This window comes from Melitaea cinxia, chromosome 6 (genome assembly GCF_905220565.1).
Source record: "Melitaea cinxia chromosome 6, ilMelCinx1.1, whole genome shotgun sequence".
In the NCBI taxonomy this organism is placed as follows: Eukaryota; Metazoa; Arthropoda; class Insecta; order Lepidoptera; family Nymphalidae; genus Melitaea; species Melitaea cinxia.
This window is the reverse complement of record NC_059399.1, coordinates 14074629-14218807: the sequence shown is the minus strand read 5'-3', so window position 1 is coordinate 14218807 and position 144179 is coordinate 14074629. Positions and strand designations below refer to the sequence as shown.

At 32.5% G+C, this 144179-nt stretch overlaps 9 protein-coding genes and 1 long non-coding RNA gene across 10 annotated transcripts; 5 read left to right on the top strand and 5 right to left on the bottom strand.

Annotated features, from left to right (window-relative positions):
- Window positions 1-32220: 32220 nt before the first annotated feature.
- On the bottom strand, window positions 32221-64254 carry LOC123654760 (netrin receptor UNC5C-like). The gene is made up of 19 exons (XM_045590645.1): window positions 64168-64254; window positions 63541-63744; window positions 62500-62598; window positions 61937-62068; window positions 61274-61486; window positions 60236-60377; window positions 53088-53479; window positions 52632-52842; window positions 51550-51749; window positions 51046-51124; window positions 50466-50651; window positions 49205-49261; window positions 48809-48970; window positions 48436-48567; window positions 48182-48350; window positions 43728-43828; window positions 42632-42889; window positions 41296-42212; window positions 32221-32361 (listed from the first exon to the last, which is right to left on the bottom strand). Exons 1-19 carry the CDS (start codon window positions 64252-64254, stop codon window positions 32221-32223), a joined length of 3882 nt encoding a protein of 1293 aa, XP_045446601.1.
- Window positions 64255-67646: 3392 nt separating this feature from the next.
- Window positions 67647-68370, top strand: LOC123654673 (protein anon-73B1). Its single transcript, XM_045590564.1, has 2 exons — window positions 67647-67936; window positions 68095-68370. Exons 1-2 carry the CDS (start codon window positions 67790-67792, stop codon window positions 68194-68196), a joined length of 249 nt encoding a protein of 82 aa, XP_045446520.1. The 5' UTR covers window positions 67647-67789; the 3' UTR covers window positions 68197-68370.
- Window positions 68371-70332: 1962 nt separating this feature from the next.
- LOC123654408 (zinc finger protein syd-9-like) lies at window positions 70333-77176 on the bottom strand. The gene is made up of 6 exons (XM_045590317.1): window positions 77088-77176; window positions 76567-76748; window positions 75823-75973; window positions 73955-74086; window positions 72286-72448; window positions 70333-71800 (listed from the first exon to the last, which is right to left on the bottom strand). Exons 1-6 carry the CDS (start codon window positions 77096-77098, stop codon window positions 70358-70360), a joined length of 2082 nt encoding a protein of 693 aa, XP_045446273.1. The 5' UTR covers window positions 77099-77176; the 3' UTR covers window positions 70333-70357.
- Window positions 75383-77057, top strand: LOC123654409. Its single transcript, XR_006743237.1, has 2 exons — window positions 75383-75558; window positions 75853-77057. It is a non-coding gene; the product is annotated as an uncharacterized LOC123654409 (long non-coding RNA).
- Window positions 77177-80597: 3421 nt separating the features above from the next.
- Window positions 80598-93939, top strand: LOC123654759. Its single transcript, XM_045590644.1, has 5 exons — window positions 80598-80654; window positions 82120-82232; window positions 88128-88285; window positions 91227-91413; window positions 93691-93939. The coding sequence occupies exons 1-5, from the start codon at window positions 80598-80600 to the stop codon at window positions 93842-93844; spliced, it is 669 nt and encodes a 222-aa protein (XP_045446600.1). The 3' UTR covers window positions 93845-93939.
- Window positions 93940-95865: 1926 nt separating this feature from the next.
- LOC123654672 (cuticle protein 19.8) lies at window positions 95866-102960 on the bottom strand. Its single transcript, XM_045590563.1, has 5 exons — window positions 102847-102960; window positions 100938-101033; window positions 99814-99930; window positions 96721-96900; window positions 95866-96455 (listed from the first exon to the last, which is right to left on the bottom strand). Exons 1-5 carry the CDS (start codon window positions 102919-102921, stop codon window positions 96285-96287), a joined length of 639 nt encoding a protein of 212 aa, XP_045446519.1. The 5' UTR covers window positions 102922-102960; the 3' UTR covers window positions 95866-96284.
- Window positions 102961-112618: 9658 nt separating this feature from the next.
- On the bottom strand, window positions 112619-114893 carry LOC123654758. Its single transcript, XM_045590642.1, has 3 exons — window positions 114876-114893; window positions 113364-113499; window positions 112619-112818 (listed from the first exon to the last, which is right to left on the bottom strand). Exons 1-3 carry the CDS (start codon window positions 114891-114893, stop codon window positions 112619-112621), a joined length of 354 nt encoding a protein of 117 aa, XP_045446598.1.
- Window positions 114894-123517: 8624 nt separating this feature from the next.
- LOC123654757 (protein PXR1-like) lies at window positions 123518-125655 on the top strand. Its single transcript, XM_045590641.1, has 3 exons — window positions 123518-123548; window positions 123611-123720; window positions 124844-125655. Exons 1-3 carry the CDS (start codon window positions 123518-123520, stop codon window positions 125579-125581), a joined length of 879 nt encoding a protein of 292 aa, XP_045446597.1. The 3' UTR covers window positions 125582-125655.
- Window positions 125656-131453: 5798 nt separating this feature from the next.
- On the bottom strand, window positions 131454-133611 carry LOC123654671 (arrestin homolog). Its single transcript, XM_045590561.1, has 6 exons — window positions 133312-133611; window positions 133013-133219; window positions 132796-132927; window positions 132361-132712; window positions 132079-132273; window positions 131454-131970 (listed from the first exon to the last, which is right to left on the bottom strand). Exons 1-6 carry the CDS (start codon window positions 133498-133500, stop codon window positions 131822-131824), a joined length of 1224 nt encoding a protein of 407 aa, XP_045446517.1. The 5' UTR covers window positions 133501-133611; the 3' UTR covers window positions 131454-131821.
- Window positions 133612-134329: 718 nt separating this feature from the next.
- On the top strand, window positions 134330-142807 carry LOC123654670 (peroxisomal targeting signal 2 receptor). The gene is made up of 7 exons (XM_045590560.1): window positions 134330-134537; window positions 136721-136903; window positions 139268-139453; window positions 140063-140180; window positions 140661-140745; window positions 141922-142088; window positions 142619-142807. Exons 1-6 carry the CDS (start codon window positions 134337-134339, stop codon window positions 142079-142081), a joined length of 933 nt encoding a protein of 310 aa, XP_045446516.1. The 5' UTR covers window positions 134330-134336; the 3' UTR covers window positions 142082-142088; window positions 142619-142807.
- The last annotated feature ends 1372 nt before the right edge of the window (window positions 142808-144179 follow it).

The window sequence follows — 144179 nt, the reverse complement described above, 5'->3', positions numbered from 1 at the left end:
AAGAGGCCATTAGAATTTTGCAATAAATTTTTTTTAGGCTGAATCAATGTTGGAAACATAGCCTGTTAACATAAAATATTGTTTATATATCATTACATAATAGCTTTTTCTAATTGTGTTCCTTTTTTTATTTAGAATTAATGACTTACAATAGTCTAAGATCTGACTTGACACGAAAATAAATAAGCCGAGTTAGTCGAGCCATTCTCGAATTATGCGCTTAGCAACATTCATTTTTATTTATATATGATGTGGGTAAAATTAACTGGAACAATATATATATATTGATATAATGGTTTATACCTGCCAACCTAGTAAAATAATAGACAAACCGACATTTGCATTTTCTACAGGCCATACTGTTGGTATATATTGTCGTTAGATATTAAATTTGTGCTTTAAACTTGTAGGTGTATTTTTAAATAAAAATAACTTTTTCAAATTTGGAATTAAATATAGCTTGGCCAAGAATTTTTTATTGCAAAATTATTTCTTCGTAGATGTCTACTCACTATCAACTATATCTCTATTAAATTATAAGTTCATAGCACAAAAAAATTAAGGACTTTTGTAAAAACTTCTGAGAACCCTTAGTCCTGTTTATGCGGCCCTAGTCGTGAAGTTCGTTTGTAGAAGACATTTACTAAAAATTAACTATCTTTCTGTCGAATTTCAGGCATGTTGCACAAAAAATTAAGGACTTTCATAGAAACTCATGAGAGCTGTTAGAGTCCTTTAATCTGGCAGTATTAAAAAATCTTAGTCTCCGTTCTTAGTGGATACCTTCTAACTATAAACCGCATTTCTGCCAAATTTCACCGGTTTTTGAGATTTCGTGATGAGTCAATGACACAACGCTTATATATATATAACTAGAGTATTTGATATTTCCATTTTTACAGGTGCAACCTTTTAAGGATCAAATTAAAATCGATTTGTAATCAAAGCTTCTTTTTGTGAGTAAAAGTCATTTTGACTTTCAATTATTTTTTTTTATATCAACAATTAATAATAAATAAAGTTATTTTAAATTATCATTAGTTGTTTGAATTGTCATATATTGTTTCGGTTGGTTTTAGTTTTTAAGATTTTAAAAGTCGTTTTCTCTATGAATACAGTAATTAGAAAAGTCGTCAAGAAACAACTATATATTCTTGGACAAACGGTTTTATTGTACGCTCTGTTAGCAACCAATTATTTTTTTTTAAAAAGAAAGTGTAAATCGCTTGCTCCTTTGGACTGTATCTTTAATCTGAGTATTAAAGCATCTTAGCTCTTCGGGGCCAAGAGTTGAAACTTGTCAGAGACTCGACAGATTAAAACCGAAATTTGATATTATGTCACAAAGTTTTAATAACTTACATTTACAGCAAATTTTTAATGTACGTCTCTTAGAAGAACCAGAAACACAATTCATATAATAAAAATGAATTTAAAACAGACATATCTTTGTTTTAATCTTTAATTTATTTTACCTGTCTATATGTTTTTGTAATGATAAAGGACGAAATTTAATCCATGGCTAAGACGGTCCAAAAACTATTGACTATTCATTTCTATTTTGCGTTCCTATTTCAAAAACAGATTACGTCATTCACTAAATGACATTGTAAAATCTACTTTAACTTCCAATAATAACGTTGTATTTTGCATAACTATTAGTAAATACTCAATGATGATGTTTCGCTGTTAGCCAGTAGAGATTTCTAATGTCCCCTCAGTCACATCAATCACATGATGTTAATTGAGTAATGGCCAATATGACGTCTGCTTCTGATTGATCATCGTACTGCTAAATATGATGTATCGACTTGCGTATGATCATGAACTTTGACTGAATGTGTGTAGCCAATTTTTTTTTAAATATACAAATCAATGATGCCCAATATTAAAAAAAAAAAAATCCTAAACGTTCTTTATTGCTTAATGTCTTTAGATATGCTCATCAGCTACTTATGACTTTATAAGCTTTTAAACGCGGTTACTAAATCTATGATTTACGAAACTTAGAATTTTAAACACGTATATTGCCGGTTGTGTGTGTTGCAGAGATTTTTGGTGATTGTTGTTACTAGAATCTGCATATTGGACTGGTAGTAGCTTCATATTAAACACCTTTTTAATACGAATATAACTATAATTTGGAAAATGACTGAAGTAGTTCACTTACAGCCTTCTTGAATTTTTCAAGAATTTTTTAATTAGTTTGAACATTTTGAGAATAGTTTTTGAATGCCAGAGGCACAAGCATTGTTCTGAATTATCGGAAATACAAAATAATAAACAACAAACATGTTATATGGGATATATGTATCCATATCAATCATAGTATTATTACTTTATTTTGTTGTACTTGTTGTATATTAAAAACATAAAAATTGCGCACAACTGTACACCATAGTCAACGTAGACATCAAAAATAAAGAAAGAAAAAGAAGAAAAGAATAAAGACATGCCTACTTCCTCTATAACATGATACCGTCGCGTCGCTAAAAATGCAGTCAAATGTATAAATTATAGGGGGGACATGCGTCATTACTGAGGTCGACATCTAATTGTTTCCTTGGGCTTAGAGACGTATCAATTTACAAGCAATTTCAGACGTCGGTCGTCTAAAATAAACCTGTTTTCTGTTTTGTGTACCAAAGATAATAACTACATCTTTTTTTTAAGCTGCACCGTTTCTTTGAAATTGTATTCTTATATCCTACTTTGTAGTGCATAAATACATAAGTTATTGTTATCTTTAGGTATTCTACTTATTCTGAAATTATTGACATTATTTATTTATTAATATTATACTGGAATAACTGAGGTAGGGCACAGCAGGAATTTCTTGCTCAAAATATGGAGCAGCCCGACTGGGGTAGTACCTCGACCTTACAGAAGATCACTGCTAAATAATACTGATTTTAAGCAGTATTGTGTTCCTGTTGGTAAGTAAGGTGACCAGAGCTCCTAGGAGGTGATGGGGATTGGGTCGGCAATTCGCTTGCTATGCTTCTGGTGTTGCAGGCGTCTATAAGCTACTGTAATCTCTTACCATCAGGTGAGTCGTACGCTTGTTTGCCGAACTAGTGATATAAAAAAAAAATCTAGTATATTATATTAATACGATTCAGCCTTGATATCCCACAGCTGGGCATAGGCCTCTTTCACCATGTAGAAGAAGGTGGAGCTTAATTGACCACGCTGCTTCACTGAGAGTTGGCGGATATATTCCTTATTATGAGTAACGATCGCTATCAGGTGTGTATGATAGCAACATGGACCGACTGCTTAATGTGCTTTTTGAAGCACGGTGGGGAGACCCATAAAGACGGACAACCAGTTCAAAAGAAAATATTTGTAAAAATACAAATATCCAGGAATCGCCAATCACTACCAGTGTGTATCATTATGTGTGTATCATTACCAGTGTGTGAGCGCCTGCACCGTGCACGTACCCGTACATCAGAGCAGTGTTTTTATACGGCCAGCAATATCATTTTTCATTTCCTTTTTAATATTAAAATACAGAAACATAAGGTTTTTCTTTTCGTAAATAAGAAATAGTTAAATAATTATTAAAAAGTATTGTCGATACTTGTTTTTTTTATTAATATAACTAGGTCGGCTAACAAGCGTGTGATGACCTGATGGTAAGCGATTACGTAACTTATAGACGTCTGCAACACCAGAAGCATCGCAAGCGCGTTGCCGACCCTGTCCCCAATTCCCACCAATACCTCTGGTCACTTTACTCACCAGCAGGAATACAACACTGCTTGAAAACAGCATTATTTATAGCTGTGATCTTCTGTAAGATCTAGGACTACCCCAGTCGTGATGTTTGAGCAGGAAATTTTCTGTTGTGCCCTACCTCAGTTAAATCATCAATTTTATTTGATCGTATCGACAATTTCTATCAACGGTTTTCATTTGGTTGTTATTTGAAAGAAATGCAGTTAATAATCGAAAAACTATTTCTACACATGTTCGCATTTATATTGATTTGTGATTTTCTTCAGTCTAGCTTCGCTGGCATTTTTTATTGGTCGTTAGAGCCTCGATTATTAACCAGAAAGAGTAACACTACGTCTACGTTATTTTTACTTGGGAACGCTAGCAACTATTTAAACTAATATTATGTAATAATTAAAACAAAATTTTATAAACTGACAACGTACTTAAAATCCACCATTCAGTTTCACTCTTTTATAGCAACTAGTGGTCGTCCAGTGGTCGGAATTAGACTTCGGATTAAAAATTTAAATTAAAAAAAAAAGAAAATAAAGAACTTTTTTTTAAATTTTTCAATTTAACTACAGACTTTGACAATCAACAAAAGAGTGTAATATGCGTGTGTGTGTGTGTCAAATACATGGTAGTGTGTGTAATGTTTGTGTTAACTCTTTCTCTATTTCATACACCTCCGTCCGCGCAATTTTCGTAAAAAGGATTACTAAGTTTTAGCTTCACGTATTAATTAATATATCGATGTCAACTCTGAATGACTCTACAGTCATTTTTATAATTCCCTTTTAAAATAATTAAATTTTCAAGACGGCTTGTACCTGTTAAATTCGTCCTCGAGACATGATTAGCCGGCTGCCTTAGATCAAAGCGTTGTCTAAATCTCGTAAACGAATTGTTGAGACGAATAAACTGATATTAACTTCGGAACGCGTTGCTTTAAAGTGGATGGTAATTTCACGAAAGGTCCTGAAAGGAATCTGAATTAAAAACGTTTAAAATTATCTGCCGTTTTTACTATTTATTCTGATAATCGTAATTATATAATAACTAATTCTCTTTTGTAAGCTGTAACGTTTCTTTGCAATTGTATTCGCAATTGTATGTATGTATGTATATTTAAACAATCTATCTATGTGTACCTTCAATATATCATCTCCTTTGGTTGCCTGGAACAGATTGCTTTTAAGCAATAAGGCCTTACTACCTTTGGTACATTTTTCTACTAATTATTGTTAATGTTGCTTGTTTATTTTATTTATTGTTTGTTGTACAATGAAGTGCAAATAAATAAACAAATAAAATTAAGATATTGATCTTATATTACGAGTATCTAGCAATAAAGCATTAATTATTTACCAGCGACTGATTGTAACAATGCAGAACTAAAAAAAAAAACTATAATTTGGTTTTGCACGAAACAAAATAGATAATGAAATCTAAATTTTTATGGCAAGTCAAAAATTCGTGTTCGAGTTAAACTGACGTTGAACCGAAATCCACAATTAAATCACGTAATACCGCCGTGAGCTCAAACCGAGCGCGAACTCCGTTTCTTAACGATTTAACGTTTTACTGTCGAGACGTAACGGCGTGTAATTATATTATAAGGTTGCCGGTTTCGTTGGAGTTACACGAATTGTAACCATAGTATGATTTATATCTAACTATATAATAGCAGTTCCAGGTTTTATTTACAAAACACTTTCACTATATACATTATTTACAAATGCACAATACTAAGAATAATACAAAAAGTAGGTACTCGTTAAATCTCGATCAAATTTAAATGGGACACACCATTTGTTAAGCGTGTGTCTCTCTTTCATTGTACTTGAAATCAACGCAGCATAATCGCGGCGTTTGTAATGTACATCCCAGTACTGCTCTTGAGGCAAAAATAGCAGCTACGTTATGACAGCTGCTACGCAGCCACACTTGCTACGCAAACTCTCTGTACACGATGAATTGACGTTGGTCAAACTTTGTAGCTGTGTTACGTATTGCAAACATTTCTACGATATAGGAGTTGAAAATATTGAAACGCTTCCATCTATTTTACCTGTTCGTCTAAGAAGGCGAACAATTATTTTAAAGTGTATTTTATTCTCTTCTAGATATAAGTCCACCGTTGCAAACTAAATTTGTATACAAATAGCTGTAATTTTTATTAAGTGCAATAAAGAATATATAAATAAATGATTCGAGACGTTTTTAGCCTAAATAGCTGTAACAAACTGTAATAATAACCAGTGCAAAGAATTTTTACTGCTGATACTACGCTGATAGTACGTAGCTTATTCGGCTTGATAGATTACAACTTAAATGGAATAGTATTAAAAGTAAATTGAAACCAGGCAAAAAGATTTCTACAAAGCAGGTCTTATATTATTGTTTATATTTCACTATTATATTATCTAATGAAGTATGGCGTAAGAATAACATAGCTATCAAAAAACAGTAAAATCGATAATAAACCATTGAAAATCTTTATTTCAATTTAAGTGACAATAAAAGTCGTTTCGAAAAGAACGACAATAACTTTATACGAGAAACCGCAGACGATAAAATCTTTGAATATCTTTTTAAAATAAGCGGTAACATGCTTCCGGCGACCGTTTTATTGTTGGAAATACGAGTAAATGTTGTTCTTTTCAAATAAATGCCACTATATTTTCATATACATTTTACATACCGATTCTGATACGAATATGATGAATATCTTGTATAAAAAAAATGTAAAAAATTATATTAAAATTTTTATTTGTAGAACAAAATGTATTGCAATGAATATTGAGCTAAGCGGGGAAATAGTGAATGTTATATTAAATGGTTTCCGATATCAGAGGGAAATCGGCCTTATGGTTACTTTACAAACGTTTCAACAAGAGTATATAGCCTTAATTCCACAGTACGTAAAATAATAAATAAAAATATTAAACCATCAACTCAATTCATCAAAATCACGAAAGGCTGCCATTTTTCTTTGATTATCTCAAATAAACAAATATTATGACGCGAAGTATGTCCTAGTATCTTATTAAATATTGAAACACATATAATCATTTTAATTTATCTAAAATGACAATAATAAAATAAATAAAAGTTATTATCCATTTAGAATTTTTTTTTTGTTTATGCCTGCTATGCCTGTGCATATGTCAACGACATTTAAATATCGAAAATATGTAACATAAGTCTAAGCGTAGTAAAAATATATATTTAAATTAAATTAATTACGCAATGATAATAAAATTACAAAGGATTTTTCCGCATTAATATAATAAACAACTATTCATCCGAGCGCATCGGACGTGCCAGTAACAAATTGAGCCAATCTACTCACACCTTTGTACGATGTACCGATACCTGCAAGCTGCTCAGACGCGTTACAACATAATGATTTAACTTTGATACTTATCTTTGTAAAATTCCACTCAAGTTAATACTTACATACGATAACTTATTTCATACTTAACAACATTGCGTAACTTTATTGAAATTAACTTAATCATTGTCTCGATATGAATAAGTCTAACGTTTCATTTCGTTGGTTTAATGTAAATGATATGAAGACTCGTTTCGAAGTAATTATTGAAAGTCTTTAGAAAAACGGCTTGAATAAAGCAATTTTTAAACTTGAAATTCAGGTAATTTTTACGATTATAGACGTAAAATATATCAGACCAACCAAAAAAAAAAAGACATTTTTAATAAGAAATAAGTGTGAATACTATCCAAAATTCATCTATACCGTAGAAGCGGGCTTTAACAATTGAGTCATTTTAATCTATGATTTAATATTCACTTCAATCTGGCGTGAAATTTATCAAAGGCAAGAGTGAAAAAACGAAATTCATTGAAAAATGTGAAACACCAATCAGGCAAGCGTCATTTCGGGCATCAAAACGTTCCTTTTCACATATTTTGTATAAAAATGTGGCAAGTGAGTGAAAAATGAAAACATCACGAACACGATACACCTCCCCCCCCTTTACTCGCGCCCCGCGGGGCATTGTCACGCTACCCACCCACAGAGCGGAGAAATGACAATCGCCAAAGAGTACGACACAGATCTGACAAAACTTCACTTGAAATGAAACATGAATGGTACAATGCGTCTCCTGTTCGCGAGTGGAGTGAATTTTATATGACAAAGTTTATGACGTTCGTTTAAGTGCGATGAATTTTACTATGAGGGTAAGGGCGGTGAAAATTTTATTCTCGATTCGAATGAAACCTATAAAAAGTTGTTTTCCTTACTCTGTAAATTTATGACCTGATATTAATTAATTTTTTTTTTATGCTATGGTTACACCGAAATTTGGATTTTACAATAATGCTATTTCTATTTCTCTTTCTTTGACAACATCAAAAAGAATTTGCTTTCTTTATTGAGTTTTGACATAATAAAATCAATTTATCGAATCAATAATATAAAAACGATGGATTAGTCTTTAATTAAGAATACGCATAAAATTCGATTTTTAAATTTGTCTTTTTAATAGTAGAGTAAAATTCAAACAGACAATTAAATCGAATAAAATCAGATCCAATTAAATCAAATTGCCATAAATTAAAACAAAGCATACTAAACAAAATAATTACCATTAAAATATGATGCCTTTAATAACTTGTAATCAATATAAAAAGTCGAATTTGATAATAACGGAATATAAAGTTACCATATTAAATAATTATTTTGAATAAAAATCTATAAAACATGATAAATATGTATAAAGGCGGAGGAATTGTATTACTGCAGAATGTCAACATTACTGACATTTGCGTGGCTCGTTTTTGACGTCTCACAAAGGCCGGATATGGCGGAAATTTTTCAAAAGTTTCTGCTTGTTGATTGTATGCATCCGAGTGAAAGAGCGATTTTTTGTGTCCTCGGCTCAAAAGAATCAGTCCTAAGAAGCGAAAACTTCCAAATAAACTTGTTTTTGGTACAGAATATGCCTATTTAACTTAGAGATAATATTTTACCGGCTAAAATTGTATTACCTATTTTAGTGTCAGTAGTGATCTCTACAAGACAACATTTAATAAAGAATATGTAAAAAAAATAGTAATAATTTACTGTACTTTTAATTTTTTCTTTTGAATGGGACTTGTGCTTGCCAACAATATAAATAAAGGCTGTCACTGTTTTTGTAATTAATTGCATAGTTTTTGTTGTTTGTGTACATATTTAAGTATCGGGAATTTAGTTGTTTCATAGCGCAATAGGTATTTCTCCTGTTTTGGACAAAATGATTTTATGGAGCTTTAAAATATTTACTAAAAACGATGAAAAACAACACCTCAATTTGGAGAGAGCAATAGCTAGAGAACACAGTGAACGTATGCTGGTTATATATTACTCATTAACTATTAATTTCTATATAGTTATAGTTATAAATTATTTCAATCGATACTCTATTGAACTTCGACAAGCAACTACAGCTTCCCCCTAAGCGTACTTTTTCAAACTTTTCCGATTATGTCATGCTTATGAAGCGTTTCTGTTATAACATTATAGATGTTACAATACTTGTTCACAACTGGGGAGTTTTAGAAAAATAATATGAGGAGAAAAGTAATTTATTTAAGTAATAGAAAACTAGATCAATTATTCGGTTTTACCTATGCTAAGTTCATATTTTAACCGCTCGTATAAGTCATAGCATCATGATAAACCGAATGAACTGAATCAGCCTGCAAAGGTCCCATAGCTAGGCAAAAGTCCCTTTTCCATATGGGTTGGAGTACTACGAGTTGGGGTAAAATTTTTCTACTATTAGTAACGATCGCTATCAGGTGTATATCATATGAACTGAGATAAACTGGTTAACATGCACTTCAAAACATGATGGGAAGAAGGAACCAGACCAGAGCGAAAAATTTGTACAAATACCAAAATCTGCTCTGAGTGGGAGTCAAACCCATAACCACTGGCTTTAAGGCGGCTTCTCGAATCACATCAACAATATGTCTATTACTTTACAATGGTTGTTAACACCAGAAAGGCACATTTACAGCGTACACATGTAAACTTTTATATAGCGTTTGTTCTTCATACCGTCCAAAAGATAGATTAAGGATCGATAACAAAAGACGCTCACTATTTTCCAGCTCATACTATCATTCCACAATAAAATCCTTCAACGACAGAGCATCTTCACGGGTGTTTCACAAACAAGTGTATCCGACGTCGAGGGTGGCTTCCCACTATTAACAGCGGTTCCACGCACTTACTGGTTCACAAGCCGTGCAAGATTTATATGTTTTCTGATTGCGGGTCCGTTTGTTAGACAAGTTTACGTTGCTTTTGATGTACGACTATCTTGATAAGTTGATGCAAATGGACTTTAAAACGGTCATACATTAAACTCTATGTCTGTGATTGTGTGTGATTTCTGTGTTATTGTCAATGTTACAATATCAGACAGTCGTCAGTCTCTCACATAGACTTTTTATCATGTGCCCTAGATTTAATAATCTTTGAAAAGTGTTCTGTTTGAGAGGAGAAATAATTATATTATTGAAGAATTAAATTGTAAGCGTTTAAGAGATTTTATTATTTTTGCAATACACTTCATTAAAACCTCGCGAAAACCAAATTAAATTAATAAAATTAATTATAATTTAAAGAAAAGATGGATAAGATTGGGTTCTTCAAAAACATATTTTGGTAAAGAATATTTATACTTTTTAATAGAATTTAGGTATTAACAATTATAAACAGTTATTGACATACCTGTAAAAGATATATTTTGTTTTCAAAAATGTTATTATTAGTATGTAGTTTTTAACTACAGTATTCATAACAACGTCAAATCTTAAAACATATTTACGACTAATCAAGAAATCAAAACTAAAAAATTTGAAAAATCCGACTAAAAATGACGTTAGTTTTTTTTCGTAGACTATAAATACACATTAAAACTAAAAGCGTACACATAATCGCAACCCAAACTCCAATCCATTAAAAACGAGCTTCACAAACGGAACCAAAAAATATATACATTATCTATAATATATAACGATGCAAATCAAAAGACAGACAAAAATATTTTACAAATTGACGAATTTCCGTCTAAGATTTCTCATTTTTTTTTTACTTATTCAAAGGCGTTGTTAGTGATGCACCCACGTAACGGGACACTGACTTCGTTATCAATCTCGACTGACAACTTAATGGATTATAGTCTTAGGGGACAAGACGATGTTAAGGAAAACATGATGTAATATATGGACTCATTGAAGAAAAATGTTAGTTACACTTTGAACTTTTTATCAGTTCTAGATATATTTCGTAATTGTACTCGCGTTATCGTTTGTGCTTATTTTGTATTACGAATCATTTAGCCTAAACAAAAAAGGTTTTGGGGCTTAAAAGATACATATAAATACGTATCCGACCGCAACACGCGCCCAATCAATTGTTACTGAACAAATTGGCCATTTACATATAAGAACATAGATGTGACGACCGAATGTGATTTGTATAGTAACAATTAGTTAGGTCTGAAGTCGGATTAGGTCAATAACAGATACTATAGGCAAATTATTTTTACTCCATTTTTTCTGTTTGATATGCTCTTTTACTTTATATTAAAGAATTGCTGTATTGATCACCATTTTAACAATAAAAGGGAAACAAACAACACCAAGCCATCGTATCGCACGAGGACTTTAGTATGTATCAATTTTATAGCATCATTGCTTTCATTGACATGGAACTTTACGACCAGCTCATAATGTAGAGAAAGTTTTGTATATGAAAAAATGTTTCAGAGGAAACAACTATAATTACATTGATTATGTATTACTGCATAATACATATGCATATGTTATTCATTTTAAAATGAATTAATTCGTAAATAAATAAATAAATATATAAATAAAGAAATAAATAGATAATAGCATCTCACTGCTAGGCATAGCTCCATTTTTCCAAATAGGGATAGTGTCGGAGCTTAATCCGTCACGCTAGACCATTGTGGGTTGGAAAAATGAATTAAAATAACCACAAAAATGTTTAAGAATATAAAAAAATGTTTCAGAGAAAACAACTATAATTACATTGATTATGCATCACTGCATAATATATATGCATATGTTATTCATTTTAAAATGAATTAATTGGTAAATAAATAAATAAATATATAAATAAAGAAATAAATAGATAATAGCATCTCACTGCTAGGCATAGCTCCATTTCTCCAAATAGGGAATCGGAGCTTAATCCGTCACGCTAGACCATTGTGGGTTGGAAAAATGAATTAAAATAACCATAAAAATGTTTAAGAATAGATAGCAATTTGTAAAACAAAGCAAACATTTTCCGTGAAAGTTCACAGCTACGGGAATGCATTACATCGTAAAATTCTTATCAAATAGAAACGCATATTAATCTCCGCTGGACGGTGCCGCCCACGCTTTTAGAGCGGCTTACATTGTAATAAATCCCGTGAACATCCCGGGATCCCGGAACGCGAGCGTTGTGGCGACGACGAAGCGGCGCCGTCGCGATTTATGTGGGAATCCCGGAATCGGATCAGAACTTTGAATTAAAATATTTAAAAAAATACTGTCTTGTTTAAAAAATAAAATAAAAGCTTTTCTTAATTAATTATTACAGCAAAAAAGAGAAAAGAGACCTTTGCGCTCTTTTTTGAATTACTTTGTCACCACTTTGTAAACAATTTTATTAGTTTCACTGTTTTAATTATTGTTTATTTTCAAATGAATTTCTGAATTTTCTGAATGTTCATAAAATTTTGTATGGAAAAAGACTAAAAAGAACCTGAACAGTTCTAATTGCGACAATTACCTAAAATTAATCTTAAAAATCAAACATGTAGGAGCAATTGACACATGAAAAACGATCTCGTTGTGTTGTATTATAATTTCCACCCAGCATATAGAACACGTGTTTGATTCTGTGTGTTTCACACAATTATTAAAAGGAACAAATTGTTGTTTGCGTAACACTTTTATACTTCATAATTAATTAATGAAAAAAAAAAACAACACAACGTCCTCCTTCCCAAAAGCATTGTTCCTAATTTAACAAAGAAATTATTTGAAAAATGAAAAGAACTAACTCATTATGAGTCTGTTTAATTTTCGCTCAGAATCAGGTCAACAGTCACAATGAGATGAATCGTCTTTTAGTTTTCTTTGAAATGGTCAAACTTCGTACACTGCGTAAGGATGACACCACTGTTTCAATCGAAATTGTTTTATTCTGAGTATATAAAATATTCGCTGTAGAAAATTCGTTTTTATGTCCCATACGAATTCAAGAAAGCACCGCTGTTTCATACTTTGTTTTATATTTACAATAGAAATTTCTACCTATATTAATAACTAGCATCTCGCCCCGGCTTCACACGGGTATTTAACAAAAAATTCAAAATATATTTTTTCTTCCTATTTTTTTTTAATATAATATAGCCTATGTCAAATCGAGTATAATGTAGCTTCCCAACAGTGAAAGAATTTTTCAAATCAGTTCAACAGTTTCGAAGCCTATTCAGTGCAAACAAACAAACAATCAAATCTTTCCTCTTTATAATATTAGTATAAATAGTTTACCACAGTTGAAATTGGTGTGAATATTATTTGTCTTATTTTTTTTTTACACAATACACACACGGTCGTCTGTTCCTAAAGTAAGCAACTTAATGCTTGTGTTATAGGTAACAGCCGACTGGTATAGCAAATTTTTTTTTCGATAAACACACTTATAAATTAAAACATATATAAATAAATATTTATCTTACACCCAGACTCGTGGTGGGAATCGAACCCACAACCCTCGGAGCAGAAAGCAGGGTTACTACAAACTGCGCCAACGGGGTAGTCAACAAAACAAAACAAGAAAATACAGATAGTTTCGATTAGCTGGTAAAAAATGCTGTCAGCATCAAGCACTTTCCTTTAGCGCACAGAAGCCCAAATTAGTTAGTTTTCTTGTTTCAAGGTATTTAATTTTATATAATTTATTTTACAGTTTACAAAAAATCAGTTTCTAGCATAATTGAAGAAGCAAAATGTATTATTTTTTGTTTAGTACTGCTGTAAATTTAACCTGCAAACTGATTAGTACTGATTAACCAATAATAAAACGAAGGAACGATAACGTTCAAGGGATGAGGACTAGGGACCAATCCTACTGAAAACTACTATATAAGGTTTACTTTTATCAGGACTTTCAAGGTTATAAAAAAGAAAAAGAAAGTTGTCAAGTAAATGTCAATATATTTTTATTGATTTTACATTTTAATTTAAATATTATTAATTCTTGTATATTATAATAAAATTATATTTATTTGACTTGTGAGAGTATAAATTCGGTGACTAAATAACATGAATAAGTGTGATAAATGCGCTAAAAATATTACCAAACGAAGTCCAAAACTAGAATGTAACAAATGTGGCAAAATGGTACACAGTAACACTACATGTTCAGATTTAACGAATGAGCAGATTACCGCACTACGCACCACAGAGAATCTGGAATGGACATGTCAAGATTGCCATAATTCCTCACTAAGACGAAGTTCATTCTTTACACCCAATTATGATGATGATATGAACAACGATGAATTACCTCATGATTCACCAAGCCTAGCAATGAATATGAAATACATAGTAAAAGAATTAACAAAAGAAATAGAAAAATCTATACAAAGATAAATGAAAGATTTCATTAAAACGTTACAATATCAAAGTGACAAAATGGACGAAATAGTGGAAAATATCGATTTCTGTAAACAAACAATTCAAGAATTAAAAAGAAAAAATACAGAATTATTAAATAAAAACTCTAATTTAGAAAATAGAATTAGAGCCTTAGAGCAGATTCAACAAGAAACAGAACAAAATAAACTAAATGATCAGTTAGAAATTTTTAATATACCAAATAGTGAGATAAAGGAAACAAAGGTTATTGTTGAAAATATAGCAACAAAACTAAAAATGCCTTGCAATGATATTATTCACATAAATCTAAAAAGAAAAACAAAGCAAAACGATTTCCCTGGAACAGTACAACTTAAAATGAGAAATGCGGAAACAACACAGAAATGGATAAGTGCATCAAAATCTACCAAAATACTATTAAAAGAGCTTGTAGCCAATGAACATAAAATATCCTCTAATAAAACAGTATTTATGAAAGAGTCCCTTACACCCTATAATAAAAATCTTTTATGGAATGCTAAAGATAAATTAAAGGAGACATACAAATTCATATGGTGCAAAAAAGGAGTTATCCGTGTTAGAAAAAACAACGACAGCCAACCAATAATTTTGAGGTCATTAGAAGATATAAATAAGCTTATTTGATAATTTAAAATTATTATTTTTTTATTATTATTATTTATTATAATTATTATAATTTTAATATAACTGTACTAATTATTATAAATTTACATAATAATGGATGAAATTAATAATGAAGTAACTGAAATATTTAATTGTTCAAATTTGAATGACTTTCTAGATTGTTTATCAACTAAAAATAATATAACTTTGTCATGTATTCATGTCAATATAAGATCAATGATCAAAAATTTTTCAGCCTTAGAACAAATAGTAAAACAATGTAATATAGTTTTAGATATTATAGTTATAACTGAAGCAAATATTTCGGACTCCATAAGTAGTATGTTTAACTTAGACGGTTAGACAATGCACACAGCATTGCGTAAAGCGCGTAAAGGAGGTGGAATTATTATATATATTAATAAAAATCTTAAAGCGACTGTCAATAAGCCAATAACTAATAGTTTTGAATGTATTTTAGCGTCTATAAAAACACCAAATAATTATTCTGCAAAACTGTGTGCAATCTACCGTCCACCGAACAATAGTAAATGTTTATTTATTAATGAACTAGAAAAACTTGTTAAGAATATAGACTGTAAACACGAACTGTTTTTAATAGGTGATGTCAATATTGATTTAAAATTAGACAGTCCTATTAAACATAGTTATAATAATATGATGTCTAACTTAGGCCTAGTGTGTGGGATCTCAGATTACACACGGATAGAAATATCTCGTAATAAAATTAGTAAATCTTGCATTGACCACATATATGTTAAATCACGCACACTAGATATTTTAACAACAGCACTTGACACTGTACTTTCCGACCATAGAATAATTGCAATGACGTGCCTTAGTACAATACCCATACACGACAATAGAATAAAAAATAAAATTATTATTAAAAACGACCGCCTAAAAAGCCTTTTAAAAAATATTAATTGGAAAGCGATTGAAAATATAAAATGCCCGTTAGAAATCTACACACAACTTAATAAAAGAATTAATGATTGTTATGATAAATCAAAAGTCGAAATAAAATTAAACACCAATCCGAAGCGTACTCATAATAATTGGATAAATGAAAGTGTAATCAAAGCATGTAAATTTAGAGATAAATTATATAGAAAATGGAAAAAGATGTTAATAATATGATATTAAGAATTGAGTATAAAAAAGCAAGAAATTATGCTAATTATAAAATAAATCACTTTAAAAATAAATACTATAAAAATGAAATTATTAAAAATAAAAATGACCCCAGAAAACTATGGCAATTGTTAAATACACTTACCGGTAGGATAAAAAAATCTTTAGATGAATTTATACTGCACGCCTTCGATAAAAAACATGCCTCGATCAAAGATATTTGTAATAATTTCGCAAAATCTTTTAATAATAACGTTAAAAATATATTAAATACATGTCAAGTACCGTTACTTGACAAAAATATTTATAAAAATTCAATTGATGTTACATGTAGATTCATTAAAGCCGACAATTGTAATATATCTAAAATAATAAAATCACTCAATACTAAAAAAGCACCCGGGATAGATAATATTCGCGCAGTTGATATCGTAGAACTATGTGAAAAATTAACTCCAATTCTTGTGAAATTTATAAACGATAGTGTCATGTCAGGAATGTACCCTAAAGATTTAAAAACAGGTACTGTAAGACCTATAATAAAAAAAGGAAACTTTGACTCATATAATAATTATAGACCTGTAACTATTTTACCAATAATTGATAAAATAACGGAAAAATACATTCATCAACAAATACAAAATTTCTATAATAAAAATAACATATTATATAGCAATCAATTCGGTTTTCAGCCAAAAAAAAGTACTACACAACTTTTATCAATATTTTCAAATTCTGTAAATAAACACTTGAACGATAAAAAGCACATTTTAGTAATATTTATAGATTATAGCAAAGCATTTGATACTCTACAACATAACATTCTTCTTGAAAAATTAGAAAATAACGGAATCAGGGGCCCACTTCTAAATTGGTGTTATAATTATCTTTCAAATAGAACATATCGCGTTAAAATTACTGATACCCTCAGTGACGAAATAGCAATAACAGAAGGAACTGCACAGGGTTCAGTTTTAGGACCCCTTCATTACTTAACATATGTTAACGATCTTAAAAACGTTGTAAAAACCTGTGAAATGTATCAATATGCGGATGATACATGTCTTCTGTCGGCCCATCATGATATAAAACAAGCAATTAAAAAAATTCAATATGATTTTGACCAACTTTCAAAATGGTCCCATGATGTTGGCCTAGTAATAAATAGAGAAAAAACAAAAGCCATCTATATAAGCTCAACGCAAAATAGATTCTCTGGGGAAATACAAATCACTGCACATAGCCATCAATGTTTTCATAATTCATATACTGGTACCTGCAACTGTAACCACATTGACTTTGTTAAAACTCAGCGTTACCTTGGTATTACTATAGATACTAACCTCAATTGGAAAGAACATATAAACAATGTCTGTGACAAATTACGTGCCCTTTTAGCCAAATTAACCATAATTAAACCCAAAATTCCATTCTCAATACTATTAATGTTTTATAAATCTTTAGGTGAATCTATTATATCTTATGGACTAAGCACCTACGGTCTTACATTTAAATCACATCTCGATAGAATCTATCATCTCCAATTACGAATCTTAAAAACAATCGTACCCATATACATAAGAAATAAATACAAAAACAACGCCTTGAAATTATTTAACTACTGCAAAGTAATGCCAATATACACTAAAATAAAATATACATTATTAATAGAACAATATTTTAATTCAAACATTCAAATAAAAATGAGTCACTATAAACTAACAAGAAATATTACAAATCACACATTAAAAATACCTAGGCATAGTAATTTTTATGGAAAACGTACGCTTGAATATATTATTCCTTTCCTAATAAATAATCTGCCATCGAATTTAAAAAAAAAAATTCAAAAAAATAACTATAAAAACATATTTAAAAAATTCTTTTTAGAACAACTTAAAGAGAGTGATTGACATGACCACATTTATTATTTTTATTATGATTATTACTTTTTTTTTAACCACTTAATGTTATTTTTTTTTCTTTCCAATTATATTCACATGTATAATAATCTATATTTGTATAGCTTTATATCATATTTTTATGCTAGTAAATAATATAGTATGTACTTTAGTATTATTACTTTAGAAACACAGTGCACTGTTAAACTATTCATTGTTTTTGCTGCACTGTTTATCACATAAATTGTATCTTTTTTTCTTCTGTAAATAAATAAATAAATAAATAAATAAATATTATGTTTGTATTTTTTGGAAATATAACTTTATATTAAGTTTGAGTTCAGATGACTATATATTTACTATTTACTACATAAATATGTCACAGTTCATCGAAGTATAAAAATATCGAAGGGTACAGACAGAAACCGTTTATTATTTATGAACCCGTTGGCTAGATGAAATTCTGACGGGCTCAAATAAATTTTTATGCTTTTGACGTCATCCCTCTGAAAACCCAGAATATATTAAGTGTGATATAAAACTTTGCCGTAAAACATATGGTATAAAAGTTTTCACGACCATACAGTAATCGCTTTTGAATTGACTTAAAATAAGATTAGACTTTCAATATATATTTTTGATAGTGTCAACAATCGAAAAAATATGTGTAGTTATTGCAATAGACCTCTTCTCTAACAGTTTTTGTTTCCAGAATCGAAAGATGAACTTTACCAAAAATATTAGTGTACGAATACACTGAAACAACTTTTTCGGATTTTATCGTAGTTTATTAAGTTTTTTAAATGCCATGGTTGTTGTAAAGTATTCGAAACGTCGTCCGTCCGACTATAATTTAGCAAATATTAGAAATTATAATCTAACCGTGTATTATCAGTTGATATTATAATATTATTATTGATAGTGTTCGAAATGTTATGCTGCTATTGACATGCGTCAAAATACCACGGAATTAATTGAGTGTCAAAACAAACTACATATATATTTAAGTTGTATAATACTAGGCATTAATCATTTTTTAAAACACTTGGTTACACAACGATATAATATAATATTTAAAACCTCATAAATATTAGGTACTCCTTAACCATGTAAGGATATTTCAACGATTTATTTACTAATAACAATACAGAATACCGATACAGACTACATAATATGTGGTGAATTTATCATTTAAAGAAGCACTTACATAAAAGAACTTTGTTTTATCGTTCATGATAATCTCAATGTGTTATATGAACGTAATAAGATATGTGGAATTTCAGACTCCATTATTAATAAATAAAAAAACTCGTACTTCTGTGTTCCGGTGTGAAATTAATCGATGAAATGAAATAGTTACATATCTATGTGACAGAATATTTGCGTTTGTCTATGTGGTCTGTTTTATATTATTTCGTCAGATACAACTGTAGGGGAACACCGGGCAAGACGGGGTGGTGGGCAAGACGGGGCATCAGGCTTTTTAGGTGATTTAAATTGATCAATCTCATTCGCTCTGCCATCTCGCTACTGGCCGCCACGACAGCTCTTAGTCACACGAGTACTAACACGGCGGCTATTCATTTGTTTTAGTTATCGTCGAAAAGTAGATTTTGTTTGTTCGTATTAAAATTTCTTATATGTACGTTTCGTAGTGCATGAAACTTGTATTTGGTTAATTTTAAGCGGCATCTCGGTTAATCCTATCTACAGTACATTGCAGTAACAGGTAATAACTTGTTTTTTTGTGAAACATTATTCAATTTTTTTTGTTTGAATATTAATTTTGAAACGAATCAACGGGCAAGATGGGGTATCTGATACCCCATATTGCCTGACACGATTTTGATTATTTATATTTTTTTATATATTGTTTTAGGATGGTTTATATTTAAAAAAAAATCATATATGTTTATAAAAGAAACTCAGGAAGAGGAAAACGGTCAAGGGAAGCACTGAATAAGGCGATAGAAGTTGTTTTGAAGCGAGAAATGGGATATATGTTGGCTGCAAAATTTTTCTTAGTCCCACAACTACATTGGAATGAAAGGTAAAAAAGGCTAAAAAAGAATGTAAAGGTACCTTTGGGTACCAGTATTTTCGCAAAAAGAAGAAGAGGATGAGCTTGATGGATTATTTACTAGACATAGAAATCGGGTTTTTTTTTAAACTGTAGATACTGTGACAGCACCTCTTACAACAACAGCAACGAGCACTGCAGTTGTTGTTACAGATCCTGCTACTTCAACAGTTGTGACAACTAGTGCAACTGAAATTAACACATATTTAAATTTGAGTCCTTCCCTTAAATTTTCTTATTGGCCTAATTTAGTGCATTAGCCAGCCCAAAGCAACTATTGCCTCTTCCAGTGACCAAGAAGACATTAAAAGTGACGAATAAACGCGGTAAAACTACTATCATAACCTCTTCACCCTATTAGAACCTAACAGAAGTTGTTAAGAGTTAAGTTAGAAGAATTTATTTAAAAAAAATGTGACAGAAAAGTTAAAAAAGCAAAACAAGGAAATCAGACAGAGAAAAAAGGAGCGAAAACAGAAAAAGGAAGAGAAACAAAACCTATTTCAAGACTAAAGAACCACAAGCCACAAAGAAATATAATCCAAAGAAACGTATTAGACAGTCGTCTTCTGAAAAGAGTAATGTTGAAACCGAAAACACTCCATACCTACATTCTACAGGGTTATATTTCGACTCCAAGAGAGGTTGGATTGCTTATTCTTCTTGTGGTAAATGGTTACATTATGGCTGCGCAGGAGTGGATGATAATGATGCCGAAGCAACATTCATTTGCGAGTTCTGCACTCCTGAATAGTCGAGAGAATGGCTACCCCATCTTGCCCATTAGGCCCACCCCATCTTACCCGACCTATCGGGCATGATGGGGTGATATGTCATATTTTATATTTTGTTATATTATTAACAATTCTATGGTGCTGTGTTCCTGATTTAAATTTAATATGTAAGATTGATAACTACAAGCCTGATTAAGAATAAATATGATTATGAAACCATGAACCGCTACGATTTCTGGAGCTTTAAACCTTAACTACCCCATCTTGCCCGGTGTTCCCCTAATTAGATTTTGGTTCCACTGTCGGTAACCATTTGTTTACAAATCAATTGACAGTTAAATTTCGACAAATTACATAATAAATAATAATGACCCTTACAAACAAGTCAAATAGAATTAAACGAATAATTCGGCTCGCCGCGGTTATTATCTAAATTATTTATTCATTGAACGAGAATCGACTAAATTTATCGAAAACGGGGACCGTTACAGGGAACTTTACCAGCGTCGGATTACCTAACGACCGCCGATTCAGTGACTATTCGGCGAACTTGCCTCGATATTAGCATAAAACATCAAAACTCGCATTAAAGTGTCCAAATTCGCCGGAGCTCCCCTTAAAATATTCCCCCTTACCCCTGTCTACTCCGTGCTCATCGGAGCGCGGGGACAGTAGGCGAGCGTGTGGTGCAAGTTATTCAAAGCCGACGGATGAATTCTAAAACTTTACCGGGATTAGTTGGGCCCGCTCTAAGACTTATCTCAAAGTGTACTGTGCAATAGGAAACCTATATATATATTATGTAGATATTTATATTTATGACGATTAATAAAATTAATATTTTGTGATAGGAAAATTTCATAATAGTAGTAAGTTTTTTGGGGGTCGCTGTTACTCGCGTCCGTAGGATGTACCAAGTCAGGTTTTAACCCTCTTTACCCTACACGTGACCCCTGGGTGGTGCAAAACGAGTAACATACATAGGTGGTAGGCTTCGGCCGTGGCTAGTGTGACCACCCATCGAGCAAAGACGCGCCGCCAAGTGACGCGTCTTGCGACACGACTTGTCGTGCTGGGAGGCGCCTCGCGTTCCGGAACGATGCTCGTAATAGCCAATCATAGGGGTATGGGTATGTACAGTTGCGCTGCGTCTAGTGACAGGATCCTGATCTGCGTAGTCACTGCGCCGGATGTCTCGACCTGGAGGGTAGCGGGATCCGAAGCACGGTGCACCGCTGGCCGACCGCAGGCAGTAGGGGGCCCAACTAGTAGGTTCGCCACCTATGAAAGGCTGCCCCGCCACCTAGCGAAAAATCCAGGGATGGCTTCCATCGTGCCGGTTGGCGACCGGTGAGAGGACCCGATGGCGATTTCCTGGGGGGTTCGGGCGTCTCCAGGGAGTCTCCAGTCGAGTCTTCTTTAGTGTGGTTTCTGTAAAAATCGTGGAGTCTATAGACGTAGCGCCTCGTACAACTACCATTTCCCCTCCTATTCACCCCTTGACCACAATGAAGAACAAGAAAAAAAGTAAGGTTAAACAGCGGCTGCACCTCCTCTCTCTCAAAGTGCACCTCACCAACATACGAGGATTGCACTCAAATCTCGATGCAGTCCACCATCACCTGGAGACTGAGAGGCCGCATTTATTTTTCCTTACGGAGACGCAAATTGGTAGCCCAGCAGATGTAACGTACCTGCAGTACCCTGGGTATTCGCTCGAACATAATTTTAAATCTCACGCTGGAGTCTGTATGTTTGCTCGTGATGATGTCTGCTGCCGGCGTCTACGTAACTTAGAGATACCTAACCTTTCCATCATGTGGTGTTTGTTGGACACGGGCATGGAGCAGATTGTGTATGCCTGTACCTATCGGTCGCACAGTGGTGATCGGGAGACGACTCGGATGTTGGACTATCTCAGTGAGACGGCTGACATGGTCCAACGTCGGTATCCAGCTGCCCAAATGGTATTTCTGGGGGATTTTAACGCTCACCACCAAGACTGGCTGTTCCCATACCAGAATACCGACCACGCCGGGAGAGAGGCGCTCAAATTTGCCCTGTCGCTAGATCTTACCCAGCTAGTCCAAGAAGCAACACGAGTACCCGACGTTGACGACCATACACCTAATTGTTTGGACCTTCTGTTGATAACTGACCCAGACCGGTCCTCGGTATCAGTTGCAGCTCCCCTGGGCACATCTGATCACTGTGTGGTAAAGTCAGTATCTAACTTTCACCCTCTGGATACAGGTCCTACCGGAACCAGACGTGTGTGGCGATATAAGTCGGCAGATTGGGATGAGATGCGACACTTTTTTGCATACTAACCTTGGCGGCGGACTTGCTTCTCTTCCTGTGATCCGTCGAGTTGCGAACAAGAAATATCGGAAGTGATACGTCAGGGGATGGAGTACTTCATTCCATTAGCTGATGTATTACTAAATGACGAGATCCCTAGGTGGTATAATGCAGAATGTGCCGAAGCTGCAGCCCGTAAGGACTCAGCGTTTGCAGCGTGGGCTGAAGCCCGTACCCTTAAATCTCCGGACATAACTACGAGGAAGAGAGCGTTCAACTCTGCTGCCAAGTCCTACAAAAGGGTTCTTAAAAAGCTCGTTTCAACCGTATTAATCGCATCGGAGCACAATTAGCTTCCCATCCGCGCGGTAGTAGAGCATTTTGGTCTCTCTCTAAGTCAGTTGAAATGAGCTTCTGTCGTCCCTCTCTGCCTCCTCTGCTTAAACCAGATGGATCGGCCTTACTGCGACAGACAAGGCTAACCTTTTAGTGAATCTGTTTGCAGAAAATTCGCTCCTTGATGCAGGTAGTGCCTCACCGCCCAGACATCCACCTTGCGACTCTGTTATGTCAGAACTACGCATTCGCCAAACTGACGTTTTGAGAGTACTCCGTAACTTGGATGTGAATAAGGCTAGTGGCCCTGACGGGATACTAGCAAGAGTACTTAAACACTGTGCTCCTGAGTTGTCTCCTATTCTCACGCACTTGTACCGCCTCTCTCTAAAATCCGCTCAAGTTCCTAAAGCATGGAAGATTGCAAACGTACAGCCTGTACCTAAAAAAGGTAGTCATGCCGACCCGGCTAACTATAGACCTATCGCGATCAACTCCATAGTGTGTAAAAGTTTGGAGCGTATACTGAATGATAAGCTCCTAGCATACCTCGAGCTGAATGACCTCCTGTCGGACCAGCAATACGGTTTCCGCCGTAATAGGTCCACGGGGGATCTTTTAGTGTACGCCTCGCACATCTGGGGCGAAGCCTTGGACAAGCACGGAGAAGCGCTAGCTGTCTCAATTGATGTATCGAAGGCATTTGACCGGGTCTGGCATGAGAGCCTATTGAGCAAGCTTTCAGCTTACGGAATTCCCCCGAGCTTGTGTGACTGGATATCAGATTTCCTGAGTGGGCGATCATTTCGGGTGGTCTTGGATGGCTCCTCGTCTGACTTGATGGCGGTTAATGCCGGTGTCCCTCAGGGATTAGTTCTCTCTGCAACCCTCTTCTTGATTCACATTAATGACCTCCTCAGGCCTGGTATCTTTGGATACGCGGATGACAGCACTGTTACGGAGAGATACGTGTCCAGTCCCCGAGCTGGTGGGGCTGAAACTCATGAGCATAGAGAAGCTCTGGTTGAACGCATGAATTTGGCTTTGAAAGAGGTATCCGATTGGGGTGACGCCAACCTAGTCAAATTTAATGCTTCCAAAACGCAAGCGTGTCTTTTCATCGCTAAACGGAGTCCATTCCCATTGGCTCCGACTTTCCGGGGTGTATCTGTACCGATCACCGATAGTATTGATCTTCTAGGCATAAATATTTCGTCTAATATGAACTTCGGACAATGCATAGAATCCAAGGCAAAACTTGCTGGTAAGAAACTTGGTATCCTAAATAAAGTCAGGCAGTACTTCACACCGGAACAGCTTCTTACTCTCTACCAAGCACAAGTTCGATCGTGTATGGAGTACTGCAGCCACTTATAGGATGGCTCTGCCAAGTACCAGCTCGCTGCTTTGGATTCTGTGGATCGACGCGCCAGAAGACTCATCGGTGACAAATCGCTGGTTCGCTCTAGACTTCAAAGTCTCGAACATCGGCGCGAGGTTGCCTGTTTGTCGGTATTTTACAGGTTATATTTCGGAGAGTGTGCTCTAGAACTATACAATTTGGTTCCACCATCACCTTTCTACCACCGAACCGCAAGGCATCGCATGAATCTACACCGCTATGTGGTTGAAATCCCACGATCTCGCACTAAACGATTTGCTTCCTCGTTCCTAATACGCACCGCAAAAATTTGGAATGCCCTTCCGACTTCCGATTTTCCAACGAACTATAATTTGGGTATCTTTAAATCAAGAGTGAATAGGCATCTTCTAGGCAAGCGCGTACCACCTTAGGCTGCATCTTCACTTGCCATCAGGTGAGATCGCAGTCAAGCGCTAGTCTATATATTAAAAAAAAAAAAGTAGTAAGTCAAATTCTTCCGCTGTACTTTAAATTAAAAAAGTGACAAAATTATTTTCACTGTCATATCTTTATATCTAAGAGAAAAAATGATAGATAACTATTTTAAAATTGTATTGTGATACAAATATCCAACAAATATAGATACTTTATGAAATAATTTTTTCAGACTTGCTGAAAGACGTAACTGTCAATTAACAAATAAATCATTTAATTCACTAATATACCTTTAACAAAAGCAACGAAACACGGCTACTACAGACATTTCTTTTATGTAAATGCAGTTAAAACAGTTCACAAATGATTGAATTTCCCCCTCAAGCCACGACCGCTTCTCGCTTGAACCAGAAAATAATAAAGTCTATATTTTATTCAGCTACATTAGAATACTTGAACAAAATAATTATCATTTATCGCTATGGGTTTTATGTTATGGAAGGAATCGGGAGGAAAAAACACGACTGCAGAGTTTTCTGCTTATTTGTATCGAGATGTAAAATTTTACGACAAAAGTTGCATTTTTGAAACAAAAGTGGCTGTGTTTGGAAAGATATTATTCGACTTATAGGGGAGGGAAGGGTATAATGTGGTGCTCATTTAAAAGATCAAAATAAAAATATTTTTAACTATTTTGATAGGTTTTGTTCATGTTAACAAGTATTTTGCATATAAAATTGATGTTATTAAATTCTTGTTAGTTCGTGTCTTAAATAAAATTTTGTTTCTTATTTTTTCCAGATGTTTCGGGGACATGATACGTGACATAACGTGATATGAAAAATACATAGAACGAGCTGAATCTCTTACCAAATATAAAAGATACATACATATGTTTTTGACATCATACCACGCATAGCTGTTCATTTTAACGTACACGCCGTTTAAGAATAAAAACGCACAGAAATTTCCAGGAAGCACATGTCAAGCGGGGAAGCCTTTCCGTCACACGTCATTCGTTCCTTTCTTCATTTTCTTTATACTTTTGTCTTGTCTAGGGACGAACGCAGTAAGACGTGAAGTTAGCGTATTCGTCTCCCTTTAACGCGAAGACTGCTTGGAATAAATCCGGTACGTATAATAATAACATTGAATGTAGAGGGTGGAAATGTCATCGATTTTGTATTTAAGTTTAAAAAAATCTTTATTTCTCACTAAGATAAGAATTCAGTTACATGAGAAACCACATCGAACTTTAAACATTTTATAGAAGCGATTACATACATTTTCTATTTACAAAAATAAAACGTGGGTAGTCATAGAAAAAATATATCAATAACAAATCAAACAATTAAGCAATGTACTAAAATAAAAGTAGAACGCCTGGAATGATATGACTATGTTATTTTATGTATACGGAATGTGTAAAGCTAAGACTTCTCTTGTAAGGATGCTAAAGAATCAGATATTAATAATAGAAGGAGATCTGTACTAGAGACAAACTTCACCCCTCTGCTTAATTTTTATATTTATTTTGTACCTATATTGGAAACAAATTGCGAAAGGCTTGGCCAGGCTATATTTGATTAAAAATTAAAAATATAATTATATATTTTTTTTAAAAACGCACCTACGAGCTTAAAGAATAAATTTAATACCTACCAACAGTATGAAATCTATAGAAAATGCAAACTTTGGGCTATCTATTATTTTCCTGGCATAGCTACTAGGTAGGCAGGTATAAGCTGGTATTATATTATATATTAATACTAGGTACTTTCACTCACATGTTTAATAAATAAATTACATCAAAATCAGCACTGTTTCACATCTGACATAGGGTTGACTGCTAAAAATCTGGTTTGAATGGTGGTTGATGAATATAATATACTCGTAGCATGGCGAGGAATTTTCCACCTAACTCTGTCGCGATTTATCTTTACTATACTTTAGTTTATAGTAGATATATAATAGTTTTTATCCATTAAGCAATGAAATCATATCTAGTTCAAGATGCAAACTATAAGTAAAGTATTTATAGTTTTATTTCGCTATTTTACAACTTTATATATATTAACAATACATAGCTTTAATATTACACCACAAATAAGTTATTAAAAATAGTTTTAAGATAATTACATAATGTATAGTAACCAAAATTAGCTACTATTTTATTATTTTTATAAAGTTATATTATTGTTTAAAATAAAAGATAAAATCAGGCGTCAATAACAATTGCATTTTGGACGTATCATTGATATAACTACGCGTCAATCAGTGTTTACTTACTGGGGGGTGTTTAAAGTGCCAAATCGTGTTGGGCCAGTCAGCCACGAAATGATACAAAGAGCACATCTGCCAATTGTGACTCCGGCAGACTGTTTTTTATTTAAGAATATTCCAACTTTTTTCTCTAAACCTACAATTTAAATCATCATAGGTGTATAATTTTAAAATGACATTTTTATGTTAAACTTATGCATGTTAGCATATGAACTAAATAATAATTTATTTTTTTATTTATATTAGTTGACCCTGTTAGCATATAAGAAGAGAACGAAGAGACGAAAAAGAAGATTCCATCCATCCACTCTAAGAAAGTTCTACTAATATTGTTTGATTCTTGTTAGACACGTATTTATTTTATAGATATAGGTATATATAACATGCGTGCACGGTTGACTTTTACTAGGGTAAGTAACTTAATGCTTATGCTTTGTGTGACAACCGACTGGTATGCATACTTTTTAGTAATTATGTGTAATACATATAGATATAACTAAATGTGGGAATCATAACCACAACCCTTCAGCAGAGGCAAGAGTAGCTGTCAACCGCACTAACTGGTCAATCATAATTTACTTTTATGAGCAGCAATGTGTTACTTAGCTTACATTGTATTTAATAGTATATAAGAAGATAAATTTAAAAAAAATAAGTTAACTATGTACCGCAAGTATGATATGATGTTAAGCTACCGACCAGTGGTTGCTAGATTATTCGTTTAAGTTATTCATTTGTAACAGATTATATTCTACTTTCAATTATCAAACCCGCAGTGATGTTGACCTTTAACTTTTTGACGATTGAAGAACTAATTGAATTGCCAAAATGTATAGTTTCTTTTATTTGTGTTTGTTATATATAGGGTAAAACGACTTATTTACCACAAAGCTAGTTAAAAAGTTCGTAACAAAAAAAAAAAAACGCTAAGAGAAAGTGTGAAGTTAACAAATAAGAAAGTTCTCAGTATTTTTTATAACGTAATGGATTTTATATTTCAAATAAATTAACAAGCACAGTTTAAGCAAGTGAGTAAAAGCTTTTATTAAAGATCATTAAGGAATGAAAGATTTACCCTAGTGATCCTAAGTTATTAGAAACAATGCAGCGAAGCGCGAACGTCACTGACTAGAGTGGGGTTCTTTACATTATTCTTTGTTTTTGAGAGTTCAATATTTATAATGAAAGAGGGATATGCGCTGTTCATATTAAAAATATTTTAAAACTTCCCCACCCTTTTAATATAACGTGTCATTTTTTTGACATTTTAAAAATTTCTCTGGAGATTTAAATTAAGGTGCTAAGAAATATTTTGTTGTGCCTACGTAGTTTCACAAAACTGTTACAAAAAAAAAAAATATATCCCAACATAAATGTTTAGTTGATTTACATTTCGTTACTATTATTATATATTTTCAGAGATAATGATCAGTCATATTTTCCTTTCTGGGTGGGTTATGGTATTCGCATGTATAATAATAAAATCCTACAAACAATTTTGGAATTGTTTCAACATAAATTTAAAGTTTTAATTCAAAAAATTAATAGATAAAGCTTATTACTTGGTGCAGCATTATATAGTTGATTAAGATGTGTGGACTTAGTGAGGCTGTATTTTATGCAACATGTTATTAATTTTGTACTAAAACACAGTTTATATATTATTTTTCAAAAGAGTAACTGCGGAGTTGCTTGCTGATTCTTCTCTGCAGAATCTACATTCCGAATCATTTTACAAAATTAATATTTTAGTTTTAAAGTTTTATTTTGTAAAATGACGATTCGAAAGTGCTCTTGGGGCCTATTTGAATAAAACTGTTTTTGATTTTGATATTGTTTTGGCGAACGCCTGTTTAAGATCTGACGTAAAGCGACGGTGGTTTGCCAATACTGTGGCGCGGATCACGATACTATGCTAGAGTCATGTAGGGCGCAGGACATTGAGCGTCTGATCTTGATCCAAGAGATCGGACAAGATATTTCCCTGTGAGCAGTTGTATCAACGACGCTCCTTAAGGAATCAGTGTGGAAAGCTATGAACTCCTTGTGTGCGAATGACATGTTTGATTTTCCAATAGCCCAGAAGATGACGGCAGCCGGGATGGCCTCGTGCTACTGCTCGCTCACACGAGCAGTTTAATGGGAGCACGATAGTGCTTGCTTGCGTGTCATAGGGATGACGAGCTCCAGCGATCCCGCAGCTTCTATAACTGCGCATCGAAGACGGTTAGCGCAGGAGTTATAGTAAGTAAGAATCCCACATTACTCGGTTTTGCCCCGAGAGCCAGGCATCTTCTTAAAGACTTCCTCTGTGTTAACAAAAAAAAAGAAGAACATGGTGAGTGGATATTGGTTCCAGTAATAAAAGTTTCAATTTTGGAATTTGGCTGTTAGGTTATCAAAACAAAGGAGGTAAATATCATAAGTTAACTTACACTCTTCAGAAGAATTTATGAGTTATAAACATGCCCTAACCTACTATGCAAAAGCTAAGCTCAAGTAGAATTACTACAAGCTGATAATACTTACAAGATAAGATTCAAATTTTGACCTTCTAAAACCATAACATAACCCGAAAAACTTGACTAAAACCACTCACTTAGATTACAAGTTAAAATATGCTTTCGCCGTAAACATAAACTTTTCGGCACCCACTAAGTATTCTGTTAAGAGGTTTTTAAATTTATTCACCCTTCGATCTCAAGTTTCTCTCGAGTTGGAGGAAATTCAAGCGATTAAATCGACCGAGTGCAGAAAGTTAAAGGTTTAATTTGCATAGAGATAGACCCGTGTGTAGTATTGTCTACTACGAATAGACTTCGAATAGGATTCCGAAGAAGAGTCTTTGTCTTAATTAATTTTTAAGTAGTAAATAATCGCCGTACTTGGGAATCTTGGAAACTTTAAAATTAATTATCACCATAATTTATTAGTAAAAGATAAGGCTGTATGGGTTTAGTGGCGCTGTGTTTCATTGAAGATATGACTGAAGTTGTAATAATTGAATATGATGATGAATCAGTGTTCTTGTAATCTTGGAAATTTAGATTGATATGACTGATTGATATAGTCCAGCAGTAACATGTGAATTTTTTATTGATCACAGTTTTAAAATCACAGAAAACAACAGAATTATCGTCAATTTACAACACTTTACGGGTTTGTGATAAGAGGACTTCTTGCTCCTAGTTTATGATGTCGAGAGATGCAAAAATGGAAAAAAATATTGTGTCACATATACAAGTTGAATAATTTAGAAGATATCACAGTTTCAAAATTACGCTCAATCAAATATTAATTTATGTAAGAACAACGAAACGTTTAGTTTTTTTTATCAAGGTATATTACTTTACTACCTCACACGCATAGTTCCAACTTTACCTAAATATGAAATAAAGATGTAAAATTGCTTTAAAATAGAGCTAGATAGCAAAAAGAGATATAATATGTAACCCAATGTTCTACATATTTTAAATTTTAATTAATTTATAATACCTAATCAGAAACGAAAATGGTACGTCACAACTGAATTCTCAAGACCATATTAAAAATGTATTACATAGGTTTTAATTTTTTCGAAATAAAAATACTACAGACCTAATTTGATTTATAATTTACGAAACTTAAACTCTAAAATCACTAGACCGAACTTGTATTAAACAGTTAAACGAGCATTCAAACTCGGTACAAAATTTACAGTCACTTAGCATTACTACCACTTCGCTGATCTGATGAACATTCATAAATCAGACCACAGTACTCAGCCCAACGAGTGTGTTAAAAGCTCGATCTATTATCTTTTGTTGTGGAGCTCAAGCAGCGGTTTGTCTTTGAAACGTACCTATAAATCAGATCGATGTTCAATAAAGGTGAATTGTTTTCGGCGGTAATGGCGCTATATTAGAGAAATGTAGGTAATACAGATTCTTTCATGTTTGTAAGTTATAGATAAATCTATTTTTCTATCTAACTATGCTACGGAACCATAATTAGACAATTGTCAGTACGATTAGTGTATCACTACATAGTATAAATCAAAGTCGCTTTCTCTATCCCTATGTATACTTAAATCTTTAAAACTACGCAACGGATTTTGTTGCGGTTTTTTTAATAGATAGAGTGATTGAAGAGGAAGGTTTATATGTATAATACATGCATAATATAATAGAGGAACACTGATAGTTTTTGCAACCGTGCGAAGCCAGGGTGGGTCGCTAGTTAAATATATGTTTGAAGTCTTTTTTAGAAAATGATTAGTTCTTAATGTTGTTTGATGGTTATAGCTCCGTTCTAGTGTGGCATTTGTAAACCTTCAAACTATCATAAAACACGACACGAATATTGCACAAAAAAAGTCATCAAAAAATGTTCAATCAAAAACTTCAAACGTTATATTTTGTTTCACAAAATACACACACAAATAAAATCAAAGACTGAAAGGGTTTGTTCATGACGTGGAATATTAACTTGATGTTCGCGATGTGCTTAATAAGGGCACTCGAAATATATCACGGTAAAATGTTAAAGTAAAAAAAGAACCTGTACCTCAAGTCAGTGCAAACCACAGATTCTTTATAAGACATGTTGGAGGGCTCGTGTACTAAGCGCTCTCCAATTAGGTGCGGCCCTTGCGCGGTGCTCACTGGCGAAAGTGTTTTCAAATGTGCCGTCCTCTAAAGGGTTGGGAGTGACGAACGTGGGTTTTGCGTTCTCCTGATGAAGGTAGACTTTAAATAACTATGATATATTTGATAAATATTTTTGAAATCGTCTTTATGGCCATACCGTCGATGATAGTATTGTTAAATTAATAAAGGAGAAGCGATATTTAACCGACTTCAAAAAAAGGAGGAGGTTACTTAATTCGACCGTATATATATATATTAATGTATGTTCGGGGATAACTCCGTCGTTTATGAACCGATTTTGATAATTCTTTTCTTGTTGGAAAGAAGATATCGCTAGTTTGGTACCATGATAAGGAAACCAGGATCTGATGATGGAATTCTAGAGAAAGTGAGGGAAACTCTCGAAAATCCGCATTACTTTTTACTGGGTGTACCGATTTTGATGATTTTTAATTTAATCGAAAACCGATGTTTATCATGTGGTCACATTTAAATTTCATTGAGATTTGATTACAACTTTTGGAGTAACTTTGATAATGCGTATTTACTTGACTATTTTTTCGTCTACCTACGTTGTATTACTTGTCGATATAATTGAAGTCGGTTTTTCTTCGTTTGCCTGCAAACACAGTTATTAATAAGTAGGGTAGGGTAGACGCAAAACTTTGTTATATAAAAATTGTCTAAGCTTAGTGTAAATGTGTTTTAGTAACTATTGTAGTTGTAAATGTTACAGCAATATGTATAAGTGTTATATAGCATGTGTGAGACTGTTACTAGCGAAGAAGCCTAAGGGCTTTTGCTAGTAAATGTAGTGTAATACATGCTTTTCTTAATGTTTTGATCTATGAATAATCGAAAAATTGAATCAAGATGTGAACGTAAAAATGGATTATTAAATAAAATAAATATAAACATATCAAAGTAATTTGAGTCTAAGCAATCTGTATATACTGATACACGGCCGGCCGTCTTGTGCCTGGCGAGTGCGTCACTCTAAAAATAAATTATTTTACTCTTTAGGCGTGTATAGGAGTTTAGTAAATAATAACAATATATAGTATAATAATAAATAAGTAAACAATATATAATTTTTTTAAGTACGGTTTCTATACTTAAAACGAAACATTCATTCAAACACTCAAATCACGAAACATTTAAAGCACTTACCTATGTTAGTACTAATTTAATATAAAAATACGTTTACTAACTACTAACTACTATCTAGTTTCTAACGCTAACAATCCCAATAACTATAAGTTCTAATATCAACTTTGAACGCCAGAAGAGTTTTTTATTAATAGCATTAATTCCGCCTTAAGTACGAAACTCTGCCAAAAACCATGGAATTTCAGGGATTGTTTGATATAGTAAAAAACTTCGCTTGTTTAGAAATAAATAAATATACGCTTCACACTTAAGGGTGTTTTCTTAGGCTAGAACATACCATAACTGAGGTAGAGCATAGCAGGATATATTCCGCTGAAAATCTGAAGCAGCCTGACTGGGGAAGTACTTGTGCTTTCAAGCAAAGCTGTGCCTATGGTAATCGCATACGATCAGGTGAGACGTACACTTATTTACATATATGAGATTGTTTTCACCAATCAATATTACTGACGACGCGTTAGCGCAGCGGTAATAGCACCGGCTGGTGCGCTGGCGGTCGCGGATTCGATTCCCGCTCACGACAAGACATATGTATCGACCATATAGATGTTAGTCGTTGTCTGGACGTTTGTGCTTGTATATTATATGTGTTTCCGGACCTCCACACAGGCGAAAATACTACTGGGGGATCCGTTGAGTGTGAAGCGTTTATTAATTCTTATAATTCTTATAAGAGGTTTATAAATGTATAATTTATCTTAAAGAAAAGTCGTCTACTAAGCATCTCATATTAGTTAAAGTTATCTTTAGAAGATAACGTAACCACGCTGTAATCCAGTAAATAGTTATTTTAAAAAATAATCTTCCAATTAAAACTACACATTGACGAGCTATGCTCCGCAGTTAGACCCGCGTCAATTTGGGAAAAAAAGGTACTAAAATAATATAATTATAGCCTACCTCGGTGGACTATACATGCTTTGTAGAAAGTTACCGTGTACATTTCTTTTAGGACAGACAGAAAGAAAAAAAAAATCACAATATTCATAATAATTTTAATTAGTTGATTCTGTTGAATGTGAATTCAAATGAAATCGAAATCGTTCGGTATATATATAAATATCTAATAAATTATTGACGGCGTCCAACGTAATTCGGCCAGTATATCATTAAATATAAAAGAGAGCACAAAAGAATTTTCTTACATATTTTATTTCCCTCATTATACAGATCGCTGCTCTTCATGGCTTTATCCGTACAATAAGCAAAATTTCATACTCAATTTTGATACTATATCCTTTATTTCTAAAGAAGTAAGAGTTAGATTTGAATGAATATGTGTAGAATTTAATTTGACATTGACGGTTATACCACATCTTTGATCTAACATTCTTCGACGGGAAATCCTGTTCAGGACCAAAGGGAACTTGTATTGGACTTTTCTAAATTATGGAGCAGTTCACAATCAAGTTAGAGCGAATTCGAGGTAAAACAAGTCAAGAGTTAAATTTTGATTCGTTGACAGTGTATAAATGGCTAACATGGTTACAGAATTAACAAAAAATTAGTCACGGTAACAATTTTCAAAAGTCATGTTTGTTTCTTCCCGACTTTCAAGAGATCCGACCGAGGAGCGACCATCCAAAAATAAAAAAATTACCACCGACGCCTTTAATTAGTTATCAACGCGTCATCAATCATCACATGTTGTTGTATTAGATGTGTGGTTACGGCAGTAAAGAATATAGCCACCCCCTCTCTTCCCGTGGGTGTCGTAAGAGACGACTATGGGATAACACGGTTCCACTACCACCTTGGAATTTAAAAAGCCGAACGATGGCGGGATAAGCATCCAACTGCTGGCATTGAAATACACATGCCGAAGACGGGCAGCAGCGTCTTCAGCGGCAGGTGCAACAAAGCCAGCCCTGTGGTCACTAACCCGTCTGCCCGGCGTGTTGACTATAGACAACACACATGAGTTCACGCCATTTTTGGCGCAAACTTGTGGAGGCCTATATCCGGCAGTGGACTGCGATAGGCTGAATTGATGATGTGATGATATACATATACTAACAATACAAATTAACAACCGCTCTGATGTAGTAGCGAGAATAGTCGACCTATATACCGACGGTTTGCAGGTTCGATTCCTGCTCGGGATTGATTTGTATTTGTACAAATATTTTTTTCCGGTTTGGATGTACCGATTTCCTTGTGAGTCTCTCCGGCGTACCTCGGAGAGCACGTTAAGCCATCGATCCCGGTTGCTATCATATACACCTGATAGCGATCGTAACTCATAGTAGGGAATATATCCGCCAACTCGTATTGGAGCAGCGTTACGGATTAAGCTCCAAACCTTCTTCTACATGAAAAAATAGGCTTATGCCCAGTAGTGGGGTACCAGGCTAAATTCGTACAATACAAAGAGCCATAACCAGTTATGAATTACAATATATCTGTTTTTATTACCTTAATATTTTAGAGGTAATTATTATAATAAAAGCTATTCAGACCGTGGAAATAATACTCCACAGGTTATTATAGAATCGTTCTATTCATAATAAAATGATTTAATTCCGCTTTTCGCATTTAGAATGGGCATATATTCGGAACACGCATTACACCCTCATGTTTGTTAAGGGATTTCTTTAATAGAACGGGAAGAAAACTCGTGAAGCTGAAACGTGTTACAAGTTACAGACGATTCGATATATTTATCTAGCTTTTATCGATCGCTTTACCGGCTGTGAGCTTTAATTAGTGAGGTAGGTACCGGGTAAAATCCGGGTAAACAAGTATCCCCAGTAATATGAGAATACTGTGTTGCGGTTTTAAAAACACACATATCGCAAAAACAAATTATATGATTATGACAAACATTCCTAGGAGTCCTAAACCACTACAACACAGTTACCTAATAACCTACTTAATACTATTTATAAAGTTTATTAAATTTGTTACCTCAATTAACGTTCTTTTGTTTTTTTTAACTATATTTAATATTTTTGTACAAAATTAACAATATTTGTGGAGAATTAACTGCGTAAATATTACTCGCCAACATTTACAAGACAACTCGATACATGTTAAAGAAAGAATATACGTGACGTCTTAAACTTATGTTATGGATAAAACAACTTTTTTTTTTGTTAAACTTTCACGGTCGCTACGAACATTTTAGATTCTACGGGACGTAGAGCGATTGTTATTTTAAAACATCTTATATTACGGCGACGTTGCAGACGCTATGGTCGCGGGTGATTACTGTGCCTGTTATATTAATAGTTTCTAAAAAAAAATTCGTGTGTTTGGTTACTAATATAAATTTAACTTTGAATGGTTAAAGGATTGTCATGGTTTGCAGTCTGGACAAAAAATAAATAAATAAATAAATATCTACACAAAACACACACGGTCGTTTGTTCCTAAAGTAAGCAACAGAATGCTTGTGTTATAGGTAACAGCCGACTGGTATAGCTACATTTTTTTCGATAAACATACTTATAAATAATACATAAATATATATATATATATATATATTACACCTAGACTCGGGATGGGAATCGAATCCACAACCCCCGGAGCAGAAAGCAGGGTCACTACAAACTGCACCAACAGGCTAGCCGTTTTAAATGAAAAAAAAAAAGATTAGAAAAGCTGCAGTTTAAAATGATTTTGTTTATAATTCATCTCTTTCTTACATTCTCATTACATAAATAGTTGCAGCTCTTCGGTAAAACCCTGAAACATTTATTTTATTGACCAATACATAATCAAATGACGTGAAAGATTACACTCCAATTCTCATCCTTATCATTACTCTTAATATATTAAATTATAGTGTTTGTGTAAGTATAATACTCACAGACAGTAAGTTCACCTTTTTAAGTTTTGACGAAATGTAATGAATCGCTTATAACTTATACCACAAGTCAATATAGAGTAATGCCGAGAGGTCTTCAATTATTAAACAATGCAATCGCGGACTCCAACCCTAGCGTTAATACTTGAATACCTAGTATTTGGGTCACGGTGTGTAACATTACGTGATACCAAGCGGTGGTATATTTATTAGTAATATCATTTCTGATTGCATTTTGATGTCTATATTGATTAAAACCTTTATACCCAACGTTTTATTGCTTTAATGTGGGAGTTTGGTTTTAATATATCTGGTGTAGTGATGCGCGTAGTCACCTAAAATACAAATGGCCGTGGTTTTGTTTCCCACTCGACGCACATATTTGTATTTGTACAAATATTTTTACCGCAACGAGTATCTGTGAGAGCGTCTTCGGTGCGACAAAGCCAGCACTGCGGTCACCAACCCGCCTGCCCAGCGTGGTGACTATGGGCAAAACACATGAGTTCACGCTATTTTTGGCGTAAACTTATGGAGGCCTATGTCCAGGAGTGGACTGTGATAGGCTGTAATGATGATGATGATGAGTATCTGTCCCTGTAGGTCTCCCCTTGGTGCCTCGGAGAGTAAGTAGAGCTGTCAGTCCCGGTTATTATCATATAAACCTAAAAGAGATAATGACTCATAACAGGGAACACATCCAACAACGCGCACTAGAACAGCGTGATGGATTGAGCTGCGATCCTCCTCCTAGACAAAAAAAGAGGTATATGTCAACCAGTGGGACATTATATGCTAAATCATAAAATTACCTGCTATATAAGACGTATATTCGTATACAGTAAATACCTGTTCTTATGTTTAAAATAAAACGATTGGTTTTACTCACGAACTAGCCCCCCTCCTCCCTCATACTCTCTTCGATTCCTTTAAACGACAATACATTGCAGCTCGTTTGGTGATCATCTGTTAGACAATAATACAAACTTAGCTTGTCCACTTATTTGTTTGTATCAAATTATTGTTCTCCCAAGTGTTGTATCTCTTATATGCAAGAATTTGGATTATTTCATATATTATTTTCATAAATTTTCTGTATTAAATAAGTAACTACGTGTTTGATATAGCAAATATTTTGTTATTTTTTCGTACCTACATCTCAAAGATGTGAGTTACGTTCGATCAATAAATATATGAGAAAGTTACTTGACCTTTCTTTATTTATTCATTTGATAAATTGATTTCTTCCCAAAGAGAACTCATTCTGACACTACTAGTGTATGTAGAAAATATTACCTTTTCTTCGTTCTTTCTAATATACCTACAATATTACAAAAAATTATTTTATCATCATGTATTGAATAATATAAAATGAAATGTACTAATATAACAAAATTAAAGAGTTTTAATTGGAAACATTATTTTATAACAAGCAGTTTCTTCCTGAAACCTACCTTAATTTAAAATCTTAAAACATTGTATGGTTTAAAAAACAAAATATTTTCAGTCAGATTCACGTTATGACTATCTGTATCGAAGCTTCGTTAAGGATAAATCTGCAATGTTATGGGAAATAATATTTTCTGAAATCTTAACAGTATGTAGAAATCTCTTCCTTGAAGTGAAAATATGAAATGTTACGAAAGAAATCTTGAAAAATATTTTTTTAGATTTTGATTCGAAGTAAATATTCACTGTGTCTTGTATGAAATGAAGGATAAAGTTTTTTATGAGAATTCTTTCCTTTACAAAGAAAGAAAAATGACCTTTTTGAGATTCTGAATTAAAGTCTAACGTCGGGGACGAGACAGGGGTTCAAAGTTTATTTGAGTGACGTTTCTGCAATTTCCGAAGCTAAAATATAAAAGGTTTTTTGTTAATTAATTGTCACTAGAAATGAACAAGTAAAAGAAGTTACGTACGATCTGTCAGTTTGTACATGTGTATGCCGTTATATTTTTGAAAACAATAGAAGAGTAAGAAAAAAAAAAAAGAATTTAAACTTATTTTATGTTATCCAACATCTAGTTTAACGTATTTATTCAGAAGTCCTATAGCTTTATAGCTTATAATTTATCAGATGACGACTTTTCTTAGAGCGTATTATATTAATTACCAGACAGTTGGAAACTGAGGTCATTTAATTACATATATTGGGAATTAATCATTTTTGGAAAGGTCGTCAACATTGAAGTAAAACTTGTTTAAAATTGTTGTAATTTGAAACTCGATGAAACGAAAAAGCGTCACGATAAAGAAACCAACACATAAGTGTATAGGATAGAATGAGATAGAATACATAGTAATGTACGCGTCGCTTATGACCTTTTTTACGAGACCGTGATCATTGTCGATGTAGAACAAATCTCATTGGCCAATCTTCCGTGTGTGAGTTGCACACAAACACTTTTGTGTCAGAAATTAAAATTGTAATAAGTTATTGTTCAATATAACTGAATTTAAACTTAGAAATCTTAACTAGTTTTATTATTGCAACATCTTTAAAAATCAATAAATAGAAAATTAATCACTTATAACTATATCTTCATAAATAAAAACAATGTGATAAATAAAAAGACAGAAATTTAGTTTTTTAATATATTTACTTCAAAAATTTAAAATCACTACTAAACCATCTCATATTCCTTAACCGAACGTACGATACAATATCTATTTGGTTCGTAACTATACACAACTGTTTATGTTTTGAAAACATATTTTCCTTTAAACATCAAGCACTCTCTATATTATCTTGTGAAGTCGAATTCACACTACCAACGTAGAGTCGAAAACTTCTAAGAACAGTATTCCTTAGTCTTCGAATATCGCTTAAAGGACTAAAAGCAAATTAACACTACAGTGTCGTCTATAAATTATCTGCGACATATCAAACCATTGTTAAATAAGAGAGGCTAAGGTATGCTTTACAAACTGTGGTCCTGTATAGCTCAGTGTAGCTTATTTTTATTAGTTGAAGTGTAGCTTTATTCAAAAGCAGACCATTTGTGAAACAACTACATAAAAATAACACTTAGTACTTAGTACCTATTTGGTTAATGAAGATGTCAGAGAGAAAATATTACAAAAAAAAAAAAAAACGTTTTTAATACATAAAAATTAATAACCTAGTAGAAATATCAGGACCAGTATTCATAATACTCACTCCCGAAGAAAACATAGTAATCAAATAGAAGATACTAAAGTTACTAATAAGCAATATATCTATAATAATACAAAATACGCAAAATGTTGAAACTCCGTTCTCAGCTACATAATTTTCTTAAACTACTCAAAACTGTGCTTGGATATCAAGTAATACGTTCAGTTCTGTACCGTTTTTTTTTTTTTAATTCTGATTATAAAATTTTGTAATCCGAACAATTAAATTATTAAAAGACAAATTATTAAACACAAAAAAAAAAATCATAAATTTCTAAGCTTTGAATCTCACGATTAATACTTTTACTTATGCTCACCCGATATCGAAAATTTTAAAATGACAATCTCAGTAAGTAATGAATACGTAAAAGTACTAACAAATGAGTGTAAATCATATGAGAAACCGAAAAAAAAAACTTAATAAACTTTAAAAAGAATTTATTCATAATGAATGAATTTCATAATAAGAATTCGGCAAAAAAGAAAGACATACAATTATAGATGACTTGTTTATTTATTTTAAATTATTTTAAACTAAGCACTGCCTGCCATTACATAAAAACTAAGCGTGATACTAAAATGGTAAAAAAATGACTAGTGTAAAAATATACTTAAAAATTAGAAATCAGTCTAATTGGGAAAGCAACGTCTTTCGACGACCGTCGCACAGTCGATTCGAGACATCTCTCTGAAAATTTTCGACAAATTTACTAACATATTAAAATCGTTGTTCCTACACAACCACAGATTCAGTATATTTTCCGTTGGAGAACAGGTATTCGAGAAATAATAGTAAAAGGAGGTTAATTTCAATTTTTCAGCCAGCAATCTCCAATCATTTGCTTTTGCCATCTGACTATCCAGTAATTTACACAGTATTACCCTATCAGATTTAGTCAAAACGTTCGTCCTATAGTAATTATTGTCAATCGTATAACTATTTCTTTGAATACCATTATTTCTGTAAACGAAATCATATCGGCCATCTTTTTTTGATAGTGACGAATAATTAAATGGATTTTCGAGAATATTGATACTGTAACCCATTTCCACGCCCGAATAACTAAAGCGTTTATTACAATTGAAATTCGAATTAAAATCGTTTGTCTTTAAATTGAAAATGACAGAGTTCGTCTGTTTCTGCTTTTGATAAACGGTGATATTTAATTCTAAACAATTCATCGCGTCTAACTGTTGTAAAATAAAAACACAATCCAAAGATCTAACATTCATGTTCCAAACGTGAGTAAATGATAACTCTTGGTATTTCCCTCCAGATTGTACCTTCCATCCAGTTCCAACATCCCTTAAATTAATACATAAATCGGAACAATTCTCTTGAAAGTAAAGTGTCTTCGGATCGCAGAGAAGAAAACCGCCATATCGCCTTTCAGTTTCAAAACATTCGTAAAACGCGTAAGGAGTATCGTTAAATACATGTAAATGAAGATTATATAAACCGTCCGAACGTTTGCTAAGAAAGAGAGCCAGTTTTAATAATTTTGCATCTAAGCCACTGAAACTCCTACCGATAAGAACAAAATCACTTAGGAATTCACACACAAGAAACACTTTCGCTGGATCCACTTGGGCAAAAATCGGGGTTCCTGGTGTTTCTTGACCAAGTGTTAGGACTTTTCTCCATTCTCTTGAGTTAATTTCTTCAGGCTTTTGTAATACTGAGAGAACCCAGCTAGAGTTCTTTGTAGCTGCACAATGTGGGAATGTTAGGATAACTGCTTTGCAGAAGTGAAAATTTTTCGGCCCACATCTTATGACTGGACTTAGTTGCGTTTCACCTGTTAAAGTAAGATTAACATTAAAACAATTAAAATAAAATATAATGCTTTTTTATATAGTTGGTTATACCTCTAGCTCTTTGTTTAATTTGACTTTTTGAAGAAAATCTCTGTGCTTTGTTACCAACATATAAGGAATAAAATGTTTTAATATACATTATAAAAAGTATAATTTTAACTTAAATGCCAAGAATGAATAGCTACGTATAAACACTAGAATCTAACTAAATTTAATATCCATTTAAAATGGTTTCAACCAAATGTGATCTAAATAAATCAAGATTCAGGTCGACAAATTTTCTTCAGAATTAGGTCAAAGTTTTCAGACTGTTTATTTTAAAACTAACCCAACTAAAGTTATGAAAGGGGTCAGTCTTTACGTAAAGCAGCATCTAAATTCCAATTTAGTAAAAGTTTACCTTCTTGTAAATTCGGTTTGTTCCACTCTTCATCTGTGACTTCTATAGAAAATAATTCCTCTCCTTTCTCAACTACCCCATCGGGTATGAACAGTCTGACTCCACATTTATCCAAATTTAGCCAATCACCGTCACAATTAACGATTTTAGAAGTAGCCGTTTCCAAATATTGTGAATTTAGAAATTTCGAATCTACAGAAGCGTTGTTTTTGAGTGATGGTGACATTTCTACACTTTCATTACCATACGACGATCCCGCTGTAAGAAAACATCTTTATTACATTACGTATAGAGCTGTGGTTGGACTTTTTTAAAGTGGAACAAAAAAAGACAAAAGAATAGCAATCTCGATATTGAGTATGGTGAAATAGAGTGATTTTGATCGCTTAATTTTAATAAAAAAAGGGTATTTAATCTAAAATAAATTGCAAAATTATTACTTGCTGTTGCAAAAATCATTAACGCTGATAAAATAGTTACAGATTAATTTAAAACGCAATGTTTTACTGTATAAAATTCAAATAAAAAAACAGCGAAGTAGAACCATAAAATTAAACATGACAGGCACTACATCTGTCATATATCATTTAACATTGTAATAACTGAAAAAAAAAATAAGTATAGTCGCATCAGTTGTATGCATTATAGAATTATATGATAGCCTTCAAACGTAATCTACTTAATAAAACTGTAACACTGACAACGTAGCGGTCAAACCGATGGGTTTAGAAGCAAAAAATTCAGCACTTGTAAATTCAGCGATTACAGCGTAAGTAAACACTCTCAAATAAGATTCTTGAAAAGTGATTGACAAGACACAAATTGCCTAAGTCAGTACAGAGTATGCATTGCAACTAGACACATATCTTTATCAGAGCCACAATGGTGAAACGTTTTCAATTGAAATATTTGATAGTTATTTTAAAAACTACCACTCTTCAAATTAGCATTTATTCATACTGAGTATACTTAGTCAATACAAAGAAAAGTGAGATTGTTGTGAATTTAAATTAAATAAACATACAATGTCTAAAATGCACAGTAAGCAATCTTTTATTATTAAATCATCCTATTAAAGCGTGACGGGTGAACTCACAGCTCAAAAAGCAGCTGGAGTCAGAGTGATCTGACTCCTTGTCCTTGCAAGCGTAAGTCTCCGGTTGTGTTCTTACCTCGTGATCTATTGGGGAGATGTAGCTGAAACAAATGCATCTACTTTATATACACATATATGGGTATGGCATTTATAAACACGTTGTCAAAACTTGATACTTTTTGAAGCAAAACTTCTTTACGCACGTGTAAGCTGGTGAATGCGTGACGAGAGCGTTACGAAAAGTGTGATTGGGCAAGGTGAACGGAAGTTGGGAGGGAGATATATGTTAGTGGAGATAGGAAGAGAGAGACTTACGTTTCGTATATTACTGTAGGAGCTAAAGAAGTTTTACTTCAGTCGTGTGGTCTAAAGCACACTCGTTTTTATTTTATTTTTGTGCGTATTTCAGATTTCATTATGAATTCGTCGATATCGAATTTGACTACATAAAATATTGAGAAAAAGTCCTTGTATCTTTTAATGTGATGACAGATAATTGTCTGGATTTTACTAAATTGCTACATTTAATCAGTAATCTAACAAAAACCCAATTTTTTATGTAATTTTCAGATAAGTACTGTTGCTATTTTAGATTAAAATCAGGTTTTTAAATATAACTCATTTTTAGACGCGTCGATTGCTTCCGACGTCCAAAACAGAAGAAAAAGAGAGAGTGATATATATATTCTACCCCCAACCCACCCAACCAACCCAACCCACCCAAGCCACCCAAGTAACTATAATTTACTAATCATTATTAGACATTTGTGACAAGTAAGTTGTTTAACGTGCTACGCTAGATAAGGAATTTTATGCAATTAACCTTTAAAGTTAAAAATAAAAAATCCAAAAAACACACACAACACCATCATCATCTCTGTCAGCATTCATACCATTGTGTAAAGCTAATTTCGAATATAATTATCATGTAACAATAACTTGCTACTATTTAATACCTACTAGTGCACCAATTAACATAATTAACCGCGGTTAAAACAAAGCTTTGTTTGCGATTAATAATTTCGATTGCACTGATCCGGACACCTTAATTGTAATATGTTACGTTTAAAATACTTTTTGATTCAAATTAATTAGCGTAATTACAACGAAATTGTAATTACAATAAATAAATATTTATTTTTAATATTTTATCAATACACATATAAAGAGATTATTTTATACTAGCTGGTACCCGCGACTACGTCTGCGCAGGATTAGTAAGTATTTCGAGTAGCTTATTGTCTTCTCAATATCTATCTTTATATGAAAATTCATCAAAATTGGTTCTGCGACATAAAAATCAATTTGTTCCTACCAAATGTGCATAGAGAAAAATATTCCTGGCTACGTATAATGGACGCACGCTACGGTTGGACCATCACCTCACCGAACTTGAGGTAGAACTTAATCACATTAAGTGGAGCATACTGGGGTTGTCTGAAGTCCGAAGAGAGGGAGAGGACACGATGATCCTGGACTCCGGGCACTTGTTCTACTTCCGTGAAGGTGATGGGCTTTCCCAAGGTGGCGTCGGTTTTCTGGTCCACAAGACTCTCACTAACAACGTTGTGGAAGTCAGTAGTGTGTCGACCCGGGTAGCGTACCTTGTACTTAAGTTCACCGACAGGTACTCCCTGAAAGTGATACAGGTATATGCGCCGACCTCGGCACACTCTGACGATGAAGTCGAAGCCTTGTATGAAGATATTACAAGGGCCATACATGGCACTACTTCGACCTTCTACAGCGTTGTTATGGGATACTTCAACGCTAAAGTGGGAGTACAAGGCCGCGACGGATCGAGCATCGGACCACACGGATTGAGGCACAGGAATCACAGGGGGCAGACGCTTGTAAACTTCCTCGAATCGGAGGGGCTCTTCTTGATGAACTCATTTTTTGAGAAGAAGCCCCAAAGGAGGTGGACATGGCAAAGCCCCGATACTGTGACGAGGAACGAGATAGATTTCATCATAGCGGATAAAAGGCATATATTCAGAGATGTCTCAGTGGTTAACAGGTTTAACACCGGCAGCGACCACCGGCTAGTACGGGGCACTCTGAATATATGTCTCCGAAAGGAGCGGACTCGCTTGATGAAATCTATTCTCCGACCTACGCTGCCCCAAATACTATGTGGCTCCGAGCAGTTTCAGTTGGAACTCCAAAACCGATTCGATTCGCTGGAAACTACTAGCGACGTGGACGAGATAACAGACAACGTGGTGAAGACGGTGTGTACACTGGGTGGCAGGCACTTTCCACCAACAAAACCAATGAAGCAGAACAAACTTTCTCCCGAAGCCTTGGATCTGATGCGGCAGAGACGCGAGTTGCCGGCTGCTTCGCCAGAACAGAGGGCTCTTTCCAAAAGGATACGGAAGCTTGTACGCCGAGACCTCCGCTGCTCAAATACGAGAGAGATTGCTACTCTGATTGAGCAGAATAGGGGGTCCAAAGTTTTCCAAAGACCATTGGGGAGAAGCCTTCTTGCGAAGCTAAAAACAGCGGATGGCAGAACCGTCTGCTCTCGCCCTCAGATCCGAGGAGAGGTTGAGAAATTTTATGGACAGCTGTACTCATTGAGCGCACGCAAGCCTGCGACTTGGGACACCGTAGATCCACGGGCACCATTGTTGCGCCATTATTCGGAGTGTATCCCGGATTTCGAAGAGGATGAGATTGGTGCAGCGCTCGGGCAGCTTAAAAACGGCAGGGCCCCGGGGGATGACGGAGTTACCACTGAACTCCTTAAAGCCGCAGGGCGACCAGTCCTGAAAGCCTTGGCAAGACTATTTAACGCCGTCATCCACCGAGGTACCACGCCGGAGGCGTGGTCCAGGAGTGTGGTGGTGTTGTTCTTTAAGAGAGGCGATAAGTCTCTGTTAAACTTCTGTCTAATATATCTCTGTTAAACTGTGACTTCGAAGATTCCGCAATGCTTGAAAACAAGTCTTCGAACAATGCGTCCTGCCTGTGTTAACATACGCAGCCGAGACGTGGACACTGACGAAGGGACTGGTCCACGAGTTTAGGGTCGCTCAACGTGCAATGGAACGGGCTATGCTTGGGGTTTCTCTTAAAGGTAGGATTAGAAATGAGACTATCCGCGAGAGAACGAAAGTAACCGACGTAGCCTACAGAATTAGCAAGTTGAAGTGACAGTGGGCTGGTCATTTGTGTCGCAGGACCGATGGCCGTTGGAGTAGACGGGTCCTAGAGTGGAGACCGCGTCTTGGCAAACGCAGTGTGGGACGTCCTCCGGCCCGTTGGACCGACGATATACGTAAGATTGCCGGTGTCGGCTGGATGAGGATTGCGGAAGACCGGGATGTCTGGCGCGAACTCGGGGAGGCCTATGTCCAGCAGTGGACTGCCATAGGCTGAAGTGATGATGATGAGTGATGAAATGTGCATAAGAAACATATTATAAATTTTTATTGTATCCATTTATGGTTCACTGTTTTTGCGATGATGGCTTACTCATAAAAGGTAGATATATGCTGTCGCGGACTTTTCTGTAAGACTAATTAAGGTAAACATTTCTCTTATACATTATATACGTGTAAACTCTACAGTTTTTGCAGCGTACGCCAGAATAGCTCGCAGATGGTAGATTTTTTTGCGACTTACTTAACAATTATCGTTATATTTTAGTAAATTCATACACTATCTTTAAAAACTGCAGCCTATGTGCTATCCTAATGTATAAGCTATATTATTGTAAGCTTTCATTAAAATTCATTCGTTAGTTTTTGCGTTAAAGAGGAACAAACATCCATACATCCATACATCCATATTTAGATTAGATTTCAATTTTTTTTAATTGACCAAGGCGAAGTATGGAAGTAAAAATATAGAAAAATTATTATAATTTTGGCCTAGCGTCTCGAAATTAGATAGCGTTATGGAGATTTTTCTGAATTTACTGCAATAGGTTTTTTATCCATATAAAAATAAGGTTGTTAACAGACTCTTTCCTTTGAATTTGAGAAATGTCATTTTTCCATTTAACCGACGTTATGTGCCATGGTCATAGTTTTAATTTATTGACGAATTATTTCAAAAATCGATATAAAACTTTGTCTGTTGATATTGTTAACGAATCTAAAATAATTTTATTAAATATAATAATAATAATTAATATTTAGTTCTTAAGTTGTGAATTGTAAATATGTATAATGTTTAATAAACTATTGTTATTCAATTTAACATTACAGTGTCTGGGTGTGTTTGTTAGTACTATACTGCTAGGATTCCTTGAATCAAATATTTAAATAACTTTCTTAACTTTGGTAAATTACTAAAAAACATTATCAAAATTTTAAGTCCAAAATTTTAAGTCCATAATTTTAGAATCAAATACTCCCAAATTCATACAAATATTATAAACGCAATGTTGAATAGCTTAAAAAAATCAAAAAGTTAACTATTAGAGTGTAATTCATTCTTACCTGTTAGCTAGTTGTGGCACTTCATACAAATGTTCATGTCTTGCATTGCTTGACGCGCCTGTCTGTCTGTGTGTTCGTCTCGAATCGATTGTGTGAAACTCTTCATGTATTGTTAAATCTGGTTGATTTGTCCACGTCCTCTTTATTACGTTACCGAAGTAGTTGGTACCTGTACAAAATAGATATACATCAACAAGCAGATGAAAAAGTTGACCATATAGATCTATTACAAGACGAGAACACAATATTAATACCTGGGGGTGGTTTCACATATGGAGAATTTTCTGCCATTTTTATTTTCATATATTTTATACCGAGTATTACGACTACGATGAAAATGAGGAACGCTATCGATAATGCTATCAACAACGGCCAGTATGACGATCCTAAAAAAATAAATAACCTGTCACTAAATATAAGCCACCGTTACTAATAAAAATATTTTAAATCTTTGAAATAGCATTTTACATGTGTCTCACTCAATAGATTATATGAAATTAATATCACATACAGATATCAATCTGTCGTGGAATAGACACGGAAACTTTATTATACTATCACATGCAAAATCCAAAATCTGTTTATTTAAGAAAGTTCAAATGCATTTTAAAAGCGTCTCAAACTTACCATCATGACGTATATCAGATTTAGAGGTTCGAACGCATAGAGGACATTGAGCAACCTGATAGTCTTTTCCAAGACAAGCAGTGCTTGTGATGCATCTTCGTCTTCTGGTCTGGAGGCAGTCTGAATCACATCGAGACCACTCAGACCATTGAGACCAGCGACCTAAGAGAATTTATCTGACTTAGTATGTTTCTCCCTAATTTTTATAGGGCTTGTAATTAAGTATATGTAAAAAAAATAATTGTTACCACCATTTTAGATACCTAGTTGTTAGAACAACAATAATGTTACAAATAAAAAAGAAAATAATATTTTATGGCTATTGAATCTAAATGGATTACTCTTGTATAGATTTTCGTTTTTCAAACTGAAATTATAGTTTTAGTTGATACATACCTAATATTATATCTGACGATTCATCTGCCAATTCATCCAAGCTGTCGACGTATAAATCTGAAAGAGTTTCTGTAACGTTTTATTTATTCACTTGTTTTTCTTTTCCGTATATATTTTTGTTTTTTTTTCTTTTATTGAGTGTAATGATTACATCTATTTTATGAAATTAAATATGTTTGTTTGGATAATGGGAACCCTTTTAGATTTATTTCGATGACTTGTATTTGTGTAATTTACGTTCGTATTGTAAAGAGTTAAATAAGTAAATAACAGTGGAAACAACCTAGAACACAAGAGTGTTGCGGTTATCGTAAGTGTATGAAGTTTTCTTCTCACGACTCATTGTGTTATCTTTTTTTTTTTATTATTGGTTCAAAATACAAAAAACACATAGTTAAAACTTATACATAAGCCTGCCACGAAAACTCACAAGAGATTATCCGGACAAGCCGAAGCGTCGCATATCATATTATCATATGATATCTTTATCGTACCGTACCATGTTATAGCCATTAAATTTAAACTAAGGTCATTACCAAAATTTTGTAACTATTAAACGCTTAAAGATTTTAGTAAATGTTCTTTTAGTGATCTTCTATATTTTCGTTTGTCCAGGTATAACTCTTGTAGGTCTTCGGGAAGTTCAGTTTCAGTCATCGTTTCAAATGAAAAGATTTTTTTTAATTCTTAAAATTTTAAGTGTTACTTTAGAATACGAGTACAATATACAACCAATTATACAACACATAAGTATTTAAAAATACATATTACTGATAAAAAAACACATATTACACTTATAAACAAACTAGATAAATTTATTTATAAGTGTATGTATTTTTAAAATTGTGTTTAAAAATTCTCCCTAAAATTGTTATACGAATAATGAATCTGAAATACGATGCTGTTCTGTACTCTACATGCGGGAACACGCGTCTAAGACATATACTTTTAACAACCCGGAAAATACAATTAAAAGGATTTAATAAATATATAAAAACTACACATTTTCAAATTAATATATTAAAAACTAATCAAAGTTATTTCGAGTTTTATATTATTGGTTTATCATATTTTTTGTGAGTCACAAATATTATGCTAACTAGATGATGCTACTTATGTTACTAAAGGTATTAAGTCTTCTTTTAGACTACGAATGTAGCAAACTTATTTTGTACATAACTCATTAGATTGTAATTCATCATCATCACCATCAATGAATTTTCTAGTATATACAACATTTCTCTCATTATCTGTAACTTGCCTAAGTCACAATCCACGCAGTCCTGTGTCCTCTGTACACTAGGTCCAATGCACGGCTGTCCTCCATTCAAGGGTCGAGGTGCAGTACAAGTTCTGACTCTTCTTCTTCCCCGCCCATTACGATGTTCACTTTGTCCCGAACAGAAGCAGTCACTCCACGTCGACCATGCTGTCCAGCCTCCATTGACTGATAGCAAAAAGAAGTAAATCCAGTACTCGAAAAATTTCTAAATTGTAGTAAATAGTGAAACAAGGTTTTCTCATGCAACTTAAGTATTTGTTCAGTTAATCAAAAATTACAATGAAGACAATATAAAACTATTACTCAAAATGTACTTATTTTCACTTGACGATAGCTATAAAAAACTTTATTTCAGAACAATTTTGCGTTGTGACCATATCTGAAAACCAACTTGGGTTAAACGAATACAATGTGAAATAAATAAGCATGTAAACAACGAATCAAATAACAAAACATAATAACTTAATCAACAATTCAAACAGAACTTTGTTAGATTCGACAGTAGAAATAAAGAATTCATCGAGGGGTGGTGTTTCATATATATTACATTACGACTTACCGAAAACTGTTAACAGTGCGGGTTCAGACATTCTTTTTCCAGCAAGGTTCTCTGCAACGCAAGTGTAGTTTGCCATATCCTGAAAATATTTTTGTTCTTTAGCTTAGACTGTACACCCGCATTGTGCTTTTTATTCATACGGGTAAAATCTCTGAAATATGATGATTCATAAAACAAAATATTAAGCATTTGTCATTTTAGGTTATACATAGAAATTATAGAGGCATCTTTTGCTTTTTTAGCGTCATTTTCATTACAAGCTAAGACTTCTTTATTATTCAAGTTAAGTTTACATAATAGTATATACTGATTTTGATATTAAAGTTAACTAAATTTTGATGTGAACTTAAGAAATATAATTCAAATGTCACATTTTTTTTTACTTTAATAATTTTGTTGAGTTAACTCATTATAATATATTTTTTAGTTTATGATTAATGCCAATAAATGTACGTCGCCTTAATGACATTCTATCTTTAGGTCAATGAATATCTTTACACTCACCAACAAAGACGCCTGCTTGATGAGCAATTCTCCTTCCTTCGATACTTGTACATTATCATCAACGGAGATAGGAGCTCCGTTCTTGAGCCAATACAGCTGAGCGAAGGGCGCAGCTGGCGGTGGTTCACAGCGGAACGTCACTGGCGTGTATTGCTTCACTAGCTGTGATTGTGGAGCTACTGAGAAATGCTTCTTTATATCTAGAGGGATACGGTTCATTTTAGGTTGTATTCGTGTAGTGTATCAAAGGTATAGAAAATTGTTAGGGAACTTTGTTATGAAACTAATACAGATACAGTAAATGTGCTAGATTGTCAATAGATATAGTCTAACGAATTTTTGTACCAAAAAAAAATAAATCTAAAATATGACTCTATCAGTAAAATAATGTCACACTCTGCACCGAATTGTCAGTTTTTTAATATGATGAAATTTCATGAAACTGAAATCGATTCCATCGAAAAATACGTTAATAAGCTTTTTTTAGTCTATTAAATGTTGTGTTCAAGAAATTTTTAATCCTCCTTACGGAATTATACACCATGTTTTTTATAATTACATTACTCCTTGAAAGCTAACTTACAAATTAGATTACGAATGTATCTATTTACATGAGAAACAGGAAGTAACACTTTAAATGAGGTGTTAAGTAGTTATTAAAATCCTTTTCTAAACTTTTTATATAATTTGGTGTCCCATTAATTTCATAAAATTGTATTATTACTTAGAAAACAATATGTTCAATTAAATCGTCATATCAAAAACTACTATAATCTAGGATATCACACCAAAAAGTGTATTTTGTACGTATCATGATTCGATTACTTAGTTTGTTTGAAATAGTTTGAAATCTATTTTTATAGGCATTTTTCGCATTTATGTTGTTATTCCATGCTCAACTTAGTACATGCCGATTATTGTAGAGTTATACTTATTTTACAACAACATATAGATCGACACAAAAAAGTGAAACTGAAATGTTAATACGAGTACGGGCAAAGTAGTCTGAAAAATACATAATAATGCTTGCAATGAAAAATTATAAGCATCTGATGACAAAAATATAATCGCGTATGACTCACAAGCCAGTTCAATAGTAGCGGGTTGACTACGTATCTGTCCTCTGCTAGTCCAAGCGAAACAGGAACATTGATATTTCTCACTTCCAAAATACTCTTCAACATTTTCTCTCGTCACTTTGTACTCCCCTTCTATTATACGCACCCCGGTTTGCGGATCAACGAATTCGAAGTTCGACGCTTGTGTCTTAATGCCGTTACATTTGAAATATACCTAAAAGTAAATCAGCTTACTTTTATTTTAATTATATTAAGTGTGAAGAAAATTCTAAATCTGAGACAAAAAGTGTTCTTCATACATTTACAACAATAGACAATTACATCATTGGTAGGAATATAAAAAATACAATGCACTAGCCAGACCAAGAAGTGTACTCATTTTAGTTAGAATTAATTGGTTTCATTAGTGTCCAGATAGCTTAAATTATTGGGGCAACAAGTTCCAATAAACATACTTACTTCTAAAGCATTTGCTGCACGACATTTAAGCGTTGCAGGTTTATTTTTAACGACATACGTATTCTCCGGTTCTAAGAGGAAAATTGGTAAATTATCTTTGGTTGTATGTAAAGGTATTTTATCATCTACTGGTAATGTATCTTTGGTTTTTGCTGTAACCACATCTGGCGAGTCTTTGTAATTAGTATCTTTATCGTAATCGTAGTCTAGGTACGAGTGATCATCTTCATCGACATCATCGTCATCTTCTATATCTTCATTGTTTGGAAAAACGGGCGGTAAAAAATAATCTTTCGCTTCATTGTTTGGACTTATCAGAAAATCTAATGGTCTTTTGTCATCATCTTTATGGTCATCACCAGTTAAACTATCACCGACTCGATGGTGAGAGTCTAAAATAAATTAATAACATTACGCTAATATTTGAAACTAATAAATTATTAAAATGTATAAGATATGGTATAAGGTTTATAAATTATTTATTACATGAAAAAGCCTTATATCAAATAATTTAAAAGCACACAGGTTCACTATTATTTGTCAACGAATTCACTATTAATATTTAAAACGAGCATTGAAAAGTTTTAATTTAAAAAATTAAGTAATACTTTAAATACACGGTATACATCGGTTCAAAAAGTTAAATTTAGATTTTTAAACTTTTATTTGAATTTCCAAACAAAAAAAAAAATTAAACCCGCCACAATATTTTTCGTACAGTTTTTTCCACTAAGCAATTTAAAAATATACCTAGGTAATACTAGTCACTATAGAAATATTAACATTGCTTGATTATACTAAACTTACTTTCCTTTCCAACCTCCTGCCCCTTCACGTGGATGAAATGAATATGAATTATGAAGAAAATGGTCCAGTACTGCACTTCCATTTATACACTGATTTCGTTTCAAATAAATTAAGAGACTGATAACATTTGCTGCGATATCATTTTGTTCCATAACTAAATATAATAATGTTTACATTTTTATTTTATTATCAATTAAAATAAAAACACTTTCAAATTATTCAGAACAATTAAATCCACTCCCATTTCTTTTTGGTTAATTGTCTAGACCTCATAAAAATCACTATGACGTTAAATCGTAAAGAAAGACGTAAAAGTTTGCGAGTATATGATTCGCAGTCGTATATGTCTTGATACCACCGCGGACGAAGTCCAACTGAACAGGGTTGAGGGTGAATGAAAACTTGCAAACTTAAACAAAGTTTTCCGGGCATGCGCATAACTTGCTCCTCAGAGACAAACAAAGTTGGAAATGTAATGACTGCTTTTGAATTTGTATACAAGAGAATTATAATTTTTTAAGAGGCCTAATTTTTTTGTATCAAAAAGTTTTATTTTGATATTGCCATGACATAACATTTTTTTTATAATCCTCTTATTTTTTTGGTATTGTTTTTTATTTTATAATCTAACTGATAACGATAATCATAAAGTAACTATTACTATTTTTTTCAATGTAAGCTATTCCAACATCAATGTTATATGTACATAAATAATGTTGAGTAAGAATGTTTTCTTTATAAAATCTTAACGTATTATTTAAATTTAAAAATAAAGATATTCAGTTATATACACGTTATAAATTAATTATGAAATAATTATATGCATGAACTTAACGAACTACGCGCAATTATGTATATAAAATTGCGAACACGATAGAAAAACGGAAAAAATTATCTTCACTAACTTGCTATCCGATAAAGTTCTTTTAATTTCAAATCTGTTCTACAATTAAATGCCACTTTTATTTCTCACATATTGTTACGTGTTTAGGTGTTTTGGATGTTTTTGTATGTATGTATTTGACTTGTTGTTTATTGCAACACATTTGGTACTCATTTTATTTAAGCCAGTACAACCGGCAGACCAACTCAATAAAGTTTGTAACATAATAGTAAGGTTACTGCTCTTATATTGTTTACATTAAACTAACCATTATAAGCACTTAAAACTTCCCACTGTTGAAATTTTTACATGTAAACATTAAATAGTTTACATCGGCTCGATTTGTGTCTAAAGAAATATTCGTCTGGTAATTGCATGCCTGGCATCTGCGATACAAGCTGTGCTTAGTGCAGATGTCGTTAGAAATTAATTACATTGTAAAGTTTTCATGGCAATAAAGTTTATTTATTATTATTATTATTATTAATCATATTAATTAAAAATATTTATAATAAATACGCAATAACATTCTTCAATAAAGACTACATACGCACATGTGCGAACAATTTGTATGCGAGAATAAAATTGTTGCTTTTACTATTTTCCCTGCATGTTCTTCATATTTTCTCATCTTTTAAACCCTCCTTGAACTTCTGCAATATCTCAAAACCAAAATTAACCAAATCGGTCGAGACGTCAACACGTCATTTCAATTTTTCCAAATGTCATTTCATTTACATATCTAAATATTATATACTAGCTGCTGTCCGCGACGGCGTCTCCGTGAACGCTATAGAGCACCAAAAATACCTACGGTTCATCATTATCATGATAGAGCACCAAAAATACCTACGGTTATACCTTTTAAAATAACATTCATTTACCCGTTTCTTCTTTACATTTCATATCTACAGAAAAATCTCATAGATGGCGTTGCTTTAAAATTGTCTTGTCTACTTATATTCATTTAATTATGTTTATCGGCTTAGTTACTTATATTGCGTGATTTTAATAGCAGAAGCTAGCTTATATAGAGCATGGTTATTAACATAATAACAACAACATTCAAATATGCGTCGTTAGATTACACGTTGTTACAGAATGCGTTAAGGAAATAAAGTTTCACTGCTCGTTCCCTGTAGGTTAGCCTATATGTTGACCCGACTTCTTAATAATATTCTTGCCAAATTTGAAGTAAATCCATGCGGTACTTTTTAAGTTTATCCCGGACATACATACATAGAATGCGTTGAGGAAATAAAGGCTACTGCTCGTTCCCGGTAGGTGATAGCATGATAATATACAGACAAACAGACAAACAGATAAACAGACAACCGACCAACAGACAAACAGACAAACAGACAGACAAACAGACAAACAGACAAACAGAAAAACAGACAAACAGACAAACAGACAAAAATTCTAAAAACTATATTTTTGGCTTCGGTATCGATTGTAGATCAGACCCCAAGTATTCTTTTAAAAAAATATTCAATGTACAGTTCTGACTTTCCTACTATTTTATTATATGTATAGATTACCTACCATTATGTACCTACTCTCTATATAATTTATAAGTGTGCGAAATTTTTTTAAAAGTATATATAACCTCCATAGCCCTTCGTCCGCGCATTTTTTGTAAAAATGGGTACAAAGTTTTTACTTCACGTATTATTACATAGATACAAAATAGCAGTTTTATATAAGTACAGGGCCCAATATAATCAAGTCAAGCACATTTAATAGGTACACATATATTTCTTTTTTTGATATAATTATACCATAATTATCCTAATACCTGAATAAACAACATCAAATACCTATCTGTATTTTTTTTCTAAATAATTTGACGCTCCAAAACTTTCCCCTAATAATTGTGTTGGTTCAACCTGCTGGGTTCCCAGGTACCTATAAATTTATTTTACAATTTAAATATCGAAGAAACAACAAACGATACTAATAAGTAATCGTTTATTGAAAAGAATTTCACGTTGAGTACTTTTCGGTTACTGTTTTACGAAATGCTTTTTATGTTATTCCTGTCTCTAATGAGAGTTTAAATCAAATTGTACTAAATTAATATTTGGGCGCTGCGTCGCGATCTGACACAGTCCTCGGAGGGGACTTGTCACTGCCTAGCGTACCCAAATTGTCTCATACACGAAATTTTGTAGCTGTGTAATGTTTTAAATACTAGTTTGGTTCACTACAAAATCGCGCTTCAGCTTGTAATATCCCAATGCTGGGCATATGCCTCTTTCCCCGTCTAGGAGAAGGATCAGAGCTTAATGCACCACGCTACTGCAACGCGGGTTATCGAATATATTCCCTACTATGAGTAATGATCGCTTATTATATTCTGGTACCATCAGCGGACAACTTTTCTTTTTCTAGTTTTGAATATTTTTAGATAACTAAGTTTAACTAGTAAGTTTGCTGATTGTAATTTTTTGTGTAATTTTTGTGTAATGTCTTTATTGTTTTGCATGTGGTGTTTACCTTTAATTAGTTATTGCATTTTATTTTGTATTATTTGTAATTAATTTTAAGTTATATTAATGTAAATAGCTGTAGGTAAACCTGTTAAATTAAAAATAAAATAAAAATCGCTATTAGGTGTACATGATAACAATGGGGACCGACGGCTCATCGTGCTTTACGACACACGGTGGACCCAAGAGGACCCACAAGGACTAAAAACCAGACCAGATATAAATTTTTGTATAAACACAAATGTCCCCTCCGAACGGGAACCGAACCATGCACATACACACACATATACTACACATCACCACTACACCAGAGCGATCGTCACCACTAAAAGAGTACATAAATATCGATAAAGAAAAATACCTACGTAATAAATGTTAACTTGCAAAAAAAGTTATACACTTTTCCTGTTAGCTATTGTAAAAAATTCAAAGCTTCCTATTTAATCAATTTTCTATAAATAATATAAGTATATATTCATATTAATTATTACGGATTTACTAATGTCCCAGAGAAGATTGTCCTCTGGCTAAGATGAAAAATAGGAAAGGATGACCTGCATAAACGTGATGTAGGTACATTATTATACATTATGCGTGAATAAGTCATTATTACTAAACCTGAAAAGAAAACATTGTGAAATATATAAAAGTAAATATAATGGAAAACATAACCCTAAAAAATTTAGTTAAAAATTTAAAAAAATTTAGTTACAATGTTAAATACGAGTACAAACAGGTAAAATATATTTGATGACTGTTTCAACATTCATGAAGTCAGTTTTCAATAATTTTATATACATCAATAATTAATATGTATTCACTTAGCACACTCATTTATATAAAAAACTAAAACAGAATAGATCATGTTAAATTAAGTGTACCTAAAACTATAAAGATAAAAATAGTAATCACGCTGGTATTGGACATGTATTATAGGACACGTAGTTATCTATGTAATTTTCAAAAGGCTATTTAGATCGAAATGTACAATATTCTTCGATTTTACTTAAAAATAGTTCAAACTGCAATAGTGTTAACAAATAAAATAAAAACAATTTTGATAAACAAAACACAATTATTTTCATTAAATTTTTTATTATTATTTTTATTTTCATTAGTATACCTATACTAATCTAAATCGATATCGTGATTAGACAAAATAATAAGAGTATTTATCATTCATTACATAATATCATATCATTACATTTGTAATTCTTTAAAGTTCAATATGATATTAAATACCTACACATTTATTTTTGTATATGTTATTAAAAATATATATTATATATTACATCGTTTTTGTTATTTCGGATTAACTAATTTCCCGGAAAAGAGTTGTTGTCCTCTCGCTAAGATGAAAAATAGGAATGGATGATCTGCTTTAACGTGACGAATATTGTGATATATTTGTTGTGATAAAGTTGTAATTACTAAACCTGAAAAAATTACAGATTTCATACCTTAAAATAATAAATAATATTTGTCGTCATATAATCACTTCAGCCTATCTCAGTTCACAGCTGGACATAGACCTCCCCAAGTTCGCGCCAGACATTATGGCGCGAACTCATGTGTTTTGTCCATAGTCACCACGCTGGGTAGGCGGGTTGGTGACCGCAGGGCTGGCTTTGTCGCACCGAAGACGCTGCTATCCGTCTTCAGCCTGTGTATTTCAAAGCCAGCAGTTGGATGGTTATCCCGCCATCGGTCGAATTTTTCAGTTCCAAGGTGGTAGTGGAACTGTGTTATCCCTTAGTCGCCTCTTACAACACCCACGGGAAGAGAAGAAGAGGGGGGGTGGCTATATTCTTTACTCCCGTAGCCACACAGCTACGTTGTCGTCGTATAAATACATTCAATATTAGTATTGAACATATTTATATGTATGAACGTATCTTTACTAATATTATAGAGTTGAAGAGTTTGTTTGTTTATTTGCTTGAACGCGGCAATATCAGGAACTATATTGGTCAGGTTTGAAAAATTATTTCAGTGTTAGATAGCCCATTTATCGAGAAAGGTATAGACTATACAATATTTTAGTACCTCGTTTTTATTAAATTATCGTGGGTGAACATCTACTATTTTCATAATATAAGTTGACAACTATTAAAAAAGTTGAAGGTAGACAAAAATATAAATGATTAATATTAAACATAACTATATCATTTGATTAGTCACAAAATCTTATTTTTGTTTATAAATAGTGGCACGATGATTCAGCCTGTGATATACCGCTGCTGAGAAGAAGACGATTCTTCTACGATACGATAAGACAAACATTCTTTTCTGCTATATGTATTCAGCAGGAATTTATACTGATTATATTTGTTAAATATAATAAGCTTGTCGCTTAATACATTTATATTTTTTATAACTTTGAACAAATATGTTGTATCACGATTCAGTCTGTAATAGCCCACTGCTGGGCATAGGCCTCTTTCTCCATGTAATAGAAGGATTGAATTAATCCACCACTCTGATCCACTGCGGGTTGGCAGATATATTCCCTATTATGAGTAACGATTGCTATCAGGTGTTTATGATAGCAACAAAGACCGAGAACTTAACGAGCTTTCCGAAGCACCTATTGTACTCCGAAACAGCTATTTGTATAAATACAAATATCCATCTTAAGCGAGAATCGAACCCGCAAACCGTGTAGTTTTAGGCGCTTACACGACAGACGCACCACTACACCAGAACGGTTGTTATGTGGTGACATAATGAACAATTTTGTAAACGTTATGTATTATTTTATATTCAATTACAGCTTTCGACAAATATATTATGCAAAAACACATTACTTGTAATAGCGACGCATTCATTTACTAAATTATTTATTACATTATTATTATTAACGTTACATACTAAATACAAACGGCAAACTTATATAGGATAATGTTAAACAGATAAGTTCACAACAACAATTAACAAAGCTTTAACAAAATTAAGTAATACATCACCTGTAGACGCCGCAGCTTCCGTACCAAACTCATTGACCTCTATAAATGCCTTATGCTTAGCACTTGAAACACTAACTATTTCATCTCGTACAATATTTGTCAAACCTGCATCTTGTTTACTAAATATTCCTTTAACTCCTACCTAAAATGACAAAACAAGATCCGTACCTCCGCACTATCCCGCTTTACTCTACTTTTATCAGTATAATGTGTATCAAAGCCAGATATTATGAAGCCGTAATTTCACCTGCTTTGATTTTTCTATACTTGATAGTCAGTCAGTTCTGTCAGTTCAGCCTATGCAGTCCACTGCTGGACATAGGCCTCTTCAAGTTTGCGCCATAGATCCCAGTTTTCCGCAATTCTCAGCCAGCCTACACCGGCAATCTTACGCAGATCATCAGTCTCACACTGCGTTTGCCAACACGCGGTCTCCACTACAAGACACATCTGGTCCACTTCTCCTGCGACAGTTGTGATCAGTCCATTGCCATTTCAACTTGCTAAGTGTGTCGATCACTTTGGTTCCCTCGCGGATAGTCTTATGCTGGTGACCGCACAGTGTGATATATATTCCTCACTATGAGTAACAATCTCTATCGAGTGTATATAATAACAACCGGGACCTACAGATCAACAAGACAGTACAAGACAACCAGAGGGAATCGAACCCACGAATGGTTTTTAGGCGCCGCTGACACGACACAGGCAATATTACACCAACACCGGTGGTCAACATAAACATAAGAAATCATCGATATTTTTTTATAACAGCCGACTGTTATAACTATTTTTTTTATGAATATACATAGAAATAATACATTTATAAATATATAAATACAAATATTACGCCCAGACTCAGGCGGGAATCGAACCCGCAACCCGCGGCACAGAAAGCAGGGCCACTACCAACTGCGCTAATGGACTAGTCAACATATTAAATTTTTAGTGAGCAAAATTCTCAAAGCGCACCTTCTCACGCGTTAGGAATTATACCAAAAGATATGGACATGGTTAGAAAATTGCTTAATAACTTACCTTTTCATACACTTCTTTTAAATTCAAGTCTGTCTCAATCTTGAATTTCGGCATTATTAGGTCTACGTTTCTTTCTTCCATCTGACTTATTGCTGCTTCTAATATATCGGGAGCTAGTTTTAACTGATCCAGAAGAACTGACAGACCAGTGTTTGATAATGGTAACACTAATAGAAATGTTACCATCCCATCTTTATAAGGTATCATTACTAACTAAAAAGTAAAACTATTAAAAATTTATATTTTTTAAACTAGTGCCATGTGGCTACAACTAACGAATACCTCTTTAAGAACTGGAAATTTACACAGTAAATTAATAACATGCACAAAAATTTATTTATTTATTTATTTATAATATTAGCATCTACAATTGTAATCTTTTACGTTTTTATTTGTTTGGTAGCTAATACTTGGAAAATTACTTGATAAAAATCAGCAGTAGCCTGACTTGGAAAGTACCTGAATTTTACAGACGAAAACAGTCTAAAATTACTGCAACGCATTTATTGTGCTCCTGGTGTTACAGCACAAACAGACAATCTCTCAGCAACAATACGTTCTTTTGCCAATTTATAAGGAAAATAAAACGATATATCAGCTATAAAATAATTTTACACTGGTAACGAATTAAAGTAAATAAAACAAAATTAAATTTTTACTTACTTCAGCCCCCAACGCTTCACTTTTTGTGTAATTATAAGGTCCAACACTTTTCATCATTGGTATAGTTTTTTTACTGCTTAGCGTATGAAATGTACCATTTTTAATGTTTGAGAATTGAGTTTCCCATTTCGCCTATAAGAATTTTCAAAAGCTGTTTTAACACATCCTTTAAATTATTGAGTTTACTCTAATATTAATTTATAGATATTGTATAACAGCAATTAAAGACTAATTAAGCAAAAGTATAGCAAATTTTTGTTTTTTTTTTTTTGAATAATATTAAATTTTAATTTCTTTATTATTACAGGTAAAAAGGTTTAAGCAATGGTTTAAGCAATGGTTAGGCTGCAAAGCAGTCGCATTAATTTCCAGTTAAAGATATTGAAATATATCTTTACATCTCGGATGCTTTCAAAAATCTTGATTACGTACAAATTTTTCGACTGAATATTCTAATAGAGTTATAAATACCAAACAATTTATTACTTAAAAAAAATCAACGCAAAACACTTATTCCTACAAATAATAATAACATTTCGCATATATGTAAGTATGTTACTTACATTGAAATATACGGCGTTTACCAAAATCAAAGACGTTGTAGGTGTAATATCATTAGCACTGATAATGTCTTGTATGCGACCATTTGTTTGTGCAGATACCTTTAATGTTTAGTATATAATTGTGAGTATAATTTAACTTGAAAACTTAAACATATATTTTTTTGATAATTTATTTACTTATTGCATTTAAAAATACACGTGTTCCAAGATTTTAATGCAAAGAACATTTTTCAACTTTGCATTTTTATTTTATTCTCAAAAAGAAAAATTCACTTACATGAGAACAACATAATAAATGTAATGATACAAGAAATATTTGCCTCGTATGTAGCTACTTAGTTATGAGAATAGAATATAATTAAGTCGTTTTCATTTTAATCACTATAACAGTGGGTATTCTCTAAAATATATTTTGGTAGTTGGGACTTAAATCTATTAACTGAGCTTACATTTTTTATATAGAATGGCAATTTGTTATAAAGTTATTTGTTATAAGGTTGTGCTCCATCGAAAGTAATATTTTTTTTGCCATTTTGGTTCTTATTTTTGGGAGAACTAGTAAACTTGGTCGACGGGTGCTACGTTTACTGCTTTGTTTTATAAACATCAAATTAGAATGCATGGATTTACTAATATTTTTTTCTTACAAAAATACAAAAATTATACACATAAAGTTTTCGTAGGTTCGTAATATTTGTTTCTTTATAAAGTGTAGTTGTTGGTGTCAAAGGTGGATATCGAAAGAGTATTTTAATTATTTTATTTTGTTTAAAAAATCTTCTTATTAAATGCTAATGCCTAATGTCACGATATCCTTTACAAAGATGATTAAACAGCACTATGTAAATTAAAAAAATAAAAAAAGAACGAAGAAACGTACAAAGATACTTCAAAACTAATGAATCTAAGAATAAGTTATCAGAATTGATGAATTTCTAATAATAGAGACGTCTTCTCGATTCTCCAGAATATGGGCACATAATAGATATTTGGCAAGTGAAGAAGGAGAAAAGAAATAGTATAATCAATACGATAATTTACCCATGTATTAATTTCTTCAGCTGCATAAGTTGGATATTCAAAATCTAATTTTGAAATACTAGATGCGAATATATCCCTCGCCTGGTCTACGAAAGCTTTTTGTAGATGACTCTTTAATGATACATAGAGTTTACTGGCTATATCTAGTCTTACGCCAGGAAGGTATCGCAGTTCCAGAATTAGTCTTTTGAAATGCTCGCTAATCTGTTTAAAATTATTAATAGAAAAATTTTATACTCCATCCTTGCAAAGATAAATGATCAAATTAGTACATCTATTATTATAAAGAGTAAACATTTTATTGTTTGTTTTTCATCGATATTCCATCTGATATTAATATACCTTTATTCTTCAACATTTATTTATTGCCATAAATATACTATCATTACAGGCTTATTACCTATTGCGATAGTACATATAATACGAAAATATTGTAACCATATATTGGTTACAATAAAAGCATCTCTATCGTATACACATAACTTAGGCTATGAAACATCGTCAACACTATTATAGCGTTAAGTTCAAAGTTTCTATTCTTAAAAGAAAAAGCAGTTAGTCAAATAAATTAAATGTATCATTAACGTAAATAAATACATTTACAGTAATAACTTTCATAATACTGACCAAATTTTTTTGAGAAACACCAATAGCATCTAAAAGTTCCTTCAAAGTGGCACGCTCTGCTCCCAGGGCCAACTTCGCAAGCGGCATAAGAGCTGATATTGGCGAACATACTGTACTCTCATATGGCGTGGAAAGTAATCCATGCTTATTAAAATAGAACAGTTAATTTACATTAATATAAAATGATCTAGGATTAGTGTAAAAATGTTCTTAAAATTACGATAATTTTAATTATTCTTAAAATAATTATTACAATTATAACGCAAGTATGGCTTATTATAAAAGCCGAACTAAAAGAATTTAGTATTACAATACTACAAAGTATTTGAAAATAAAGAAGACTAAATTATGTTCATAATGATAAAAGTTATTAATTAGGTAATATTAAGACTTAAAATTCTGAAAAAAATATCTACCACAAAAAAAGATTTTCTGATCGATCCACAAAGATCAAAATGTTTGCTACCTTCCAAATCACAAACGGGATCAAGTCGGGATAGTGACTCACTTTTCACCGTTGATTTGGCGATTACTATGGAAATCGTAATAACTAAAAAAAAAAATAATAATAAGTAGGTATAATATGCGTGTGTGTCAAATACATGTTAGTGTGTGTAATGTTTTTTTTATTGATTGAATATATTTTTAGGCATAATTTAAAAAATATATTAGCATTCTGCACTCCGTCTCTATATAAACGATAAGTGTAAGAATGCATCTGCGTAATTTTTGTAAACAGGGGTACAAAGTTTAATCGTATAAATATATAATACGTGCAGCAAAAACTTTATATAAAAGAATATTAGTTAATCTGTCGCGACAATAATGAGATATGGATAGTACAGATAGGCAATAAAACTAAGTGAAGTATAAATGATAATTAAATTATTTTATGTTGACTGAAAAGAGAACAAAAAATCATTGTTGTTTTTTATTGTTGTAGCCATTACATGTTTAAAATAACAACTACTTAACAGACCAGTGCAGATAGCTTTTGAAACCAAAAAAAATATAGTCGATTGAAACCCAACAAACAGAAGATAACGAACCTAAGATATGCTGACGACACGACGTTACTAGCTTCGGACGAAGAGGAGATGGCAGTTCTACTGAAGAAAATTGAAGTTGAAAGTGTCAAACTCGGTCTTAAAATTAACCATACAAAGACCAAGATTATGGTTGTAGATAGAGCTCAAATTCTACTTCACTCGAATGCATTTAATACTTATGAAAAAGTCAATGAGTTTGTCTATCTTGGGTCGTTAATAAATAATGTGGGTAGCTGCACTGAAGAAATTCGCCGACGTGCTGGAATTGTTAAAAGTGCAATGACCAACTTAAACAAGATAATATGAAGGAATCGTGGAATCCATCCATGGTCCGAGCTCTTGTGTTCTCAATATTCTTTTATGGCTCGAAAACTTGGTGTCTCAGAACTCGATTGCAGCAAGATCAATGCATTGGAAATGTGGTGTTGGCGAAGACTACTCCGAATCCCTTGAACTGCCATGAGGACGAACGAGTCAATTTTACAAGAGCTCAATATCACCAAGCGACTCTCAACGATCTGCATGGAGCGGGCCCTTACCTTCTTCGGGCACATTATGCGGTCTCCTAAGCATAGTCTCGAGAAACTTATAATACTGGGTCAAATTGAAGGGAAACGCGCCAAAGGGCGGACACCAGCAATATGGTCTGATGTCATCAAGAATACAGTAGGAGGCAGCTTGCACCGTACAACACATGCTGCTTACTAATGGAGACATATCATTCGTGGTCGCGATCCTCATCATTGAGGGAAGGAGGAAAAAGAAGAAGGATGAAACCCATTGTAAAAGAAAGATAATACAACGAAAATGAAAGGAAAAAGAAATTACGGGGAGCTGAGGTTGGAAAGTGGTAGGGAGAGGGAGTTTTAGGGTAAAAAACGGTTTATCTCAATTTCCGGCTAAACTACAAGTCCTATGGAAAAAAATATACATTACTAGTGTAAATGTTCTCAGAAAATGCAAAGAAATAACAGGTAGTTTATTATTATAATATGGGTACCATAAAAATTTTGAGTATGCACAAATTTTTTTACTAATTATTGTTACTCTACATTTAAAAAAGTTCTTACGCTTAAATATCAAATTCATTGTTGATGAACAACCGTCACAATATATTTAATACTATTTTATTCAATAAAATTATTATGTAATTTTAGATCGCCACTTTATATATACTAATATAAAAAATGTAATAATAAATTGTATTCGATTCGATTTTATGGTCACGCTTAGGTTATACAACTTTTTTCAATTTAATGGCGAACGAAAAAAAAAAATTAATGTTACGTAATACTTAAAAAAAAAACTATCACAAAGTATTTCTTTTTTAACCGATGACAAACGGAGAAGGTTCTTCAATTGATGCGTATTTTTCTTATGTAAGACCACGCATAACTTTTTACAGAATAGTATTTTGATAATTCTTTTTTATTGGATATAGTATACCTCGAAGATGATCCCATATAAATTTAGAAAAAAAATCCTATCCTGAGGGCGGGAAAATAGGGATGACAATAATGTTCACTCACAGATTTTAATGCTAACTTCTGGATTTTTTACTCATTATTAGATTCTCCAAATATCTTTTTCTTCTTCGAGCAGCATTTTTGTAGGCCTACTACTTCTTGTAGGTATATAAAGACTGTTTTTTTTTAAGTATTTATATATTTTCTCTCTGAGCAGCAAAAGAAGTACCATGTCATATGCAGAAGTGATGTCAAAAAAAAATACCTACTAGGAACTCACTTTTTGCAAAAGCAGTTTGAATGTCTGCTGATAGAATACTCAAACCATCTGTAGTACTCAGATCCTTTCTAAAGCCAAATTGAAAGGGTCAGAGAATTTTTCTGCTTTCCACAATCCTTACAGACTAGTTTTGATAATGCAATGGGTATATATAAATACAATTTTACAGGGTTTTGCCTGGTTTTAGAATTGGGACAATTATTTGTGACTTCCAAGGTTGCGTGACGATTTCTGTTGTGAAACAAGTATTAATGATATTCAGAAGATAGAGTTTAGCTTTATGAGAATAGAAGAATAGAATAAGAATTGGGTACAACATTTTCCCCGGGAGTAAAGTCTTTGAGGCCTCTCTATGCGAATAGTAATCAAACAGGGAAAGAAATCAAATTAGATACAGACTGTGTTGTGGAAAATGGAAAGCTGTCCTGGTAAGGAACATAAGGATTGGCAAGTTTGTCTGTGAAATCGTTAAGCCATGCCACTGGATCATTAGGTGTGGGGTTATCGGAATTGATAGATCGATGAATTTCTTAAGACTCAACCAAACTTAGTCCAGCTACTTTTATTCTTCTTACAGAATAACTTTTTAATCTTCGCCTCGAATTTATTATATAGGTAGGTACCTAAATGTCAACATGTCAGTTCTCTGTGCACAGAGCATAGTAATACTTACAGAAATCTCTGTGGTTTTCAGTTGACATTGACGCTAAGTTTGACAGTGAAGATTTGTTTTGTTTTTATATAAATGTTTATTGATCGCTTGTCTCAGAAAATTATTGAATGAAAAGTCTTCTATAGCGTGCAAATTAATAGCGGATTGGACAAATATGATCCCGAATGAAATTTTCGCTGAAGATATGATGAGTACTGTGATACGTTACGGCTTGTACATCGGAGCAGCCTTTCAACTGATATGTTTGTTTGCTTGTGTAACGCTTACCGACGAGCAAAGTGAACCGCATCCATATGAAAAGGTACATATTTATTAATTAAATATCTGTCAGAAGGACAAAAGTAAATTAACAAAAGACAAAGACTGCATTTTCTTTCCATTGCTGCAAGATATCGGCGAAAACGTTACTCTACTTAATTTGTACTAAATTCCGGTTGTAATTATTCCTTTTGTTTTCAGGCCTACACTGACAGTGATGAATGTAGCTCTGAGCAATCATCTCCTGGTCATCGTGCCACTATTTCTCGTGCTAGACGGCATGACAAAAAGAAAAGGCGTTAAGTTTTAGTAGTTTAAAATGTAAAGGATCTTATAGGAATCGTGTATCTCAATGTTTATCTCCTATATGAAGCTGGATTATTTAAATCCACGATGTTAGATTTAAGGTTATAAGTGTGTAATTCATTATTTTATGCAAAGTATGTTATTAAATATTTTTTATTTCTACTGTGATGATATCATATAGTATACTACTTTTATTTCTATAATGTAATAAAAATGATTATTTAATATATGTTGTCGCTGTATTACTTTAATCAAGAAATAATCCCATGGTAAATAATGCATTTCATATTTTTTTAAAGTAGTTGTCTTGACAGACTGTTGTGTTGTTTTGTAGTCAAAATCATTTAGTTTAAATAATCATAAGATTTTTGTAGTCATTCTCAGGTTAGTGTTACCAAGGAAAATAGGAATTCATTATTGAAGTAAAACTTCTTTATGTATGCTTGACTTGTGGAGTAAGCTGGTGAATGCGTGATGAGTGTTACAAAAAGTGTGATCGGGCGAGGCAAACGGAAGTTGAGAGGGAAATATAAGGTAGATGGACCTAAAGAAGTTTTACTTCAGTTGTGTGACCTAAAGCACACTCGTTTTTTTTTTATGTATGGAAAGTAGGGATTTTGGATTCATTTTAATACAATTATATTCTAAAAATAACAATATCAGTTATATGTATACTAGAGGTTGTTTTTAAGGCAATGGTGGAGTATGCTAAGGACTTTTTTTCTTTTAAAGCATTCCAATTTAGATTAGGAAATAAAATATTTGCACTATCTGAAATCAAGCTAATAAAGTAAACTGAAAAACTGCTAAATAAGTAAACAGTTTTAAAGTTAATCAGTAATAAAGACAACTCCTCTGGTGTAGGAAGCTTGTAAATAAACATTGGTGTTCATGGATTTTATACCCACTTAAGATATTTGTTTTTATTTGCACATATATTTGTTTCAAATCTGGGTTTGTCGTTTTGGCTCTTCTGGCAGCGCATCTCAAAGAGCATGTAAAGCATATTTTCAAACACAATAAAAATAATGCAAAAATAAAAGTAATAATTATAAAAAAGCTCTTTAATTGTTACACAGACTAGAGATTACAGCGTTTGATTATTGCTCATTTATAAATTATTTTCTTAAAATCTCATATACTTAATACTGTACAAGCTAAAAATAAGTACATTATAAAAATTTAAGGCACTGATTTCCAGTTCAATAGCACCAAATTTGAACTAATTCATAAAAATAATCTTTATATTAAATATTTTTCTATATAAATCAAGTATAGAAAATATCATATGGCAACAATTTGTGGCATTTTTGTACATAAGTAGATATAAGAAAATGGCTTTATGTAAGCCTAATTGTGTATAAGACTTGGCAATTATAGTTAATAATACATAATATGCTACAAAATATTTTAAGTCAATGTATATGGCAAGATGAAAACCTCTTTCAAAATTTAACAAAAAAATATTAATGACTAACAATTCTTTGGGTGAATGTTTCTGACATCTGTTTTTTGGTTAACAATTAGATATATTGTGATAGAATGTAGGCACTTAAAAACAAGCTCTTTAGAATTAAATTAACAATTGTCAATAATCTGTACATAAGTAATTCATTATAATCTATTAAATAAATATATGTACATATATTTCAACAGCTGAACAATTGTTTTTTAAAATCTAAAAATTTAAAAAGAAAAAAAAACTAATGATTCTCATAAAATTGCACAAGCAACAATGCTTTGTATAGGTATTGGCACAGAGGACATTAATATCAGACATATAAAGGACGCTCCGAGAAGCCTGTGAACGCCCCAGGAGGCTTCTGAGCTTCTGGAAGGAGCTGGGCTGGCTGAATTAGTCAGCCCTCTTTTCACGCATAGCGGACCACCTCTGTGTCTAAATGCGGAAAACCGAGCCCACAACAATACAATACAATACAGACATATTGGAACGGTCGGCAACGGTATGGGATTGCTTTGCGTATTGCGGAGGGTTCCCAATAAGAAAAGTTTTGTTCAGTACAAAAATTATATACATAAAATGTATTTTTTTTATTAAATCTATAACAATAAAATGTTGAAGATCAGTGCTCCATATCTGTGCCGATAACTATGCAAAATTAAATGCAAAGATTAGTTTATCCAGTAAACAATGTAATTAGCCTGTACTCAAATTAAAATTGTTCACTTTGAGAGCGTTCAACAATTCCGAATCTGATAGAAATTGTTTAAAAGCATCTAACTTTTTAAAGCAAATTGTGACACAGCATGATTTCGTATTAGAACTACTACAACATGAATCAGACTTAATATCTTTACTAGCAACTTCTTGATTACTGCTACATGAACATTTTATGTTATTTATGATATTTGGAAACGAATCATCACATTCGTGTGTATAAACACCAAATTCTTCAAGATTTGAATTATTATGTCTTCTATGATAGTGCAAGAATGTATTGTGATTGGTATCTGTTGCTCTGCCACAACCAGTGGCACATTTCATTTCTGCGTGATTACATTTGCAGTCAGTACATGAACATTTATCATCACAACTACTTTTTTCTATTGGCTTATGGTCTTGACAATTTCTACACTCACCATTGTCTGGCTCACATTTGCATTGACTACATGAGCAAATACCGGCATCAGCGGTTAACTGTTCTAAAGGATTCTTTGCCTTTTTACCGAATATATTTTCCGTTTGAACAACATACATATCTGAAGGAGGTTCATTATCAAATAACAATGTATGTTCCAGAGTTAAATCTGTATTAAATGAAACTGAATTTGCTGGATTTATTTCTATATTATGCTGTACTTTACTGGGTGGAGGTGTATTTAATGTTCTGTCATCTATTTGATCATTAGTTTTCATGAATGCAATATCTTCGTCAATTTTATCTGGATCTAAATTTGTTACTAATTCACTGTCATTGAATACTTTATCGCTTAAATCTAAAATATTTGGCGTATCCAAGTCGAAAGAAGTTTGTGATGTTATATTTGCAATTGGAATAACTTCAGTATTAAGATCAATATAACTTTGCATATGTGTTGGTACAGATGTTGCAAGTGTAAATATATTTTCGGGAGTATTATCTTTGATGCTGACAGGCGTTTCTTGTATTGATGACGCTAATGCAGTTACGTCTATCCACGGCGCTTGCATTTCGATCTCATTGGCTAAAGCTAGCTGCATAGCTTTAGATTTGACTTCAATTTTAGGTTCAGATATAACAATTGGTGGTAAATCGCTAACATCGACCCAAGTATTATCGTTTGGATCTTTTTTGATAGCTTTATCAACATTAAACGGAGAGAGCACTTCGAGATTACTCAAATCGTAATCAACTGTTATGTTATTAGCGTTAGTGAATTTAGTATCGTTAGTATTATTAAAAAGCAATTCCGTTATATCCATGTTGTTATTCGCGATTGGATTGACACTAGTTATGTCCTCTAAGCTGCCTTCAGTGGAATTAGATTCGGTTGTTATTCTACCGAAGGATTCGAGTAAGCTATCCCAATTCATAACATCGGAATCTTGTTTTGGTGGTTCGTTTTCAATTACTTCCACGGTCGGCGTTTCGGCTTCGATCTAAAAAGATTTGAAAAAAAATGTTATAGCTTTTTTTTTGCTTTTTTAAGACAGATTAAATAAATAAACTAATTGTTCAGGCCAATCATTGTAATTGCTAAAATTCCTAATTTCCCTAAATACTACTTATCAGTCTTCGCGATTTGTTAGTGTAGTTACTAACCTAACGTGGACGTGTATGACATGGCAATACAATAACAATCCATTACCTCGTACTTACAATATCACATCAAACTACAAATTTATAATAAAGCAAACCACATAAAAATAAAAAACGAGTGTGCTTTAGACCACACGACTGCAGTAAAACTTACAAAACGTAACTCTCTCTTTCTATCTTTACTAACTTATATCTCCCTCTCAACTTCTGTTCGCCTCGCCCAATCACACTTTTCGTAACGCTTTCGTCACGCATTCACCAACTTACTCCCCAAGTCAAGCATGCGCAAACAAGTTTTACTTCAAAAATAAAAACACATATTTACTTGGTGTTTTCTCGCATGTGCTCTCAGACTAGTGGGGGTCGAGAAAACCTTCCCACAACCAGATGAGGCGCACGCGTGCGGTCTTGAACCGGAGTGTGTACGCGCATGTGCCTTGAGGTGATGAGACGCGGTGAACGATTTACCACAACCGTCGGTTACACATCTGTATCAAATAAGAAATTACATATGAACTAGATTATACATATACGAGTATTATCATTACGCTTAGACGCTTTGCTCGTCGCTAATCGTTTTGCTTACTTCAGGACGTAATATCCCACTGCTTGGCATAGGCTTCTTTCTCCATTGGGGAGAAGGATCAGAGCTTAATCCACTACATTGCTCTACTGCGGGTTGGTGGATATATTACCTACTAAGAGCCACGATCGCTGTCAGGTGTACATGATAACAACCGGCACTGACAGCTTAACATGGTCTCCGAGGCACAATAGGGAGACCCACAAGGACTAACAACCAGACCAGAAATAAATATTATTTTAAAAACGTCAATGGTGAGAATGCTGTCTGCATGAAGCAAGTATAGATTCAGCAAATACGTTTGCATGTCAAGTCGGGCAGAATGTCAGTTCAGTTGTCAGAAAATTATCAAACTTTTTAAACATTAATTTATCTTTTATATTTATATACTTTTTACATTTATATACTATGACAGGAATTTGAAACATTACCATTGTACACTTCTCATTCCTTTTTTTTAACTTTAAATAAACAATGATTTAATTCAAATTTGGCCAGGAGGATTATACAATGTCAGATCTCTAACATTTTTATAATACAGGTTTTCAATTTTATTTTATTTTAAAGAATAATAAAAAGAAATAATGTAAACATTAGATATCTAGATTACAGTAATTCGCGAGCCCAAAGAACAACCTAGGAATAACGACAAATGCCAATAAAAATCGTAAAATTAGAGTTATATAAGATGTTTCAAAGGATTAACTGATGTATCATTTTGGAACAGAAAAATAATGATACTGTCCAGTTTTAATAAAGGCCCTTGGACTACTTTAAGTGCCCTCATTTCTAAGACTGTTTTTCTTGTGATTTAACATATTCACAAATTTATTTCTGTACAGTTATGCAACAAATGGGACATTTATATATCTATATAAAAAAATGAATTTTGCATATAGCGCATAACTTAAGAATGCCTCGACCGATTCGACTAATTTATTTCTTTGTACGTTCCTTAATGCCCACGGAAGGTTTTTATGGTAAATAAATAAAAATAAATAAAATAAAATTAGAAGGGGAAATATTAGTAGGGATTAAGGCCTTAATTAGTAGGGATTAGGTAGGGGTAGTTGCAAGCATATTAATAGCTAAATATACTTGGGGGCTGCTAATATTTGAAGACAATGGAATGCACATACACGCGTAATTACTCGATTTTAAATGATGGCTTTGGACTCATATGGCGATCTTTACTTCTAAATATCTCGGAAACGTGATACTTTAGGATACCATGTTATAAAACCTTTTTTGTTTGTATAAGTGTCCTCTATCCAAATATACCACTTTTATCGTGCTCGGAAATTTTGAAAAAAACCAAGATGGCGGCGGCTAGATATGCCACAAAGGTTCGTACCCCTTTATTCACTATATTCATATGGATGTTTGTTCATAATATTTTTGAGAAACTTACTTGTAAGGCCGTTCTTGTGTATGTGTACGAATGTGTTTTTTCAAATCGCTTAGTGTTGTGAAGAATTTCGAGCAGCCATCTGTTTTGCAATTGAACGTGTCACCGCTGTGTAATCTTTGATGTGCTCTTAGTCTGAAATTCATAAGATGTTGTTTGTTTTATTCTCATGGACTATATTAATATTATAAGAAGGTAAGATTTATATATTTTTTAATTTATTGAATAAGATTACAAATTTAAAAATTAAATTTAAAAACTACTGGACCGACTTTAAAACATTTTTTTTTTACTTATATTGCCATACGCCATCACTGAGTGCAATAGGCTACATTTTAACGAGAGAAAAGGGAATAGTCAAAATTGTGTTGTCCACGCGGGCAAAGCCGCGTCGTAAAGCTTATTACTTTTAAAATGTAAGTCAAACAATTAGTTTGTTTGTATTTATTCTAATGTTCTATGTAAGAATATTTATTCTTCTTAAAATAGTGCGCAGTATATACCGAGGTTCGATTCCAGCTCTGGATGGATATCAGATCTGTACAAATATCTGTTTCCGGTTTGGTCGTCTGTCTTTGTGGGTCTCCCCATCGTAGCTCGGAGAGCAACGTAAAGCCGTTAGTAACAATTGTTATCATAGGTATATGATAGCGATCGTTACAAATAGTAGAGAATATATCCCCAGACCCGTAGTGGAGCAGCGGAATGGAATAAACTCTGACCCTTCTCCTACATGGAGAGAGAGGCCTTTACCCGACAATCGGATGTTACAGGGGCAAAAACTCTAAAGTCCAGTTCCTGTACGTACTGTACGTGTACAACGATACGTTTTGCTTATGATGTCGGACATTATACGTTCATAATAAATTTGAAATAACGAAATACCTATGAGAAAAAATTTAGGCCATATAAAGCCTTAAAGCAAAGCGGTAACCAAATATCATTTAAGTAAACGTGCGGAGAAAATAGAAAGTGAAAATAATTCTGTATATAATGATTTATATGCTTGACAGGTGTCATTTTATTTTACGACGATAAGAAACATATTACCTACGTGATCGTAAATAATGAATATATGTATGTGCCAAACATGAAACAATTAATAATAACACATCTATCTCAATGGCATATAAATAATATCTTATATAAATTCATGAAAGAGTAACATAAGAGAGAGAAAATAAGATTCAAAATATAATGAAAATGAGTCAACAATTTACGATCGTTAAAACTAAAATAGTCACTAGAAAAATAGTAACATCGCCCAAAATTCAATACAAGTACTTTTTAAAGTAGAGTCGTCGTATATTTAAACTTCCATCATATTATGAAACTTAATATCAATGTCGTAAAGGTGAAAATACAATGTACAATTTAAATTATAATAGATAAGAATTTTCTATTGAAATACACAAATTGGCATTTATCCAAATGTAAATAAATCAGTTACTTAAACACGCTTTTTGTTTAGAAATTCGGCTTTAAGAAACAATTCAACCTTTATATATTGCATAATAAATGTATGAATGAAAAAAAAAAAACGGTCAAGTTCATGCCTTTGAGTATTATTGTTATGACTCAAGATAGTGGGCGGCAGGTTTCTATTTGTAAGTTGTAAACAGTATTGTGATTAAAGTGATGTAAATTTTCTAGCTCATAAAACTAAGATTGGAAAGCTTTCAATATAAAATATATAAATGTAATGAATGAAAACTTAAAAACGACATATAAAACCTTATTTTTGCTAAAAAAAATATTCAATCACTTCAATGATAAGTTGAAAGTTTTTGTACTTTGTTAACTTAGAATATTTTTAAGTAAACAAAGAAATAAATAAATATTATAATACTTAAATGAATATTTGAACTGACCTGTACAGTGTATTGAATGCTTTATTACAGTTTCCGATATTGCAAGCAAAAGGTTTTGCCTTAGTGTGGGCTCGTACATGTATCTTTAGGCTGTATGAAGTTAAGAAGGCCTTGCCGCATGACTGCATTGGACATATAAACCGATATTCCCCTGAAAATAAGAACAAAACTTTACTATAAATCAATATTCATGTAAAGAGCTATAAGATTATTGAGAATAATTACTGAGAAAAATTGTAACGCTCAACATAACACGTTTTAAACAGGAGAAAGAAAATGTGTGCACCTCTCTCTTGGACAGTTCGCCTCACCAGATCACACTTTTCGTAACGCTCTCGTCACGCATTCACCAGCTTACTCCCCAGGTCAAGCGTGCATAAAGAAGTTTTACATCAAAAATGCAATTTAGACTACTGTATTTAATGTATAACAAGTTCTTATTTCTATAAAAACAAGTTGTGTGTTTAATTCAAATATAATATATGTTTGGTTGCATACATCACCGTATGTAAAAATATTTGGATGTGTAATAAAGACTTAAAAAAATTAACTAATAGACTTGTTTATGGTTGTTGCTGATGTTTTAAATAGTGAAAGCCTATTTTATTTGTAGGAAGATCATCTATTAGTATACTGCAACAGTGAATAACATGCCCCTAGCTTGGTAAAACTTATTCCTATAACGGATGATACACGATGTGTTAGGACATGTACTATTTCATAGGTCATGTAATATGGTTATACCTTTATGTGTTTTCAAGTGGGTGCGCAAATTGCCCACTGTACTGTACGTCCTCTCGCAACCATCGTAGTCACATTTATACCTTGATGTGTTATCTTCAACTCGGCGTCTGGTTTTGTCCATAATTGACTTTGGTAATTCAATATTTGCCTTTGATAAATCTTTAAAACTTTCATTGTTACTGCTAGAAAATAATATAACAATCTTCAAGTCAATATACTAAGAAGTTAACAAGTAACTATTGGTAGTTAAAATATAATTATGTGTCTGATTTACTCACAAATGTCACAGAAATCGAATGATCAAGGTTGATAGTAACAAAAAGCGACTAAGCAACATCAATGGGATCGGTGATTGAAACTCATTTTATTTAAGCTGAAAAATATATTTGTAAACAAATGATTAAAAGCTTTGTATTGTGTTAATATGTGTTAATGGGTATAAAGCTCGGTCTAATGTTATAGCTAAAATATAATATGGATTTCTTGCAGCATTTCCCTTAATGAATTAAGATATCTGTTACCTTCCAATCATTACTAAAGTATATACTTAAATCATTAGTGAACACTAAATTAGATATTCAAACCGCATCGTAATGGTAATGTACCAAAATAGAATGCCCAAAAATGAAATAGTATGAAAAAGACCGCAAACATAATGTCTCATATGTCGGAAAGAGACATACGATCATATTGACAAACAGCTGATTGCTTTACTTGTTGATCAAGAAAACGCGGTAACCCTCCAAAAATTCACTAAAAGCACAACTTAATGAAAATATTATCGCTTAAGTACTTAAAACTTACGATACTATTTCAATTTGAATTTTCGCCGTCGCACTGTCCACTAAGATTTCCTTATCGATATTAGGTAAACTTCCAGAACTTTTATTAAATAGTTCTTTTGTTATGTCGCTATGGTCATCATTGTTTAATGTTTCCAGTGAGAAGTTATTGGAATTGGAATTGTTCTGTGTATTAGTTTTTGTATAGACGCTGTCACCGAGCCATGCGGCCATGTTTGTTTCGTTCCGTTTGTACTTTGTGGTGTTTGCTTTGTGGAGCTGTCATTTTAGTCGGCAAATGTCAAGAACCGGCATCGAATGAGAGATACGTCACAGTTGAATAGATGGCGCTAATTTCAAATTTCCTACTGGAGAGAATGGCTGTCGCGGAAGCAAAGTAGGCGCCCGCGCCCGCACTTAGGACTCCCGGCCGAACTCCCGTTATAATGAACACCACTTGTTGTCTGCGCGGGCAGTGCGCCGACCGCACGCCCTTCTACTAACGCGAATGTATCATTTTCACATTCGGAAAACTTTTTGCATTACAAGTGTGTCGTAATAAATAATTATTTACTATATTTTTCTTTAGTGATAATACAATTGTTATTGACAAAATGTGTCTAAAAAGCATAATAAGTTATTTTTATTTGGTAAGTTAAAACACCGGTTTTGTATACAATTTTATAATGAAATACGTACTTGTTATTATTTGCGAATGAAGATTTATAATCTTTTAAATACAATTTGGAATGTGATTCTTTAAAAAGAATAAAAAACTTTTAAATTCAAGTATGTTATCATGTTATTATTTTTATACATTATATGGAGATGTAATTATATTTTTTTTGTAATTGAATATTAGAAGACTAAATAAGTTGTAATTACTTGTTTTTTAATACACTCTTAGAAAAACAGCGTAACAATAATAAAATTTGAGTCGAATATTTTCTTTAATAATGTGAAACTGAGCTAAATGTAGGTAACACAATAAAAATGACCTAGAACTACAGCAAATTTCCTTCTAAATAAAAATAAAACTGGTTAAGTCACTGCCGCTGCTCTACTATCTTATTTATATTAAAAAAAAAAGGTCTTGTGAAAAACTCTACCAAAAATTAAATTGCTATAAGAAACTACACCCCACCTTTTTGAGATTATATTAAAACAAAACTAGCCTCAAGATACTAAGAATATGTTTTCTCGAGGACATAATCAAAATCGGACTTTGTCTCCCTGAGTATTGATAAATTGTCCGATTTATGAAGAAAAGAAAAACTATAGTGACATTATGGAATTTAATATTCTGCTAACTCATACATAGTTGACTGACTCATTGCCTATGCATTTAGAACAAACCGTTCAGGGAGATAGGAAAAAAGGTAACTGCGGGTGAAGTTATCATAAATTTACTGTTATACACGCTCCTCTCTGTCTAAGCGCATTACGTGTCATTAGTCAAAGGTTGCTGACCGAGATCATGTACCATAACTTGCCATTCATGTTAAGATGCATAATTATTACACATGTAACCGAGAAAAGCCTCCTTACAGAATATTTTATTGAACCTAAAAGTAACGTCCGATATGTCTTTGTTTGAAATGTTATCTCAGAAATATCTGTATCTTTAAAGTTTATAAAATAGCATTTGTCGAAATAAAGAAATTAGAATAGGGTTATTGATAACAGTAATATATTTAAATTACCATACACTAGAAATATTCTTAAAACTTACTATTTTTTTCTTAAAAATAATCCGAACAATATTTTGTAAGCGGCCAAGCGTAACCACGATATTTATGAGCTATATGCACTCAGTAAAAAAAAAGTAAGATAAGTAGTTTATTAAAAATATACTAATGGAATATTTACTACAAAGTAATAAAACACGTGCATATAAACCATAGCACCTACGATTGAAAATATCTATTGTATAAAATATGGATTTAAATTAAATATACGCAACGACTATTAACGCAAAATTGGCTCTGTTTTATTGAAGTAATAAAATAAAATGAGATTTTTATTTTTATTAATACTTATCACAATTTTAAAATAACGGTAAAGGATTTTTCATTCGCCGCTGATTCAAGTAATTTCTTACGAAAAGCACTGTAGGTAAAACGTATTATTTTTCATTATTATAAATATTACGGTATTTTTGTCGATATTAAACTACATTTTTATTAAATATCTGATATTAAGTTTCAAATATTTAATTAGAAATGTGTGACAAAGCTGTTTAAACTGTGACAGCTGTAAATTTAATAATTTGATGAAAATCATCCTTTTAATAAAGAAAGGTGAAAAAATCGCGCTTTCACGGTTTATTATTTAGTGTTAATCAACTTTAAAAAGTTGTACTCAAACTGCGGTGACTTTTTTTTAGTTTTTACATTTAGTGGATACTAGGTCGTTGATTTTTTTTTTAATTTGTTTGAAAACTTCTTTGTCAAGCTGTCAAATGGTTTATCAGTAACAATACAGAGGCGAGTAGGAATTTAAGTACCGAAAAATAACGCCCACGACGTGATCTCCATATAATGGACCTAAGTGACCGCTAGGCACTTTCGCTACTATTTCTTTATAATATTTTCACTTTTGCATTTACCTATTACTTTATTCTATTGGGACGTTTCATCGAGAATGATAATGAGATTTTTATTCCCTGGTCCATTTTATTGCGTAAGCTTTAGCCATCATTGTCAAGGATATTATATAATTCCCTATATTATATCTTGATAGTGAATACACTCTTAATATAAGCGGAAAACGAAACAAAATAATGTAACAGTTAATTAGTAAAAAAAAGTAATAATTAAGTGGACAGGTCGTAAGAAAAGTTTTTAATTTATGGTACACCTGACACCCATCCCATCTAAATTTCCAACGGTTCAATGACATGTCATATACACTTGACCCAGAAATGTGACACTGGCACTTTCTTCTTGAGGGCTTTTACGATTCACCACGCATCACTACATAACTTTTTCTTTTACCGAAATATACAGTAGAGACGGTTAAGCTAATACTATAAATTGAACAGGATGTTGATAAACAACAAAACAATACTTTCATACAACCATTATAAAGATTATTATCATTAATTATAATGAATGGATCATTGTAAAGATTGTAATATTCATTGTAAAACAACACATAATATTTATTGTAGGAACATATAGCGGTAAATCAAAGAACGAATCTTTATAAAGAAGTTTGATGCACCGAAAACATTACATGAGTACTAATATGACAATTTATTTACAAAAAAATAATATTGCTAGTCTGCAGACCATTTTTATTGAGGTAAATATAATATATCTATGTTAAAAAAAATTGTGGTAAACAGTCAATTGATATATCACCGTTCATCAATCATAAAAAAATAACAAGTACCTATCACATTTCACAAATGTGGCATGTAACTATGTATTAACTTTTATACGTATCAGTTGTTCTGATTAATTTTAGTAGGAAGTGTTGAACCAGTTAGATAGTACAAGAAAGGACAGGTATTGTTTGGAACAGAACTGTGCTATGGGGCCACGGCACACATACCGTCCCGGCTGGCTCACGATCTTGCGATTTCGCGTGTCTATCGCTAGTTAATCGTTTTGATCGATCAAATTATATTTTCACTTCTGATAGTTTTATATAGTTAATCTTCTATGCTAATTGTTGTTTATATAGTAATTGTTGGCATTTGAAATAAACAGGAAATGATTTTTATTTTTATAAGTGACTAAGGAGAGAAACGGATAGGTACTTGATGGGCGCTAAAAAGTCTATAAGTTTTTACTCGACGGTTTACTTAAGAAACAAGTTTGAATCTGTATAACTCGTAAAAAGTATATAAAAAAAGTAAAAATATGATAAAATTGCTATGTAACGTAAAATTGTCTTTGTCCAAATAGAAATTGAAAAGTAGGTTGTTTATTATTTATATTAATAAAAATGACTCGCTAAGCGCACAACTCGAGAATGGCTCTACCAATTCGGTTAATTTATTTTTTGTATGTTCCGTAAGGCCCACGGAAGGTTTTAATAAAAAATAAAAATAAAAAATTGTATTATTAACTTTTAACAGAACGAAGTCTATCCGGGCAGCTAGTTATTAAATAAATTTTAATAGCGAGTTTTATTTAAACTAAAGGCTTGTTGCACCTGTTGTGAATAACGCTATTTGAGGGATGATGATATCCAAAAGATAAAAATTTTGATGCATTATTCTTTTTAACTCTCTACGGCAAAGCCAAGAGGAGGGTTATAATTTTAGAAGTCTATTTATGTATGTATGTTCATCTGTTCTCTCATATCTCCTAAATTACTTATAATATTTATATAAATGAAGTGTCAGATAAATGAAGTTCAGTGAAGTCATTAGAAGCGTCTTAACTTGTCCACTAGTTATAGGCTATATGGTGTCACATTATATGAATTATTGAATGCGTCCTTTATAGCACATTATGTGACGTAATACTTTTTTTTTGTCTTAATCTAGTTTTATTTTTTAACTTGTATTTGTTCACCATCGTATTCCACTATATGATGATGATGATGATGTGATGAGGTCTTAATAGCCTATTCTACCACCTACTGTTAAAGTATAAGTAATCGTAATTTATTTCGATGATAAACTTTATTCATAACTGGTGTAACAGGCCCTAAACCGCGTGAAATAAAAACACCTTATAAAACGATTTTGCTAAGAACAAACGGAAATAGTACAATTAATAAAAAGGTAATTTACGAAGGTTTTAATGTTTTTCAGGCGACGATTGCTGTTTGCGTGGTGGGTGATTGCGGACCAAAGTTAAAATACGCGTGGGGTGATGCCCTCCAAGGGACTGATTGTCCTGGTCCAGATGGAACCCCTTATCCCAGGTAATAATTGATTATTATAAATTATGTCATCTTTAAGCCTAATATCCCACTGCAGGGCGAAGGCTTCCGTTTCTCCTCTGATCCTCTCCAGTTTCTACCGTGAGTAAGGATCGAGCTATGAGATTTTTTTTTATGATAACAAAGGGAGCGACGGCTTTTCGTGCATGGTATCGCGATCGCTACCGCTAAGATAACTCTTCGCATGATCGTATTATTGTACCAGAACAGATATCTATGTAACAATTAATTCTGAATTAATTATAAATGATTTTGCTTTCATACTTCGGTAACCACCTCTTAATGTTGCAAACGGACAAAAGCCTATTTACTAACTTTTTAAGAGGCAATAAAGCTTACTCTATCTGACTGCTTAGTGGGAAATATACTGGACATATCTTTGACAATAATAATCGATACCTGCAGGCAGGTTTTCTATGAGGTTCCTATGATGTACATTCAGGTTTTTATGCTTAGCGGTAGGTAATAACTCTGAATTCGGACTTACGATTCCCGTATCTTATGTTTGTGCTACTTAATGATTAAGTACTGATAGCATGGTAGTGAACAATCATTTTTTATTACTTCTGAATAAGAGCCAGTTTAAACAGTTGTTAATAACAACTATTCGATGTATGTCAGTATCCGCAATGATAATAGTTTATGGTTAAACGTCTGTTCCATCGGTTATCGTTAACGCTAGGTTTCATCATTCATCACATATTTCTATTCGCAATATGAATTAAAAAATGAGTCTGTTCGTAACTTATGTGTTAGGTAAACATTATCCACAGACCTAAGATCATTAGGTATATTGTCAACAAGTCTATACTTGTTCACTGTTACATTTACATACACCTATGTGACAAACTTCAAAAAAGAAGGATCATCTCCATTTGTCTGTACTTTATTACGTATTCATAGTTAACTTTGTAAAGAGTTTGCTGTTTTTGATTATTCTTGTTTTAATCAAAAGCTAGTACTTGTCATGTGGTACCATTCCTTCACCTGTTCGCCAACATACACAATTACTTACAATTGCTGTACTACTACTAAACGAAATACAAAAAAAAAAAAAATCTAAGGAAAGTTATGTATTAATTAGGCACATACTTTGTATCTTGTTTTATTATAACAGTTCTTACTTTCTTTATTTGAATAAATACCACTATACATACTTTTTCCACAAATTTTATAACGTATCGTTTGTCATTAGTCATAGCCTTAGAAAGGGAGATTAATAGTAATTTAGCAGTCCTGTGTACAAGCTTTTTGTACATTATTGCTTAGAAACTACGAGTCAATATACATTGTCAATACGACGTCGACCGGTTCGATGCTAAATGGACAAAACGCGTTCGTACTGGAATATGTGCGAGCGAGAAAATAAAGTTAGTCAATATCTATCTTTGTCCGGTGCGGCATTCGGTAATACTCGGATTGACTCGTTATCGTACAATAGCGTCACGGTTCAACTGCACGGCGCGCCGCTTAGTGTGCGTTTTGCTTTTAAAGGTTAATACGCGTAATAACTCGGTTCTGCTGTTTAATATTATCCAACAAAACGTTAATAAGTTGTATAACAAAAACAACGATAATTGATATTGTGATTTTATCATAATGTCTGAGGACGAAGTCGATCGCGAGTTTTTTTATCAGAGAGTAAATGAATTGCTACTAAACAAGCCAGCGCCGAACGCATTTCTGCTAACAGCGGCCAAATATACTCGACTTATTCAACAGGTCAAAGATGCTCAAACTAAAGTTAGGAAACATCCTGCGGATTATCGACGCGCAAAACGATATAATATTATATCTACACCACAAGGTGAAAGACTGGTTATGGCTAATTCCGCCGGGAAAAAGAATCCTCAAATGTTTGTGAGACTAGAAGAGATTTATGATATTATACGTGAATATCATCTGAAAATGAACCACGCGGGCAGAACAAGATTGATGTACGCAATAAAACCAAAGTATAAGAACATAACAACTGGAATTGTTCTGTTGTACTTGTCTCTTTGTAAAGGCTGTAAAAATAAAGTAATTAGGCGAAAAAAGAGTATTAAAAGTTTTGACTGTGAGGAAAATGACGAAGTGTCGAACGAAGTTGTGTCTAGAATAGATATGGAACCGGATCCGCTAGAAGCTGATGAGCTCGACAATGAATCAGATATAGAATTACAAGGAAATACGGAAGAAAATAGCAAAATATATCCGGAATTATATTCTCGGGGTCAAATGGACATATTGGATGTTACAACAGTAGCCGGTGAAACTTACAAATACCTAATGGTATATCGCAATCTAGTTACCAAGTTTATTCATTTAAAACCATTAAAAACTATAAGTATAGATGAAAGTGTCGATTCCCTTTTGGAAATATTTCTAGTGTTTGGTGCACCAAATATACTACAGTCAAAGAACGGTATAAATGTGACAAAGCAAGTATGCCGGCGAATGTATTTAGCTTTTCCTGATATCAAAGTGGTGAGCGGAGAGATTACTCAAAATAAACACGATTTTGTCGGACAATCTAACGATGACATACTAAAGATGTTGCGTGATTGGTACAAACAAAATCCATCTCTGAAATGGTATCAAGGCGTTAAGTACGTTCAGTACCTCTTAAACAATACATTTAACGTACAAATCCACCGTACACCAAGCGAATCCGTCTTTGGTTACAATCCAAAGCGAGGCCTAGCAACCTTTATGACGAAAACTGAATACGATCATTTAGTGACTGAAAGTGATTTAAAAACGGCTTTGGAAGAGAAGGAATCCGGCAAAAATTCTGAAGAATTGCTTCTCGAAGAGTCCATTATACCCTCGGGTAGCTTTATTAAAATAGAACCAGAAACAATTGACGGTAAAAACGTATATGATGATAATGATATCGTTTAAGAGTAAGAGTTATTATTATAACATAAATAAGCACTGTTATAATTGTTAAATGATTACCTACTTAGTTAATAAAAATGTTTAATGTATATTTGTTTTATTATAGCCCCTAAATTAAGTCTCTAATGAGTAATTATGTATGTAAATAGGTACATTTACTTTTTGATTGTTTCAAACTATACAATGGCAAACAGACTTACCGCAAAATCTTATTAATATTGTATAGTTTATCTTAGGTATGGAATTCTACGAGATCACAAAGTCCCGTTAAATTCAGTTGAAGTGTTTATCTTCATTTTACAAGTTCGTGAGAGATTTCCCATAACACCGTTAACCGGAGTTGTGTTTTGGGTAATTTTGTTTCTACACTACAATGTAAGTTGAATATGATTGCTAATTTGTAGCAATTGTTCGGTTCAAATTGAGCGTGGGATAATTGTTTCAGACGCCATCTATCGATGATTAGTAACAATTTCGTTTGACACTAACAACTAATGTAGGTAAATAAAATTATTTTTGCTATGTCCTATTTTAGTCTCAACTTACCCCAATAGATGTCGCAACATTTGAATTTTAACATATAATATGTTAAATATTATTAATATTAACAAATTATTTATTTACATTTTACAACAACCGATCTGGTGTAGTGTTGCGAGTAGTCGCCTAAAACGCCGACGGTTTGCGGGTTCGATTTCGCTCGGGATGGATAATTGTATTTGTACAATATTTCTTTCCGGTATGGATGTTTGTACTTATCTTACTCTTTCTACTTTCTTTTTATCTTATCTACTCTTCACCGTGCCTCGGAGAGCGCTTTAAGCCGTCGGTCCTGGTGGTTATCATAAATACCTGATCGTTACTCATAGTAAGACGTAGAACATATCCGCCAACCCGCAGTAAAGCAGCGTGGTGAATTAAGCTCCCCCTTGTCCTATATGAAGAAAGAGGCCTGTGGTAACAGTGGGATATTATAGGCTAAATGCATAATTACTTATGTATATATTGAGCAAATTGCTAATATGTATCGTTAAAAAATGTTGTCGTTTTAAAATAAAAAGTGGTTTTACTTCAAATAGATGCGGGTAACTAATTGCACCGAATTAACTTTTTCTTTCAGTAGATAAGAGTCAGGTTATTGACCGTAATATTTTGGCAAAAAAATAATAATTCGAAAACCACGTTTTAATTTTTAGTAGATCGGTTATTGCGACAAAAAATACTTATTATTAGTATAATTTTATTGGATATTTGATTTTGATATAAGAGAAGTAATAAAAAAAACAACAACAAATAGTTGCCAGTTATATCGTTGAAATATTTAGGATCTAAATAGATTCAAGAGAAAATCGAAAACCAAAGTAATGGAAGAGAGTTCCAGGAAAACTGTAAATTTTGCCGGGAAAAAAATTATCATTATGCTATTCCAGAATGTAATCTGTGTCTAATTTCTTCCAGAACCATTAACATATTCGCGTGTATAACGTTAAAATTACAAAACTCGAATCCAAAAAGATTTATGACTACTACTATGATATTTAGAATCCGATTGATCAATCATAATATGTTTTTAATTTTAAATCGCATATAATACTAAATAAAAGTTTAGAAACAGATCGCTATTCTAGCGATAAGATCGCTCTTTTAGCGATAAGATCGCTCTTCTAGCGATAAAATCACCTCGGTTCATCTTTTTTTATCTGTAATAATTAGTACTTGTTTCTTCGTACAATTTTGTATTATTAGGGATTTCAACAAATAATGTGAATCGTTTTGATAACTATTATGTAATAGCTTGAAGTTATTGCCTTCTGTGCTTACGATAGAAATTCCACGTAAGCTCGTGTAAGCTTTTGTATAAACGTTATATAATTATGTATTTTTATTTGAGTTTTCGGTTTTTGTTTTTATGTTATACTAAATGACTTCGTGAATAAATTTTGTTTGTCAACTTTTCAAAACAGTAGTTCGTTTATCCGCGATAAAAAGTAACCTACTTATCATCTAAACCAGGGGTTTCTAAGCTAAGGCCCGCGGGCCAAATCCGGCCCGAAAGACCTTAAGACTATTGTCATCAATCTTGCCCGCAACAGCTAATGTCTTATTGTTTTCACTAATGCTATGATAAGTTGAAGAAGAAAACACATAATGATATAATTACTCGGTTTTATTTACTTGCAAGGTAAAACTTAATTTAAGAAACATAGTTAAGGGCAGAAATTAAAACCTTTGTACATTACTATCTCTATGTGTAAATAAGTGTTTTATGTAAATCTTTTCTGAGTGGTTTGCAATAAAGTATATTCTATCTATATTCTATCTATCTATTTTTGGCTCTTGGAAAATACTGAAAAAATCGCTATGGCCCTAAGGCTTCAGAGTTTGGAGGCCCCTGCTCTAAAATATCACTATGTAAAATGTCATATTAATTTCGTGCTCCGTGAAAAGCATTATCCTGGCTATCACAAAAACAATAAAATAAAACAAAAAAATATTATAAATCTTTTATTTAGTAGGTATTAGCTTCTGTCTGCGACTTCACCCGTGGAATATACCTAACTACTACTATTCTTTGGGCTAACGATAACTTTAACCCGCAAATATACTGTTTACGCAGTGCACGCAGCGGAAGTTCTCAAAAGGAAAAAAACCGATTTTGAGACATTCTTCATTGGTGCTTCGCTCCTATTGGTGTTAGCGTGATGATATATAGCATATATCCTTCCTCGATATATGGGCTATCTAACACTGAAATAATTTTTCAAATCAGACCAGTAGTTCCTGAAATTAGCGCGTTCAAACAAACAAACTCTTCAAACAGCTTCATAATATTAGTATAAATATAAATTAATGATAATAATAACTTCCAATAAGTGATATTAAAGCTTCATGAAATCCACCAATTTTGCTGCACGTGAAAATTTTTTTTCATATTCTTTTTTTTTAATCACAAATGTTGATTTGTTATACTAAAAGTTTTTTTTCTATTTTAAGGCACCTTGTAAATCGAGCCTTGAAATCATCTTGGGGACAGACACGGCAAGGCAGGATGGCTCGGGTCCTTAACCCTGCGGATATGAGACGCGCGCTTCTTGACGCACACGCGGGTTATTCTGAGGGCGTCGTCAAACCTTCGAGCGGGAATCGAAGCGGTAAGATTTAATTGTAATTGACTTTAAAAAAGGAGGATGTTCTCGATTCGAATGAATTTTTTAAATGTGTGTATATCATAACTGTCATATATCTTACAACTATAATTGTGATGGAATGGAATGTGTAAATGGATATTTAAATTTAATCGAGACCTGAAGTACTTTTTGAGTTTTCCTTAATAATGGTTATTTAATTGATAATTTTTTCGACTACCTATACTACTTATATTACTTGCCAATGTAAATTGAAGTGGGTTTTTTTCGTTTGCGAGAAAATACAATTCAGTATAAATTATGATTTTCTAGCATTTGTCGAATTAATTTTATATTATCTAAGTATATGTTTGTTTTAATATGATTATGTTAATGTTTAATGTTATGTTAGTGTAATGTAGCTGAACACATGTATATTTTTTTATGGTTACAATTTTTTTATGCTTTTGAATTTCACTTCTACTACGTTTTTCAATAATCTAGTACGAATTTACTGTGTTATTTTAAAATTATATGTTGTTTTTAGCAGTAAAAAATTGTTCATAATTTTTTTTACAAGGTATCAATAAATAGCTAGCTCAGCAGTTTCACACGCGTATCATCACATAAGTAGCTTTCTTTTCACTTACCCCCTTGAATTGTTTCGTTAATTTTAAACTCTACCACTTATAACCATCTTCTAACAAAAAAATAAATAAAATAAAAATCAAAGGAGAGAGTTCTGAATTAAAAATTCTTTATTCTTTAATCGAAGATCGGCAATTATTCTTTTGAAAGACGATAAAAGATTTACAATAAATACAGACTTAAACAGTTCTTAAGTGATCACATAAATCTTTTTCTTGTTAAGTACAAAAAAGTATTCAATAAAAGATTCCCCACTTAATCAAAAACAAAAAGAAAAAAAAAATGCGAATAATTCCAAATTTAAAATTCAAAGATAAGCAATTTGTGATGTTCTTTCTTTTAAATAAAAATAATGTATGAAAACCGGTCGAAGATATGTCCGCACGTGTGCTCGTATAGCGTATTATAAGATCTTTCATATTGTGTGCATTTCTGCTAAGGTATTAAGGTATTTTTCTGTACTCGTTACGCGGAACACGTAATAACTGTTATTAAAGTTAATGTTCTTTTGCTATTTTAGCAATGACTTAACAAGATTTTTTGTCGTGTTTACAAAACAGTAATTTGTAAGTCTTTGAACCTTGTTCATAAATACACGATAAGCACATACCTATAGGTACTAATGCGTTAGATTAGGTTATTTTAGTTAATTGAGACAGGCACGGGAAATGTCTTGCTCAAATTTGGAATAACACGACTGGCAAAGTATTTATACGTTACAAAATCAAAATAAGATTATTCAAATAGGCTTCAAAAACACTTTCGAATCGTCATTTTACAAATTAAAATTTTAAAGTGATTATTATTTTTCAAAGTGAAGCACCGATTCGGAAAGTAGATTCTGCAGAGAAGAATCGGCAAGAAACTCTGCAGTTAGATACACTTTTAAAAATAATATAGGCATTAACTGAATTGTAGTAAGTACAAAGGCTACTAGTTTGCGTTAAAAATGGCGCGAACTCATGTGTGGTGACCATAGTCACCACTTTGGGCATGTGGGTTGGTGACCGCAGGGCTGGCTTTGTCGCACCGAAGACACTGCTGCCCGTCTTCGACTTGTGTATTTCAAAGCCAGCAGTTGAATGATTATCCCGCCACCGGTCGGCTTGATTATCCCGCCACCGGTCGGCTTTTTAAGTTTCAATGCGGTAGTGGAACTGTGTTATCCCGTAGTCGCCTCTTACGGCACCCACGGGAAGGGTGTAGCTATATTCTTTACTGCCGTACCACACAGCATTTAGTTGGTACGCAATGTAGATTTACAACTGAACTATCTACTATACTATACAATTTTTTTCTCTATTTTGTAGCTACTGTTATACTTTTTTTTTGTATAAACATAGCTAACATGATCGTCTTTCATTCTGTACAATTAACTGCATCAAAATTTGTGATACGTATAATCTATAATATAGCATTGAGCTTTCATTGTTTTTCAAATTTTTCATTGTGATTTCTAAAATATAATCTAAATCGTCTTTGTTGCTTCTATAATCTTATATAAATTCAAATTATTTTGTTTTATAATATTTTCAATAAGATAATTAATTGTGTATGCTCGCAAACAAAGAAAGAAATCATCATCATTCATTTTTTAATTAAAATTCATTCATTATTCATTTTAAAATTTAAATGGAACCACATAATAAGCGTCAGCCTTCGATTAAAATAAGAATCATAATAAATGTCTTTGCTCGAGAAAAAAAAACAACTTCATTTACATCGACAAGTAGTACAACGTAGATACACAAAAAAAATAGTCAAGTAAATAAGCGTTATCAAAGATTACTCAAAAAGGGGTTATCAGATCTCAATCAAATTTAAATGGAGCCACATCGCAAGCTTTAATTTTCGATTAAAATAAAAATGATCAAAATTGGTATACCCAGTGAAAAGTAATCTTGTATAATGCAACGTAGGTCGATTAGATACAACTCGAAAAGTACTTGTCAGATCTCAATTAAATTTAAATGGAACTACATGACACGCACCACTTTTCGACAAAATAGATTTAAAAAAAAACATTGAAATCGGTACCCCAGTAAAAAGTTATGAGGTTACACAAAAAAAAAAATCGAACTAAAAACTTACTCGGTTTTTAAAATCGCTTAAAATACTAAGTTTTCATACTGAGATGACAATTTTATTCCAATGTTAATTTATCATATATTTATCATTATAATATACATAAAAAAATAATCTACATGAAAAACTAACAGACAACCATACAACCATCCACTATGATAATAGTAACAAAACCCAAATAGGATTAAGTTCTTACCGTAATACGGTTTCCTAAGCCATTCTAATCGCTTTCCAGCAAGAGCCACAAACCTGCCTGGCCTCACACCGGGTAATACGAACACGTGCGGTGGTTCGAGACTGTGTCGGACACGATACAACACAACTGCGCCAATGTATGGCGTGTCTCTCACATCGGGTCAACCTGTGACTATCGTGCAGAAGTTTCCTGATCTACTCCAGCAAGTTGTGTTTGAAGTTTGCGAGTGAGTACTTCTCCAGTCTAAGCGTACTCTTTTCCTATATGGAAGAAGAAGTCTATGCTATGGGCAGCAGTGTGATGTTAGGCTGAATCGATCAATCAATCAAACCAAACAATTATTACGTGGGATAAGGTGTTCCATTTGGACCGGCACAGTCAGCTATTAGGACACAGACAGCCGGATGTTAGGCTAAATCAATTACAACCCGTACTAATATTATAAATGCGAAAGTGAGGGTAGATGGATAATTATTACTCTTTCACGCAAAACTGCTGAACTGATTGTAACGATACTCGGTAGGTAGACGAAGATCAAGAATAAAATATAGGACAATATTCTTACGATATGAAAATAAATAATAAAGAAAAGATAATAAGCTGTACAAAAGTACTTCTGTCATGATAGGAAGTCAAATCTACAACGGTCAGCGCAGCAGCCAGATTATGACCATACCGCAATCTAAAAATAGAGTGTGTGCTTAAGACTGTACGGCAGAAATGTAAACTTCATTGGCAATCCCAATCAGGCAATAACGCAATAAGTCCTGAGTTCACTCGATCGAGCCTTTCACGGTTCAGCAGCAAAGAGCAGCTACTTATATCTTTCTCGTTCGGATACACTCGGCGGTCCCGAGTTCACCCGATCGAGCCTTTCACCTCAGAGCGTGACGGATCAGCCTAACTTACTACCTACGAAAAAATGTGTGTGCGGTGCGCCAAAAGAAGTTTTCACTTCAAAAATTTCTTTTATAATAGGTAAATCTAAAATGGATGGCAGGATTGGTTATACTGGCATGAATCTTGTCGGCTTGGCATTATAGCTTTGTTTGTAACGATTTGGTCATCGACTGTTAAGTATTATTTTATTCCAGAGTAAGTTAGTGAAATCACTTTTTTCCGTAAAATTTATATTTATATACACTGTTTTGAAGTAAATTATACTATAATTACTAGAAACCAATTAAACTTTGATTAACCTGAATAGTATTCTGAAATTATTTATCAGTACTCGTGCATTCTGGCTTTTATATCAAGGCTTGATAGATATTTGATTTTTTAAACGTTTTCGACTTTACTTCTAAAATCTATTTGAATGTTTGTATAATTACAATATAATATATTGGTTATAATAATTTTTAAAAACTTAACCGTACATATTTCGTATGCTTACACCTTGAAGCTTTTTTGTATCATATGACTGGCTTGTTAAATCATTTTACGAATACTTTCTTAGAGTATTCGTAAAGGACAGGAGTTGTTTGAAGGGAAACACTATCTATACTAATATTATAAATCTGAAGAGTTGTTTGTTTGTTTGTTTGTTTGTTTAAACGCGCTAATATCAGGAAATACTAATACGAATTGCAGTATTCTTTGTCTGTCGAATAGCTTGATAGTCTATTTACCGAAGAAGTATATATAATATTTTATGTATGTGTTTTACTTAAATTAACGCAGGTAAAACCTCGGAACTCAACTATATAGTCAGTAATAAGGCCGCTCTTACACTCTGTTCCGTTTATATACTGTATTTTCCTTTCATGTACTTTTATAGTGTTCAATTTAGTGATACAAACATTTTAGTGATTGATACAAACACCAATTTTATAAACTAGCCCTGCTCGCGACTTCATCCGCGTGGGATAGTGACTTTACATGGTCAACGTAATTCTTTAAATTGGCATAACTTTTTTATTTATAAACCGATTGATATAAAACAAACACTAAATGTTAAGTTGGCTTTACATGGTCAACGTAATTCTTTAAATTGGCATAACTTTTTTATTTATAAACCGATTGATATAAAACAAACACTAAATGTTAAGTTGGGCTTGCCACAATATGTTAGCAAAAACACGTTTATGTTAGCAACACACAAACATTTAAATCGGATAAGCCGTTTCTAGTATTAGCGTGCACAAACGCACAGACAAACAGACACAAAAATTCGGACAATCATTGTTTTAGGTGCTATTTGCGTTGATAAAGGTCCCAATAATATTTTTTCTCATATATTTTAAATGTACAGACAGCGAACCGTTACATTTTTATTATATGTATTGATCACTTTTCCGTCCTCTGATTCATCCGCGTGAAATACACGATTTTACCTGTTCCGCTTTCTCTTGATAAAGTATAGGCTATATCATTCAGTGATAATATAGCAATCTTCAGCAAACGAAAGTTTTCAAATATACCTTTACTTTTCCACTATAAACGAATAAAAAAAAAACGTAAAATTGACATAATTTTGTTAATTTCTAAATGTTATTTTTTTCAGATCAAGCGAATGCTCCGTAGTCCGTGGATCGTGTACTCAAACATACGTTCCCTATTTATTCCTAGTACTACCTTTAGGGCCAGTAACATTAACAGGGCAGGATTATGTGTTAGTTGAGTCGGGATGTGTTTGTAGACCTGATCCTATGCCCTAGTATTTTAATTTATCTAGGTTTAAGACTGTATAGTGAATATAGTGCTCAAAATGTATTATTTATAACTATAAGAACATTTTAAAATGTGATTTGCACGGTTCATAGATAATGTAGATTAAATTTGACAATTTAACGTATTAACTACGTCACTTAAAAATAAAAAAGCGATAGTACATAGATAGCTTTTTTTCTTATAAATTAACTATTTAATTGAAATTAATTCCGGAAATTATAAATATTTTTGTTTCAGAATTCGTTTTCATATAACCGTGTCATTTTGTTATCTAAATTAATTACATAATTATTATAATAAAATAGTCTTTAATACAACGAAATGTATCATAATAAGATGATAATGAGAAACAAAATTATGCATTGCATGCATTTAAATTAATTTACTTTTTAATCTACAATTTGTCTGTTATAAAGTTTTTTTTTGTTATTTTGGAGGGAAATGAGAAGCGCAGTCAAAAATTGTATTATTAAATTAATGTAAATTGAATTAATAATTAAATTTGCAATTAATTAATAATTGAAGTGTAAATTTAATTAATAGTTTGTGGAACATATGAAAAATAGATATATTAAAATTTTGTATTAATTTAATAATTTCAATATAATTTATTAATAATAAATTTATTAAACTATATATTTATATGAAAAGCATTTAATATAGATTTTAATATTTCTAATCGTGAAATGATCGATACGTCACTTTTTTTGATTTCTTGGTCATTTCCCGGTTAATATTTTTATCAACGTTTTTCAGACTGAATACATAAATAATTGTTAAACTATTGAAATAAAATTTATTTTCAAATATCTTACGTTTGTTTTATTACAAAAATCTATTAAAAATTACTATAATAAAGATCAATACTAATATTAGTTATCATAACGAGTCGCACCGAAGACGGGCAGCAGCGTCTTCGGTGCGACAAAGCCAGCCCTGCGGTCATCAATTCGCTTGCCTAGCGTGGTGACTATGGGCAACACACATGACTGTGTTCACGCCATTTTTGGCGCGATCTTGTGGCCTACGTCCAGCAGTGGACTGCGATAAGCTGAGGCGAGTGAAAAAATAAAAATAAAAATCAGTTGTAGTTATTTTTGTTGTTTTTTCTTTTTCATATAGGTCCTATAAAGAAGTTTTTTTTTTACAGCTTGAATATTGATTAAAAGTCAAATTTTCTCGCTCTACAGTGACCACGTACTACCACAAATCCAGAAGGATGGATTCAAAAGTATATCTCCAATATACATACTGCAAATAAAATTCTTATTCTTTAGTCTTACGAAAGAAAGCTAAATTAATTTTGTTTTCCAATTTATTGTCAGTAAACATTTTTTTCGGATCCTAATGAAAAGTACTATTTTTTTTTTTGTAATTGACAGCCACATGTGATTTTCCTATTTTTGTTACTTTAATTTTGAACTTTGAAATAACTACAATAGTAAAGACTATTCGAAGCTGCATCATGACATATGTTTTTTTTTCTTTTTATTATTTAACAAGATAATAATTATTTAACGGCATACAGTAGGACAATATTTAGGGTCTGACATCAAGTAAAATCGAAAACTTAACTACGGCACAGTCATATCTGTATGATTGATTTATAGTCTATACCTACTAATATTAGTTATAAATGAGAACTTGCCAGACAACCGCCAGTAAATTAAATTTTTATCAAAAAATATGGCCTATTTACGACTAATTAAAAGCCATATTCTTATGAAATGATAACTGTTTTATTTTTCACATATTTAATTATTTAAGAGTTCAATAACCTTTTCCAGGAATAATTGTGATATGATTGTGATTTTGTGACTAAGTTTGAGAAAATACCTATATCTTACAATTTTTAAAAGCCACTTTATAATTGCTTTTGATGTTAATTCTGAATGTAAATTATTTTTCATACGAATCGGTCACAAAAGTTGTGTATCATCGATATCAATCTAGAAGTCTCAAATAACTAGAGGATTTTTATTCTAAATAAATAAATAAAAATACGTAATAACATTAAATTATATAATTTTATCAATTTTTTTTATATCTCAGTGGGACTTAGAATTCAAATATCCTATTCTAATAGTTCGCATTACTTCTATACTACGTACATTACTATAAGCTTAATAATACATCTTTATCTACAATTGTAATATTGAGTTTTAAAAAAAATATATAAAGTTTCTATAATAATGTTAATAAATACAATACAAAAACAAAATAAAAATGAAGCTAATGGAATCTGTCTAAGCTGTGACTTTTTTTTAATAATTTAAATATGCAAACGCTAAGGACAATGCCTACGGATTAATTTTTTTTAGTGTAGGCTGGCGAAAATTGTACAACATAAGATGACTCAACACACGAAGACCATTTTGGCGGTACAGATAATACATGACTGTTTATGGTCCTACGTTTTTTATTTTATTATTCGTAACGGTAATATTGTTGAGGAGCTTGTTGTCTTTGTTGGTGTGCAATCTGTGGTTGATGTGCTAGTTGTGGCTGGTGAGAGATTTGTTGAGGCGCTTGGGGTTGAAGTGCCTGGGGTTTGGGGGTCGGAATCTTCACCACGATGTCGGTGGGTTGGCGAGAGACCTAGAAAAAAATACGGTTAAGTTCTTGTATTGCCAAAAAATAATAATGTTTGTGTGTACACCTTCATGGTTAAATCAAATGATTGAAAATATTTTTATTACCTAATAATATTTAAATATACCTATATTTATTTAATTTCATATAACTAAACAGTGAATGATTTTCAGAACCAAAATTTGTTAATAATTTAAACATATCTGTCTAAAAAGTTCGGATAGGGCAACACTACCTTATCGGATAGTTATAATTAATGTAGAAATCTTACCTCGGCCTTAAAACCTTCTTTAGGGTCAGCGGTGTAGGTGACGGTTCTGATGAAACCGTCGCTGTCTACAACTGAGTAAGAGCCCTTGATGACGTCACCGTCTCTCTGTTCCTTACGGTTCTGGTAGTTGGTGTACTGGTCGTCGTTTACGTCGAAACCGAATTGGTAGGAAGGATGAGGCTGTAACAGAATAAAAATTTTGTATATACCTCTATATATATTTTATTATTTTATTATATACGCAGATTTGGTAGAAAAATAGCTTTCAGAGTTTGTCCTGGAACGTGTAGATTACTATATATTAACCCTATATGTAAGTATATATCTGCCGTTACTGTTCTGTCAGTTAATGCGATTTGGTTAATAAATAAAATTTATATGTCATCGTTTTATCAAACTTAATTAAATATATTTTGAGACATTATTGTTGAGAGGGTGTGTAGAGACGTATTAAGATTTGCGTTCTTAACAAAAGACAAGATTTGTCCAACATTTTTCATATCTTTTTCCATTTTAATGAGTATTGAAAGTCTGAAGTCTCTATTTGAAGACTGTAGTTAAATTAAAAAATAACGCACACGGTTAATCGAACAAATATTTTATACAGTTGAACGACATGAGCAACTTAAAGCCCGTGGATGTTCTGTAATATAATATATTTTTTTTGATAGCATAAATCATAATTTTAATTTAAAGATGAACTAATGTTACAGTAAAAGAAATGTCAGTTACGCCGTTTTGAAATTGCGTAGTCGATGTGGTTCAATTGCTCCATTAAATGCACACGAACAAGTCTAAACAAGACTATCCAGTTTCGAGTGAAAGTCAAACACGTCGCACGCTCCTAATATAACCAATCCGCACGTATATATAAGATATAAAATATTATACGGAAACTCCTAATCAACTTGAGAAAGCTTTTTCTGATTCACACAACTAAATAGTACTAAGCTTATTAGATTTATTACATCTATTTTCCTGCTATTTTATGGGTAAGTATATAAGCTGTAATCATTATATATTAAACTGTTACAATTTCATAATTGCAAATTGAGAAAATGTAAAGTTATGACGTCACTAAATACTAATAAAATCTATATTCTCTACAGTCTGGAAATGGTCCAGATAATCATATAGACAGTTATATACGTAATTATTATTAGTTAAACCTTAGGATGATTTAACCATTACAGTTTTAATAATTGGAAATTGAGGAAATGTAAAGGTATGACGTAATAAAAACTAATCACGTCTCAAAAGTTGGAAATGGTCCCTGGCAGGTGTTATGGAGAATATTAAATTTCTGTGCGCGGCCTTTCCTTGGATTTTTTCCGTTAAAATTGAGTCTATATTATTTAGTGATAACGTATGCTACTGATAAATTTTTTTTAGAATAAGCCGAAATACTTTTTTTATTCTTTTCAAAAATAGGAGGTTTTGTCACGCAGTGACCACGTCATCTCCATCGTGAAGTGCTTTTTGAGTTTATTTATTACATTATATTACAAACAAACAAAAATTCCACTGATAAGTTATGTTGAACTTTAAGATGATATAACTGGGACCTTTATGTTCGATCTGATAAAATTTCGTCATAATATTGTCAAATTATGATTGATGGTATCTAGGACTGCATTAAGAAATACCACTTACAGTTATAAATGTACTTTTCACCAACGCAATGAAAATAATCTACAGTAATAACTTCTGTCTCGCTTCGCTATAGTTCCTCGGGTATACTTTCAAAGCTGTAATATATCTAGTGTACAATATATGCAGGCCATAATAAGTGTCTGATGACGGAGATTATAATATGTGCAGGCTATAATATGTGTTGTCATAATGTCTTGGAATAAGAAACAGTTTACAAAAAGGAACACGCAGGTCTTCGATCTGCATCAGTAACATAATCAGTAGTATAATCTGATTTCTTAAACAATTTGTATTTCAACCTTTTGTTCAAAAAATCCTCAGATTGTTTCGCTTGATAACGACTGAATTGTAGTAATTATATTAACGCGCTTGTCTGTACGTCTTTTTAAATGTTTCACACTCGTTAAGCCGTTCTGCTCTACTTGTAATAGTAATATGCAACATGTGATTTACCTAAAATTTTATTAGGGTAATGACTTTATTAAGTGAATATTTCTTTTAATTGCTATACAAACAATCACACTCTTCCTGTATCAGTATAAATAAAAATGAAGCGCTAAAATATATGTACGCGGATAGCTTCCGAATTACAATTGGTTATTCTTTTTCCTGTCTTTGTTATTATTAAAACAAAACTTTGTCTAAAAGAAAAGTTAAAAAAGTAATCGATATATTAAAAAAAAGGAAAAAAGTCGTGTAGGACTGTATAAAGTTCGCCAGATAGATCTTTATAAATATTTTCATTTTTACTAAAAAAGAAAGTATTGTTTCAATATTAAATCGTATCACGTATAGGTATATTATAATAATCTTATAACTCGGTACACGTTTTAGTAGTTATTTCATAATACTTCCTTATTTTCTATTTAACTATTCACAGCCATAATTAATTATGGCTATTATATTATACAACTGGGTATAACTAACTTAATTAAATAAGAACTTGTACAATATTTATGTCTTAAAGATTACAGTAAGATACATTTATGACTTTGCAACCAAGCTATTATTTCCGCACTTAAGCTGTATTGGTAATCTACTTTTTATTATAATGAAACAACTTTTTCGGATTTTATCGCGGTTTATTAAGTTTTTTAAATGCCCGACTTTTCGGATACTTTACAGCAACCATGGTCACGGGAGGAAAAAATATACTTTTTATTTATTTTTGATGGTACGAATTTTTTTTTTTAGAAAGCTGAGTCTACTTTAATAAGGGAATTAAAAGTGGAGATGTGAGAAATCGTTAAAATAACGTTCATTCTACCGATTTTTGATTTGAAAAAAAAAAATGACTTTCGTTTTTCTGCTTTAACTTTTGAAAGATCATTCCGATATTTTTATTATGATTGGCTTCAAGCCCGGTTGATATGGAATAATGTGTTATAATATCAACTAATTTAGTAAGACATCTATTATATTTAGTAAGGTTATACTTACGTCATAGTCCTCGGGTTCGCGTTGCTGCTGTGGCCTGTACTGAGATTGTTGTTGCGGTTGAGGCTGGGGTTGGTATTGAGGCCTTTGCTGGTACTGTTCCTCTTGTACATTGTATGGCTGGAAGCAAAAATATATTTTACTAGTCAGTTCTTTTGTTTTGGGTTTTTATCTAATTTATACCCATTTCATTGCAAATCATTAAAGAAATGCATTTTAGAAAATTATTAAGCGTTCTTGGAGATTTAATGCCATAATTAATAACTTAATAAATTTTGTCGTCATTTAGATGATGTCGATCGATAAGGTCGAGAACCGCATTTTTTTTTCTATAAATCTTTTTCATGCGTAGGAATCGAAGTATCAATACCTATATGTATGATATAGTCGTTTTCAATTGCAATGACGCCAAGTTTAAAATTGATTACATAAACTTTAGATATAAGAGGTCGTTTGTAAAATTAGTACACTATAATTGTGTTTGCTCGCAAACGAAAAAAACCGACTTCAATTACATCGACGAGTAATACAACGTAGATCGACGAAAAAATAGTCAAGCAACTACGCGTTATCAAAGATTACTCAAAAAGTAGTTATCAGATCTCGATAAAATTTATATGTGACCACATGATAAACATCAGCTTTCGATTAAATTAAAAATTATCAAAATCGGTACACCCAGTAAAAAGTTATTACAGATTTTCGAGAGTTTCCCTCGATTTCTCTGGGACCCCATCATCAGATCCTGGTTTCCTTATCACGGTGCCAAACTAGGGATATCTCCTTTCCAACAAAAAAAGAATTATCAAAATCGGTACACCCAGTAGAAAGTTATGCGGTATAATACAACGTAGGTCGACGAAAAAAGCGTCAAGTAAAAACGTATTATTAGATATAACTCGAAAAGTAGTTGTTAGATCTCAAATAAATTTAAATGGGACCAATTGGCACACATCACCTTTCGATTAAAACAAAATTTGTCGAAATCGGTCTACGCGGGCAAAAGTTCTGATGTAACATACATAAAAAAAAAATATATATACAGTCGAATTGAGAACCTCCTCCTTTTTTGGAAGTCGGTTAAAAACAAAGTGATTAATCATATCACCTGTATTTGTATGACTTACAAGTCTGACGGGGGCCGGCGCGGGGCGCGGTGCGTGCTGGGCTTGTTGTTGACCAATGTATTGTCTCAGTAGATGAGGTGGGATGCCTTCATCCTGCTGATGATGTAAACAAAACATTATGCTGTGAGTGCTAACCGCATAAAAAATTGGCATTATGAGGGACCTATCTTTTGTAGTCCTTCTAGATAATGCACATTTGCTACGCTTTTTTATCATTAAGAAATCCTGTATAGCTTAGTAAGCCTTTCATTGAATGATTTGTTAGGCTTTGATTTTGGAAAGTGGTAATTGTAATAATTTAAATTACGAGAAACTAATACATTAATAATACTCTAAAGTTTCACCAATATATTTGAATCTCAACGTAACGTATGCTCAACGTAAATAAGCTTCTTTCATTACTTATAAGTTTACGGTATACTCAACATTGACTAGATATTGTACAAAGTCCTCTATAAAAATTAATATAACATAAAAATATTTTCACCCAGTTCTTAATATTGTTACATCCGAATTAGACGTTTACGCTACATATATCCGTACGAAATAACGCCTAAAGGTTTTGATATTTCGAATGATAGTGAGAGTTGAATTATTATCTATTTGAATTGTATAATATTGAATAAGATGGATTCGATTCGAATATAAAAATATCGATTTAAAGTCGTAACAAGCGATTATCTTGCTCCGGATAACCGGACGATTCTGGGTCGAGTTACACAACTGTAACATTGTAACGTTGACGATTTGACTCGCTTTTTAAATGTTACAAGCGTAATGCTGAAATTACACGAAATCGGGGTTCAATTTTAATGATTTTGTACATGCACATGCAATTTTCGTGCTACGTTTTGTGATCACGTAACACTTTTGATGGTTTGATATGACGTAACTTTTGATATAATGTTATGTACATTTTTGAATATTTTCTTTTGTTTTGTTTTTTGTTTTGTTTTTGAATGGGCATGATTTTTTTTTAAATTATTCCGAACTAAAAACGTCGAACTAAAACGTAAAAAATATAATTTAAAAAAAAGAAAGATTGCAGGTACTAATACTTGGTCCAATAGCAACCAACATACAAGTTCGTTTCAATTTGTAATCGATTGTAACAGTAAGACCTATAACTCAAATTCGTGATTATGAACAATGTAAATTTTCGTTTTTTTTTTTTTTTTGTTAAGTGTTTTTCATAACAGACATGTTTATACATTTGTTTTTTTCAACAGATACACATTTGTTTTTTTGTATTCTGTAAATAAATAATAGCAAAAATACTTGTGATAGAGTTTTTAGTAGAAAAGTAGAGTTTTTTCTTCAATTTGTGTTTTTGGTATCACACATTAATATTATCCAAAATTACTTAAATATAATTACTTTAATATATTCAGAACAAGTGCTTGCGTTTTGTTATATTATAGTAAGATTAATTATTTAATATAAACATTGCCCACGGCGTTGTGTACTCAAATTAAAATAACACTTGATCGAATTAATTTTATTAAATAAGAAAAAAACGTAAACATTTATTTAATGTTTGATAATTTTCCAAATTAAATTTGATGAAGGAATTGGACACTTATTTTTTTTTAAATTGAAATGTTTTTGGAATGTAAAAATTTTATAAAATTATACAGTCCACACTCAAAAGATGATATATAAAAACGGGGTGTTGTGCTCGGTAGAGCAGCGGCGTGCTGCGATCTGTTGAGACTCAGACATACGCCAGGTGATTCGTAAAGAGAATAAAAAAAGCAAAAAAAGACAGTTAAAAAAAAGACATACCTACTAAATTACTAAGAATATGTAAACATTTTAAACTGATTTGTTGCTATTTTAATTACTTACCTATATGTAATTTACAAAAAAAAATTATAAAAAAAGTTAACTTAAAGGTACTTTTACAAACCTGTTGCTGGATTTGATACTGTGGTGCTGCGACCGTACACCCCAAAATCGCTAAAGTAATACACTGACGCAACATCGCACACACTATAAAGAACCTATTAAAAAAAATTAACAAAGAACACTACACACACGGGGACCTCAACGTATTGTATGTTGCGTGTAGGTGACTCTCACTTTATATAGAGACACCCCTTCTAAGTAGTGAGGGCGGGAGTACAGCGTCGTGAGTGTAATTCAAAACTGGAGCATTTGGTTTTTTCGTACTGGCTGACTGATTAAATATATATGTTGATATAACTCGAATTCTCTTAAATAGTATTTTTAATTCGTTTTTATTAGTTTTTGAGCGTTCTTGATTAAAAATGTTATTTTTAATATATTTTTTAATTGTTTGGCGATTTTTGTGACGCAATCTTTAAAGAAAAATATATTTTATCAGTAAAATTTTAAGTAATTAAATAGACAATTTAGATAAAAATAATTGTTTATTTTTACTTCAGGTAATATGATTTTAAATAATATGTTACCATTTGTAATCTTCTGGTTTTTTTTTTACCTTTTACTTCTCAAAGTTCCATTTAATTATACAATAAAATCATTTATAATTTTAACATTCACCATTCATATTATTGAAATGTAACCCCTCTTCAACATGCAACTTTTAAAAAGTGACATGACAGGCACATGTCATTGTTACCGAGCTATTTAGTACATCGTGACCCGCCTCTTTAATGATTGTCTAGCAGTGATATGAGCTTGAACGAAATTAGCTACGGTGCAACGGTACGCCACACCTAAACCCTGAAATAAACACAGGCACCCACACTGCACTTAATGTTCGTCTAAATATATATAATATTAAACCGACTTCAAAAAAGAAGGAGGTTCTCAATTTGACTATCTTTTTTTTCTATTATGTGTGTCGTCATAAATTCTTACTAGATAGACCGATTTCGATGATTTTTTTTTCAATCGAAAGGTTGTGCTTGTCATGTGGTTTCATTTAAATTTGATTGAGATCTGATAAGCACTTTTTGATTAATGTCTAATAACCTTTGTTGTATTACTGGTCGATGTAACCTGACGTCAGTTTTTTTTTTTGTTTGCGAGTAAACACAATTATAATACCAATTAACTCGAAAAATGTTGTGGTGTAAGATTTAATCAACCTAAGTCGATCTTCACCGAGCTGATAATAGAATGAAACATACTTTATAATAAATTTAGTATATTAGATATTATATAAAAAATAGGCTGTTTAATAAAATTCTGGATTGACTATTTTTAATTATGTATGTAAAAAAATATATGAAAATTACAACATCAAGATAATAAGAAATTTTATTATCTGTCTTAACAGTGTGACATTAATTTTTTTTTCTCGAGAATGGCTTGGCCGAGAAACATAGACACATAGTAGATACAGAATATATTTTTATCTGAGGATCAAAGATGGGAAATGTCATTTGTAGTTCGGATATTGGACTATAAGTAGTTGTTACGTTTAGTACTTAGTAGTACAAAAAAAAAGTTTAAATGTAATCGATAGAGTTATCAACAAATAAAATGATTTACACTATTTGTAGTAATTTTATATGCTTACATTAAAGTACGGATTATTGTAGTGAAGTACACACAAAATTTCTTCGAGATCTATAATTTCACACTAATAAATAATTGTGTTTGCTCGCAAACGAAAAAAAACCGACTTCAATTACATCGACGAGTAATACAACGTAGATCGCCGAAAAAATAGTCAAGTAACTACGCGTTATCAAAGATTACTCATCAAATCAAAGATATCAAAGATCAGATCTCGATAAAATTTATATGTGACCACTGATAAACATCAGCTTTTGATTAAATTAAAAATTATCAAAATCGGTATACCCAGTAAAAAGTTATTGCGGATTTTCGAGAGTTTCCCTCGATTTCTCTGGGATCCCATTATCAGATCCTGGTTTCCGTATCGTGGTACAAAACTAGGGATATTTCCTTTCCAACAAAAAGAGATATCAAAATCGGTACATTCAGTAGAAAGTTATGCGGTATAATACAACGTAGGTCGACGAAAAAAGCGTCAAGTAAAAACGCATTATTAGATATAACTCGAAAAGTAGTTGTTAGATCTCAAATAAATTTAAATGGGACCAATTGGCACACACCACCTTTCGATTAAAACAAAATTTGTCGAAATCGGTCTACCCGGTCAAAAGTTCTGATGTAACATACATAAAAAAAAAATACAGTCGAATTGGGAACCTCCTCCTTTTTTTGAAGTCGGTTAAAAAGGCTAAAGAAACTGTTTCTTTACGTTTATTTTGTTCTTCTGATTAACTTCTGAAAAAATGGTGCCTCAATGTTAATTTAAAAGAAGGCGCGGTAGAAAATGTCTTGCTCATAATCTGGATTAGTTCAAAGTCTTCAAACCTCACAGAAGATCGTAGCCAAATTATGCTGCTCTCAATTAAAATTGTGTTGTGTTCCTGGGACGAGTAAGGTGGCCAGAGCTTGAAGGAATAGTCGGAGGTAAGGTCGGAAACACGCTTCTGATGCTCCTGATATGGCAGGCGTCTATTGGCTACGGTAACCGCTTGCCATCAAGGGAACCGTACGCTTGTTTACCACACTAATGGTAAATAAAAACAAAAATATTGGTACTTCAACCAGTTCTACGTATATACTTACGATTATTATTATTTTATTTTAATATTTATTTTGTAAACGATTATCACGCGTTTCTCCAATAATAGTTTTAAAGCATTATTTGAATTACAGATCTTACTTTCTTTTTTTTAATATAAAATTTTATTACAGTGATAGCTGTTTAAAACATTTAAACTTTTTCGCAACCCATGATTGTTATTTAATTTAATTATAATAATGAATAATGTAATAAAATATAAGCTTATAAAATAGTTTAATATAATATCTAGGTCAACTAAATTCTGAGATAAAAGCAAATTATTATTGTTTTCATATCTATTAATTGACCACAAACCGCTTTAAAGCCTGTGACATGTGCTTTAAAGCGTAGCGAAAGTTATAAAGCGAATAAACTTTTATTTGTTTCGTCCATTTACTCATCCATGATCCGTACGATGTATTATGTTTTATATTAAATTTATTTTTTTGATACATATATTAATGACTTATTGATGGAATCAAAATCTTTTAGAAAAAAAAATATTTTCTTTAACCCTTGTATTTGAGATGTCATATAAAACATACATACTGTATTCAACTGGCTAATTCTTAACCGAGGCTTACTACGAGCATTGTTATATTACTACATTTAATTTAGCCTAGCTGACCCAGCGAGCTTAGTACCATTATATTTTTTTATAAATATCTATTTTTTTTTTAATTTCTTTTATACAAACATTGTTCTGACAATAGGGAACATCTAAAAAACGAATGAAACAATTTGATCCAGTCGTTCGGAAGTTATGCGTGTAATATATAGCTTTATATTTATATTATAGCTCAGAACATTTCATGTGAGTTACTCTTTATGTTACTCACAAGAGATTAATTTCAATGTTAAGTAACGAGCGGTAACTTTCTGCTTCATAGTTCCGATGCATTACCGTGCAGACGTAATCACACACTGGCGTCGTTTGCTTCTATAATTTTATATTTCTTATTATAATACAATCTGATGATTAGCTGCTAATCTTTGTTTTTTTTTTTTTGAAATAATTATTATGTCATTAAGAATCGTGAAGTCGTGAACACTCCTTTGAGTGTTGTTGCAAAAAATTTGTAAAATATTTTAAAGATCATGTGTTTTTATTACATGGTAATTATTTTTTTTTAAATTATAATGTTATGTCTTTGAAGCAAAGAAATATATATATTCGTAAAAAAGTTTGCACTAATCTTAGAAAGTAATGTTAAGTTTTATGATACCTCTCTTATTTATTAAGTTAACAGCAAAAGTTGTCCAATTCCAGAATTATTGAAATGATAATAAAGAAATAATTGCTCTAACGACGTCACGGTAAGCTTTTTTGGCACAATATACCTATATATATATAGAAAATAGGAAGAAACCTTTTTTTTTGAATATCATATCAAAAATTGAACGCTCCAGCGGGATTCGAACCCGCGTCTCCGACTGACCAACTTCGTTTTTGATATGATATTCAAAAAATGTTTAGAATCCCTAATGTGTGGGTAACACAAAAATAAAATCGTACATAGGAAGAAACCTGGTTGGGACGGTTAAAAAGTATCATACTTGGTACATAAATAAATAGGCAATCAAAACAAATTAATATATTGTATCAATAAGTGGCGGTCACTTCGAAGATTCCGCAATGCTTGAAGACAAGTCTTCGAACAATGCGTCCTGCCTGTATTAACATACGCAGCCGAGACGTGGACACTGACGAAGGGACTGGTCCACAAGCTTAGGGTCGCTCAACGTGCAATGGAACGGGCTATGCTTGGGGTTTCTCTCAAAGATAGGATTAGAAATGAGACTATCCGCGAGAGAACTAAAGTAACCGACATAGCCCACAGAATTAGCAAGTTGAAGTGGCAGAGGGCTGATCATCTGTGTCGCAGGACCGATGGCCGTCGGAGTAGACGGGTTTTAGAGTGGAGACCGCGTCTTGGCAAACGCAGTGTGGGACGTCCTCCGGCCTGTTGGACCGACGATCTACGTAAGATTTCCGGTGTAGGCTGGATGAGGATTGCGGAAGACCGGGATGTCTGGCGCGAACTTGGGGATATGTCCAGCAGTGGACTGCCATAGGCGAAGTGATCAATAAGTGTGAAAGAATCCATATCCGATAATAAGTAGTCTAGTCGGCTAAGTTGTTTTTGTTGTTATTTTTTATACCACTAACTTCACTAACGTATTTACGGTCTGCCTGATCGTAAGTGGTTATTGTAGTCTACGGACGCCTTCAAAACCCCACGCTTCCCTTTTTCTTCGCTGGGAAATGCATTTACGCACTAGCCGCCCTAAACTTCTCTTTTTACGTGGGGAAAATCCTCAGTAATATTAAAATAACCGCTTTTTAATAAATATTGCATATGGATGTATACACGGTACATATATCAAAATAACATTTTATACAATTTTTGTCTGTCTGTCTGGTTGTCTGTTTGTTCCGGCTAATCTCTGAAACAGCTGGACTGATTTTGACAGGACTTTCACTGGCAGATAGCTGATGTAATAAAAAGTAACTTAGGCTACTTTTATTCTAGAAACTTATTTATTTTATAACTCTACGAACTGAACAATAACTTTTTTGTTAATCTCCACGCGGACGAAGTCGCAGGCACAACTAGTTTATAGTAAAAATCCTTCTAGGTCGTAGCGTGAAAGGCGAACTGTCTATTGCGAATTGACTCGTAGTACTTCGCTTTCATCAACCTGAGATCGATCGACTTATCTGTCCTCCAGCTTCGCCCATACATTCCTTATACGTATGTACGTATATTTTGCCATTTTTCATATGGTATGTAAGGCCGCGTTACTTAAAAAAGTTCAAAAAATTGTTTAATTATAAAATAATATATTCCTTCAGATAAGATTTATTAAATCACCAGAATATATAAATATTTTTTTTTTGCTTAGAACGTATAATATAATTTTTCAAATTTTTATCAAACATACTAAAAGTATGCAATGGAAAATCATCGTCATTTCAATGAGCTAAAAATTTTTTTGAAGTAAAACTTCTTTATGCACGCTTTACTTGGGCAGTAAGCTGGTGAATACGTGATGAGAGCGTTACGAAAAGTGTGACCGGGCGAGGCGAACGGAGCAAGAGAGAGAGGTGCGAGCATACATTTTTCTCTCTTTCTCCCATAGCCAGTTACGTTTCGTATATAAGACACAGAGCAGGTCTATTGTGCAGAAGTTTTACTTCAGTCGTGTGGTCTAAGCACACTAGTTCTTTGTTTTTATTGGAATTGTCACTTTGATATATCAATAATGGCACATCTATGTGGCAAATGCCATAAATATTTTTAGTATTATATTTGTGCCCTGAAGAATTTTTATATTACCTAAGAGGCCAGCATTGAAGGTACTCGTATAATGTGCTAGGAAATTAAAAATTACTAATTTCGTAACCTTAGCGAGTGATAAAATATCTTATTGAGTAAACCAAAACCCACGTATATTGCAGTTGACAGGTTTGTTTACACGTTGCAAATGCTTCAAAAAAATTTACGGTTTGTGTAATCATTTATACGTGGTAGACGAATGTGGTACTAGGTTGGTTAGCAAAAAAAATATTAGCCATATAGATGTTTTTCGTATTCTGGGCGTTTGTGCTTGTTTGTTTCTAGACCTCCGACACTTAAGCGTTTATTTATAAACAAGTAAAAAAAAATTAACATAATACAACTGTGACCACGTCTCAATGAGTGCCGTTTGAAAATGACCTAATAAGTGGCACATTTGCAGGCGAGTACGAGTAACTCAATAAGTTGCATTCATGTGTTCGGTTGTAATTCGAGTGTGATTGTATCTGTGTCAGATCTGAATGGACCATGACCCGTCTATTGGCTTTAACAAATATTAGTTCATTACCTTTAGCTATATTTCCACATTTAGTTACTATGTAGATTTTAAGAGTTTACCTAACCGTCCGTTATTAGGCATTTATTAAATTTTGCATAATATAATAATAATTATGATTTGATGTTTATTTAGTAATTTTCTTAGAGGGTTATATCATTGATCCAAATTAAATTAAATAACTTTTTTATCGCTGATCATATCTACCTAATGAAGGTAAATTATTATTTTATTTATTGTATAATAAGTCTTTAAAAAATAAAATAAAATGAAAACAATTTCTTTATATATTTTTATTTAAGTCAATTAATTCATTTTACGTATTACTAGTAGTCGCCTATTGGTCGAAATTCGACTATATAATTTAGCCACAACCTAACAATAAACATAAGAGTATATACGCGTGTGTGTGTGTATGTTAAATACATGATAGAGTGTGTAATATTTTTTGATTGATTTATTGTATTTTTATACTTACATAAAAAAATACTAGCATTTTGCACCTTCTCTATATAAACTATAAGTTTGCTAAATTTCAAACTACTCCGTCCGCACAATTTTTGTAAAAAGGGGTACAAAGTTTTTGCTTCACGTATTAATGTATGGATAAATTTATATTTAGGACATCTATTTTAAACGCATTAAAATAATTCTGTTAGTTCAATTCACACACAGCAGAAATGAAACTTCTGAAAAGTTGGTAGGAAGAGAAGCCGTTGTGATTTGTTTTATTGACGATGATCACGGTCTCGTGAAAAAGGTCGTAAGCGCCATGCAAAACGCATCTTTTAAACACGAAGGTATTCTATCTCATTTTTTCCGATACATTACGTTTTATCTTGAAGTATTTTCGTTTCATCGAGTTTCAAATCACAACAATTCTAAAAAAGTTTCACTTTTAATATTAACAATATGTGTAAATACCTACATATATAGTAACTTATCCGAGCAAAGTGTTTTGTGAAACGATTAAGTAACATAACATGAACAATTTCAGAAACTTTCAGCTTCATTGTATTATTCAAACAAGCATACATTAGAATAATTTAACCTGTCATTTTTTAAACCATTAAATATAATAAGAGGCAATAACTAAAACTGAATGGTTATTGCATAAAGGCTTCTTTCGTGCCGGATCTAGTTCTTGTGATAATTTGATAAGGTATTATGTGTTACATTAATTATGTCACCGAACTGCCGCCGGCGTTACACTCAACACGTGTGTTGTAAGTCGGTTAACGTGGCTTAGGGGACCGACGACGGAATTAGGAGCTGTCTATACTAATCGCATTTCAGTGCGTTGTTTTGCGACGACGGCGGTTATTAGTCACTCTTACTTACTCACTTCAGCCTAAAGCCGTCCACTCCTGAACATAAGGTTTATTTTATTATTCCCAAGTTCGCGTGAAATATTCCAGTTTTCTTCAATCCTTATTCAGCCTCCGGCGGCTAACTTACTTAGATCGTCGGTCCACCTGACCAGAGGACGTCCACTACGTTTCCACACATGCGCTCTCCGCTCTAGGACATTTCTGCTACAATGGCCGGTCCTCCGAAACACGTAACTAGCCCACTTGCCTCTAGGTACTTGAATTCATTTATGTATGTATATGTATAGCTTAATATACGCATATTTCTTACGTATACTAATGCGATTAATTTTGATTTTTTCATATGAAAGGTTGAACAGATCCGCGAAACTAAGATATCGTTGTGTCAGACGTTTATCCATATACCTTAAAATTGGCGTTTGAGAGCGAATATTAAAATTAAATTTAAATGTAAATTGTAATTGATAGTGCTTTTCACAGTTTGAAAGAAAGTGTGATGTCTTGTAGCCAATGATTTTCTACGCTTCAGACTGTAATATCCTACTACTGGGCATAGGCCTCTTTCCCCATGTAGGAGAAGGTAACCAGTAACTATGGCTATCTTACCACCAGACCACAACACTTCTTCACTATGATTTTCTGTAAACGTTGAAGTACCTACTTCCTTAGTCGAGCTGTTACAGATTTTAAGCAAAAAGTTCCTGCTGTGTCGAGCCTCAACAAATTTTATATTTTATATGCATATATCTTTATTTATCTAATAATATATAAAATTCTCGTGTCGCGGTGTTTATAGTTAAACTCCTCCGAAACGGCTTGATCGATTCTCATGTAGGGTAGGTCTGAGAATCGAACAACATCTATTTTTTCATACCCTTAAGTTATGGGGGAGAGGTAAGAGGGTTAATAAAATATGAAACTTTGTGTGCATATCGGGTAGGTCTGAGAATCGGCCAACATCTATTTTTCATTTCCCTAAGTTATTTGGGGGGGGGGGGGGATATTGAGAAGGTTAATTAAATATATGGCAAAACAACGTTTGCGGGGTCAGCTAGTATTCCATAAAATTATCTGTCACTCGCATGACCTCTTACAATGCAATATTATGACCATTCAAAATCTTTCTCCTCATTATTTTACTATTACAACAGTAATGAGATGTGTGTACTCCTTTTTTTGAAGCTTAATTCAAGAATAATAGTTCTTAACATTTTGACATTAAAATCTACAATAGATTGCATATAAGGTATTTGACAAATATGCATTGTGTACGCCTTTTTGTCCAATTAGCTTCTTAACTGCGATTTACTTACATTTTATGATGCAAACGCCTCATTTATATTCTGTTGAAACTATAAAAGATGTGGGAAAAAATAAATCGTTAATCTTTTAAGTAAAAGTTTAAATGCGCTTTGAATTTAGATTGATAGTGATTTAGTAGATTTTACAAGAATTTTAAAAAATACATTATGTTTAGTAAGCGCTAGTGTCACTGCGGAAGGTTAGAAGCCTATTTCACTTTGCTGGTAAACTTTTTGGACGGCACAATAGTCGTATCTACTAGATAAAAGAGATATATTTTTTCACAACCAGTCTCCATTTTTAATGTCAAATATTTGCAAACTGATGATCCAAAATTTGCAGTTTATAAGCTTAAGTGTAACAAATCTTAAGATTCTGTTTACCTCCTGTTAGTAAATTTACGAGCAAATCATTTAAATATGGGTATTTGTATTTGAAAGTTATAAAGTTTTTGAAAGAAAACGTCTCTAAAATATCTATATTAAACTTTATTAAAATTATGAGAAATGCAATTATAATTAATTAAACACAAATATAACAATAAAATCTACGAAAAGTATAAAATAAATTAAAAAGGTGAAATCTGACGCGCTTTGCTAGGAGGCATATTTGTTTCCAACGTGATGTCGCACGCCCCACTTGTAATTCGCGTTCTTATCCGTTTTAACGAACGTGTGTACGGGGCCGGTGACGCCGCTAGTAGCTTTGTTCCCGTCATCGTAATCATAATGTTCACGCTTTGGACGATCGCTTTTTGGTCTCTCTGGCTGCTCTAACTTCGGTTGCTGGTAACGGACTGGAATTTATTTTTAATTTTAGACTAGGGGTCGTCCATTAATCATCTTATGTTTATTAGCAACTTTTAAATCCCTTTTCCCCTTGGTGACATGTGGTGAGGTTTTAGAATAACCCTCCCCCCCCATACTCAAAAATCACGTATTTTAAATGTGCAAAATAATTGGAATATTATTTTACGATGTTTAGGTATAATTATATTAAATTTTGCATAATTAATCGTGATTCAAATTTCTAGACGGACATCATCAGCGTTGCCAAGTGTTTGTTGTTTGGTTTTGGCTTAGAAATTGCGCACACAACGAAAAATAAATACATGTGATTTAACATTACAATCTCTCCTTGTGATAATTCGATAGTTATACCTATATCTTATGTGGCATAGCTTGATGTTTTATAGACTTAAGTCTCTTATATTGACATCAAATTTTGAGATAAGCACGCTCAAACAAATGTTAAGCAATTGCATGAAGTATACGTATAAATACATAAATATTAAGTAGCAAAAACATACAAATGAAGAGTTAGAATACAAATAATACATACGTGGCGGTATAATATGCCTATGTGGTACAGGTGCGAACCTAGTGACACGTAGTCCTGGAGGGAGAGGCGCCCTTTGAACTGGGTAGAAGGGAGTTGACCACGCTAATGTGGTGACCATCATACACGCCAGTAAGATCTAAAATCAAAATAATAAAAGAATAATAATTATTCACGCAAGTAAGATTTAAAATCAAAATAATAAAATAATAATAATAAAAATTATTATTTATTATTTCTTTTATTCAATATATTTTCTTTTGATTACATTTTTAAATATATTTATAAAAAAGACAAATAAAAATATTTAAAAATATAAAAATAGTAGTCCTCTGATGGCAGGTTGAGGCCCAGGCCACCGGTAGTTAAGGTTCCAGGCTGAGGAACCTCCTCACGATGCGGGCCGTTTCAAGCAACACTGCCTTTAGAATCTCACCCTTGATCCAACAGTCAAGTGAGAGTTTCTTAAGGTGTTGGTCGAAACTCTTCGCTAATAGACCATTAACCGATACAACAATAGGAACAATTATTGTTGAGTCTACATTCCACATGCCGGTAATCTCGTGGGCAAGGTCTAAATATTTACTTAATTTTTCTTTTTCGGCCTTTACGGGATTATCGTCATGTGGAACTGTAATGTCAACAATAATTGCTCGGCGCGCTGATCGGTCTACTAGGACTATATCAGGTTTATTGGCTGCAATATTATTATTTATTATTATTTATTATTATTATTACACGTGTAATAAATATATATTTTTTATAGATCTGTGTCAGAATTTATTTAAAGACCTTTGTTGTAACTTTGGTAAAAAATTATAGGAAGTCTTATTGATTGTTTCTTTATTGATTGGATTTCTTATAGGAATCAGTTTTGTTATAATTGCTATTCATTTATGATAGATTTTATTTTGACACACGACAGCTATAAAAGTAATAGGCATGCTCATATATTTTTACCAATTTTATTAATAATAAACATTTCATATATTTTTATAAACTTACGATATACCACAAAAATTGTAGTATATGTACGTAACAATAATACACCACGGAAGTTGCCTTCAGAACTAGGTAGAGTCAGATGAATGAACACATGTTTATTATTTTCTATTAATAAGTTATGTTAATAAAATAATTATTTTTTTCGGTTATTCGCAATAACTCACACCGCAACTCATTACATAGATAAAATATGCTATTAAGATTATTCATTCAGAAAACGAGTTGGAGAATTGAAATAAATTTAAATAAAAAACATGATTTTGTGATGTTGAAATTTAATATCTGAATCAATAAATATTAACCTATGTAATATTAATAAAAATATACTTTATTTATATATATACTTTTTAGTACAAAATAATATTTTCTGTTAAGAAAACACTTTATATTATTCACTATATTTTTAACGTCTCTCAATGAACTACGTACTTACTGGATTCCCACGTAGGGTCCTAGTTTGAAACCGGTTTTAAGTTTTACGAAATCATTACATAAAAGAAAAACACTCACCAAAATGTAGCAATCCATATCACCTGCATTCAAAATGGCAATGCTGACCGAGGTATCAAACAACCTCTTTTAAACGAGAAAGAAAACGAATTGCACTTTCTATCGATACGCTTCGATGCGTGACGATCCGCTCCAAGAGACCTATTAAAATAAATTGTCATTTACATCTTATTAGATTTTGATCAGTTTTTATTCGGAAATGAGCAAATAGATTGAAGTGTTCAAACGTAACGGACTTAATCCGGTATTATAAATGTTATATAACATTTTATAACAATTAATTGTTACTTTGTATAATTAATTTTATGGCATAATAAATAATTATACTATTAGGTCATTTTCGTTTACCAAGCTGTGCTTGTATAGGAAAATTTGGTCCTATTCTCGTCTAGTTTGACAAAGCTTTACAAACAAATAGTTGCCGATTGCTGATAAAATTATCTCACGTATAACGATATCTAACAGATAGAGAAAGTCGATGATATTAGTTTTTATTCAACTATCGAATTTCACATTATCTGACACATTTCCATTCACAACATATAAAAATTATTACTTGAGGTAAAGTTAGCCCTAAAGAAATGTTTTACTTCCCGCTGATGAGGCCCATCTAACAATGAAACAGACCCTCAGGGATCACCTCTAATCTGTGTCCTCGGGGCCTTTAGCAGCTACGATAAGACAAACTTTCCTGCATTATATATTTGTAAGGAATTTGTTTATGGGGCTTACATTTATTTGTGAAACACAATAAGCTAGTCGTTTTTTTTTTAGAACTTTTAATAAATATGTTGTATTACGATTCAGCTTCTAATATCCCACTACTGGGCATAGGTCTCTTTCTCCATGTAGGAGAAGGATTGAAACTACCAATCCAACACACGGCTCCACTGCGGCTTAGCGGAGATAACTCTACTATGAGTAGCGATTGCTATAAGGTATTTGTGATAACAATCGGGACCGAGAGCTTAAACGTTTTCTCCGAGACACGGTGGGGAGACTCACAAGGGCAGATATCTAAACCAGAAAGAAATATTTGGAAATACAAATATCCATCCCAAGCGGGAATCGAAAACGCAAACCGCCGGTGACCGCCAGAGCGGTTCTTCTAATAATATGTAGGTAGTAATAATATAGTTTGATGATACATGAAATACATAAAAGAAATTAAGTGCAAATGAGTAAAAGAAGTCAGGAAATAAAAATATGTATGTCATGCGAGAAATGTGTCGTTAAAACTACTTGGCAGTTTGAACTTATTAATAAAATATTTATAAAAGTTAAAGTAAGTCAGAAGTCAATTGTGTAATAAAAGATAAAACTCGTTATAACTCGGACAGTGTATGTATGTGTATCGGTGTAATAAAAATGTAATACTGCAGATGAAATATTTATGGAATATTTTACCTGTAAAATATAAGATATATTTTACAAAGTACCTTCATAACAATAAATGAAATTAAAAAATACTTTGCAATTTAAAATTACATTTGCTTTATTATTTAAATGAACTGCATTAAAAGTGAACACTATCACCGATTCGAAACGTAGATCCTGCAAGATATTCCGCAATTACTTTAGAAAAAAAAAAGATAATTATATTATATGAAATACAGCTTTTTTTATCATTAACATAATCTTGAACCGAATCACACTTTAGCTGCTAAGTAAATAATTCTACACTAGACATTTTGATTTTTCATTATATTCAGTTTATATAAGACTGGTTAAGATTTTTGTGTAGAAGTGTATATATAGTTCAACTCAGTTGTGGGCGCGATTATATGTGTGCGTGCCCTTGTAGGTATGCAACTTTTATGGGTGTCACAGTGGTCATCTGAGTAACATGTATTTTTGAAGTGAAACTTCTGTAAAATTGTGATAGATTATGATTAGAAACATAATCTATCACAATCAAACGATAACGCATCAATATACAGAAATAATCACATAATATATTAAGTCGGAGAGAATATGAGTCAGAATATATTGGGTATATAGTATTTTCTATTCTCGGTAAATGAAATCATTCGTAGGCTACTTTTCAGAAGTTACACTTCTAGCATGTAAGAATTTTACACATAATGTTTTTGTGCTTTTTTGCAGATACAATCTCTAGTGCTTTATCAATGTCTAGTGCTTTCAAAAATGTCTTTATTTCTCTATAAATAAATGGTTGGCGAAATTTTCTGTTGCTGTAGTTAGTTTTAAAGTTATTTATCTCTGGTTAATTTGTAAATATAGGTTTAATTTTATTTTTGTTAAATGTTGTTGTTAAAATTTTAGAATTAGTTTAATATGTATTTTATTAGTAAGACAAATGAATAAATTAAATTAAATGAAACAATATCAAATTAAGTTAACTTTTTATTTTCTGAAACAAAGTGCAGTTATTAAGTGTATTTGAGGTACCACTTGTCACGTACACACATTCGTTGTGTCTCTACAAGCTGAACGCACACATACAATGGCGCGCATGAGAGTGAGTTGAACTGTCTATAGCAACATCCTTTTTGCGACCTTTTCAAGTTATATATCACTCATTTGTATCAAACTCATTTTCGTATTTCAGACTTTTGTATTAGAATCCTTCCCAATATTTGTAAGTAACCATATTTACTTATTAAGCAAACAAAATTGCAAACACAAGTTGTATTACTTAATTTACGAAACACATTAATCGTAATACGTTACGGAATTATTGAGTTCATGTCATTTATTGGAGAAAGGACATTATTTGAATCTGACCGACTATTCGGAGTAATTACATTTTAGTAACATTTTTAACCGACTTCCAAAAAAGGAGGAGGTTCTCAATTCGACTGTATTTTTTTTTTTTTTTTATGTATGTTACATCAGAACTTTTGACCGGGTAGACCGATTTCGACAAATTTTGTTTTAATCGAAAGGTGGTGTGTGCCAATTGGTCCCATTTAAATTTATTTGAGATCTAACAACTACTTTTCGAGTTATATCTAATAATGCGTTTTTACTTGACGCTTTTTTCGTCGACCTACGTTGTATTATACCGCATAACTTTCTACTGGATGTACCGATTTTGATAATTCTTTTTTTGTTGGAAAGGGGATATCCCTAGTTTGGTACCATGATAAGGAAACCAGGATCTGATGATGGGATCCCAGAGAAATCGAGGGAAACTCTCGAAAATCCGCAATAACTTTTAACTGGGTATACCGATTTTGATAATTTTTAATTTTATGAAAAGCGGATGTTTATCATGTGGTCACATTTAAATTTTATCGAGATCTGATAACTACTTTTGGAGTAATCTTTGATAACGCGTAGTTACTTGACTATTTTTTCGTCGATCTACGTTGTATTACTCGTCGATGTAATTGAAGTCGGTTTTTTTTTTCGTTTGCGAGCAAACACAATTATTTCGATGAAATAGATTAAAATCAATGCAATTTGAAACAAAAATTCATCTTTGAAGTAAATAAATTGATGTAAGATTACATATTAGTGAAATTTAATAAATCCGGTCTTTGCTACGTTTGAAGTTGGAATGAAAAAAAAACATTGTATTGAACAAGATTGGAAAAGTAAAACAACCAAAAAAGCGATAAACAGTTACACTACGAATACAACAAGTTTTTATAACAATAGTCTCTATTTCATCATTCTGACTTTGACCTCCATAGCCGTACAAACTTATGTTTTCATTTCAAAAATCATTGTAGATTTTCTTCGAGATATTAATTTTAAAAGTTGAGCTAAGTAAGATTAATTTTGTTAGTAAATCTCTCTTCAAAATGGATGTCACGCCTAAAAAAAGGGCCAAAAATTGACAAATAACTTTCTAACATCGCGACTATTTTCTAATAATTGAAATTTTTTTATCATCGTAATAATTGAATTCAGAAAAACCGTATTTTTAGGAGAAAGAACTCTTTTGCGACTCTGTTTACCTATTTCTTTATTTATTTGTGTAACTGATCCTTCAAACTTGGAACGAAAATGTTGCTATCGTCTATTCCGCTTTAAAAAATAGTGACTCATCGCTGTCACTTAGCTTAACCACGTCCCTTGACCAGTCAAACCGTGGTAAACTAGAACGATACAATATTATACAATAAGGCCTGTGACATCTCACTGCTGGGCATAGGCCTCTTTCTCTACGTTGAAGAATAATCCATGAAGGTAAACTAGAACGCGGTGTTCAAATTAATTAATTGAAGTAAGCCCTTAAGACAAGCGTTCTAGATCTATACTATAGTAAATTAAATATTAAGTAACTCGATACATATAAATAAGCTTAATTGAAACAGGCAAATATCAATAGAATATATGAAATTACAATGTTATTTAGTTAACAGTACCACTCCGAAAAAGTCAAGCGAACGATTTTAACGTTTATTATCTGTGTCTATTCTATATTGCAGGACTATAATTAATCATTAAAACTAGTGGTCGCTCAGAGATAATTAAAAAATTAATTGTTTTAGACGACTACTCGCATCACTAAACCAGAGTGTTTGAGCGGTGCCCATTATGCTGACAAAATTATTTTTGTTTAAAACCGTAGGTCTCCATTATTGAGTTCCTACATTCTAAAGCTTAATATGCAAATAGTAAACGTATTCTCATGAACGTAACTAACAGAGCATTCTAACGTAATGTAAAAATCAAAACACCGTTCATCTATAAGCTAAGGTTAAAATTTAAAAACGCCAGATTATGTTATATAGCTTTTGTTTGTTGATTATTGCTTAATGTAATTAAATTTATAGATTTGAATGTAATTACAGCACGTCCCTGACTCTTAAAATTATGACATACTTTTCAAAAGACAAAAGCAATAAATTGGTATTTTTCAATATCTTGTTACATAGGCGATCGGTGTTTTCAATTCTTAATTATTCGCTTAAAATATTCTTTTTCAGTTATTTTAACAATCAGCATATTTCTTGAGTTTCTCTAGTTATAAACTATAAAATAACTAGCTGACCTGGCGAACTTCGTATCACCTTATTTTTTCCTGAAATATAATAATAACATAATATATCAAAATAAAATATAGCCTATCTTTTAAGTTGGATCGAACTGCACATGGTGTGCGAATTTTATTATAATCGGTTAAGTGGCTTAGGAGTCCATTGAGGACAAACATTGTGACACGAGATTTATATATATTAAGATAGGATCATTATTAAGAGAAATAACAAAATGTAAATAAAATACTCAATGTACTGGAACAGAACATTTTCTTTTTTATTATATTTCTTACTAGCTTTGCCCGCGACTTCGTCCGCGTGGAATTTAACAATAAAGTTATTGTTCAATTCGCAGAGTTATGAAATAAATAAATTTCTTAAATAATGTAGCCTAAGTTACTTCTTACATCAGATATATACCAGTGAAAGTCTCGTCAATATCGGCCCAGCAATTTCAGAGATTAGCCGGAACAAACAGGCAGATAGACGGACGGTAATAGTGTAATGCGTATACATCTATATGCAGTTAGTAAAAAGCGGTTATTTTAATATTATAAACAGACACTCCAATTTAATTTCTTTGTATAGATGTATAAATTATTAATTATTCTATTACTAATTATATTTATATATTATTAATTATATTTATTACTGGTGTTGCAGACGTCTAAAGGCTACGGTCGTGTGGCTACGGCAATAAAGAATATAGTCACTCCCTGTCTTCCCGTGGATGTCGTAAGAGGCGACTAAGGGATAACACAGTTCCACTACCACCGTGGAACTTATAAAGCCGACCGATGGAGGGATAGCCATCCAACTGTTGGCTTTGAAATACACAGGCTGAAGACGGGCAGCAGCGACAAGCGACAAAGCCAGCCCTGCGGTCACCAACCTGCCTAGTGTGGTGACTATGGGCAACACACATCAGTTAATCACATACAAATACTTAAATTTTATTTATGTATATGTATAGATAAGCTGTGAGCTATCCGAATAAAAAACATTTGTATGTTTCGTTGGCTTGATACTTGTTTATTATAACTTTAATCGACAATGTATCTACATAAAAGGATTTAAAAGAATATACCAATATCAACGAATAGGGGACGATAGTATGGGGTCCTTTAAGACAGGGATGAAAGTATTTTTAAAGGGCGTCGGCAACGCGCTTTCGATATTCCTGGCAGGTCTATCTACGATAACCACTTACCATCAGGATGTCATAAATAATAAATAAACACTTCACCTAAATAAATAAATAAATAAAAAATTAAAAATAAATAAAAATGTCATAAAAACGTTTACGTCGTCTTCCTCAACCAAAGATTGACCAGTAGTAAATAAGTCAGCATATACAGAAAATTGAGATCTCTGTATGAAATAATCTGTACCAATTGGTTAAATTCTATATTTTGCACTCAATAATAGCTTTTTGTTAGTAAGTATATTATTAACTTTAATGAAATGAAATAATAATACTTTATTTAAAGCGAAGCGTGACACTAGTTTTAAATGAAAGAAAAACTAGTTTTACGTAATTATTCAGATGCAAACAGCCTATCATCGGTTTCATTGTTTCTAATGGCTTTCGAAAACAGGAGCTGTTCTATTGTTCTTATTTGCAATTACAGCGGCGGAAGTGGTTATATAAAAATTGTTGTTATTAAACACTATTTTTAATTGGAAATCTTAAAGGCGTTAAGCGGTTTTACTTTATTGTTAATCAATAGCCAGAAACCATGAAAAAAAACAAACAATGAAAAAAAAGGTACTATATAACTGATAATGCTATAACACACAAAGATAATGGTTTCGTGACTTTTTTTAAGAGATCCAGGAATATGAAATGAAATTGAACAATAGGACAATCGTTTATGGAGAAGTAGATACTCTATTACAGTGTGTACTCTCATAAGTGTATTTTATTTTATGTATTTTCGTGTTATTACAATATTTTTTTTGCTCGCAAATGAAAAAAAACCTACTTCAATTACAATGACATGTAATACAACGTAAGTAGACGAAACAAATTAACAAACGTATATATATACGGTCGAATTGAGTAACCTCCTCCTTTTTTGAAGTCGGTTAAAAAAAGAACGCATTATCTATCAATTTAATCTGATCAAATCTGTCATCATATATCATGATTAAGCCATCGATTGTACCTGTTGCGCTGGCGGTTGCGGGTTCGATCCCCGCACATGACAAACATTTGTATTGGCCATACAGGTGTTTGCCGTGGTCTGGGTTTTTGTGCAGTCTTTGTGGGTCTCCCCACCGTGCCTCGGAGAGCACGTTAAGCCGTTGGTCCCGGGTTGTTATCATGTACACCTGATAGCGATCGTTACTCATAGTAGGGAATATATCCGCCAACCCGCATTGGAGCAGCGTGGTGAATATAAGCTCTGATCCTACTCCTACATGGGGAAAGAGGCCTATGCCCAGTAGTGGGATCTTACAGGCTGAAGCGATCAAAGTTAGGCTTTAATAAAAGCAATTAAATGCCAGCTAAATAATAGCAGAGGTAGGGCAATTTCATAATTATATTTGGTATCACACGTTAGCGTCTTCTTTGATACAATTATTATTTTACGGGCACGAAAAAGATGTTTCCATAAAGTAAGCAACAGTTTTTTTTATTATAAATAAAGAATAATAGTTATTAATTAAAACTGTTCAATTAGTCGTTTAAAATGAAAATAAAAGAATGAAAACAATTGTTTTGTTGAAAAAAGTGGAGTCATACACAGTATCGATAGCGACTGTCTCTATAAATAATCTAACGGTCAGCATTCAAGCTCACCTGCCACCAAAACCTCAAGATGTTTCAACGTCTCTTTTACTCTACGGTACTCCATTTTTTTTTTTACAAATGTATTGTGTTCGAAATATCTTGTAAAGTGATACAAGGGAAAGTTAGTGACTTCGGTAGACAAATATCACACTATTTGAAATATTTTTGTGCATATCGAATATATAAATATACTTATATTGAAATAAAACTGTGATGAATATTTTTTGACAAGTGTTAATCTGCGAATTGATATGGCATTGTTCCAGAAATGGATATCGTGCTTTCTGGTTATGAGTTTCGGATCAACTTCGTACCCAGTTAATGGTGCGTCTGTTCCTGCCCCTCAAAATGCACCGTCCACAATAGAGGCTCAAGCAAAGTTCTTTCAGTAAGATTTTTCGTTTATATTTGATACATTTGTATTTATAATTATTTTTATAGTTAGAAAGGTACTATTGTTTCCTATTTTATCATACAAGTATTGAAAGAAATAATAATAATTTAATATGTAATTTTAAAAAAATGTGAGCACTTTATGGTGATAGTTTTTTATTCTAACAAATCGAATCATTACATATGCAAGTTGAAAGCAGAATTTTAAATATGTAAATAAACATACCATTATAATTGATAAAATCAGCTGAGGAAAATTCATTAAAAATATACGAGAAAATTCTAAACATAATAAGTAAATATTTAAATATACGACTTTATCAGATTTGTTAATTGAAATGAAATTGTAGAAGTGAAATGAAATGTGACTGTCAATTTCATTCTATTGAAAAGTAACGTAACCATTACCAAAGTAATGTAACCTGGTAAAAAATGTTGAACGTTAAATTAAGATGTCTTAAATTTACGTTTAAAATTTTTTACGAACTTGAATCTTGATGAAATATAATGGATTTCGTTTAAATCAAGGTACACATTTTACAAGCTCGAAGTGAAGAGTTAAAATTTGCTTTATAGGGATTTTTTCTCAGTACAGTTGAGTCCCTACAATATTGAGTTTGGTCATGTCTGTGAGGACCCGAACAATTGGGAGCAGCGTTATGAGAAGAAAGACTTTAAGAATCACAGGGATATGGGAAAAGTATCAAGAGTTTTATAACTATCTCGCTTTGTTACCTAACTTTTCTATGTTTCTTTCTCTGTCCTGCTTGGCTTCGCTTGACTGAATGAAGATATAGGCATTTGCCTACTTCGGAAGACTTCGATCAGGGACATCGGTTGGGGAGTGAACGTCACTTCGTAGAAAGACATGAGAGATACAGACCGTCTAAAGGACTGTTTTCTGCTAAAGTACGCTGCTTCTGCTTTTTTCTGTTTTCAGTTCTCGCAGACCTCAAACTATAGATCGATAGATTAATTGGTATTTTAATTGTTCTTAAATATCGTTGACACAAACACATGATGTATACTGTGCATGTAGTTAAGTATATATGTATTTTATATCACTAATTTTGAATGTGTGTTACAAAATAAGTTTATGGCTTTATTTTCATTTTATCACTCTTGCGGTGAACGTAACAATATTTCTCACCACCATGGGTAGACTGGTAGAGATATTATAGAGATAAGTTCGCCCTTGCCAACATCCTTTGTAAAAATGATTTATAATTAGGTTTTTTAAAGTGCAATAAGGATGATGTATGATGAGCAATCGTAAATACATAGGCAGAGTTGGCAGTGAACCTACTTTCAGCTCCAGAGCTTTTGGTCGAATATGTAGCATGAGTGAAGCAATCGCAAAATTTCTAAAATACGTTCATAAAGTTTCTTACCTTAGAAACAGTGACAGTACCTGTTAAATATATTTTTGGTTTATCAAATATATTTTTTACAACCGACTAAGCTATCGATCTATATGATGTATGTAGATAGACCCTTTTTTTATTAACTTTCCGCTAGAATAATTTCTGCTTTTTTATATAATTAATAACGTTAATTCTTTTAACAAACTTAGCATAAATTTGGTAACCTTTATTTGTGACTTGAAAGGACACACGACTTAATTTTGGTGGATTATTCACGAGCTATGACTTTACTTGGAACTAAGTATAAATATAATATTAACGCATGTTTATTTTAAATTTATCTTTATTATGCATTTCATTTATATGGAAAGAAAATAATGTTTCTTTTATTAACATTAATAACAAAACCAATAAAATTAAAGAATATTTGGTAATTTTGAATACTGTCATTTAAAACAGGTAAGATGGGGAGATAAAAAGGGTGGATATGGCGAGCATTATTGGGATTTGAACCATGCGGGTCACACGGATGACAACGGTGATGACGACTACAACACTAGCTCCGATGACGGTTCTTATCACGAAGACCCTACTTCTAACGATGAATCAAATGAAAAATTACAAGCATATGAAATTGATGAATATAACCCCGATGATATAAGTCACTATGATGAAAACGGAAGAGCTAAGAGAGCAAATACAAGGGTTAAATCAAAAGTGCAAAAAAATGACAGAAATAGTAATGAAAAAGAACAACTGACCAACGAATATAAACAAAGAAACAATAAAGATGACGATAAAACCAGTGAAGAAAGTAGCGAAGAATATGTAACAGCTAGACCATTACGGGTTAAGGCAAAAGGGCGTGTTCGTAAGCCTCACGAAGCAGAAGTTTCAGAAACGAAAGAGAAGAATGATATTGTTTTGATTGTTAATCGAAAAGAACAAGATGATGAAGAAGAAAATTATAAACCGCAACAACCTAAACCTTTAGAGTCTTATGATAACGCGGAACCAAAACGCTTTGTTTCTTATGAAGGAGGTGCAGGAGTAAGACAAAAGGTTCAACACGAACCTTTACCATCGGCTTCAGTACCTAGACTATTTTTAGACCAATCTACGGGCTATATCTTTGATAGGACAACGGGACAAGCTTATGTATTGCAACCAATACATCAAAATATTGACTACAGTTAAATTAGATTAAACATCACCAAGCTTAGAATAATAAGATTTTTTTATATTATTTATTTAATAAAAGTTTTACTTAATTTTCTTTTTATTTTTCTCCTCAAATAACAATATTTAAAATATGAAACATACCTATTATTAATTCTATTTCTTAACCGTACTCTAATTATATTAGAGCTATAAAACCTTTTATAATATAAAGCTTTATAACATAAAACCTAACTGTTAATTATGAAGCACACTGGTATGCCTTACAAAGACTTTCTGATGCCTAAGCTTATTAATTATTATTCTTAGTCTACTATATGAAATCATTGCGAAATTGTAATTCACCGTACAATACCGTCACTATTACATCTAATTGTAAAACAAATATGCCAAAGCGTACTTGAGAGTTCGTCGATCTTAATTCTTTTAAAAATAATTAAGTAAATTAGACAAAAAAAAAATCGAATTGTTCTAAATTGTAAATACGTTCCACGATTAACCTAGTATGCACTAGGTATTTCGTAAATAAAAAATCTTTACTGATTTTTTTTGAAGACAAAATCATTACACAAATTTGAAGTAGGTCGTAAATAGTAATTATTAAGACGAAGATTGCTCAACGTGAAATTTTTGTGGATTTATTTTTATGAGCATTTTATTATTCCACTAAAAAGTCAACAGTATTAAGGTGATTTAAAATATTATTCATTCCACATTTATTTCTTAATATTTATTATTTAAAAACGAATAATATAAGATCTCGAATAATAAAGTTTCCAAATAAATTGAATACAATAAAAACAATACCGTTCCATGTTTAATCCTTGCTTCGTTTGTAACGGTCATTTTGTTAATAATAGTTACTTACCGTTACATGTGGGTAAGATGTTATCTAGAGATGCATCTAACTCTTTATCAGATTTTCTTTTGAATTAAAGACTCGTAAATAAAGTTTCACACGGGCACAAATCCTTGAAATAATTTTATATCTAATATTATCATGTTTAATATTTTTTGCAATAATTCTTTATATTATTCTTAAAATTATTAGAAATTTTTGTTTAAATTAATACAAAATAGTATCAATTTCAAGAACTTGAAATTTAACATAATATTTTGTTACATACGAATAGTTTTTATACAAAGTGATAAATTATAAAAAACCTTTTCTCTTTATCAAACGACTTCAATGTATGTTCAATAGAGCGATTTAATATTATTATAATGTTTTTTATCGCTCTGGACCATGTACAATAGGGACCCAGTGTATCTCCCTGAGAGGCGACCTTTCAAATTTAAATGGAAGCACGCGCCATGTTGGACAAAAAATTAGAGCAAGGAAGATCATGCGGTGAATTTCAATTCAATTGTTAAATATTTTGATAATGTTTCATCACCTCCTTACAATTATAAATATTTTTACAATCTTTCAAATATTTTAATAAAGATGAATAGAATCACGAATCACGAGTCGTAGTGGAATCAGTGACGGTTGAAAGCTTTTTGACGTTTATTATGAATACCCTGATTGCAAAGTCTACTTACCTACTTTTTTATAGCTCTAAGCAGTCATCCAAACAGATAGGCGATTTTTTTTAATTTATTAATAATTTGTTGTTTAACTTAATCGTTTGTTTCGAATTCTGTCAAATTGTTTCATTTATTGTTAAATAATTTTTAATTATTGTAACTAACAATTTCTACTTAAATAATAAATAAATATCTTATAACATACACACACGGTCGTCTGTTCCTATGGTAAGCAACTTAATGCTTGTGTTACAGGTAACAAGCCGACTAGTATAACTATTTTTTTTTTGATAAATATACATAGATATAATACATATATAAATATATAAATACAAATATTACACCCAGACTCAGGCGGGAATCGAACCCGCAACCCGCGGCACAGAAAGCAAAGTCAACTTACATAATTGGCAGAATTGGCCTATATCATATAAAATAAAAATAATAATTACTGTATAGCAAAAATGAATGTTATACTGTTATGGAATGTTATATGAGGTTCCTGATAGAAAAAAAAAATTGTTTCAATAAACGACGCGTATTAGAGTTCCTTAAACTGGCTCTCGATAAAAATGCTAAAAAAAAATTTACAACATCTGTATTATGTATTCTATAAATAAACTATTATTAAATAACTGCAAAATTTCCCACATTGCGAAATGTGCGAGTAATCCTTTACGAACGACCGTTATCATGAACCCCATAGACGGTCAAAGGATATCCCTGTCCACCCTTGCACTTTCTAACAAACCAGTCTGACCAGTTCAAGACGTGGGAATCTTGTCCACTATTACCTACTTCCTTATTCTATTACTATTTATTTAAACTCTATTTCAAGTCAATAAGGTCTATTTTGTAATTATCAAAAATTTATCATTAACTATTTGCAAGTTGCTTTATATAGAATAGCCGAAGGTGTCCTGTTTGGGTTACACTTGTCCGTTTGAGGGTGCTTTGTTTGATTTATGTATGTGATATACAGACGGAATGAAAGTTTCCAAGTAATGTACACGAAACATTTTAATTTCAGTGCAAAAGATGTTCAGAAAAAATTAACGAATCTTTAAAAAAATAATGAAATGAATATGATGTTTATTTTTAAAAACAATCAATTATATAATTATGTTGCTGTTACCTATAACACAAGCATTAAGTTGCTTACTTTAGGAACAGACGCCCGTGTGTATAATGTTTAGATATTTATTGATTTATTATTTAAAAAAAAATTGTGTTACTTAGGAAATATCTTACTAGTATAACATTTAATTATTATTAGTACCTATTAGTAATATTGCTTTTAGTATCGTGATCAAATTAAGTATCTAATATACGTATACATAATCTACATAATTTTAAAATAAAAAATATTTCGTATTTTATCACAGTGAGATTTGGTTAGCGGATACCGTGTGTCAGACAAAGCGTTGTACATTGCACATGCAAATAAAGGGTCATTTAATGTCCTTTCCCACAGGGAAGTTGTCGAACAGGTTTTTGGACGAACCCTTTAATAATAACAATATAAGGACATATAGGTCTTCCTTGTCCAATTCTTTTGTCCATAACTAGTTTGACCAGTTCGAGCATGAGAATGTCTTAGAATTATTGTTCTGCATTTTTTTTTTTAATAAATTAAGATTTAAAATACATTTGTAGTGTGCTGAGATACGTTTTGGCTCTAGTATAGTAAACTCTTTATCTAAAATAAATCTCTAATTTACGTGTACTTCATTGTACCTACAATAATAAAACTCCGATACCATATTAATTGGGCAAGGTTTCTTCTCTGATGAGGGAAGTGAAAAAAGCATCAAGCCCCATGCAGCTTCAATGCATGACACACAATTTTATTAATTTTAAGTTATATATATATTATAAATATAAATATATCTGTACTAATATTATAAAGAGGAAAGATTTAATTGTTTGTTTGCATTGAATAGGCTCCGAAACTACTGAACCGATTTGAAAATTTTTTCTTTGTTGGTGTCTACACTATTCGGGCTTGATGTACGCTATATTATATTTTCAAATGAAATTAGGGAAAAAACATTGAAATTTTTGTTAAATACCGGTGCGAAGCCAAGGTGGGATGCTAGTATAATATATTAAAACCTTGAATATAATGAATACCAAATGTGAGTTAATTATGAAAATATTTCTTTTTTCATTGAAAATATATCTAACTTCAAAAGTTCCTCGTAGACATAGTAGTAGGTAGTTGCACATTATGAATATTTAACTGCTAGTAGTACGCAAAATTTTTGAGCTATTATTTTTAAAGCACAGATATTTTATAGTTAGACGATATAGACTTAGATTGCTTGAGCTGAAATTAACGTTAACATTTTGAAGACTGTTTAAATTTAGATGCATATCTAAATCCCATTTTATAAGGAGGACAAAAGAAATTGATAGCAAATGGTACAAATTTAGATTTGCACTAACCCTATGGAAAAAAATCTCATAAAAAATGGACAGATGCAGACCAAATTCTCATACCGAGTTATGAGAGTCTACGAGATCTGTCGAGATCGAGAGAGGGAATTACCTACTAACTGGGTTTCGCAGTACTAATTTAGTTCTCAACTTATCTTAAACTGAGGTAGGGCACAGCAGGAATTTCCTGCTCAAAATATGGAGCAGCCCGACTGGGGTAGTACCTCGACCTTACAGAAGATCACAGCAAAATAATACTGTTTTCAAGCAGTATTGTGTTCCTGTTGGTGAGTAAGGTGACCAGAGCTCCTCGGGGGTTTGGGGATTGGGTCGGTAACGCGCTTGCGATGCTTCTGGTGTTGCAGGTGTCTATAGGCTGCGGTAGTCGCTTACCATCAGGTGAGCCGTACGCTTGTTTGCCGACCTAGTGACATAAAAAAAAAACACATTTTAAGGAGCGCCTATTCACTTTGGAGAGAAATTTGCAGACATGTACAACCACAAATTTGTAATAAATAAGCGTAGGAGTTTACGATAAAATTCTTCTCCTTGGTAGATTTTGAATAATTTGAACATCAGTGGGACATTTACCACCTTTAACGATGCAGGATATTGTTTTTGAGGCCCTTAACTTGTAAAAAACCTTTAATGAATAAGACTCAATAGATCTATACAATAGTGATATTCTATATAATATGCCTGTATATGTCTTGTTTTATAAGATTTATTTCGAACATACATATTTGTTAGTACATAAACTGACATATTTTAATCTACAGCTATGTGGTTAGCTACTTGAAAGTTTAGACGATTAAAATAGTGCCGGTTTCGGGTACGACTTTCGTATTTCAAATTTATGGCTATAATATCATTCGTGTAATCTCCATTCTACGTAATATTGGCGAATTCATTTGTGCTATCTTTGCTCTGTAGGAAGCTAATACACCAAAGAAATTAATGAATATTTTTGAATATGAAATACTTTAAGTACACAATCAGAAAATTTCTTTTACTTGTACAAAAATATTAAAACAAGTTCTCTTATGTTTTCATATACATAATTAGTATGAAAAGTACCTAACTACTACTTTCTATACATTTTCAAACTATTAGGCTGAATAGCTCAAGAGACTTTTGTCTTATATTTATATACAAAATCCTTATTTTATTTTTTGACATTTTATTATGTTTTTAAAATATATTCTCTAACTTCCTTTCGTTCTAGTTAAAAATGTGTTAATTTTCGGTCATTTGTAGCATTACCGAAAATTTATATTCGTTTCAGGAATGACAATTTTTTAAGCTGTTTCTAATTAGGTATATCCGCAAAATTTTACTCTGGTGTTTTCTAGCATACTCATACAATCTTCTTTGTTTGTAGTTTTTTATGTTCTATTAAAGTAAACAGGCCATTAATATAGATTTTATTAGTTATTTTAAATTAGAGTAAACATTTATCTCATATTTTATTTGTTCTTTTTTTTAATAACTCGGTTCATATGTTTTTCTGGTCTAATCTTAACTGAAACCGTTACTTTTAATGACTCAAAATATCTAATTGTTTATTGATAATCAAATAGAAAATTTCAATTTAAACAAAGAACAATTTATAGTAATTTGAATAATAATGCAAATTTAATTCCTGCTCAGGTCAGTGTGTACACAACACGTACACCTCAGGGTAATCAAGGAGCAATAAAAAACTACAAGTCTTTTGGGTGGGGATAGATGGACCCCTTCGAATTAAAATAGAATACAAAAGATATGCAAAAGAGATCATAGAATGCTTTGCATACAATTTTAGTGTCAAGTCAGTAATGCACAAGTTGTTAATGTAGCCACATCCAAATAGTGTTTGGCTTATCATAAGTTTTGTGTGTTATCATAAATTGTTAGAAGCAGTGAAAAATAAAAAACTTTGTCTGGTGATAGCTATATATTAAATTTTATAAAGGTAAAATTAAGGTAAGGTTAGGATGAAATGTTTATGAAAAATTTTCAATTATTATCGATATCAAGTGCTATAAGTATTTCATTATATCACATTGATTAAACTCACACTATCCATATAACTTGGTAACATCAATTTTTTTTATTAAATAAATTATATTGGTAAGGTTAAAAATTCCAAATTAGTAGGTTATATAGGTGAAAATGAATTGAAGAGTTTTAATGAGCGAGCACAGTTCCGTGGTCTAGATGTTGTCTAACTTGCTTGATTACATTTTTTTGTATTTTTTATATTTTTTTTCCTTTTTTTTTGTTCGACTTTAGGAAGCTCCCAATCGTTTATTCGGGTTCGTTCATCCTGAGGCGAGCGAAGTCCTCAAAAACAATATTGTCTTCCTCCTCATTGGCATACATAGAGTTCTCATAGCGATGTCTCTCAATGGATTGCATCTTCTTCATAGCATTGAAACGTTGACGTTCGACGGAGCCTGATTAGAAAAACCAAAATATAGAATTATTAATTGTTGAATTAGTCTTGTAACATTTAGAGCTCTTACGACAAGAAAAAATGATACTGAAAATATGACTTTTCGTACCTTCAGCTGGGTGAAGCAGCTTGAATGGTACATCGGTGACGAGTTCACCACCAAGGGTTCCGCAGTTAAGCTTCACGCGTACAGAGTAAGAGACCACAATACCAATGGCCTCAGCTGGGCATTTGCCCTCAGAAACCATGGTTGAGCTAGCGAGATTGACATCATCTTCCTTCAGGTGGCCATCCAAAGCGATTCCTGTAAAAATATTGAAGATTAAAAGCATTTCATTTTATAATATGGTATATTTCAATCAGATATTAACTAAATTTTTGATGTGCTAACCGCGGACATCCTTGTTGCTGCGAGCCAAGGGCACAAGGTAGAAGGTCTTCGAAAGACTAGCACCAGGAGTAACTGGGCATCCCTCGCGGCTTTCCAAAGATGCAACGTGACGGCTGAATTGAGAGTTGATCATAGTAATTTCAACATGCTGGACAACCATGCAGCGAATGTTGCGGACAGACTTCCTAGAGTTGTTCGATACGATAATGTTAGCAGCGACTTTTTCGCCGTGGTAGTAGATTTCCTTGTCGAGAGTCACCTCAAGGCTGATTTTGCCGTTGCTGAAAGTGAAGCCCTTGCTGACCAGGGAGCTTGGTAGGCGTCGTCCACGGGAGGCTGGAGCATGTTGCAACTAAAAAAATATTTTAGTAATTGTTTTGTAATTTTTCGTAGATGTATTAATATTTTAGATTTTTTTTTGTGTCTAAGCAATACCTTCTTGATAGCAAGAGTGACGGAGCTCCTCTTGTGGCTCTTGTCATCTTCGTTGTCTGCCACGTAGGTTCGTACGCAGTAGTCCACGCCCATAGGCTTGCCCTGGTCCTCGTCAGATGGTTGGAGAGTTACCTGATCAATGTAGTTAATGTAAAACATTTGTATAATTGACTAAGCAATAATAATTTTTTTTAATTTTATTGGTAAGAAATATTACCGAGCTAGGAGACATCTCGGGGAAAGTGAAGGTGAAAGGAAAGGCATTTGGTCCAAGCTTCTTCAGGAGCTTTTCCTGGACAGGTGTCAGTTCCATTTTAGCGTTGACCATTGGTACAACTTGTTCTTGGCCAATGACCATCTCCTTGGTGAACTTGACCCCCATAACCTCATCTTCCTCCCTACCGAAGCGGTAAGTCGTAACGAGCTGTTAAAATGAAAAAGAAAGATTAGAAATTTCTCGACACTGTACGATTTACACAATTTCACTTTTCACTTTATACACGACACTTTTTATACCTGGCTGTAAACTTTTCGTCCTTTCAGGTAGTCGGTGTCAACCACCACCACGCCATCGACAGGATCGCAATAATCTATATGATCAATGAAGTCGCGTTTGCCAAGGTAAACCGTAACTTTGCCATTCGGAGTGGTTTTCTTAAAAACTTTGACCGCGACCACGAAAGCCAAGGCTAGGTAGTCAAGCATTTTGCTTGATTTTGAGTAGCGTTATAAATAAAGATTGAATTAGACGTAAAGGATTAAAAACAATTATATGGAATATAGTAGGATTGTGTGAGTTTGAAGCACTCACCAGAAATGACAATTCAAACCAGGTTCTCCTTATATATATACTCCTCTGTGAGGTTTCCTTCAGTGAGATCTAATTGGATTTAGTTCATAGGAGGGAAAATTGGATTAAAATCGTGTGACGGTTACTTGTAAAAAATCGATACTATGATGTACAACACTATGTGACTATGTGATGTTTTTAAATCCGGTCAAGGAAACGTCAAGCTATGTTTTGACAGTTATTAAGGGGTTAAATTGAATTTAATATACTTGTTTTGTTGGGATTTTTAGAATTATTATAGTATTGCAATGTGATTTAGTCTTATAAGAATCTTAAACGATTGTCATGCAATAAGAAAGGCTAGGTTAAAAGTACAAAATAATGTAAATTGGTGCACGTAGAGTAAGTAAGTTAAATGTTAAATTTAGGAATTTAAATTTTCGGATTAGAATAAATAGGTTCTTATTTGAATGTAAATATTCATCTTAACCGATGACGACATGCTTTACATAATAGACATAAGCGTACTACTCTAATCATGAGTACCTAATAAAAATGCCAATTTTTTAAAATTATGTCTAAAATGTAAGTAAACTTGTTGATTTGTTGACTAACACTCAACAACTTTACTTTTAAGATATATTTAAAGAGATGTTAAAACTAATTTTGATAATTTTTTACTTCCATTTACAGGTTTTTTCCAATATTACTATTTATACTAAACTTTGTTAATTACAGTTACACTGTCAGAATGCCAACCTTCTTGACGCCTGGGCGTCATGGCTATAGTGTGCGGTTCTCTCGTACACGCCCTGATGCATTGGCTGTGGCCACCAGCCAGTATTATGGATTGGCGGGTGGTGGAACCTTATTCTTCTTGGAACTAGCTCCAGAAGGCACAACAATAGTAGAATTGCAAAAATTGGACTGGAGCGATGGGCTATTTGATGTGGTAAATATTTCACATATATAGACTGTTAATCTGTGTATTTTTTAAATATTGGTATCTCTGTGACTAATAAAGATTGAAACTACTTAACCTATTAAAATACCTTTTTCTCAATGTTTTACTTACATGAATAATGTATAACCATAGTGTTATCAGTTATCACAAATTTGGCCTTGATATGTTGTAATATGAAAGTTGAACAGATTGATATTAAACCTACAGCTGGTAACAATGTTTGGTAGAGACAGTTCTTAAGTAGATGTTAATAATTGTCACATTACCTCAAATCATCTAATTAACACATAAATTGCATGAAGTTATACTCTAAGGGCCTGTTTCACCAGGTGGATTTTCTATTGGACACATAACAATATCCAACAGACATAAGTTTCTGGTGTATGATTCTTTTTCATCATCGAATTCCATTTAATTTATAGGATAATTTATTCACTACCAGTAGATCTAAAATTTATATTTTATTTATTGAGATATATAAAGGTATTAATGGCCTATTTTACGTCCTGCTGTTAAAGTCTAATGTAACTTATTTAGCTGGATAAACCTTTTTCACAACTAGTGCCACAGGCCCTAAGTGATAAAAGTAGTTTTGTATGCATTAACATCTACATGTTAATGCATACAAAACTACTTTTATCACTTAGGGCCTGTAAGTCTTGTTGTATATCATCTAAAAGTAAATTTATACCGGAAATATGCACAATAACTTGCATTTTCATTTATATTCTTGTCATCATTCATCATCATCATTACAGCCTATACAGTCCACTGCTGGACATAGGCCTCCACAAGTTTACACCAAAAATAATGTGAACTCATGTGTTTTGCCCATAGTCACGTCAGTTTAACTGAGGTAGGGCACAGCAGGAATTTCCTGCTCAAAATATGGAGCAGCCCGACTGGGGTAGTACCTCGACCTTACAGAAGATCACAGCAAAATAATACTGTTTTCAAGCAGTATTGTGTTCCTGTTGGTGAGTAAGGTGACCAGAGCTCCTGGGGGGATTGGGGATTGGGTCGGCAACGCGCTTGCGATGCTTCTGGTGTTGCAGGTGTCTATAAGCTACGGTAATCGCTTACCATCAGGTGAGCCGTACGCTTGTTTGCCGACCTAGTGTCATAAAAAAAAAAAAAAAAAAAAAAGTCACCACGCTGGGCAGGCGGATTGGTGACCGCAGGTCACATATATATATTCTTGTAAAAGAGAAGAAAATAGTAAATTTTCTTAATTATATGTTATAAAATAATCTGGGTGTGTCAATAATCGTGTATTTTAATAGGTTTAAAATCTAGACTACAGTTCAATCCCCTTGTACATCTTTAGTATAATCTCATAATGTTGTATATTTTTCATATGAGAGACTGGCATATTGAAGCCTTAGTAATGCAGTTATGTGAACAAACATTCTGACGAAAGCACTAAGCTGGCTTACGATTTAACTACTTGATATTTATAGTTTTACTTAACACATTTAATATTTTGCAATACTTTAAATGAATATTTATTTAAATTCTATAAAAGTATATTGTTGAATAAAAAAGACTGATTCCTTTTACTTAATCATTTTTGCATGAATATTTATTTTTATTTATTAATGACAAGTAAGTGATATTACTTAAATAGAAATGTTATGATTACTGAAATATTTTTCTATTTAAGCAATATTATTTTCTTGTATATGATATAAAAGGAAACAAATTATATATATTAACTGAGGTAGGGCACAGCAGGAATTTTCTGCTCAAATATGGAGCAGCCCGACTGGGGTAGTACCTCAACCTTACAGAAGATCACAGCAAAATAATACTGTTTTCAAGCAGTATTGTGTTCCTGTTGGTGAGTAAGGTGACCAGAGCTCCTGGGGGGTTGGGGATTGGGTCGGCAACGCGCTTGTGATGCCTCTGGTGTTGCAGGCGTCTATAAGCTACGGTATTCGCTTACCATCAGGTGAGCCGTATGCTTGTTTGCCGACCTAATGACATTAAAAAAAAAAAATGATAGTAAAAATTGAGTGTATTAGGTTATTTTTGAAGAGTATTGCATTGAATGCATTATCCTGTTCAGTTGTTAGTGTCGTTCATGTCCTTTGATATCAAATGACTACAAATATGTCTTATATATAAGTAATGCTGTTTTATAGAAAAAAATTAATATAAGTCATTTATAGACGTGGTCAGGAACGGCTGATGGGGTAGCGGCATGTGGGGCAGGTGATGGTGCAGTAATAGTATGGAGAGGGGGCTGTGCTGCCCCTTTGAGGGTGTTAAGGGCACATCATAGTGAAGTATGCTCTGTCGATTGGCCAAGAGCACATTTATTAAGTGCTAGTTGGGATACAACAGTTAAATTGGTGAGTTTAGACAAATAAATATTTAGACCCAATCGCAGGTAAGGCTTTAGATTAAGAACTGCCTAATTATCTAAGCGCTATCAGCATAATTTCGTTACAAAAAAAAAAGAACCCTAGCCTATCTAACTTCAAAATTAGATCGTTTATTAATTTATTAAATTTGTCAAAATAACGGTTCTTAATCTAAAGCCTAGCTCAATCGCATTCAGCCTATAACATTCTGCTGCTAGGAATATAGAGCATAGAGGGGGCATAGGCCTCTTTCCCCATGTAGGAGAAGGATCAAAACTAAATCCACCATGCTGTTCCAATGGGGGTTGGACTAACAACTAGATCGGAAATAAATATATGGATAAACACAAATATCCAACCCGAGCTGGAACCGAACTCGCGACCGTTGCTCCTTAGGCGCCGCAGACACGGCACACGTACCATTACACCAGAGTGGTTTCTTGAGAATATCTACATTGAAATTATAAGGCTAAAGAGTTTGTTTTTTGTTTAGTTCAACACTCTGATCTCAGAAACTACTTGTTCGAATTGAAAATCTCTGTCTTGGACAGTCTATTTACCGAGGGAGGCAGGCTAAATAATATTTTAGCACGTTTTTTGTGCTGTGTGGCTACGGCATCAAAGAATATAGCCACCCCCTCTCTTCCCGTGGGTGTCGTAAGAGGCGACTAAGGGATAACAAGGTTCCACCACCACCTTGGAACTTAAGAAGCTGACCGATGGCGGGATAACCATCTAACCGCTGGCTTTGAAACACACAGGCCGAAGACGGGCAGCAGCGTCTTCAGTGCGACAAAGCCAGCCCTGCGGTCACCAACCCGCCTGCCCAGCGTGGTGACTATGGGCAACACACATGAGTTCACGCATTTTTGGCGCGAACTTGTGGAGGCCTATGTCCAGCAGTGGACTGCAATACGCTGGAATGATGACGTTTTTTCCTTAAATTAACTCTGATGAAAGCACAGGGCACAGCGGTTGTAAATTAAAAAAAAAAAATTGGACGGTTAATTAATTATTTTAACTTTTAAAGAAAAATTAACAATGAAGATTTTATCATACACTTTATTGCATTTGAAAGAATACATACGGAAACATAACATAATTGTAGGGTTTATGGCAAATGTGGACTTATCTCTGAAAGAGAGTTCGTCAACCTGTGGTAATGAGACAGTTTCATATAGCAAACAAACAATCCAAGAAGTGTTAATCCAAAGAAGAAAAAAAATTAAATAACTATACGACTTATTTACAAATATAACTAAATGTAGATGTGAAAATATTGATTATAATTATTTAATATTAAAAAAATATTTTATTTACCAATTGAAATATGATTATTTAATATTAACATTACTTACTAAAATGTCAGTAGAACAATATAAAGCAGGTAGTAAAGATTATTTACGTTCAGCTGTTAATCTAAAACACTAATGAGATTAACATAGTATTAACATTGCCTTGAACTTTAGTCTGAAATAATCCTACTTAGTAGTATATAGTAAAATCGAGCGATGTCCATGCAAATTAATAAGAAATTCAAAAAAGTCTACTTTGGTGTTATCCATAGATTACGTCACACGACTTTCACGACCCTTGTCTTTGTCACAGATGGTCACATTTTGAGACCTCCCCTTATGGTCCGGGAGCCAGATACAAATCCGCTCAATTATATCTTCTCGAGCGAAACTTCGTAAAATGCATTAGGGATTATGAATATTTGCGACTGTCAGTCGCAACTCCGTGGGTGGGGCGGGTAGTGGCAGGCTGCTCCATGGATGGAGAAAATAAAAGTTTTTTAGTCGTTTCCCCTCACTTTCAAAATTGTCGAATTACAGTTTACCTAATATCTTGAAGGAAAAGTAAAGCTGACCATAACATGGTGGATTATGTTATGTCAGCTGGCTGCGAGAACATAAAAAAATATATAATTTCAATGATTTCCTCTCAAAGAAGTATCAAAAAGTTTCTACTGACATACAGCAAACTGACATTAATTTTCATTTATAGTAGCATATAAACTATCACCAGGTAAATGGCTTGGTTTAAAAGAAATTAAGTTGATTCTAATACTCAGTAGAGACGACTGGTAAATTTTGTTACATAAGTATAAATAAAAAAAAAAGACGAAGTCCTCAATCCGACTGTTTTTTTTTTTTGTTATCTCATAACTGTTTACTGCGTTTTTGACTATTTTTTTGACGTAGGTAACGTTGTCATACTTGTCGATGTAAATTGAAGTCGGTTTTTTTCGTTCATTAGCACATAGTTATTCCTGTATCTGTACATGATATCTGTATACCATCCGAATAAATTTTATTATATGTTTTTAATATTCCATTAAAACCATTTCAGTGGGACCCCGAGTCAGAAGTGTGTCTCAGTACATTTTCGGGTCACTCTCAACTGGTATACACTGCAACATTTTCTCCACATTCCCCGGCTACGTTTGCTTCAGTTTCCGGAGACGGACATCTTAAACTATGGACTTGTACTGAATCTAGTCGACCGGCTGCTGTTATTAAGGCTCATGATGCTGAGGTAATAACAAATTATCTAATTTATCTAATAGTATTTATAAATGTACCCTTTGTTTGTTTGAATGAATGAATTAAGCCTTGGATTCGATAGTTCAAGTTTGTAAAATATTTAAAAAATTTAATAAAGCCAGTAAATCAGATAAGTTATAGGCTATGAAATGTCGTCCAAAGACGATATAGCTATGAGTCATAATTTATATTAACGGAACCGTAGCCAAAAAGTTGAAGTGGATTAAATCACAAGGCAAGGAAATTATTTTATCCTTCTTGTTTCCTTAAAAAAAAGGGAATGTGTTTTTTTTTTACAATTATACCATAAAATCTACTTTTCCTACAAAACATATACCTATACTCTACTTATAACTTTTTTTATTATTATTTAAATTCTTTTAATTGTACATTTACAACTGTTTAAATGGTACAAGTATATCTATTTTACTTTACAAATATAAACTTTGTAGCAACTAAATAAGGATTACTTTCCCTCTAAAAATATTTATTACTTATAAGTCACAAGTATAAACCTTTTTGCGTCATATAAAGTCTATTCTCCCTTATGAATGGTATAATAGATAATCTCCCTTATAATAGGTAATCTTCCTTATAATAGGTGTTGTCGTGCGATTGGAGTAGGTTAGAAACGCATGCGCTAGCGACCGCCGGATCTGACGGTCTTGTTAGAGGCTGGGACTTAAGACGGCTTACTTCACCAATGTTTACGCTTAAAGGTATGTTTTTTTGTTTTTTAATTTTAATTCCATTAAAAAATATATTTTTTTAAATTTCATGTAGTTTTTCATTGCAAGCCAATTACATGAAATAAATATCTTTAATATCACACACGGTCGTTTGTTCCTAAGGTAAGCAACTTAATGCTTGTGTTAATTTGTTTTAGATAACATCCAACAGATATAGCTAAAATTTTCGCTGCACAATGTTGTAATACCTATTTCTTTTTAAAGTTCTCGTTAATGGTGACTTATTTTTATTGTCAAAATAATATGATTTTTTTTTTATCGATAAATACCTACATTTTTTTGTATATATTTTGAAAATGTTTTTTTCTTAATTTAAAACCATACGTAATATCTAGATCTTAGATCGTTTTTAAATCCCACCTCCATGTAGGTCATATAGGTATATATAATTTTTTTATTATTTAAAATGTGTGCTGAAATATAATACATAATTTATATTTTTTTTCTTAGGATGTGAATGTGCTGTCCGAAGAGTGCAATTCTCGCCACACGCTCCTTCTGTTTTAGCCGCTGTATCATATGATTTTACTACTAGGTAACTATATTTTTATAAAATTTTATGTTTTTTTGTGTTGATTCCTTATAACTTTGATCGTACAATATATTAGATAGTCATGGAAAAATATACGGAATTGAGTTGACTTGAAACAACATGAAAAAAAAAAATAACCAATTATAAAATGTTTTTAAGTTCACAATAAAATAATTTACGTTATTTAAATATGAAATGATTGGTAAATGAACAGTGGAGATTTTCTTAATATCTTTTTATATTTATACCGCATTAGTACTGGCCAGCTAGACGGCCATTTTTACACGAGAGTATTATAATATAAAAGTAACATTTATCACACGTATTTGTTTCATTCATCTATACTGACTTTCTTTGTCTAAATAAGTTTATTATAATAATAATAATAAAAAAACAAAATTACTAATTACCACAAAGAAATCCACACCATTAAAATTAAATATGCCACATTAAAAACTATGCCAGCTGTTAAAAATTTTACTGAAACAGTTTATTTGTACACCCTGTTGCAACATATAATAGCATTATAATGCTTGCACGCTCTCGTTATGTAATCCCGCTTTATATAAGACACAGCTTATATAATATATATATAAGTGGGATTTGAAGCCGTACTCTATACCAATAAATATATATAATAAATAGATACAAATAAATTCGTCAATTTATCTGTAGCCTACGATGACGCGTTGGCGCAACGGTCAAAGGCGCTGGCGGTTGCGGGTTCGATCCCCGCACTTGGCAAACGTGTGTATTGGCCATAGAGATGTTTGCCGTGGTCTGGGTGTTTGTTCTTGTGTATTGTGTGTTTCCGGACTCCCAACACGGGAGAAAATCCTACTGGGGACCCTTAAGTGTGAGGCGTTAATTTAACAGCCTATTGGCAAAATAGTGACCCATAGCCAATTTTTTATTTTTTATATATAAATGAATCGCCAAAATCTATTTACGAAAAAAAATGGCCGTAAGAATTTCGTCAGAAGTCAGCCAGGCAGTTTTAGAAAAAAATATCTATTTACAAAATGTTTACATAAGAATGTATGCCAGAATTTACTGTAACGCTACGAATTTTAAGCGTTAACTTATGTTTTTATTTTAATTTTATTATTTTATTTCAATATATACATTTTAGTATTAAAGATTTTTATATTTACGAATTTTTTGTGATATTTTTTCTAGAATATGGGATCTAAAACGAGGCTGTGATCCGTTAGAAACTATTCGACACCACTCGGAGTTCACTTACGGTCTAGACTGGAACACTTTGAGGCCTCATCAGATTGCGGACTGCGGTTGGGATTCCTTAGTACACGTGTTTACTCCGAGGTCCCTTGTTTGAAACTTCGGTAAGTTTATATGTTATTTAAATGTGTGTTTATATTTTATATAGACCCGGTGTAGCACGTTTATCTGTTTGATCAAACGTCATCAATGATTCTTTTTTCATTTTTTAGAGATAGTGAGAGTCACGGTATAATGGGGCTGATATGTCTGAAAAGACAGAAGGCCCAAAAAATGTATTTAGACTGTGATTTTTTTGCCTAATCGATTTCGAGGGTAGTCAAAAATTATTTTTACTTTGAATTTCTCCACTAAAGTTTTTTAAAAGTAATAGACACAATATTAGCATTTGTTCAAACCCATTTTCTACAAGTGTATACGTCAATGGTAAAACCGGCTTTATTGACTGACTAAAAGAAATCCTGATTAAAATCTCATTTTTTTTTAGTTTAATTATTTCTTTGTGGTCTTTATTTTTCAATTTTAAAGATATTATTTATACCCATAAAAGTAATGTGCATATAAAGGTCAAAATACTACTTTCTGAAAATTCTATTAAATAATTTTTTCAAGTTATTAATAATTTGATCTTCAGGCTCTGTATCATCAGGTTAAGCAGTTCAATAAATGGTCAAGTTAAAGAAGTGTTTCGTTGTAATGATGATTAATGATGGAGCAAATGTAATATATTTAACTAAATGGTATTTAGTTGTATTAGATTCATACTATTTCGTGTAATGGGTGCGCTGGTTGAAGTTACGGGTTAAAATTTAAATCAGAACATTTTGTTACAAAAAAAAAAAAAAAAAAAAATTATAGACGAATTAATTACTGGTAATTTTTTTACTGCGCGAACTTGTGAAAAAAGTTATAAAGTTTAGTTTTATATTTTTTTAAACCTAAAAACATTTTAGAATTTGTTCGTAATGGAAAAAAGTAACAAAAAAAAAAAATGGCTACCCCAAAGCTATACAAAAAAAAGTAAAGAAACTTCGATTTATGAAGTCAACAACAAAAATCATAATGTCGCTATGAAAAAAATTACATATAACGTAATGAAAAATGTTCTAATCTTAATTTTAACTGTAGCTTTGAAAATTCTTAAAACAGGGAATATGTAAGCTATGACGGCTAGACTGATGGAATTATTATAATAATGTTTATTTTTAATTTAATGCATCTATAATATATATTCACTTAATATAAATAATATTGAATTTACTGTAATATTCGAGATAATGTTTTTAATAAAAATAAAAAAATAAATAAATAAACATTTTAACTTACTTATACATAATTTGGAATGTTTATTTTGTTGAAAAAATATATGTATGCTAAAAATAAATTCGCTTTAGATATGTTATTGATTGATACCAATATATTACTACAATATATTTATTATTCGTTTCACTTCCTAATACAGTCCACTGCTGGACATAGGTCTCCTTAAGTTCGCCCCAAAAATGGCGTGAACTCATGTGTGTTGTACCATAGTCACCACGCTGGGCTGGCTGGCTGGGGACTGCTGCCCGTCTTCGGGCTGTGTATTTTAAAGCCAGTAGTTGGATGGTTATTCCGCCATCGGTCGGCTTTTTAAGTTCCAAGGTGGTAGTGGAACTGTGTTATTCCTTAGTCGTCTCTTACGACGCCCACGGGAAGAGATGGGGTGGCTATATTATTACTGCCGTAACCTATATATCGTAAATTATTGTATTGTATTATTTGTTTATTAATGCCTAAATTCAATGTTTTCTGAGTTTTAAGTTTTAACTAATACAAATTTATAATGTAACACTTGATTCCAAATTTTTAGTATTTTTTTTTATACAAGTAGGTCAGCAAACAAGCGTACAGCTCATCTAATCGTAAGCGATTACCGTAGTTTATAGACACCTGCAACACCGAAACCATTTCAAACGCATTGCAGACCCCATCCCCAATCACCCCAAGAGCTCTGGTCACCTTACTCACCACAGGAACACAACACTGCTTCAAAACAGTATTATTTAGCTGTGATCTTCCGTAGGGAAGTACTTCGAGGTACTTCCCTAGTTGGTGTGCTCCAGATTTTGAGCAGGATATTTCCTGCTGTGCGCTACCTAGTTTAATGTTAACAAAAACCATAATTGTCTATATTTACAAAAAAAGAAAAAAAA

Coding starts and splice junctions, on each gene's coding strand:
- LOC123654759 (XM_045590644.1), top strand. CDS start 80,598: ATGACAATTTATTTACAAAAAAATAATATTGCTAGTCTGCAGACCATT. Junction 88,286..91,226: donor TTCGAGCGGGAATCGAAGCG/GTAAGATTTAAT, acceptor ATCGCTTTCCAG/CAAGAGCCACAAACCTGCCT. Junction 91,414..93,690: donor GTTGTGTTTGAAGTTTGCGA/GTGAGTACTTCT, acceptor TATTTTTTTCAG/ATCAAGCGAATGCTCCGTAG.
- LOC123654758 (XM_045590642.1), bottom strand. Junction 112,819..113,363: donor TAGGCATATTATACCGCCAC/GTATGTATTATT, acceptor AATAAATTCCAG/TCCGTTACCAGCAACCGAAG.
- LOC123654408 (XM_045590317.1), bottom strand. Junction 74,087..75,822: donor GCATTCAATACACTGTACAG/GTCAGTTCAAAT, acceptor TATGAATTTCAG/ACTAAGAGCACATCAAAGAT. Junction 71,801..72,285: donor CACATGCGAGAAAACACCAA/GTAAATATGTGT, acceptor AAATCTTTTTAG/ATCGAAGCCGAAACGCCGAC.
- LOC123654670 (XM_045590560.1), top strand. CDS start 134,337: ATGCCAACCTTCTTGACGCCTGGGCGTCATGGCTATAGTGTGCGGTTC. Junction 139,454..140,062: donor TTAAGGCTCATGATGCTGAG/GTAATAACAAAT, acceptor TCCTTATAATAG/GTGTTGTCGTGCGATTGGAG. Junction 140,746..141,921: donor TCATATGATTTTACTACTAG/GTAACTATATTT, acceptor TATTTTTTCTAG/AATATGGGATCTAAAACGAG.
- LOC123654672 (XM_045590563.1), bottom strand. CDS start 102,921: ATGTTGCGTCAGTGTATTACTTTAGCGATTTTGGGGTGTACGGTCGCA. Junction 99,931..100,937: donor CGCCGGCCCCCGTCAGACTT/GTAAGTCATACA, acceptor TTTTGCTTCCAG/CCATACAATGTACAAGAGGA. Junction 96,456..96,720: donor AAGAAGGTTTTAAGGCCGAG/GTAAGATTTCTA, acceptor ATTTTTTTCTAG/GTCTCTCGCCAACCCACCGA.
- LOC123654673 (XM_045590564.1), top strand. CDS start 67,790: ATGATCCCGAATGAAATTTTCGCTGAAGATATGATGAGTACTGTGATA. Junction 67,937..68,094: donor AACCGCATCCATATGAAAAG/GTACATATTTAT, acceptor TTTTGTTTTCAG/GCCTACACTGACAGTGATGA.
- LOC123654757 (XM_045590641.1), top strand. CDS start 123,518: ATGAAATATAATGGATTTCGTTTAAATCAAG. Junction 123,549..123,610: donor TGGATTTCGTTTAAATCAAG/GTACACATTTTA, acceptor ATTTTTTCTCAG/TACAGTTGAGTCCCTACAAT. Junction 123,721..124,843: donor ATCACAGGGATATGGGAAAA/GTATCAAGAGTT, acceptor CATTTAAAACAG/GTAAGATGGGGAGATAAAAA.
- LOC123654671 (XM_045590561.1), bottom strand. CDS start 133,500: ATGCTTGACTACCTAGCCTTGGCTTTCGTGGTCGCGGTCAAAGTTTTT. Junction 132,713..132,795: donor TCACTCTTGCTATCAAGAAG/GTATTGCTTAGA, acceptor ATATTTTTTTAG/TTGCAACATGCTCCAGCCTC. Junction 132,274..132,360: donor CAGCAACAAGGATGTCCGCG/GTTAGCACATCA, acceptor ATATTTTTACAG/GAATCGCTTTGGATGGCCAC.
- LOC123654760 (XM_045590645.1), bottom strand. CDS start 64,254: ATGCCGCTTGCGAAGTTGGCCCTGGGAGCAGAGCGTGCCACTTTGAAG. Junction 51,125..51,549: donor TCAAGCAGGCGTCTTTGTTG/GTGAGTGTAAAG, acceptor AAATATTTTCAG/GATATGGCAAACTACACTTG. Junction 48,351..48,435: donor ATATGTGAAACCACCCCCAG/GTATTAATATTG, acceptor TATTTTGTACAG/GTACCAACTACTTCGGTAAC.